The 144,179-nt window shown below is 38.6% G+C and overlaps 1 protein-coding gene, 1 long non-coding RNA gene and 1 pseudogene across 3 annotated transcripts; 1 reads left to right on the forward strand and 2 right to left on the reverse strand.

Annotated features, from left to right (window-relative positions):
- Positions 1–18,036: 18,036 nt before the first annotated feature.
- On the forward strand, positions 18,037–18,868 carry LOC128634527 (uncharacterized). The gene is made up of 2 exons (XR_008397723.1): positions 18,037–18,647; positions 18,721–18,868. It is a non-coding gene; the product is annotated as an uncharacterized LOC128634527 (long non-coding RNA).
- A 28,461-nt stretch (positions 18,869–47,329) lies between these two features.
- On the reverse strand, positions 47,330–99,129 carry LOC108273491 (cadherin-10). 2 transcript variants are annotated; one of them, XM_017482755.3, is made up of 12 exons: positions 98,728–99,129; positions 92,648–92,977; positions 76,683–76,977; positions 73,931–74,050; positions 66,646–66,813; positions 63,319–63,506; positions 61,778–62,031; positions 59,771–59,907; positions 57,564–57,682; positions 57,290–57,398; positions 56,708–56,959; positions 47,330–48,448 (listed from the first exon to the last, which is right to left on the reverse strand). In XM_017482755.3, the coding sequence occupies exons 2-12, from the start codon at positions 92,843–92,845 to the stop codon at positions 47,958–47,960; spliced, it is 2,331 nt and encodes a 776-aa protein (XP_017338244.1). In that variant the 5' UTR covers positions 92,846–92,977; positions 98,728–99,129; the 3' UTR covers positions 47,330–47,957. The 2 variants fall into 2 exon arrangements, with proteins under 2 accessions (XP_017338244.1, XP_017338245.1); XM_017482756.3 differs by lacking the exon at positions 98,728–99,129 and adding an exon at positions 98,437–98,613.
- A 45,033-nt stretch (positions 99,130–144,162) lies between these two features.
- LOC128634548 (putative nuclease HARBI1) overlaps positions 144,163–144,179 on the reverse strand; it is a 14,371-nt pseudogene continuing 14,354 nt past the window's right edge.

The raw sequence follows: 144,179 nt of genomic DNA on the forward strand, positions 1-144,179 counted from the left end.
GCACAGATTGAGATAAAAAAAAATAAAAAAATAAAGTAAAATAAATAAATCCACATTATTATGAGTCTCAATTAGGTCATTCATTATAACAGTATATGGCTTTAACACTACTAAACATATATTTAATATAAAATGTTTATCTAAATAAGAACAGAATAAAACATTACTGTTGCAACTTTAGGGATATACTGCCATCAAGTGCTAATATAAGTCATTGCATTACATGCAACACATTTTCATTTCTTGTAATATTGTTTTATTCTGACCAAAAATAAATAAATTCTAAAAATATACACTGGGATATGTGCAGGGCCAGACTGGGACATAATTTCAGGCCGGGAGTCTCACGCTCATCCAGGCCACACCATACACCTACAACAAATTTTGAAACCACTGCAACCCTATTTTTTCTTTACTAAATTCAATTTATTACACACAGTGTGGCCATCCCATAAAAATATAAGCAAGCAACCTAGAGGTAGTAAGCAATCATTATTTATTTCAGCATACATGGGTCTGTCAAGCATTTAACAAACACCAGAAGTGCAAAGCTGCCAGTAAATCACTAATTTCCACTCACAGACATACATTTAATGCAGAAGAGAGGTAAACAAAAGACACTTTTTTTTGTCATTTTTCATGTACCTGTCACTTCTTTACCAGGTCTACTGCTATGAACAGAACTGTGTCCACATTGTTGGAAAACAACAACTTTTTAACCTCACTGTAAATTGTGAGGACAGAATCTAAATTTCTATTAGTTCAAATTAAAGCATCAAATTAGGTCAATGTGTTTTGTTTTTTGGTTGTTTGTTTGTTTGTTTGTTTGTTTGTTTGTTTGTTTGATTGATTGATTGATTGATTGTTTTTAACTTAAATTCTCAGGTATTTAAAAAATACTTAAAATACCTGAGATTTAACCATATTATATTCCATACCAATATTTTAAAGCATATGTAATTTCTCTTAATTTACCTCTTCCTGTCATCTCAGGTTGACCCTGAAGTGTGACCACTGCAACAAAGCTAGTGCCAAGTTGACTCTCTGCACCATATTGTGTTAAAATAGGAGAACTATTTTTTTTTTCAACCTCACATACAGACAGACATAATTTTCTATATTGCCTAAATATCTGTTAGCACAATACATAATGACAATATATTTTTAGAAAAATCCTAATATTGAACTAGAGCTGCAACAACTAATTGATATAATCGATGATAATCGATTTTGAAAATTGTTCTCAACGAATCTCTTTATCGATAAGTTGGTCTGCATGCGGCATGGGGGAGATTTACTCATGTTACTTCTGTTGCGAAAACACGCCCTGGAGAGTAAATACTAAAGTTGTGTCCCAAATGAAGTACTATACACTTACACTATGCACTTTACACTACCGTCTAGTGTGTGGATTTTAGAAAGGTAATATCATCCCAAATATAACACTAGCGGGTTTTTTACTAACCAGAAGTATAAGCCGCTTCCTAGGTGACGGCGCATGACGTCATACGCACGCTGTCATTAGCAGACACCCAGAGTCACCAACAATGACTTTCTTCAGTTTACTATTTGTCAATGTTACCTTTTATTCCCAACATGATCTCAGTCACCATCAGATGAAGGTGAAATCGTTAAGTGACTGAGGAAAAAAGTGTGTAACCTCCAAGTCATCTAAGGCAAGAGAACATTTTAAACACCATAGAAATCAAACTGATGCATGAGGACAAACTTATGTTTATATCCAAAATGCTCCACTGTGTGCAGGGGGCAGGGGAAACTAATGCAAGCTGCTTAAAAGGTTTAGTTTAATTCCAGTTTATTGTCATTATATGCTGTATTTGCGCGCTTGCAGTGTAAATTCTGTCGTTTATTATAACGGAAGTGATGTACTAGTAACAAGGCCGCGCTGCTCCTCACACGTGATGTAGACACGGTGATACACGGTGGGAGCATGAGTAAGATCTGTAATATCTAATTAAAACACTATGATCAAAAGTAAACACAAGTAAAATAATATGTTGAAAGGCAGCGAGTAACAGAAACCACAAGGTGCAGTGAAAGGGAGTTTTTATTATTAATTTAGGACTGTAGTTTATTTCTGTGCTTTTTGTGCATCCATAAAAAATAATACATAAATACTTATAAATTTATTTCAGTTTATATTATATATAAGTATTTATGCATTAAAAGTAGGACTGTAGTTTAATTCTGTGCATTATATAAGTATTTATGCATTATTTTTTATGGCTGCACAAAAAGCACATAATTACTTAATAATAACATAAGATAGTACACATGTACTATATGCTGCTTAAAATTCCACCACTACCATGTAAAATGCCTTCCCACATATCTGGGTCTGAGCGATACCTAAAAGAACAAGGTCATAGATGTTCATGTTACGTGTGTGTTTGTGTGACTATCTCATTAATGTTAATATTTATTTGTTTAATTGCTCACCCTGGCCATATAAGCCACATAAGAACTTATCAGCTCTCTACTCTTGTAGGCATTAGTGAATCCCACTTTGGGTTTGTGAATGCGCTGTGCCATTGTGTGATCACTGGCTGGCTCTGAGCTAGCTGAACATGGACTGATTCCATTTGGATTGAGAGAGAAGATTATAGGTTCCCTAAACACAATTAAGGAGATTAAGGTTGAATTTTGGAACAAACAAAACTCAATGCTATACATTCTGAACCATAGTTATGCAAGATTAGCTGTTAAATTCTCCATATTGTGATGATATTGTGATAAGTCTCTGAAAATTCAAGTAATTTGCCTTTCTGATCTGCAACGTCAGTGAGATGTAGAAGTCTAACTATTACTACTACATAATGTCTGGGTTACGCATGTAACCCTGTCCCCTGAGAAGGGAACAAGATGTTGCGTTTAGCATAACACTATGGGAGCACCCTCACGCGCGACTGGCATCTGAAGCTTGTGTAAAATCATGCCTATTTATAGGCCTGTCGTGATCAGGTGACATGGCAATTAAGCGCGTCATTCAGCCTCTATTACCTGAAGCTAAGACGCAATTGACAGGCCTACCCTGCTATGACAATGCTACGCAATGTCTCATTCCCTTCTCAGGGAACAGGGTTACATGCATAACCCAGACATCCCCTTTCAAAGGGAGCTCCACGTTGCGTTTAGCCTAGGATACAGGAAGGCATCGGCTAATCCAGGTGTAAAGTCGGCTAATCCAGGGGTAAAGTGAAGGTAGGAAGGAGCAACAGAGAGAGCTTGTAAATCTCCTACTCACTTGAGAGATGTCAGGGCCAGCAGAAGAGCTACTCTCAGAGTCAGAAGCTTCTTAGAGTCTGACTCTAACAGCTCAAATGGGGCACCTGACAGACCTTTCAGGACCGCAGAAAAGCCCCAGGAATGTATGCGCGGCCTGCAGCTGGGCTTCAGCCGCCTGACACCATGCATAAACCTTGAAGTTAGAGGATGTTGCCCCACAGAGGCTACATCAATAGGGGCATGGCTGGCCGAAATGGTGGCCACGTAAACCCTGATTGTAGAAGGAGCCCACCCTGCTGAGGAACGTCCTTGTAAGAACTCCAGGACTTTAGTTATTGCGCAGTTCACTGGGTCTAGCTGGTATTCCTCACACCACAAGACAAAAAGCCGCCACTTAAGTGCATACAATTTCCTCGTGAATGGTGCTCTAGGGTACAACATGGTCTCTACAACCTCAGTTGTGAGACCAGAATCTATGAGCTGGTGCCCCTCAGGGGCCAGACCCACAGTTTCCATAGTTCTGGTTGAGGGTGATAAATCAGCCTTTGAGACAGTAGATCCCTGCAGATGGGAATCTCCCAAGGAGTGCCATCTAGCGGGGATATTACCTCTGAGAACCATATTCAAGCTATTCAAGGTGCTACTAGCAGCAGACGTAAACTGTCGAACTCTCGCTAGAACTTGTGGGAGCAGAGTGATCGGGGGAAAAGCTTACAGATGTGACCTTAGCCACATGTGCACCATGGCGTCCAGCCCTATTTATGCGGGAGGAGTGAGGGCAAACCACAGCGGGCAGTGCGTTGTCTCTTCAGAGGCGGACACATGCAGTCCCACTTGGCCAAACCTCCGCCATATGGACTCTACCACTTGTGGATGGAGCCACCAATCTCTGGGCCTCAGCCCCTGCATCAACAGGATGTCTGCCCCCACATTCCAGTTGCCCAGAATGTACATTGCGCTCACTGCCAAAACTTTCCCTCTGCCCAGAGAAGAATTAGTTTCACCTGCCTGAACAGGGGGCGTGGACATAATCCTCCCTGGTGGTCAATATATGAGACTACCACTGTGTTGTCTGTAAACACATGGTGACCTCTCAATTGAGGAAGAAGGAATTTCCATGCTAGAAATATGGCCCACATTTCTAGGCAATTTATATGCCGCTCGAGATGAGGGTCGCTCCAGAGACTGTGAGATGGACAGCTATCTAAGACTGTGCTCCAGCCCATGAGCGAGGTGTTTGTCATTACCGTCTTGTGCTAAGGAGACACCCCTAGAGTGTGATCCAAGGCTAGAAACCGGGGACACTTCAATTTATCAGAGGACGTAGGCATCGTGACACTGATTACTCTCAGAAGTTTCGTCCTCGGGACGAAACCCCCAACTTCTCAGCCACCACTGAAACGGTCTCCTGTACAATAGGCCCTATGGTATGACGTTGGCAGCTGCTACCATTAGCTCCAATAGTCTCCTATAGAGACTAGAGGGGATGCCAAGACCCAGCTTTCTCTTGCTCAATGTTGATAGGATAGACCCCATGCATGTTGGGGATAGAAACACCCTCATCATAGTAGAATCCTTACAACCTCAGGAAAAGTTGTCCTCTGCACTGGAGAAAGCATACTTTTCTGAGGTTCAACCTGAGCCCCAAGCTCTTCATGTGGGCAAGAACAACATCTCGATGTTGAACCGCCAGTTCCCTGGAATGCCGTGCTAGAATTAACCAGTAGTTTAGTACACTGATGCCCTGGAGTCACGATGGAGCCTGAATGACATCCATGCACTTTGTGAAGGTGCGAGGGTATAAAGCTATCCTGAAGGGAAGAATCCGATCTTGGTATGCGTTACTTGCAACGCAAATCCCAGGAACTTCCTGTGACTGGGCGATATTTCTATGTGGAAATATGCACCATTTAGATCTATCATCACAAACCAGTCCTCAAACTGAATCTGTGGAACAAGAAGTTTGGGCATCAGCATCTTGAACCTGTATGTCCGAAGACACCACATACTCCTCTATTTTTTGCGGACCAGGAAATAACGGCTGTAAAAACCTTCCTCCCTCAGGGAACGGGGTACATGTTCTATGGCCCCTTTGTCCAAGAGGGATCTTACTTGCTGCGCTAACTTCAGGCTCTGGTCTGTGCTGACTACTGTGGTGAGCACCCCTCTGAACCCTGGGGGTCGAGCTCTAAACTGGACCTGGTAACCCTTTTCTACGGTAGACAGAACTCATGAAGACACATTTGGCAGTAGTTTCCATGCTGCCAGACGGTCTATTAGTGATGTTAACTATTCCACATTCTATTGGAGGGAAAGCATTAGATTTTCGTTGCCCTGTGACAGCTCACTGACCAGAGAACACTGAAAACTTGGGACAGCCTTGGCTAGGGGAGGCCCTTAAGTAACACTCTGGGCTAACTGCCCTAACAACCTCATGTCCGTTGATGCACACCCTTCTGGCTCCTCGGAGTTATTTTTATTTTTTATTTATTATTTTTTTTGGCTTTCCATGGTGGAAGGAGGAGTCGCAATGCGAGCTCCAAAATCCTGCAGAGAGCCGGACCCGGAAAACAGAGCAAGCTGCCTCAGCAGCGACCAGCCCAGATCCGCAAGGCTCTGAAACCCAACTCGCTTTGGAGAGCAATTCGCGAGCGGAGCTGCCTAATGTAGGCGTTAAAATGCGTAGTCAGACCTCTAGAGGGCTGCCGTCGCATGCTCCAACCCTAGACACTTCACACAGAAAGTGTGCACTACTCCCCATGATGAAATGGGAGCAAAGCATAACACACTTCCTGAATTCTCTCACTCATATTTTTCTCTCTTGCTGATTCCTTTTTTTCTGTCTTTTTTTTTTTAAAGGGATAGAAAAGTCCGGAGATTTTGAGAAAAGATAGAGAGGAAGCGTCTTTTTGTTTCTTTACACAAACAACCGACATGCAATATTGCTGAAGATACTAAGGCTGACGGCACGGTTCACGGCTGCCATATATATCACACGATGCGCTTAATTGCCATGTCACCTGATTATGGCAGGCCTATAAATAGGCATGATTTTACACAAGCTTCAGATGCCAGTCATACACGAGGGCGCTCCCATAGTGTTATACTAAACGCAACGTGGAGTTCCCTTTTAAAGGGAACAACCCTTTAGCACTGTTTGTTATTGTCTTTAGTTTTTCTTTTTTCTCTTCTTCCACATTGACAATAATATAAACAAAATGATCTTTTACTTTATTGTTTCCTTGTAAATCTTGGTTTTACTATATATCTTAGGCTTTTTAAAAAATGTATTTTGGTTCTATGCCCAGAATTCATTTATAGTATTTCTTGTTTACTTATTTGCTCATTTTTATTCTGGACTCACTGATGTGGACAAGGTTGCCTATTTTTACCTTGATTATAAATTTACTTTTGTTAACTGTCTTGCCTGTGTACTGAACTTTTGCCATCATCCATGACTATGATTCAGTCTGCATTAAAATACTCATGTTTATATTCAACTGCCTCTGACTCCACTTCAGTGCAGTGGATGTAATAGAGTTTATATGACAGTAAAACTCCAAGCGTAGTTACTGACCTTAAAGAATTCACTATTCTAGTATGAACAACTGTGAAACTTAAAGGAAAAACATTTGCTGTAGCTGCATGACTGAATGCAAGGTTAAACCAGAACTGAGCTTTTTTTAAGTGATTAAAGTGCAACAAGGTAATGATGGTAATGACTTGCATACATGACAAAATTATAGTCCAATAGTATAATACATACAGGATTAAATATATAAAATAAAATTGCATGAATATGAAAAAAACTATTTAAAAAATGGTGTCTTATAACAAAATTAGAATTTTGGTTAAAGTTTAGTGGTGTCTGATGTACCCTCTTTCAAAGCACAGAAAGCATAATTCTAGTGTACTTATAATAACTTCCAGGTAATCTCTAAGGAAGAAAAATGTGAAAAGTTGTCATGTATCTGTCCCTAGCACCTCAAACCCAGTAATCAGGTGAGGCAGAATGCTAACATCTGCTTTCAATCATCAGGAGTGTATAGTGTGTGTATATAACTCAGGCATCACTGAGTCTCCTAGGGAAGCCATGCTCTTTTCCTTGAACTTGTGTTCGTGCCACCTCTTGTTTTGTATCTTTCACAGTGTTGTATACTCTTGTTGTACTTAGTAACTTGCCTTGTCTTTGTGTCCATCCTTCCGTCCTCCATCTAGATATTTACAGTTCAGTTCATTCAAGTTCAAATTACATTCATGCTATGCTAAACTTTAAGCTTACTACAACTGTGTGCTCAAAAACATTTTTTTCTTTTTTGGTTCTTGTGTAGTTTCCATTTGTGATCTTGCTCTAGTTCCTTAGTTACGTCATCTAATTTTTGGTTCTTTGTTTTATATCCTCACATTTGTTATGCCTCCGTAACTAGGTAGCTTCAGGTTTTTTCTTTGTTCTCCATTTGTCCATCTGTGTGTACATCTGTCTATCTGAGAATTAACATTGTAACCTGCAGATGAACTGATTAGGTTTTGGAATTGATCCAAACAAAGTTAAGACCAGAGCAATATAAAATGTCTTAAATATTTTTTCAAAAAGCTTCTTTCCTGTTTGAAGTACATTGTAAGGGTATTTGAAGCATACCAATTAGCAACAAGGAGGACTAGACTTGCTGTTGTGTTAATCTGTTTGTGTTTTCAATATGTGTGTTAAATTGTCTAACACTAATGGCCATCTGCACACTCTGTGGTCTGTATTAATACTGTCACAAAATTTATGTCACCCCATTTTAGTCTGTAGTCATTTTAGTCCCACAAAGATAGCTAATTGTAAAAATTGCTCAGTTATGCTTTTGGACAAACCTGCTCCATGTCAGACTAACATTGAACCTTGCTCATGCCACGTGATGTGATAGTTCCACTAGGCTAAGCAAGGTCCTGCCACCAATCATCTCTTATTACACTGTGTATTGTGTAACCTGACAAGCTTTTACATTAGGGACATGATTATTAAATTATTATTCAAAATCATATTATAAATTGACAAGCTAGGTTTTTTGTTTTGTTTTTGTCTGTTTGTTTATTGGTATTCCTAAGACTAGGATGTGCATAAAATATAAAATCTACTAAACCATACAGTAGCCTGCAGTGAATGTTACTGTATGATCAAGGTGCCTGTCATACCTTATTTGATTTAAATAAATCCTCCAAATACACCACAGGTGCCTCTAAATATATATATATATATATATATATATATATATATATATATATATATATATATATATATATATATAATATCGTTGAGAAGTTATTTTATTTCTCTAACGAAATTCAAAAAGTGGAACTTTCATATATTCTAGATTCATTATACATAAAATGAAATATTTCAAGACTTTTTTGTTTTAATCTTGATGATTACGGCTTACAGGTCATGGAAATCAAAAATCCAGTATCTCAAAATATTAGAATAAAGAATTTATAATACGGAAATGTCGACTTTCTGAAAAGTATGTTAATGCCCTTCAGCTTGTCTGTATTGTTGGGTCTGGTGTGTCTCATAGATTCTCTATGGCGTTCAGGTCAGGTGAGTTGGCTGACCAATCAAGCACAGTAATACCATGGTCAGTAAACCAGTTACTAGTTGTTTTGGCACTGTGGGCGGGTGCCAAGCCCTGCTGGAATGAGCATCTCCAGAAAGTCTGTCAGCAGATGGAAGGATCAAATGCTCTAAAATCTCCTGGTAGATGGCTGCATTGACTCTCTACTTGAAAAAACACAGTGGAGCAACACCAGCAGATAACATGGAACCCCAAATCATTACTGACTGTGGAAACGTCACACTTGACTTTAAGCAACTTGGATTCTGTGCCTCTCCACTGTTCCTCCAGACTCTGGCACCTTGATTTCCAAATGAAATGCAAAATTTACTTTCATCTTCTCTATGATTGTGGCTGTGTGTACTGAAACAGACTGATAGATTAAAAGCTCAGTAAACCTTTGCAGGTGTTTTGTGTTAATTAGCTGATTAAAGCTCTTCTCAGATTGACATTTCTGAATTATAAATTATTTATTCTATTATTTTGAGATACTGGATTTTTGATTTCCATGAGCTGTAAGCTGTAATCATCAAGATTAAAACAAAAAAAGTCTTGAAATATTTCACTTTTTGTGTACTAAATCTAGAATATATGAAGGTTCCACTTTTTGAATTAAATTATGAAAAGAAAAAAAATACTTTTCCATGAAATTCTATTTTTTTTTTTTTTTTTTAATGCACCTGTATATGATTAATTGTGAGTCTTCCCCAAACAGTTGCCACAAATTTGGAAGCACACAATTGTATAAGGATGTCTTGGTATGCTTTATTATTACAACATTCCTTCACTGGAACTAAGGGGCCCAAACCTGTTCCAGCATGACAATGCCCCTGTGTATAAAGCAAGGTCCACAAAGACATAGTTTCCAAAGGCTGGTGTGGAAGAACTCGAGTAGCCTGCACAGAGCCCTGACCTCAACCCCACTGAACAGCTTTGAGATGACCTGGAACACTGGCCTTCTTGCCTGACATCACTAATGCTCTTCTGGCAGAATGGGCAAATCCCCACAGCCATGCTCCAAAATCTAGTGGTAAGCTTTCAAAGAAGAGTGGAGGTTATTATAACATCAAAATGGGGACTAAATCGGGAATGGCATGTTCAAAAAGCATACATTAGTATGATGGTCAGATGTCCACAAACTTTTTGCCATATAATGCATTTCTTTTTTGACACAAGTTCCATAAACTTGAGAAGAGCAATACATGGAAAAGGCTTGCCAGCTAAACTAACATGTCACTCACTGGAAGTGTAATGGTGGAATGAATTAGACAGCTTTGTGCTAGCTGGATTTGATTTTGTCACCAGGATTAGTGTCATATGAACAATGATCCAGTACCTAGCTCCAGTCCAAGCATACAGTATTTAGGGATATAATATAATGTCAACATTGTATTAAGCCAATAAATGATGGTAATGCCAGATCATCAAGACAGCCATAGTGATATTCTGTATATAACTTCCACAAGGTGGTGCTACATACTAGTTTTGTGTAATAGGTTGTGGCTCTATTTGTGTACATATTTCACAAGATAGCTTTTTAACCTAAACTATCATATTGCATATTTTAAAGTCTATTTGCATTTTTTTGTGATGATGACAACGGCATTATTTCGAGCTGAAAGAAAATATATCGGATGAATTCTCGAATATTATTGGTCAGAAGATGTGTATTATTTTTGTATAAACACATGGCCCAGATTAACTTGAATGGTTTATACATAGGTACTTGTACACAATCTAAGATTAATAATAAACAAACAAACAAACAAACAAAAAAGATTTATAACCACTGATATAGCAAAGTTTTTTTTGTTTGTTTGTTTTGGTTAAAATACATATATTTAACATTTATGGAAGGAGTCTTGGGTATCAGTGCATTGTAACAGTCACAGTGCTTTGCAAAGTTTCCCAGTACAGGAAAATCTTCAGAACGGGGGAGTTTATACTTTCTGGTTTGTCTGTAAAATGACATGTTGTGTTTATTTTTGAGAGGGAGAAAAAGGAGATGCTGGTGAGAGAAGGACTGTTTATCGTTGCTATAACAAAAGTGATAATGGAAACTAACTTGTCTCTTGGACCTTCAACAACATTAAATCTAACTATAAAATTTAAATGTGTGATGTGTCATTCATTAATAAAGTAATCATTGTAAATGTTGTATAAGCAGAAAAAACACTTCATACCATGCTGTTCTGCTAGAAGAATCCATTGCTGGGTCATAATGGCCTGACACATGGTGTGTTGTTTGTTATTCCTTACATAACCTACATAATAAAAGGCTGACATGGGTGTAACATTTTCTCTTTAAAGTATCTCAAAGAAATGAAAATTGAAAGCTTGCTTTTGCTTAGGGTATTGTTTTACCCCAGTTGAGCAGTTCTCAAGTTTAAAAAGGACAGGGAAAAAACTTCTGACATGACACAAAAGTTGACTATTTTTCAATAATGGGACATCTTGGTGTTTCTTTTATTCCACAGCAATTTGTCAATGATTTTATCATTAAAGAATCATTAATTTATTAAGAACACATCTTACTTTTAACCATTTATAGTTACATTTAATGTTGTGTATCTGCTTATGTTCACTAATAGTATGGCAGCTATAATCAGTCGTTCCCTCACCAGCTTTTTTTTTTTACCTTGAAGTGCAAAGTTCTTTGTCCTCAATATCCTCCCTTTAAAAAAATATCAACATCTTCTGACCTATTAGATTTGGGAAGTCAACAGTGCTGAGTTATAAATGGGTATAATGGAATGGCAACAACTGCATTTCTGTATAAAAACATGGAATAGCTTATTATGAGAAATCTTACAAAGGTGAATAGAGAAACATGTATTTCTGTAGTACTGAGTACATGTACATATCATATGAAAATGTTTGCTTCAAAAGAAAAATTGCTTAGAGCCAGTGAAAAGAACAGATCAGATGTAAAATTGGGTCTGAGCTGTGAGCCAGCTGGCTTTAATGAATCACTAGAGAGCCCTGTTTCAGATAAAATCCACCGTAGAGTTTATCAGTGAGAGACTGTTGTGGGCTTTTGCTCAGTATTGTGGGTGTGTTGTGTAAATGAACATGTGGTAAGTGGTATCTCACCTTCCTGTCCTGGATCATCAAGAATGCAGTCAGGTAAACAGAGTCATGTTTCAGCTAGGTGCTGCACTGCCACCTACTACTTCAGTGGCCATGGTGTTGGTAAGGAATCTGAAGACAGAGCAAGCTGCTGTCACCATGGACCTTGTACTTTCTATATGGTATAGAGTTTAGTCTCATAGACTGACAGAGGATCCTTTCTGTCTTCAGGTTTCTCAAATCAAAGGTTTGTCAAAGATACTTTACCATACCATCTATACATCAAAATATTGTGTCAGTAATTATGATTGGATGCATTATGTGAAACTTGTATCTAAATTGTTATTTAGCAGGTATTTAACAGAAATAATAGTGACTATTTCCATGGTTTTCTCTTTATGTGAGGAATGTTCTGGCTCTGCAGTAGCTCATGGCCAGTAAGGAGTTATAATTTAATGCCTGAACTTCTGGTTAGCTATCTAGCTTTTGAAATACTGGTCCCGAGAGATGCCTATTACCTGATAACTGATTCACTCTACAAACTGTCAACAAAAACAAACAAATAGTCATCAGCCAGCCTATCAACTAATTCTAAAATAGGTTTATGGTTTCTGTAGATACCTTGACACTACATCGGATTATCCAAATAAAGTTTTTCCAATTATTTGAACAGTCTCACCTTTGTACATCTTTGGTAGCTGATGAGTGAGCCCTAGTTTCCATGAGAGACAGTGGTTCTTGGAACTCAATGTAACAATGATTTAGTAACTATTTGCTTCTTGTTTCTGAGATTCTCTATGCACGTCAGCCCCTTTTTGTTTCCCCTGAATTACTAATGCACTCTGTGTGCTTTGATGTTTCTAAAAGTGATTAACAAAATTGTTAACACTGGTCTCAGAATCTACAGTATGCTCAGTGGTTAAGATGTTGAACTACTGATTTGAAAGGTTGTGAGTTAAAATCTCAGCACCACTAAGCTGTCACTGCTGGGCCCTTGAACAAGGCCCTTAATCCTCAACTGCTCAGATGTGTAAATGAGATAAATGTAAGTCAGTCTGCATAAGGGCATCTGCCAAATGCCCTAAAAACAGGCAGTTATACAGGCTTCTGTAGCATGCAAACAATAAGCACATAAGCTGTCACTCTTCCTTCCAGAGTCATTGGGTGTTGGATTATTGTGTACCTTGCCTCTTGGATGATGAAATTTGTGTCATTTTAAAGTCGGACACGGTATGCTTTTGTTATGGGCAAAACTGAAAAATGATCTAATTTTCCACATGCTTTGTCTTGTTTTCCTCTTGCAGGACAGCACCGGTAGCCACCATTATGAAAGAGCTCACCTCCACAGTCTTCTTATTGTATTTCTTATTTGTGTCTTTTTGCTTGTGAATCAGTTTATTAAAATTACCGTTTAGGTGTATTGCATGCATTAGTTTGTCATTACTGTTTAGTTACTGAATATTTTTTAGATTTTTAGATTTTTACATTACTTACTTTCTAACATTTTAAAGTGTCATTCTGGGAAGGTTTGAGGAACTGCATTTGAATTATCTGTTAATTTATGTGTTTGTCGAAATCACTGAATATTTTGCATATTGCAAGTGCTGGAGGCTTGAATTATATATATATATATATATATATATATATATATATATATATATATATATATATATATATATATATATATATATATATATATATATATATATATATATATATATATATATATATATATATATTATATATATATATATATATATAAATATATATATATATATATATATAGCTTCACTGATACTCTGTTTTGTCTTATGGACCATTACATCTTCTTACAAAAATAATTAGTGATAATCAGTGCCAGAAGGAAATTTTTAAGTATTTGCTTAAATTTATGCCACCAGGAGCCACACAAGTTTACACATTGGTGTACATAAAATGTCAGGGTTATGCATGTAACCCTGTTCCCTGAGAAGGGAACGAGACATTGCGTGAGCTCCAAGCTGTGGGAAACGCCCTCACACGTGACTGGCATCTGAAGCTTAACATCATGCCTAGTATGGCAAAGCTATTCAATGTCTCGTTCCCTTCTCAGGGAACAGGGTTACATGCGTAACCGAGACATTCCCTTTCAAAGGGAACTCAACGTTCTGTGAGCTCCATGCTGTGGGAAAGACAATACCCACTCCATCATACTGAGGGTATGGCCTGTACAAAAAGATCCAAGCCCGAGGGTCACTGCAAGACACTCGAGCCCAGGGTGGAATGTATATCCAGGCTGTAATATTGAATGAATATGTGTGGTGTAGACCACCTCACTGCAACACACATATCCTGTAATGGTACCCCTTTGGTTGCGATGGACTGGCACCCTGTCCAGGGTGTACCCCGCCTTGTGTCCGATGCTCCCTGGGATAGGCTCCAGGTTTCCCCGCGTCCCTGAAAAGGAGTAAGCGGTTGAAGATGGATGGATGGATGGATGGATGGATGGATGGATGGATGCTACCCCTTTGGACAAAGCCTTTGAAGAGGTGACACCCCTAGTGGAATGAGCCTTTATGCCCAGAAGCGTAACGTGACCACGTGCCTCATAAGCAATAGCGATTGCTTCCACTATCCAATTAGAGATGCGCTGCTTTTGACACAGCATCACCACTACTGTTGCCACCAAAGCAGACCAGCAGCTGCTCCGACTTATGCCACTGACCGGAGCGGTGGATGTAAGTACAGAGAGACCTTCCTGGACACAGTAGGTGCAATTTCTCTTGTTCCGGTGTGAGGAACGGAGGAGGGTAGAAAGCCTGCAACACTACTGGCTGGGCTGCAGACGTGGGCACTTTAGGAATATAATCCAGCCTAGCATACAGGAAGGCCTTGGTTAATCCAGGGTCAAAGTCAAGGTAGGAAGAGCTACCTTTAAAGTCAGAAGCTTCTCTGAGGCTGAATCTAAGGGCTCAAATGGGGCACCTAATAGACCTTCCAGGATAACAGAAAGGTCCCAGGAAGGTATGCATGGTCTGCAGATCAGCCTCAGCCATCTGACACCATGCATAAACCTCAAAGTAAGAGGATTTTGCCCCACAGAGGTTCTATCAATAGGGGCAGGGCTGACTGAAATGGCGGCCATGTAGACACTGATTGTAGAAGGAGCCAACCCTGCTGAGAAACATCCTTGTAAGAACTCCAGAACAGACTGTAGCTATTGCGCAATTCATGGCATTGAGTTGATGTTCCTCACACCATGAGACAAAAAGTCACCACTTGAGCACATACAATATCATCGTGGATGGTGCTCTATTGTTCAACAGGTTTATACAACCTTGTTATAGTTTTGGCCCAAGGGTAATAAATCAGCCCTCTAGCTTGAGACATTAGGATGTCTCAAGGAACAGGATGTCTGTCTCCACACAAGCTTCAGATGTTGGTAACGCGCAAGGCCTCGTCCCACAGTGTGGAGTTCACGCAATGTTGAGTTCCCTTTGAAAGGGAACACAAACATCAAGGACAAGTGATGCCCATGTATTTCCCCACACTTTCCTTTTCACAAATCACCATCCCTTTCCGTTAAAATGGATATACTAATAATTACCTAGAGTTCAAACAGGGAAATGTGATTGTGTGAGTAAATATATTATCTATCTATCAATCTATCTATCTATCTATCTATTGTCCACTCCAAAAGTATTGGAACAGCAAGGCCAGTGCTTTTGGTAATGATATTCTTGCACATGTGCATAATTACATACATAGATGGCAACTTGGTTTATCCCTGCACAGAGCGCAGTGCTAAGGAAACTCTTGGAAAGTGACCAATATGAAACCAAAAAATTTGAATTTCACCAACAATCTGTCAAGTTCATGTATATATTGTTACGAACCCAGTAGGCGGGGCCTAGAGAAGGGGGAGAAGACAAAAGAAAACCCATCCTGCAGTAGGTGGGGCCTAGAGAAGGGGGAGGAGACAAAAGAAAACCCATCCCACCACCGACAGACACACAAATGGAACATAGAGCAAACAGAAATACATTGGATAACGTAACAATATAATCAATGAGCATGGAGTAGAGATGGATAAAAGTAGGATCAAGGCAGCGATGTCATGGTTCAAACCCCAGACAGTCAAAGAAATGCAAAGATTCTTGGGGTTTGCAAACTGTTATCAGGGGATTCAGTACAGTGGCAGCTCTCTTGACCTCCCTCCTCAGGAGGAAACTCAGGAATCGCAGGTGGAATCCCTGATGCCCTGAAAGCTTTTAAAACCCTGAAACAGTTTTACTACCACTCCCATTCTTGCATCACCCAGATCCTGACCTTCAATTCACAGTGGAGGTAGATGCTTCAGAAAGTGGTACCAATTCAGTCCTCTTCCAACACCACAGTAAACCCTCTAAACTCCACCCTTGTGCCTTCTTCTTTAGAAAGCTCTCCCCTGCAGAGAGACACTATGAAATGATGAATCACAAGTTGCTGGTGATCAAGGAAGAGAGGAAGAGAGGAGGCACTGGCTACAGGTGCAGGTATGCAAGGCATTTTGTAAAAGATTGCATATTAATGTCAGGCTCTCCTCAGGGCACCGCCCAAAATGGCAGAGAGAGAGAGAGGTTGAACCAGGTGATTGGCTGGTTCCTGTGAGCGTGCGTTCACAATCTTCAGCACAAGTGGAATGTAGGAAATTAGCTATTTAGAATAAGCACCAAAAATCTGGAGACTAGCAGATCATCTCAGAAGGGGAAATTTTTGTAAACTTAACATGTAATAGCTGATCAAATATTCATCCAGTGTTAAGTTGAAATTAGTGTATTTATTAATTCTGCATAAGATATTACCTCCATGGCCACTGGCAATAATATCCTAAATATAGTGAAAACACTATATTAAGAGCACATTAGCAAGATCAGCATTTTAATACATTAATACATTTTAATACATTAATTTAATACATTTAATGTAATTTAATACATTAATACATTTTAATACATTAATACATTTAATACATTAAAATGTATGAAATGTATGTATACATTCCCAGCCTGTCCCTCAATCAACCACAACCTCACTGTACAGCTTGGCTCACTCACACTCATGCCAACCAGGACGGCCAGGAACCTTGGGGTGATTCTTGATGACGGCTTGACCTTTGCAGACCATATCTCAGCAACTGCAAGGTCCTGTAGGTTCATCCTTTACAACATCAAGAAAATCCGACCCTACATCACCAAACAGGCTACACAGATTCTAGTCCAAGCTCTTGTTATCTCTAAACTTGACTACTGCAACTCACTGCTTTCAGGCCTCCCAGCCAGCTCCATCAAACCCCTTGAGATGATTCAGAATGCTGCAGCGTGCCTCGTCTTCAACCAGTCCAAGAGAACCCATGTCACACCCCTCTATATCTCTCTCCACTGGCTTCCTGTAGCTGCCCACATCAAGTTCAAGGCCTTGATGCTCACCTACAAGACCTTGTCAGGAACAGCACCCTCCTACCTCAACTCTCTCCTGAAGGCCTACGTTCCCTCTCGCAATCTGCGATCGATTAGCGACCGACGTTTAGCAGTTCCAACTCAGCATGGCGCAAGGTCCCTTTCCAGAACCTTCACACTAACTGTTCCTCACTGGTGGAATGCACTTCCAATCTCAATCCAGACCGCAGAATCTCTCACCATCTTCAAAAAACAGCTAAAGACCCACCTCTTCTATGAACACCTAACCAACTCATAATAAAAATAAATAAATAAATAAATAAATAAAAATTAATAACAAAAATGCACTTACACCTCTACTCTGCACTTTACTTCTTAGGGAATTCAATTAATAGATCTTGTATGGTAGCACTTCTTGTATTGTTCTCTGCTTGATATATCGCTTTGCTTGTATCTTTCTCATTTGTAAGTCGCTTCTGCGACTTTGTAAAGCGTCTGCTAAGTGAATAAATGTAATGTAAATGTAATGTAATACATTAATTTGTAAACATGAACACAAGACACTTACCTTTAAATTCAGACGAGACATAATAAACTATTCTAATGCACAGAAACTAATCTAACACACACACACACACACACACATACACACACACACACACACACACACACACACACACACACGCTGTCACAGCTCAATCAGATCAGAACTCAAATTCCCAAGATGCAACACTCACTTCTCATGCACGTATGCGCTCACCATCCCCAGAGTTCTGATCAGACACACCTGGCACCAATCACACACACACACACTCTCACCGCTAGTACTTAGGGAAGTCATTCACCCATAATCTATGCGAAGTATACGCTCAGTCAACTTGGTTCTCTGCGTTACCAAGCCGTTCTAGTTAGTTTGTCTTCTTGTGATCCTCGACCCTTGTTTACGGTTTCGACTACGCTCTCTGCCTGACCCCGTTTGTGTTGTTCGTCCGATCGATTGACCTTTGCCTGTCTTACGACTACATTTCTTGTACTTCCCGATACCACGCTCTACACCTGCCGCCCGCTCCTGCTTCCATGCCGATTCGAGGTTCGTGACACACACAAATAGCAGAGATTCTGCTAAGAAATTTTGGTGCCGGCCAACATGTCCTGGAATAATAAAGTTTACTGGACAAACTGGAAAAAAATCTGGTCATACCATTTCAGTGTTTATTTTGCATGGTAACATTTTGGATTATGCATAGTATATGCAATTGTGGCAGTGGGGGCATGGTCAAGCGTCAGCTGTGGATGGAGAGGAGGCGAGTCAAATCGGCAGGTAACACGTGATTTTCATGTGTGTTGTATTAGCTCGAGTTTACTAATGTGTCTGTGCATGTTTGTGCTTTCAGTGCCTCCTGTAACAAGAGAGAGACAGAAAGAGAGAGAGAGAGTCGACCAGCACAAAGACACATGTGTGTGTGCATGTGTGTGGTTGAATGAGTATGCTGAAAATCAAAAGTAAAAATAGAGAGAATAAAAAGCCCTTCTGAGTTGTAATCAGCCTGCCTCCAGCCTCCTCGTTTCCAACCCAACCCAGATGTGTTACAGTGATATAATAATAAAAACAAAGCAATCAAGTCAAATAAAAGATAAAACTTTATTACATTTTCTTTTCCACACTATTCCAAATAACAAACAGCAGTCATGGATTTAGCATCTAATAAAACAGACATTCAAAACAAAAACAGGGCACAGCAAAACATAAAACTGCAGTTTGCCACATATATTTTCATTTACAAAGAAATATTAAAATAATGAAAATCATAATTTCCCACACTGATCTGTTTGTCCTTATTTTTATGACTGTTTTCTAAAGATGCGTTCTGCTGCTGAAGTGAAATCGAACATGCCCAGTGTTTCTCTGGAGCTTGAGATGCTCATCAGCCTGGTGACCTTCTCCTGAAGGCTGCTATGCAAGGCTATTTTAATGTGAGCCAATCAGAGTACACATTACAGGAGAAGCATCTTAAAAAAATATCTGTGCAGACAGAGACCTTATTTAGGTATGCAATTGCAAACATACTTTGTATGTGTGCTTCATGTTAATATTTTTACTGGACATTGTGTCTGAAAATCTTTTGTATTTTTCAGACATTTTGAAATTTTAATGGTCAAACACCGGTATTTACCAGCAAACCGAAACTCTCTCTCTCTCTCTCTCTCTCACACACACACACACACACACACACACACACACACACACTTCATCAAAGAAGGGTTTTGAACAGAATTTATAAAATCCCAACTTTCTAGCACTGTATGCTATTTCTCAGACCATGACGTGAATGAATCATCAACTTATCCACTTAACCTTTGTTTAATTTAGAAGGGCTTTATAATTTGTATTAACTGCACCAGCTCAGCGAAAATCTGGGGATACTGTACTTGCGTTTGTGTTCTCTCTTTAGACGGAATTCCCTTTTTTACCTTGTTGCTCAGGAAGAGTCTCAGTGATATGGATTCACCAGTGGTCTAGTAGGCATTGGACTGCCATCTTGGGAGACCAAACAAGATAATGAATGGATTGAAAAGCACACTGTCAGAGTTTCTTAGATGGATTGCAGGGGGAGCGTGGTGGTGGTTCTTTGGTTCTGTCGTGACTGGCGTCTGGAGGCTTTGCAGGATCCAATCGTTACAGAATTGGCGGAGGCTCAGAGCAAGTGTGATCTCCTCATGAGGGGATGAGAACTCCTTGTAGTTGTTGATTGATGAGAACTCAGTTTCCATTGTGTCTGGGGTTTTAACCCTTTGGTCTCTGAGTTATGTGCTTTGCAAACTTTCCACATGGTAAAAATAGAACTTTGGTCATGAATTCTGTAAAAACATTGCATTTACATTTACATTTACATTTATTCATTTAGCAGACGCTTTTATCCAAAGCAACTTACAAATGAGAAAATACAAGTAAAACATTGTACTCAAATTTGCTTTATCCAAATTCTTTGGAAATTAAACAACAGTCACACATATACATCACATACTTGCTGTTATCAATACACTCATTAACCATTACAATACATTTAAAATTATCGAAAGCATAATAATGAACTGGTGACTATAAGTATGATACAGGTATGTATCATGGCTGACACTGTGCTCTGATCCCAACTTCCTATCATGCTGGGGTATGTGAAGAAAAGAATTTCACTGTGCTGTAATGTATATGTGACCAATAAAGACTCATTAAAAATGGCTTCTGTGGAATGTGTGAATGGTGGTGAGAACATGGGGACCTTTGTGTTCAAACAAAGGTCTTATTCAATGAGGAGGCTATGTTGGCTCTTTCTTGAGCCCTCCCAATGTGAATCTATTAGATTTACTGGTGAAGGTCCTTGGGTGTTATCTGGTTGGTGAGCAATCTAGTCTTGGCCAACGGCCTGAATCAATAATTAATTCTAGGATGTCCTAATGTTTTCCTTATTGTTCACAGTATAGCTGGGATTAGGCAGTTGCAAGCAGCCAGTAATTCACTGGCTCCTAAGAGTCTGTGAGTGAGTATTCATAGTTTTTAATCAATGCAACCTGATATAATTTTATTATTAATTAATTAATATTAATTTTTTTTTCTTTAATAGCTGTGCATACAGCATATACACATCGGTGGACAGTTGTTTTACTAACCCCGAAAGTTTCTCCCACTACACTGTACTCGGCGCAGCATGCCAGCTTGAGCAGGGCGAGAGCAATCAGGTCAGAACCGGTAGTCAGTGGCAATCTGTGATGGGCGCAGCTTTCCAACACTACTTCCCCAGTGGGCAGGGCTGGAGTGGGTCCCATTTTCAGTTCAGGAGTTTAATGCCAAAGACCAGACTTTTTTTTCATGGTGGAAGAACTTAAATGAAGTGACAGTTCAGTTCTTACTAATCCATTATATTTATTACTGCCATGTTTCAGCAAGAATATAAAGATAAATAACAAATGACATACTGAGTATTGTTTTCTGCTACAAAAAGTCCAACTGTAACATTATGGAAAAATGTGTGTTTGCATTTCAGTAAGAAATATAGTTTTTTGGCAGCTACCTCACACCACGGCATGTGAGGACGGTTTGGTTATATCTCCATGGTAATGACCCAAGTATGCGCACTTGTTTTTGTGTGTGTGTGTGTGTGTGTGTGTGTGAGAGAGAGAGAGAGAGAGAGAGAGAGAGAGCACGTGCACTGAGCCAAGCGATGTGTAAAAAACGTGTGTGAAACGGCACTTTTTAACACAAACGTAACTGATGTGCTGCTTTAAATACAAATTTAGTGTAATTCGTTACTTTAGTAATTAGTTACACAATAATGTAACATGCTTATTTTATGAGCCCAATTTATGACCGGTTCACCGGGAATTCTAACAATTCTCCTGATGAGCCACTCCAGCTATGCCCATAGTCCTCGTAGCATACTTAGAGCCTTATCAGACGAGAAGCTGCTCCATTCTGACCTTGTCCTCTGATATATTGTATAATTGCAATTATTTGTAGAATTAAAATGAAAGTAAGCAGGCCAATTCCATTTAATTGTCTCAATACTTTCACCATTTTAGGACAAAGTAAATCTAATAGATTCACAATGGGAGGGCTCAAACAGGCGGGAGATAACGGAAAATATTGCAAACCTTTTTTTACGCACTTTCACTTTGTCGATAATAGAAGTGTGCAAAAAGCAGATGGAAACTTGGTTATTAATTTCAATGCCAAAAACAGACCAGTACTGATCTACTTAAAGCACTTATCACACCCCACAGAACACCCCACAGTGCACCCCTGGTAGAACCATCTCTCAGGGTACAAGGAAGGCATGCATCGAGACTCTTATGTTTTAACGTCTACGTGGTGGAATGAACTTCCCTTAGATGTCCAAACAACTGAGACTGAACGTTGGCAGTCTTCAAATGACAAATAAAGACCTACCTATTCATGACGTACTTAATTTAGCCCTTAAAAAACAATTGTATTGTCTGTTTGCTTTTAATAATATGTTACCTCCCCAACAGAGTTTTTAGACTGATATTAATATTGGTCCATTATCCAGTGAACCACTATCAGGATGTATTTATTGATGGAGACTTATAAGCACTTCTGTAAGTTGCTCTGGATAAGGGCCTGCCAAGTGTTATAAAAGTAAATTAAAGACTTTCTTGACATGTCTTTAAACAAAGACTTGCACTATGACCACCCAGATCACCTTGCTCAAACACTGAGAAGACCATATTGTAAGGGGAGTGTGGAATTTAAAATAATCTCTGCCAGAGCTCTAAAGGGCACCCTCTCCAGAATACTGAGCATCCTTCTTTGGTTGAGTTTTTCACTTCCAATCACAGCCCTAAAAAAGCACACAAACTTGAACCTAGCCACACAGTTTGGGGTGAAAAGACAGGAAAAAAGGGACAAAGGGGACAGTAAAATGGTGTAGTCAAACAAAGGAATCTTTCTTACTAAATAGGGACAAATAAAATATCAAAATGGGAATAGGTTCACACACTCTAGTAATCTTTTTTATATATACAATTTTCTAGAGATACACTTTATCTGTAAGTTCTCTCTTCTTTTCAATTTTAAGGTCTTATATATTTGTCTTAATTTATTTCTCTTTTCCTGGCCATACATTAAATCTCATTCCTTCTTTCTGCAACTTTCTTTCTGATTTTAATTTCAGTTTCTTTTCTAATTCTTTTGAATTATTTGATTAATTCTTCCCTTTTACTTCTACCTCATGAAAAGCCCCGAAATACCATACCAGTCATCCCTCTATAAAGGTGCAACAAAGGGCTGCATCCAAGGCTGGCCTTAAGTATGGTGCAGATTAATCCAGGTTAATCAGCCTGGAGAATTCTGGGCAACTGAGTTCTCCTGCACAGCGGCGCTCACTGTGTGCCACTGCCTCCCTCTGCTGGCTGCCGCTGGTGTAGCACAGCCTCTTACAGATACCCTTCACAGCCTTTCAGTGTTTTGACCTTCCCTTGCCTGGTTTTGAGTTGTCTGGTTTCTGCCCAGTATTTTCTATAATCTGTGTGTGTGTGTGTATATATATATATATATATATATATATATATATATATATATATATATATATATATATATATATATATATATATATATATATATATATATATGTGTGTGTGTGTGTGTGTGTGTGTGTGTGTGGAAACGCACACACTGCGCAATTATAGAAAATACTGCTTGGACTACGTGTGTGAGTGTGTGAATGGTGTGGTTAAAATGTCTCCCTGGCTCCAAACTTCAGATAGCTACAGTGAGCTCAATTTTGGTCTCATCTGACCACAACACTTTCACCCATTTGTCCTCTGAATCATTTAGATGTTCATTGGCAAACTTCAGACGGGCATGTATATGTGATTTCTTGAGCAGGGGGACCTTGCCGGCAATCTTTCTGATTGAGAGGGGGTCAAATACATATTTCCCTCATTAAAATGCAAATCAATTTATAACATTTTTGACATGCGTTTTTGTGGATTTTCTTGTTGTTATTCTGTCTCTCACTGTTCAAATAAATCTACCATTAAAATTATAGACTGATCATTTCTTTGTCAGTGGGCAAACGTACAAAATCAGCAGGGGATCAAATACTTTTTTTCCCTCACTGTAGATGAGAATGTGTGAATTCTGAGTGCTGGTTCCATGTTTTTAATTTACCTTAGCTTAACTCACATAGCCTAAGAGAAGAATCTGTCAGTCAGATGAGTCTAAGAAGATGTTTTATTACACCAGCCAAAATAATTTCAATACTAGTTTACCTTCTGCTGTTTAAATACCCTGGTGTTTAGGCAAAACACTGTGTGTGCAGTATGGCAGCTGAAAATATAATTATCTCACTCACCCCCTTGCATTTCTCTCATGACTGTCTTCTCCTTGCTTTCTCCCTAAAATCCTTAAATTGCATGTCCTCGCTGTCAAGGAACCATGGCATCAACCTTAAGCTGGAAATTACATGATTGGCATCCACTGCTTCCATAATCATCTGAGATTTGATGAATGCATATAACCTCAGTGCTAGGAAGACAGGCTACCCAAATTCAAAAATGCCAATTACAGCTTTCCCCTAAGAAAATCACCCAGATGGAGGCAAAATATTCACCAATTTGTGTGTTCATTACAGTTTTGTACAAGACCATGATTGCGGTATAGGCAGCTATACCTCCATTGTATGGTCTTATAAATTATGGAATGATTGCACTTGACAGGTGTTAGTGTAAGAGGTCATCACTGTCACATGTTCTAGCATGGATTGATCTTGCCAGCATTCATGTTATGAAACTTGCAGTAATCTTGCACACAGAGAAACCAGTTTGTGTTTTCTATCTACCTCAATGAGCCATGTGTAAAACATTTGAGAAATACAAATAAGAAATGTACACAGAGATGCATATAGGTCCATTATACAGATCTAGAGCCACAATAGCAGAAAGTGTATCATCTGGCAAATTTTCTGTCTCCTTGTCTCTGAGAAGGTTTACTGGAGATGCTAAACAGGTGTTGTTTTTTTGTTTTGTTTTCCACTTGTAAGTCTTTACTTGTACAACAAGTCTTCACAGCAAATTAGAGGCTTTTATGGAAGAGTATTCATGTATTGTAAACAATAGTGATCATGATATTATAAAGCAATAGCAAGTTTCTCTCTCTTCAATCTTAGAATGTAAAAATATGTATATCTGCAAGTATCTTAATTACTTAAATTTCTTTAGAAATTTTGTCTTAAACATTTACATGTTTACTTCATTTCTTCTGCATTAGTGTCTCTGTCACATAAATAAATAGAGCATTTCTTTAATTATCTACAGAAGCAAGTGAGACAGTCAAAGTCTACAAAGGAACTATGCCAAATTGTTCAAATTGTTGATTTCACTCATCAACTAATTTACTTATAGAACTACATTCACGAATTCATACAATTTTAAAAAGCAAAGGTGGATCAAGCCAAATATGGATTTGATTTCATTTCTACTTTTTGGCTGTTATTTATAGTACTGTATATGATATTTTGAAAGCCGCTCTGATTCAGATAAAGAAACCCTAGACCTTTCAAATTCAGAGTGCTTGCCAATATATAAAACTGTTTTCCTAAAATTGGTTTAGAATCCCCAAATCCCTAAGCACCAAAACATCAACACAACACAAACCGTCTACAGCATGCTGGGCTGCTATCCTCACAGCCAAACACCTCCTGAGCATCTGCCCAACTATTACCCTCTGCTTCCCCTGAGAGCTGGACTGCTTTTTAAGATAGATTTTAAAAGCAGTGAACACATCCACTGAGACTGTGGGGGCAACAGGACTCAAATGATTAATTGTCTGACTTGTTGGTGTTCTTCTACCATACACCCTTGAGTCAGAACTGAAGTACCTGTTTACTGCCTGTGCCACAACCCTGCAAGGCTTATGAGTCCTCCTTCTCTACTTGATTTTCTTCCCTCTCATTTCTCCTTTTGCTGTCAGTTCTTGCGGATGTTCTGATGACCATATATTTCATTATTGATTGTTAACATGAACACCTGAAGTCAGTTCCCTTACAATATTTTAGGGAGCTTGTTATTTCCAAAATCACTGGCCACAAATGTGTGCCAAACAAATTATTCAAGCTCAGAAGCAGTGGCAGCTTGTCCACTGGGGCATATATAAGGGACATACAGTATATAGCTGTTTCATAAAATAAGTCCTCATTTTAAACCAAACATTTAAAATTCTCTTGAATTCTGTGCTCACTGCCCCATTTACTATTAAGACTTATTATTGTACCTAGTAATCAAAAATGAGAATCACACGGCCCTATGCTTGGGAGATCAATAGCAGTCAGAACACTTAATAGCAGGGTTGCCAAGGTCTTTTATTCCTTTATATATATATATATATATATATATATATATATATATATATATATATATATATATATATATAGCAAATGATCAGAATTAAATCTAATAAATATTTGCATGTGCAAATGAAAGTGTATGTGCAGAAAGTGGGCCCCATTTAACAAGTTGGATATGGACAGATTTATTTGGAACTCTTTTATAGTAACATTTAAACAAATAAAATGGTATTTATGAAAATCTCATAATTTCGTGGAAAAAACAAAACAAAACATATCCTAGTGGATTCTTATTCTGTGTCCCTGAGCCCTCTGTTAACTATACACACATACATTACATTCATATACATACATACATACAGTGCTGGGAAAAAAGCACTTATGTTTTTGTGTAAATCTCATACTAAATAGTTTTATGTAATTAAACAAAATACAACATGAAAGAAGGGTAGCCTGAGTAAACACATAATACAGTTTTTATTTATTATTATTTTTTACTAAAATAATACAAAAAAAAGTGTTATCCAACAACCATCACCAATGTGAAAAACGAATTGCCCCCCTTAAACGTAACATCTGTTTGTGCCACCTTTAGCAGCAATAACTGCAACAAAATGCTTCTGAGAACTGGAGATCAGACTTTCACTTATTTCTTGGACTAGGACTTACTCCTAGGCTTTGGATCATTGTCTTGATGCATAATCCAGTTATGCTTGCGTTTCAACTTAAGGCCGGGTATTCTTCTTTAGGATTTTCTGGTAGAGAGCAGAATTCCTGTTTCCCTCAATTATTGCAAGTTGCCCAGGCCCTGAAGCAGCAAAGCATCCCGACACCATCACATTTCCACCACCATGCTTCACTATAGGTATAATGTTCTTTTTGTGGAATTCTATGTTTGGTTTATGCCAGATGTCTTCCAAAATGCTCCACTTTCGACTCATCAATCCACAGAACATTCTCCCAAAAGGTTGAGGATCATCAAGGTGTGTTTTGATAAAATTCAGACGAGCATTAATGTTCTTCTGACTTAGCAGTGGTTTTCACCTCACCACTCTTCCATGCCATTTTTGCCCAGTGTCTTTCTGATAGTGGAGTCATGATTAGTGACCTTTATTGATGCAAGAGAGGCCCGTAGGTCCTTTGATGTTGTCCTTGGCTCTTTTGTGACTTGCTGGGTGAATAGTTACTCTGCTCTTGAAGGAGTTTTGGAAGGTCGACCACTTATGGGAAGGTTCAATACTATGCTGAGATTTTCCATTTAGAGATAATGATTCTCACTGTGGTCCTTTGGCATCCCAGAGCCTTTGAAATAACTTTGCAACCCTTCTCAGACTAATGTATTTCAATCACCTTCTTCCTCATCATTTCTGGAATTTCTTTAAATTTTGGCATGTGATACTGTGAAAGACCTTTTCTTAAGCTGCAATGAGCCATATGCTGCCTAGTGTACCATCATGAGGATTCCTATGACACTTGCATTCCCTCCTCCTTTTCCAAAAAATGATTTGGGAGAGCGTACTGTTGCTTTCGGGCTGGCAGAAATGCTGCTTTGAATTAAATAAACAGTTCCTTTGTTATTTGTGTGTTATACACACACACACACACACACACTCAATTCTTATGTTTTTGCTATACTCTGAATACATGTGGGTTTAGATCAGAATTTCAACTTTCATTTCCTGATGTTGACATCTAATCTAATTACAACTTAGAACATGGCACCTTCTGTGGCAGACCACCTAATATTTAGGTGAGCAAAAGTAATGGAACAGATAGTCAATTGATGAAAATTAAAGTAAATAACACTTAGTATTTGGTTGCATATCCCTTGCCTGCAATAACTGCATCAAGCTGGTGAACCAATGCCATCACAAAACTGTTGGTTTCTTCATTTATGATTCTTTTACAGGCTTGTTCTGCAGCTCCTTTCAGTTGTTGTTTGTTTTGGGGGGTTTCTCCCTTCAGTCTCCTCTTCAGGAGGTGAAATGCATGCTCAACTGGGTTAAGGTCTGGTGATTGAATTGGCTAGTCTAAAACCTTCCACCTTTTCCCCCGATTAAGTAATTTCTGGTGTTGGCAGTATGTTTTGGTATTGTCTTTCTGCATGATGAAGTTCTTCACAGGTAGATGGGATGCATTTCTCTGTAAATTGGCTGTAAAATTTCTCTGTAAAAAGTCCAATTTTTCTGTAAAGTGCTGAATTCATTCTAATGCTACCGTCATGAGTTATGTCATTAATAAAGATTAGTAAAGATTGGTGAGCCTGTTCAGAAGTAGCGTTGCAAGCCCATGCCATGACACTACCTGCACCATGCTTGACTGATGAGCTTGTATATTTTGGATCATGAGCAGATCCATTCTTTCTTCACATTTTCGTTAGTTCTTGTTTCCAGAACTTTTGTGGCTCATCTCTGTATTTTTGTTGTTGTTGTTGTTGTTGTTGTTGTTGTTGTTTTGCAAATTGCAATCTGGCTTTCTGATTCCTTTTGCTCATGAGTGGTTTGCATCTTGTGGTATGGCCTGTATATTTCTTCACTTGAGAAAGGGGATGTTGTTGGTGATGTCACTAACTGTTGATTTAGTTTTTCTTCACAGCTCACACAATGTTTCAGTAATCAACTGCTGTTATTTTCTTTGGCCAACCAGCTCCATGTCTGGTTGTTAGGACACCAATAAGTTAGTTTGTTAGTTTCTTTCTTTAGCAGGAAATTCCAAATTGTTTTATTGGCTATGCCCGATGTTTGTGCAATGGCTCTGATTTCCCCCCTTTTCTCAGCTTCAAAATTGATTGCTTTTCTCTCATAGACAGTTATCTGGTCTTCATGTTGATTTATCCTTTTTAATAATAAATGTAGTATTCACCGGTAAAACCTAGGGCCCAAACCAAGAGTAGATATTCAGAGGTATTAATTAAACAATCAGTTTAACAGGGCATACCTGGAAGCAATGAACACCCATAAATCATGTTCCAATATTTTTGATCACTTGAAAAAAAATGTGGGTTAAAACAAAAGGTGCCATGTTCTAAATTATTTAAGACATCTACTGTAGAGGTAAATGTGAGGAAATTCTGACCTGATCTCATATTCTCATATACAGGGTCATATTCATATTTTGATCTCAAATCCAAATGTCTTCAATGTATAGTGAAAAACAATATAATTGGCCTTGCTTTTCCAACACTTTCAGAGGGGATTGTGTATTAAATTAATGCCTACTGAGTGTGGCAGGTTCCTAGAATATCACAAGAACTTATTATGTATGTTTAATAAGAGAGCTGACATTGCTTAAATGAGAAACTGAATACCATAGGGGTGTGTACCTCACACTCACCATGGTTTGCTGACTCAACAGACCCTTGCTGCACTGTAAAATGCTAAAATGTTATATAAAACTAATCTGCCATCAGCTCACAGGCCTGTGATGCATGAGTAAGTGACAGCTTATTGAAGATTATTCAACCTTCTGCCAGCAGTCAACCCATGAAGTGCCACATAGCAATAACAAGAGGGCTTTCAGGTATTATTCCATGTGGCACACAGAGTTTAAGTATGCCTCTTGAGATTGAACGTTATCGAGAGTGAGAGAGCTTCTTTCCTCCATGATCACTATGATCATCTCCTGCGATCAGTCTGATTGATGCATATGAGGATCTTTTCCCAGAATGTTGCCGTGGCAACTCTGTGATGTTCCACGGGATGTGAGACATTCCCCACCGTTCATTGCAGTGCATGGGCCATTGCTCTCTCCAAATAGCTCACTGTGTGATGCCTGGTCCCCTACCCTGTCTAAAAGCTGTGATTAAACTGTTTCCACCACTACAGGAAGCTGTGCTTTGTGTCACTCTTGCCCTGTTGGTGGCAAATATCTGGAGAAATCAAAAAAGTCTTGACATTGACAGCCATGGCAGCCTAATGATGGCATTACTTGTCACGTTTTCCTTTCTGATTGCAGAATAAATGAGAACTCTGCATACATTTTAAGAGCTTTTAATGTGACACTGTCTGTTGCTCAGTGTCATTAAGGCTTTGAGGAACATTATTAAAGACAAATGATCCCAATTAAATGTTAGATTTATGAAAGGAGATTGATTGTTAGATTATTATATCATGTTCTGGATTCTTATGCATTGCAGTGGTGGGTACAAGAAATAAATTGCATAACAGAAATTTGACAAATTCATAACTGCTCTGTGACGGCGGGCCTGCAGCCCACACACACAACACACATCGCACTCCTCATGAAACTGCTGGAACAGATAGCACCATTTCAGCACCCCGTTTGTTTTGGACAGCAAGAGCACACATGGCTGAGAGGCCGGGCGGCAGAAACACACACGGCTGGCAGCAGATGATTGGAGCGGCTTCTCCTCACTGTCTGGCAGAAGAGCAGTGGATATAAAAGAGCGCAGCAGACACGGTGTGGTGAGTTTAATTCTCCACAAACATGGCCAGTAATTTCGTCTCTCTCACTCTCTCTGTTCAGATGCAGACAATGACAATGCTGATCTCAGAGAAAAAAATTCTTAAAACCGTGTCTGTGCTCTGCCTGTCCCAGCCCTGAGAGGCCACACTGGTGGAGGATGCGGGCATAATAACACAGACAAAAAAAGGAAAGAAAGAAAGAAAAAAAAACACTTGGCACACGATGAATCCCAAGCTGCAGCACCTCTTGGAGATGAACATCTAGCAGGGGGGGGTGACCTAGGAGCTGGCCCAAAGCCTCCATGCTGCAACCCAGGTGCTGCTGGATTTAAAGAAGAAGCCCTGCTCTGCTGCTTCCATCCCTCTCTCAGTCCTCACAAAACTCACCAGCGAGGATAACATTCTTCCTCTTCACCTTTGAGCAAGTCCCCCAACTCAAGCAGTGGGACCACTGGTCTTACCGATTCGAGTCACCCCGCATACTCAAATGGACTCTCTGCTCCGAATAACCAGAAGGTGGCACCAAGCTGAACAATACAACACCAGAGAAGTAGTGGAGAAAGTTGTAATGGATCACTTCCTGTGAACTCTGCCGCCTGAAGAGTGTAAAGCGATAGGGATGAGGAATGCCAGGGGCCCAAGGGAGATAGTGGAAGCCCTCGAATGTGCCCTGGTCATGCTGATCATCGTTCAAGGAGCACAGTAACCCTGGCCCGCCTGACAACCTCCTCAGATGAGACACTCACACCCTCTAACCCAGTCTTCTCTGTGTTTCACCAGGTTGTTCAGGAAAGGAACCTTGGATGTGAACAAAAGGATGATGACCAACTGAGGCACTGCTGGGGCCAAGTGTGACTGATCGACTTTATCATCCAGCAACCAGGGCAGCATCTCCCCGCCACCTACATCGTGGTGTCAAATGGTCTCCTCTACTTCCAGACGGAGTGCCAAGGCCAGCCATTTGACCTCCTGGTCATCCCTCACTCCAAGACTCAGCCCCTGATGAACCTAGCTCACAACCATCCACTTGGTGGTCATCTCAGGGCCCACAATACCCTGGCCAAGCTGTGGGATCGGTTCCTTTAGCCGGTATGGATACCAGCATCCGGGCCTTCTTTCAGCATTGCCCCCAGTGCCAGCAGACTGCACCCCAGAAACCGCTGCCCATGCTCCTCATCCCTCTCCCCATCATCGGTGCCCTCTTCAAGAGGGTGGGCATGGATCTGCTAGGGCCGATCCCAAAGTCTGCCTGGGATCATGAATACTTCTTAGTGATCCTCAACTATGCCACCAGGCACCCCGAGGCAGTCCCACTATGAAAAGCCACCTCCCAGAACATCACCCCTGAACTGGTGCTCCTGTTCAGCCGTGTGGGGCTGCCTTTCATCTCTAAATTAATGAGTGATCTGTGTCAGTTGTTGAAGGTGAAACACCTCCGTCTACCACCCTCAAACTGATGGCCTGGTGGAGCACTTTAACATAACACTTAAATGGATGCTCTGCCAAGTGGTAGATGAGGATGGCCAAAACTGGGACCTCCACTTCCCTATGTGCTTTTCACCATCTAAGAGACTCCAGGAGCAACCACCGGGTTCACCCCCTTTGAACTTCTCCTTGGGCGGTGACCTCAATGACTGTTGGATGTGGCCCGAGAAGCCTGGGAAGCACAGTCCTCTCCATTCTGGTCTCTGGTCAACTATATGCAAGGAATGCAGGAGTAAATTGACCTTTGCAATGATTCTGGAGGCTCAACCAAGTCTTGGAGTTCGACAGTTACTCCCTTCCCTGAGCTCCCCAGTCATCCTGAACCCTGACCTCTCCCTGCCATTCACCATGCACACGGATGCCTCTGAGACAGGACTGGGGGGCATCCTGTTCCAAACGTTCAATGGCGAGGAGCACCTGGTCCTTTACATCGGCAGGAAGCTCACCCCTGCCTAATAGAAATGCGCTGCAGTGGATGGAGAACCCCTTGCAATAAGGTGGGCCATAGAGGAGCTACGATACTACCTGGTGGGTCGCTGCTGAAAGGTGATAAAAGTTGGGGGGAAGGGGAGATCCAAGTATCAATAAGTAACTGGCAAAAAAGTTGCAGGATTCATCTTCTTCAAAAACACAAAGAAGTTTTTTGTTGCTGAACCCAATCCTATGGAAGCCCTAAGCGTCCATGCATTATTATTTTTTTTTCTTTGCCTTTATCGTTCCCATAGGGAGTGTCCCGCAACTTGTATACATGGTAGAATTTTTGGATATAATTGGGTATATATATTTTGAGTATCTTAGAGAGGCAGAGTCTCTCAGAAGTAAAGATGGGCAGAGGTTCACTCATCTTTTTTTGTTGCTCCCATCAATTTGAAAAATGACCTTATGTTTCCCTTAAAATTGTACATTTCTTCAGTTTAAACATGTGATCTGTTTTCTACGTTCTATTCTGAATAAAATATGTGTTTATGAGATTTGCAGATCATTGCATTCTGTTTTTATTTACATTTTAGACGTCTTTTATGTGTTGATGCTGACAGTTGTGTCCTTCTCATTTTTTTTATTATTAGCTGGAAACCCATACAGATGCCTTTTCTTTCAACAGAGGGAAACGTTGAAATTATGGCCCTATGCCATGCATGGGGTTTATTCATGTAAAAAAGGTTCATCAGGTTGCTGGTGCTACCATCCTTATGGAGGTCTGCAAATAGAGTCTCTGGGTTTTCTGTCGGTCTCATGCAGTTTTATTTTAAATATCTTTTGGGTAGTTCAGTGGACTGGCCTCCACTTTGGGTTTGTGTGAGCCTAGGGTTATGGGCCATTTACATCTGTACTTGGGGTTGGGTGTGGATAATCCCTGCTATTGTTTTGGCCAAGACGTTTTCACAGCTTCCTTTTCACACTTCCAACATGTAGGTCGGCTGGTCAGGTAGAGCTGAATACTCATAAAGCAGCTGTTCAGTGGGGATAAAGACATAGAAGTAGAAAGTAAAAGTTATAATAAGTAAGAGTAAGAGTTGAGTAAGAGTAAGAGTTGAGTAAGAGTAATAAATTTACTCAAATTAAACTCAAAGGAAAATCCTGAATTTCACACTCTCCCTGTCTCTGTGTGTGTGTGTGTGTGTGTGTGTGTGTGTGTGTGTGTGTGTGTGTGTGTGTGTGTGTGTGTGTGTGTGTGTGTGTGTGTGTGTGTGTGTGTGTGTGTGTGTGTGTGTGTGTGTGTGTGTGTGTGTGTGTGTGTGTGTGTGTGTGTGTGTTGAGGGTGCACGGTGGTTTAGTGGTTAGCACATTCACCTCACACCTACAGGGTTGGGGGTCCGATTCCCACCGTGGCCCTGTGTGTGCGGAGTTTGCATGTTCTCCCCATGCTGCAGGGGTTTCCTCTGGTTTCCGCCCCCAGTCCAAAGACATGCATTGTAGGTGGATTGGCATTTCCAAAGTGTCTGTAGTATATGAATGGGTGTATGAATCACTGCGCCCGGGGGCCATCTTCAGTCGTCTTGACTCAGTCTTGCCACTGGATCATGGTGGTCACAGGGAACTAAGAGTGAGGCCGATGCTGCGCAAGTCTTCCTCACTTTAATCCAATTCACGCACAAGTCAAATTCCAGTTGTGTTCTCCATAATGGAGGCAGAAATGGAAACTTCGGTCTTCGTCGAAATCGACGGACGAACTCCTGTGTGTGTGTTGACACGCTTGTTTCTTCCCCCTCTCCAGGATGCTAAAAATATGAACGGTTGTTGTTCAGACCACTGCAACGCATCGCGAGGCTCGCAACCTTATTGTACAACATTTAAACTTATTATTACAACTACATATATTCAACAATAACAGGAGAACAGCACCAAATGTAAAAATACATTTCTGTGATTAAAAATGAACATGAGTAAGAGTAAAAGTATGCCAAGGTAACTATTAAAAGAATTTATTTTCAAAAAGTTACTGAAGTAAATGTAATGTAGTAAATGTAGCGCGTTACTACCCACCTCTGAGTAGCCGTGATAGTCAGGATGTGTAAATCACCTTGCGAATATGCTCTTTCTGTAACAACACATTTGATAAATGTTGCCACATTTATCACATTTGATAAATGTTTAAATTAATACATAAAATGTTTGAATAATTTGTTTAACTTTGATTGATTTACACAGTACGGTGCAATATAATTCAACTCAGTGACATGGAACCGATGTAGGAATTAAGTAAATTCAATGTTTTTTTTTTCATAGTGTGGACATCTGTGTTCACTTAAATAATTTAAAAAACCTCGCTCATTTAAAAAACATTGAACTGAGCTGGGACTCAAACCCCTGCCGCTGGCACACTAAACCCACATGTTACTGCTGCACTACCTAAACACACATAACTGATGCACATTTTTTACCTCTACCACATGACTTTACCACGCTCACTCTTGTAATTAGAAACGTGTTTAATTTAGGTTTATCCTACATGTTGATGAGAAACTTATATTTTTATCCAAACCATACGAAATATATATATTTTTTAATCTAATCGACCTCACATTCCATGGTTTTCAGGCTCGACAGCGTTTAATGTGCTCTGCTGCTTGTTGTAAAATGGTTCTGAAAGAGGTTCACAGATACGTGGGCCAAGCACAAGCATATCATGGGCTTTGGTACAAGAAACCTCACCGTTTGGTTGGTAAAAGAATGCATGTGTACACAGTATATGTCTGGGCAGAACTATTGTATGTACTAGCAAGCCGTGTTTATTCAAATGAAACTGCATGACTGCCCCCTATTAGTACTGTATTTCCTGTATTTCGCAAGCGCGTTATTCTGCATGATACCACATGAAATCGTAGGGTCCCTTTTCGTTCGACACGCATTTTTAATGGCCACATCTGTATTACTCCCAATAGATTGCTTCTCTCTTCAGATTACCTTTAGCTCTGCAAGATAAAGGTAGGAATGCTTCTTCTTTGGTTACCTCAGACAATAATGGCTCATTTGACAGCTTACGATTGCACACATGCTTCATGCTCTCATAAATACTCAAGCCCCATTAATATTCAGTGACAGTGAGTGGTCACCTTGAGTGCATTCGGCCCCCAGGTCTCATTTACTGATTCAGCTGGAGAAAGTCATGACATGGAGCTGTGGTCAGCTCCCTCTAGCTATGATGACCATTCACTGACTCAGTACTCATATTCAGATGTTATTTGAGGTTAATGAGTAAAGTTATAATTTAACTCTATAGATAAATCAGTTCTGAACAATTGTAGGTTCTCGGTACTCCATGAAATGTTTTGGAGACATTTGAAACACTGTCCTTTTGAGTTATATTGTTTTGTTAAAGCACATTTTGAATCTGGTGATGCTGTTATCTTCTTTGGACAGTTATTAGGTTATTGTCATTTTCCTCTAAATCCTGAAAATAAAAATTAGCAATACCCTGATGAGACCAGTTTACTTATTCCTGGACTGTGAACCACAATAATGTACCATTAGCTCTGTCAGTATTGTCATTGATGTTAGACACTGTCACTAAAAAAATCATATACCTTGATATTAATTTCCAATGAATGTGAAATGTGCTTTTGTAATGAATAAGTCTCTCTACTGCTTTCTCTGAAGTGGTTGAATCGTGCATATACATTAATAGCACTGTCCAGTCTGCACAGTGTCGGTAAGATTATATTTAGTGTAAACTTAAAGCAGGGAATAGCAGAATGATGATTTAAAAGAAAAAATCCTGCATTGTAAGACCCTCACTTTTGCAAAATTAGTACATGTTTATACAGTGGGGGAAGTAAATATTGGACACATGAACTTTTTTCAGTAAATATATTTCCAACGAGGCTATTCACATAACATTTTCACCATACATCAGTATTAACTCAAGAAATCCGGGAATATAAAGAATTCACAACATTAAAGTCCATAAATTAAGTTATGTGTAATAACGTGTATTTCTCCGATAGGCTCCAGGCTCCCCATGACCCACTGTAGGATAAGCGGCATGGAAAATGGAAATAGAGATTGTCTAAAATGATTCCATATAGATGGATCAAGGCCAGTTTTATTAAGAAGAGGCTGAACACGTGGCAACTTTGTCACGTCTCGTGACGTAACGAAAATAGGGATGGATGCAAGTGCAGTTCAACAGTTTTACTAAAGAGAGACACAGGCCGGTAAATCCAAATCGTAATCCATAAACGTAATCCAAAACATGCAAAAGGTCAGGCGATCGGCAAACAGGCATAAACGGGGCAAAGCAGGAATCAAGGTCGTGGTCATGGAAAACAGGGTCGAGAAACAAAACAATTAACATAAACAATGACTAGGAACTGGGAGCGGAAAAACCAGCAATGAACTAATCTAACATGGAACATAACATGGACAAAGGCTATGACTATGACTGAGGTAAACTATCGTAAGGAATCTAAACTAAGTATTTTAACTATTCTAATCTACTATACTATATTATTCTGCACCGTGTGCTGGGAGACATGCAGTATATATATACAACACAAAAAACACGTGTCCAATGTACACAATGTCACGATTGTCAACAAACAAAAAGCAGATGCTCGCGCACCCACATGCTCTCCAGCACGCTGCTTAAAGGGGAAACCATGACAAACTTAGTACTCTGGAACATAAACTGAAATTAAACTCATTCACAGTTTTCCATGAGGTGCCATGTTGAACTTCCAGTGACCAGTATGAGGGCGTGTGAGAGCGATGACACCAAATTTAACACACCTGCTCCCCAGTCACACCTGAGACCTTGTAACACTAACAAGTCACATGACACCTGGGAGGGAAAATGGCTAATTGGGCCCAATTTGGACATTTTGACTTAGGGGTGTACTCACTTTTGTTGCCAGCGGTTTAGACATTAATGGCTATGTGTTGAGTTATTTTGAGGGGACAGTAAATTTACATTGTTATACAAGCTGTACACTCGCTACTTTACATTGCAGCAAAGTGTCATTTCTTCAGTGTTGTCACATGAAAAGATATAATCAAATATTTACAAAAATGTGAGGGGGGTACTCATTTTTGTGAGATACTGTATGTATATTAATATATGTGGAGATTGATCAATAACGACAGTCGAGTCAGATGTCATTAATGTTGTCAACGGAGGGGGGAAAATAAATAAAAAACTGTTTGCAATCAATAGTGCAAACAGGAGTGGCAGATGGAGCACCATTTACAAGTTGATCAAGTGTAGACAATAAAAACTGTGAGTTCTGTTTATTGGCACTGATTACCTGACTAAATTAACAGCTCTTGCCTCCCTAACCCTTGGGTTATATGAAACCAATAAAGCTTCTAAGTGTAGGTAATGAACCTGCAGCTTTTTCTGTTCCCACTTACACACAATGCATCTTCCATACTCTCTTTAAACAGAATATTTTATCATTTAACCAAGGTAATGGCTAACTTAAAAGTAGCAACCTTATGTAATGCCGGAGAGCATAATCTAATTATTGACATGATAAAGCAAACTGTTTTGTACACTCATATCAATGACAAGCTGAATAATAACTAAAATATTGCTTATCATGTGTTTAGAACTTATCATTTTAGAGTTAAAAGATGACGCAAAAATAATATATTTGTAGGCAAAGAATTTGATGTTTTCCAAATATAGGGAATTAATTGCCAAGCCTAGTATGAAAATCAAATCCAGCATAGGGTCCATTATGTGTGTAACCTTAACCATGTAGTACAAAATTAAATGGTTCAACAATATTTACTAATTATGAAGGAAATGTGCTAAAAATGTCATCAAGGAGAATATTACATTTACCAAATGAAGCACAATTGACAGTAAATCAGTCACAGAGATCTGCTGACAAAATTCAACAATCTGACCCTTCTCACCAAGTTTGCACCAAGTATCAGTTAAAAACAAGAAGTCCAAATTCATTCAAAAGAAAAGTCTTATTAGACTGAGAGCATACATTCATTAGGGACAGCTTGACTGCTTCTGTGAAATGTAGGAAATCTTCTGATAGTTGCACTTGTGGTATAATTCATTGTTTATTGCTCTGGGTGTAACTGTTGTTCCTGCTGGTTTCGGAAATCCTGAAACTCTTTTCATGTGACTGTTGGCTTTTCTCTTACCTTTCTTAAGATTAGTTTGAGAGCACATTGTGAAATTATTGCATTGTGGTTCAATGAACCTTTCATGTTTGCATGTATGTGTATATGTATATGTAAAGAAATGTTATGAAACCTTCACAAATAATGAAATTAAAGTTCCCTTTCGAGGGGTTAAGTTAATCTGATTGGTCTACCTCAGTCAGGTGACGAAGGAAACGCATCATGAAGTCTATATAAGGCACTCAAAAACTACACCATTCAGCTTCTTTGTTTTCAGGAAGCGCATGTCTGTGTTCTATGTGTCTTTGTCTCTGTGTCTGTCCTATTGTTTCTCATATTGTTTGTCTGAAAAAAAAGTAGGAACTGTGAGCAAGTGTGTCTCGCCATGCTCCCATTTTCTCATGGAGGATAACAGTCACATTTTCTGTGTTAAATGTTTGGGGGCAGAGCATGCTAGGCAAGTCCTTGAGGGGTCTGTCTGCGTGCACTGTGAGAATTCTCCCTGAAAAAACTCAGAGCTTGGCTGGCTCTCTTCACGAGTGAAGGGAGCTGGGCATCTGTGCCTCATAGTTTGGCACAGATGCAATCTCAGCTGGATCTGGAGGAAGAGCAAGAGACCCTTTCACTCGCTTTTTCCTCCAGTTCCGAGTCTCCAGTCCCAGCAGGAGCTCGCAGTGTGATTTCTCTTCTGGGACAGGTAAATCAGCCATCCACCTCCACCTCTGAGGAGATGGACACCTCCACCTCTGAGGAGATGGAGGAGAAAGCACAACCTAAGCAACTCTCTAAAACCTATAAAGAGCTGGGAAAAACTGTACTCCAGTTGAGTTTTTAACCCTGCCATGACAACTTATACTACCATTGTTGGGGGAAAAAACGTATGGTTACAGTGCACTGCTGTGGATTGAAGAGAAGTTGGCTATCTCTTTCCTCGCATGGTAGCACACTTAGAGGGGCCAGTTTTGCCTAAAAAGCCATGCAGGGTGTACTCACAGTTAGTGGGTTAGGCTTATGCAGCAGCAGGTCAAGCTTGTGCTGCTTTGCATATTCTGAGAAGGGAGAGGACAGAGAGGGGGGAGGACAGTGGGTTAGGGCGGAGGACGGGGGGGGGGGGGGGGGGGCAGAGAGAGAGGAAAAAATGCACATTAAATGCACTTATTAAGCATTTGGGCACTGAAGACACCAGTTAATAAATTTAGCAAGTGGAATTTGCCCCTATTCATCCATCATGCTTTTCTTCAGCTGTGCAACTTTTCGGGGCCTTTGTTGCTTTATTTTGCACTTCATAATGTGCCACACATTCTCAACTGGAGACAGGTCAGGACTGCAGGCCGGCCATGCTAGCACCCACACTCTCTGCTTACACAACCATGAACTTATAATCTGGGCAGAATGTGGTTTAGCATTGGCCTGCTCTGAATGGCAGCATATGTTGCTCCAAAATGTGTACATATCTTTCTGCATTAATGGTGCCCTCAAAGATGTGTCAGAGCCCAGGGCATGGGTAACTTGCACACCACTATAACATGACAGATGCTGGCTTTTGGACCTGATGCTGATAACAACTTGGATGGTCCTTTATCTCTTTGGCCTGGAGAACACGACAGCTGTTTTTTCCAAAAACTATTTGAAATGTTGACTTGTCAGACCACAAAACATGATTCCAATGTGCCACTGTCCATCTCAGATAAGACCGAGCACAGAGAAATCGGCAATGGTTCTGGACAGTGTTGATGTATGGCTCCTGCTTTGAATAGTAAATCTTTAACTTGCATCTGTGGATGCAGCGGTGATTGGTGTTGACTGACAAAGATTTACCAAAGTATTCCTGTAGTAACAATTTCTTTTAGAAGCACATGTGCTCCTAATAACAAAAATTTAGGAGCACAGTCAAAAATTTTGTTTTTTTAGGCACATTAATAAGCCACAATATAACACACAAGTAGGCATGAGAAAACGTGAGCTTGTCAATTATGACAGAATTTAGGAACATAGTGTGAGCCATGACACATTAATTTACCTTCTGATAAACTAAATGTAATATGTTCAGATAATTTTACAGGCTGTATGCAAAAAACAACCAATAACCTGTTCCACCTTGTAAACAAATACAATAAACCTCAATGTTCAGTCTTTGAAGTCTGCTCCTCTTAAATATATTTAAAGTTGCACTATTAGACATTTTCCATTGTCATGGTTCTGGGTTGGAGTCAGTTCTCAAGCCACTCTGTGTATATTGTGTATGTCTGAATAATCTCATATAGGATGTGACTGGGTGAGTTCATTTACCTGTCAGATGCAAAGCACTTCAGTTTAATGTTGTTCATTAGGGATGCACCGTTCAGGATTTTTACGACTGAAACCAATCCAGATACCAATCTTTTTTTGTTTAAGCTTTAATCAGGAGGTCTGTCATAAACTGTTAAATGTAAGCTCTCTGCTCATGGTCACTGTTAATTGAGTTAAAATAATAGCAGTGAGAAATACTGTTGGTTATTTGATAAATAAACAGCATAAATATATATATTTTTAAATATCTTAAACAATAAGGAGTCCTAATTAAAAGTAGACTAACACAAAAATTATCCATATTAGGAAAAAGGCCAACAGTCTTCTAAGGAGATAGCCAACTAAGCTTAATGTCAAATTGATATTAAATGCAACCCATAGAAATGAAACATTATTTAATTTCTCATTTTATTTATATTTTATGAAGTTATTATCTATTTTTTATATTAAATGATTTATTTATAACTAAGCACATTTTCTGTCTTTACATTTTAGTAGTTTTATTTTAGTTTGTTTATCAGTTTTAGATGGGTTACCCCAGTACAGTGTTTCCATGTTTGCTGATAATATTGTGTTTTTTGGGGGATTGAATCAAAACTTGGAAAATGGAGTCAACTTTCCTAGTGATATCTGGCAACCCTGAGTTTAATTGAAGTGAATGCGCTATTAGAGTTAGTGAAGGAGAGCAGCAGCTTGCTGTATGTTTACAGACTGAACAATTGCTAATCTTGATTATGATTGGTCATGAATTACTTAAGAAAGAAGTTTGAATTAAAACCCACCTTGCAGCATTAGCATTATTATTAATTTACTCTGCTTCTCTGCAGTGTTTACACACTTGTTCAGTTGACTGAGGTGATGCAAAGCAGTGTGAAATTAACTGTTGCATGGTGTAGATGTATTTCAGACTACCTATAGTTTTTATTCTGATTGTATCATGCATCTCCGAACAGGTCACTTGCACTGGTGCGCCTAAATATTTATTCACAGTCCACAAAGTACTTTTCAATCAAATGCGAGTGAAATGGTCGCACTGTAGAGCCCTGGGCCCATGTCAGGATATCCATTACAGATTCATGATGGCTTTTAAGACAGTGATGTCTGAGGGATCGGAGATCACGCGCATTCAGAAATGGTTTTCGGCCTTGCCCTTAACGCACAGAGATTCGACTGGATTCCTTGAATCTTTTAATTATATTGTGCACTGTAGAAGGTGAATTGCCCAAAATCCTACCAATTTGTCTTTGGGGAATGTTGTTCTCAAAGTGTTAAATTATTCGCTGACACATCTGTTGGCAGATTGGCAAGCCTCAACCCATCCTTGCTGTTGATGGACTATGCCTTTTTTGGAGGCTCCTTATATGTTATGATTAGACAATTGCCTCACTTGTTTCACATCACCTTCTTATTTCAACTTGTCACATCGCTATTAGTCCTAAATTGCCCTGACTCAACTTTTTTGGAATGAGTTACATGCATCAATTTCAAAATAAACATTTATCTTTAAAAAAAAACTATGCAGTTGATTAGGTAAAACATCAAATACCTTGTCTTTATACGTTTTTGTTTAAAAGCAAGTCAAAATACATTTACAAATCACTCCTCTTTGTTTTTATTAGCATTTTCCATACTGTCCCAACTTTCGGAATTGGGGTTGTACTTTATTACCTGACTGAGGCAGGCCAATCACATGGGTGTGATTTCACACATAGTCAGACACCGTTTCCGCCAAGGGCCGTTATAAAAGCATCAAGCGTGGCGCAACGTCTCGTTCCCTTCTCAGGGAACAGGGTTACATATGTAAACCAGATGGTTTCCTGTATAAAAAAACTACTATAAAGAGCAGTAAAAGGCATTAAACTTAACAAAGTCAATATTTTATTTAGTCCCAGGTACACTTTGTGCAGTTTTATAAGGAATTTGGCTGGTAAGAGTTACTGAGCATCATAGAGAATCTGCATCAGTTTTTTTGGAGACCTATTTCTGCAGGTAAAACCTGACAGCCAGTATTATGTTTTATTTTATAATGCCATGTTTCCACCCATGTTCCAGGTGGGTGGTTGAGATAATGTACATCAATACCAAGCTGTCATCAAAGACATTTTGAATATTCTAAAATATAAGTTGGTGGTCAAATTCATAATTCAATACATTCAAAGCCAGAATTATTGGCATCCTTCATGTAAGTGGGAAAAGTTGTTGTATAAACTCTCGTTTGCTCTCAGAACAGGTGATGGAACCATTATCATGCTGGAACTAGCCATTATAACATGCATAAATTGTGGCCATAAAGGGATGCACATGGCCAGTAACAATACTTAGATAGGCTGTGGCATTTACAGTGAGGGAAAAAAGTATTTGATCCCCTGCTGATTTTGTACGTTTGCCCACTGACAAAGAAATGATCATTTTATAATTTTAATGGTAGATTTATTTGAACAGTGAGAGACAGAATAACAACAAAAAAATCCAGAAAAACGCATGTCAAAAATGTTATAAATTGATTTGCATTTTAATGAGGGAAATATGTATTTGACCCTCTGCAAAACATGACTTAGTACTTGGTGGCAAAACCCTTGTTGGCAATCACAGAGGTCAGACGTTTCTTGTAGTTGGCCACCAGGTTTGCACACATCTCAGGAGGGATTTTGTCCCACTAATCTTTGCAGATCTTCTCCAAGTCATTAAGTTTTCGAGGCTGACATTTGGCAACTCGAACCTTCAGCTCCCTCCACAGATTTTCTATGGGATTAAGGTCTGGAGACTGGCTAGGCCTCTCCAGGACCTTAATGTGCTTCTTCTTGAGCCACTCCTTTGTTGCCTTGGCCGTGTGTTTTGGGTCATTGTCAATGGAATACCCATCCATGACCCATTTTCAATGCCCTGGCTGAGGGAAGGAGGTTCTCACCCAAGATTTGACGGTACATGGCCCCTTCCATTGTCCCTTTGATGCGGTGAAGTTGTCCTGTCCCCTTAGCAGGAAAACACCCCCAAAGCATAATGTTTCCACCTCCGTGTTTGACGACGGGGATGGTGTTCTTGGGGTCATAGGCAGCATTCCTCCTCCTCCAAACACGGCGAGTTGAGTTGATGGCAAAGAGCTCCATTTTGGTCTCATCTGACCACAACACTTTCACCCAGTTGTCCTCTGAATCATTGAGATTTTCATTGGCAAACTTCAGACGGGCATGTATATGTGCTTTCTTGACCAGGGGGACCTTGCAGGCACTGCAGGATTTCAGTCCTTCACGGCGTAGTGTGTTACCAATTGTTTTCTTGGTGACTATGGTCCCAGCTGCCTTGAGATCATTGACAAGATCCTCCCGTGTAGTTCTGGGCTGATTCCTCACTGTTCTCATGATCATTGCAACTCCACGAGGTGAGATCTTGCATGGAGCCCCAGGCCGAGGGAGATTGACAGTTCTTTTGTGTTTCTTCCATTTGCGAATAATCGCACCAACTGTTGTCACCTTCTCACCAAGCTGCTTGGCAATGGTCTTGTAGCCCATTCCAGACTTGTGTAGGTCTACAATCTTGTCCCTGACATCCTTGGATAGTTCTTTGGTCTTGGCCATGGTGGAGAGTTTGGAATCTGATTGATTGATTGCTTCTGTGGACAGGTGTCTTTTATACAGGTAACAAACTGAGATTAGGAGCACTCCCTTTAAGAGTGTGCTCCTAATCTCAGCTCGTTACCTGTATAAAAGACACCTGGGAGCCAGAAATCTTTCTGATTGAGAGGGGGTCAAATACTTATTTCCCTCATTAAAATGCAAATCAATTTATAACATGTTTGACATGCGTTTTACTGGATTTTCTTGTTGTTATTCTGTCTCTCACTGTTCTATAAATCTACCATTAAAATTATAGACTGATCATTTCTTTGTCAGTGGGCAAACGTACAAAATCAGCAGGGGATCAAATACTTCTTTCCCTCACTGTAAATGATGTTTGATTGGTATTAAGGAGCCAAGTGTGTGCAAAGAAAGTGTTCCCCACACCATTACACTACCACTACCATCCTGACCTGTCAACACCTGTTGATCTGGTCCATGGATTGATGACTTTGTCACCAAATTCTGACCCTGCCATCCACATGTTAAAGAAAGTGAGATTCATTAAACCAGGGTACATTTTTCTGATCTGTCTAGTTTCAGTGAGCCTGTGCTCAGACTGCTGTTCTTGTCTGACAAGAGGGGAATGTGATGTGTTCATCTGCTGTTGTAGCCCATCCACCTCAAGGTTTGATGTGTTGTGCATACTGAGATGTTTTTCTGCTCACTACGGTTGTAAAGAGTGCTTATTTGAGACGTTATTGTCAGCTTGAATCCATCTGGTCATTCTCATTTGACCTCTCAAACTGATTTATATATATATATATATATATATATATATATATATATATATATATATATATATAGAGAGAGAGAGAGAGAGAGAGAGAGAGAGAGAGAGAGAGAGAGAGAGAGACGCTTGTGTCTGAAAATTCCAGAATTTCCAAAATACTCAATCTGACCCATCTGTCACCGAAAACCATGCCTGGGTCAAAGTCAGTGAGGTCACATTTTCCCCCATTCTGATGTTTGATGTGAAAATTAAATTAAGCTCTTGACTTGACATGATTTTATGCATTGCACTTATACCACATGACTGGCTGAATGGATAATTGCATGAATGAGCTTGTGCAGGTGTTCCTATTAAAGTGGTTGGTGAGATAATTGGAGCTAAATATGAAATTCTGTATTGTTAGGAAGAAGATACTTAATTGCAACTTTTGGATGCACATCACCAAGTTTGGTGGAAAGGGAAGCACCTGATACCCCCATCTGGCAAGATGTTAAACAGTAGAAAAGGGGTTCTTCAAACATATGTTAAAATAAATACATAACTGTTTGCAGGAATACAAAATTTTAGTTTGTCAATGAAACTCAGTCTCTGGATCTGAACCATATTAAAAACCTGTAGTTTTGAATTGAATTAGGCAGCCTACAAGAAAATCTTTAAAATGATAAAGAATCTTGAAATGTTCAGCATGGAAGATGGTCCATCTATAAGGGTATACAAAGGCTCAATCCTATAATCAAATACCAATTGTAGAGCTGCTGATAATTCTGAATGCAATGTCCACATATTGTGCTCCCTCAACCCAAATCGTAAACCTTCAGAACATCAAACATTGCTCAATTATCCTTAAATTGTTTATTAGATCAAGATCTATAAAGTACAATTTGTGAAATGCTACATTTCTCTTTAATGTTTTCTCTTTCAAAACAATTTCGCTGCTACTCTGGCAGATGTCCATGTAGCTAAAGTTCAAATTAAAAGCTGCTCCAGTTGGTAATCAACTTGGGACATACACCAGTGTATAAGGGGGTGATGAAATAAAATCTTACCAAGGAATGTATAACTTATGTACAGGCATATACATTTCAACTTTTGTGTTAATAGGGAGATTAAGGTTCTTGAGAATGCATGTGCTAAAGAATTTTTAACTTAGGCTTTACATGAAAGGCAATGTGTAAATATATTAATGCTAAATTATGGAGACAATTATAAATGCAATCAAATAAACAACAAATATATTATAACAAATAAAGATCTAGAAGATTTCCTGAATGCGCCTGTCATGTCAGAACAGAACTCGGCCATAGACTCAAATTCCATGAATCCATCACAGAGTCACAACATGGCTCATTTGGACTCTATTTCCCATCACACACCGTTTCTCTCACATTCAAGGTCACCTGATTACTAATTTCACACATCTGTAGCACATCTATAAAGCACACACACATAAGTAATCCAGGCTCAAATGCTATTAGTGCAAAGTTTTCTCATGATGCTGAAAAAATCTTATTCTTTTTCCATTTTTATATTCTTCTTTCCTCCCTGATTCTGGTTTTTGCCTTTGATACTCTAATTGGTCAGACTGTTACGCTGATCGTCTGACCCTCGCTTGTTTTGTGATTCTGATTATGCATATAGTTTTGGATTTGTCTACCTCTTGCAATAAAGTCAAACCTGCACCTGCAACAGTCTCTGCTGCCTGACAACTTTCTTCATTTTTCTGATCATTTTTATCTAGTTATATTTTTCCCGTTGTTATATTATTTATTTTTTCTTTTTGTTTTTCTTATTAATATAAGCAAATTACTTGTTTAAATCTAAAAGAAGCTATCAGTTTTACCTTAAAAAAATGTAATAAAAAACAATAATAAAACCATGGTGTCAGGAAAGTATCAGATGAAATATTCATGTCTGTTCATGGTCAAATGCTTAAAAAGGAAAGACTGCTGTTATTGCTGTTATTAAAACTAGTCAATCCATTGATTTCCAATGATGATGTTTAACACACAGTAGAGATTTTCAAAACTTTATTATCAAAATAAGTATAAAAATATAAATACAGTATAAAACAATATGACAGCAGTCGTACAGAATGAAGATTGTATGACCAGGTTTCTACAAGATTACACTTTTCATTGTACATGATCTAATTCTATGTGCTGAGATGAATGCACACATTGACACTTTGAACCATTAAAAAACTTTCACTGTAACACTGCCTCTTAACCCAAGATACCAAATAGTTTACATGTATTTATTTTATGTATGGTTTGCCATAAAAGCTAAGCTAATAATCAGATTGTTTTCCATTTATTTGCAGTAAACATCAATAGTATAGAAAGCGGCTATCACTGTTCGAACATACAAAACACATTATTCACACCATCGATCACAACAAATTCCTAAACCTCAATGGCAACTTTATGAAATATAAAACATAGAGAAGAGGAAGAAAGAGAAGAACTAGATCAAGAATGAGAGGAGGAAAATAAATGTTTTAATCAAATCTCCCAATTAATTTAAGCATGATTTTCAAGTCTTTTTTGACTATAACTGGATTATACAGTTGGGTAAAAGAGTGTTGATGTGAGTTATCTCATGGAATGATATGAGTCAGAATACTCAGAACAGTGTTACAACATGGTGCTAAGTCTCTCTGTGCATCTCTTTTCCTATATACATATCTGCCAGTTTTTTGAATGGTGGCCCCCACTGACTAAGATAATCAAAATCCTGATCTGATTCAGTTGCTGTTGACTCAAGTGAACTAAGAGATTCTGCGAGTGAACCATTGCCCTCATAGGCATAAGTGGCCAGTGAATCATACGGCGGTGCTGCAGGGTCCAAATCATTCTCCTGAAGACGTCCGTTAATAAAGTCCCTCACGTCTGTATTGTTTTTAATGGGTGAGACGCGTCGGAAGGGAAAGAGCATTTCTGGGATGATGTCACGTCTCACCTTGTTGGTATCAATGACTTCGGGGTTCCTCAGAGTGCCAATGTCGAAGGCCTGTGTGTCTTCTTCCCCTCCGCCCTCATCATTGTAACTCACCACGTTGTCCCTCACGTCCTCTTTGGAAATGATCAGAGGCTCTTTCTTCCTCTGCCGTCTCAGTGCCGCAAACATGACCACAATCACTATAGAAACGGGTACAGGAAAACAAAAACATTACCATTTCTATAGCAACCGTTGAGATAAACAATACTTTGTGTCCTTTAAACATTCTGTGAGTGGATGGGACAACATCACCTAGAGTGGTAAATATGAAGAAAATGACTGAAAGCCAGCATGATCACCATGGCAACAAGCAAGAGAAAAAGCTGTGATCGAACCCTGGGAGTGACCTTCATTTAGCGAGTGACCAGAGGGGGGAAAAATGCTTAGTAAAAATGGATTATATGCAGTCATTAAGCCACAAATAAATAAATAAATAAATAAATAAATACATAAATACATAAATAAATAAATAAAAATTGAAGGGGGAACAATCAATTATCCTCTGATGAGAACTACTAGATCATCAGTTTATTAAAAGCATTCAGAGGCTGCTGGCTGGCTGAGGGCAGGAGAAAAGATAACAATGAAGCTGGCATTGCATAAAACTGTGCAGAGTTCAGCAGAAGCTGCAGAGGAGTGTGTTTCAAAATATGTCATGCGTCATGAACATTGCGAAAGGAGCCATAAGCTATTTGTGATAAATACTTAGTACTGCCTCGGATATAAACTTAAGTTAATATTTAAGTTTCAGAAAAATACAAACAAACAAACATTGTTTTGCTTTATTTTCCTCCCTCAGTACGTTTACATGGACAACAATAATCCAATATTAACCCGATTAAGACAATACTCTGATTAAGAAACTACCATGTAAACAGCAATTTTTTATTAATTTAATCTGATTAAAGTCATACTTGCAGTAAACACAAATCGAATTAAGACGTGGAGTATACCTGTTTTAGTCACATTATCGACGTGCGTTACAGACATGTACACACCTTAATCATTGTGTGGGAGTTTTCACTGCATTTTGCGATAGGACACGTACACACACGGCAGTGCTCAACCGTTTGACGGCAAACAGGAGAGCACGGCTGCGTCCGAAACCACGTACTTAACTACTATATAGTAAGCGAAATACATGCATATAGTAGGTGAAATACATGTATATAGTAGGCGAAATACATGTATATAATTGGTGAAATACATGTGTTTCGGCTGCTATATAGTAGGTAAGTGTGTGGGTCAAGGCTTCAAGCAGTCGGCTATTTGCACATATAGCATGACAAATAATGAACTGCACTTGAAGCTTTTGTAAAATTAAAAATAAAAACACCCAAAACTGTATACTGTACCATAACAAAGATGAACTGTATGTTGATATGTGAAATTCTGGAGGAAACGTTAGACGGCATGGTGTGGCGACATAATGATGTGTGCCGTTAATTGATCTAAGTTCTATAACATGTAAAACGGGAACATGAAAGGAGTATTCTAAACACGACTCATGTAAACACCTTTATCATACTATTATCTTCTATTATCTATATATCTTATTCAGAATAAGGTCAATAATTTGATTATTGCTGTCCATGTAAATGTAGTCTCTGTCATCATGTTATATTATAGAATGTCCAGTGCTTTGAAAAGCACATATGTGACGTATTGACCAGGCTCAACCAATTAATATATATATATATATATATATATATATATATATATATATATATATATATAATTGGGCGTTTTGTGTAAGGACTGACAGGGCTGATTTGTAAACTGGCATTAAGACGTGTTTTCTGGTTTTCTTTTGAATAGGGAGCAAATTCTGCCTGAGAAGAGAACAGGTGCTCCTGTTGGCAGCTTGTTGTTTTTTTTTTTCCTGATCAGCAGCTGCTCTCTCCTCTCAGCAGGTAAATGGAGTGATTGCCCCTGCCTAACACTCAGGTGTTAATTATGAAGGAGGCCTCACAGGAGCTGCGTGATGCCCAGACTGGTGGACCACAGGTGGTGAGGGCTTGTTGAGGGTATGTATGGGTGAGTATGTGGAAGGGTTATTTTTGATGGAGGTACTGTAGCAGCCTCCTGTCATGCCCCAGTGGCCCCCTTTCACTGTGTGGAGTGCGATGGTGAATTGGACAGCTTGTCAGAAAGAACAACTAAAACAGTGCAGCGAGGGGAAGGGAAGGTAAGGTGCAAATGTCATGGTATTGCACTCAAGAGTCATAAATGCTAAGGTTTAACCATCACTGCTATCACCTGTCTACTCAAAAATTAAGTTCTGGTGGAAAGGGTGTCATAGAGACAGAGAAATCTATGCAAAACAATAAACTATATATCGCTTGCTGCAGTTCAGCAGATATAGTAGAAGATGAGAACCTGTTAAATATAATGAGCTAAAGCAGAATTTATAAAATATATGAAGAAAATGCCCCTCATTTGGGCTGATGCTTCCATGCATTCACATTCATATCATTATTTTTGCATTACCCTCATTCTCCATTGAATCAGGATTAAAACGATTGTGTCCTAGGACTCACTATTATGCACTTTTTCATACACTGTCTACTGAGGACACCTGATTTAGCAGCAAAATTAGCTGAGATGAATCACAGGGTAGTGCATTATAGGTTAACAATAATCTCTGATACAAACATAGTGACTCAAATAGTTGTATTAATGCAGATGATATTACCTCAGGTGGAACATGAGTCATGCTTGGCTAAGTGGCATACTATGAAAATGTCCTATCAAGTGCCTCTGGCTATAAGTGTGGCATATTGTAGCTCAGTGCTGCAGAAAAAAAGTGGAGTTTAGTGGGGTTTTTATGCTGCATTAAGTATATCTAGGTAAATGTGGTGTTTTATGATGGCAGAAGCATGTGACCTACTTAGGGGCTTACAACAGCAGAAAGGACTTTGTCAATTTCATGCATTTTATAATGAAAACCATTTTTCCCAGTGTTGCATTTTGAGAGAAAGTGTGTCTGAGAGAGAGAGAGGGGCGGGGGTGGGGGGTGGGGTTGTCAGGAAAAGAGACTTTCTGTATCACCTGAAGTAGCATCCTAATGGAGTGCCCTACTTTTAACCTAGTTTGTGATTGTTTGTAGAAAATTAAGGAGAAAAAAAGATGAAAGTAGAACACAGAGATCCGAAAGGGTCTCAAAGAAAACTTGATAAAACGTCAATGTGATTATGTTTTAAAGCATATTCAGGTTCATTGTTTTAGTTAATTGATGGTGAAAACCAATATGGTGAATTTTCTTAATTTAACCACCCTATTGTGTTCCAGTCAGGTTTGGCCAATTTTCTAGAACTACGGTTCCTCTCATCTAACTGACATAAAGCTCAATGTCTTTGTCCAGACTATAATGATAAATGGTCTGTTTTTTCGCCCCACTTTTTTACAGTATGTTAAAATTTTCTACAATGATGGTGTTCTAGTCAGATTTGACTGGCCATACATAATGAATAGGCCAATAAAACAATAAGTTTTGTTGTTTCGATCACTGTTTGGCACTTTTCATTTAGTGTTTAACCTGATTAAATTTGTAGTACTTAAACAGCAAATACATTGGATAAACCTTGATATAGCAGTCTAGCCTTGACAAAGTAGTTGTTGCTGTCACGAATCGTGACGGAGCAGAGATAGGACGGATGCAAGTGCAGGATGAACAGTTGTTTATTTGAAAGACAGACAGGCAGACAAATCCAAAACGTGATCCAAAACGTAATCCACAAACATGCAAGAGGTCAGGCGATTGGCAAACAGGCATACACGGGGCAAGGCAGGAATCTAGGTCAATAAACAAAACAAGAAACGAACTATGACGAGGGGCTGGAAGCGGATAATCCAGCGTGAACTAACTCTAAACATGGACCGTGACTGTGACTATGACTATGATACGCGTTAAACTAGCTCTAAACTCTAAAATCTTCCGCATTGTGTGCTGGGAGGCGCACGGTATATATGTGGACATAATCAGCGTCTAAACTGCTAGCAGCTGAGAGCGATTCAGACCCACGTGAAATCCCAGCCAATGACAGAACAGGGAGGAGACAGAAACATAAACAAAACACACATGTCCAGAAGTCATTACAGTCAACAACGGAAAAGCAGGTGCTCGCGCATTCGCGCTTAGAGCACGCTGCTTCAAGGGGGAATCGTGACAGAACCCCCCCCTCCCCCCCCCCAAAGGCACTCCTCCCGGAGTGCCATGAGTCATCCCACTCCATTGGCGGCCCCGGCCCCCTGGGCTGAATGTCCCAAGCAGAGCCTTGAAACGGCCCGGTGTTCTTGGCGGCGTAGGGAAGCGGAGCGACAACCTCGGCTGAGCAGGGAAACAGAGCACTGTACTCAGTAGAGCAGGGAAGAAGGGCGACGTCCTAGTCGGAGCATGAAGGCAGAGCGATGTACTCGGTGGAGCAGGGAAACAGAGCACTGTACTCGGCAGAGCAGAAACAGGGCGACGTCCTCGTCGGAACAGGGAAACAGAGCACTATACTCGGCGGAGCAGGGAAGCAGGGCGACGTCCTTGTCGGAGCATGAAAGCGGAGTGACGTCCGCAGCCAGGCAGGCAGGCTGAGCGACGTCCTCGGCGGAGCATGAAGGCAGAACGACGTCCCCAGTAAGGCCAGGGAGAGGAGCGTGGGTCTCCGTGCAGCCAGGGAGAGGAGCGTGGGTCTCCTCGAAGCAGAAGGGGGGAACGATGTTTGCCATGGAGCAGGAAGGCTGAGCGACGACCTCAGCTGAACAGGAAGACTGAGCGACGTCCACAGCTGAACAGGGAGGCTGAGCCACGTCCACAGCTAAGCAGGGTGGCACAGAGATGACCTCAGCTGAACCGGGAGGCTGAGCGACGTCCACAGCTGAACAGGGAGGCTGAGCGACGTCCACAGCTGAACAGGGAGGCTGAGCGATGTCCACAGCTGAACAGGGTGGCTGAGCGACATCCACAGCTGAACAGGGAGGCTGAGCGACGTCCACAGCTGAACAGGGTGGCTGAGCGACATCCACAGCTGAACAGGGAGGCTGAGCGACGTCCACAGCTGAACAGGGTGGCTGAGCGACGTCCACAGCTGAACAGGGAGGCTGAGCGACGACCTCAGCTGAACAGGCGGGCTGAGCAACGACCTCAGCTGAACAGGCGGGCTGAGCGACAACCTCAGCTGAACAGGCGGGCTGAGCGACATCCTCAGCTGAACAGGTGGACTGAGCGACATCCTCAGCTGAACAGGGAGGCTGAGCGACGTCCACAGCTGAACAGGGTGGCTGAGCGATGTCCACAGCTGAACAGGGAGGCTGAGCGACGACCTCAGCTGAACAGGCGGGCTGAGCAACGACCTCAGCTGAACAGGCGGGCTGAGCGACATCCTCAGCTGAACAGGTGGACTGAGCGACATCCTCAGCTGAACAGGGAGGCTGAGGCTCTGAGGTCTATGACTATGACTATGATACGTGTTAAACTAGCTCTAAACATTTAATCTTCCGCGTTGTGTGCTGGGAGGCACGCGGTATATATGCGGACATAATCAGCGTCTAAACTGCTAGCAGCTGAGAGGAATTCAGACCCATGTGAAATACCAGCCAATGACAGAACAGGGAGGAGACAGAAACATAAACAAAACACACGTGTCCAGAAGTCATTACAGTCAACAACGGAAAAGCAGGTGCTCGCGCATTCGCGCTTAGAGCACGCTGCTTCAAGGGGGAATCATGACAGTTGCTCAGTGGTTAAAACATTGGACTACTGATTGGTGGGTCATGTGTTCAAATCCCAGCACTGCCAAGCTGCAAATGCAGTTGTATAAATGAGATAGATGTACAGTATGTTGCTCTGGAAAATGGCATCTGCCAAAGGCCATAAGTAGCCTACCAGTGTTTGATAACCACTCAAGTGTTTTTCTTCAGGTCTATAGTACTTCAAATAAAATAAATTGTGCCTATTTTGCTCAAAAATTAGCAGTATAATATAATTTAAATGAGGTTTATTCCCCATAAATCCATCATAAAATCTTGTGAATGACAGGTCTGAATTTAGTGCAACCTTGATAACGTGGTTAAGAAGAATTAATTAATGAATTAAGGAATATACAGCAGTATGCACTCAAATTAAATTAAATGTTTGTCAAATTCTATCCAATTTTACCCATGGTGAAATTAGCCAAGTTTGGCAATAATTGCAATACAATTACTATTGAAAGACAAAATAATACCGTATATGGTATTATATTAATTTTCAACCATTCCCCATGACCTAAACCAATGTAACAGTTAATATGCATATATTAATTTAAAAGTTATTAATAAGACCTGTTCATAACAACACTAGAAAATAGACAAGAACAAAAAGTTTCATCTGATTACACTGCCAAACTCTGAATCAACCATTTTAGCAACACTATTCAGAGATTTGGATAAGAGAGTCAGCCCACCAAGGGATGTGTATTGGGTATGTTATAAATAGAATTTGTTCATGGCTCCCACAGTGAAGTGGCTGTGAGTTTACACAGCCCATTTACACTGATTCACGGTGTTCTACAACATTTATCAATGAGGGAGTAGATGTAGGTCACAGTACAGTTTGGCAGCACATGACATGTAAAGGATGGCCAATTGAACAGAGGCAGGTGAATTTGTGTTGAATGTATGTCTTATGTATTACACCAGAGGACTGCAGAGGTTCAATGGAGTATACATCATAATAATGAGGGGAAAAATCAAATCAAGTCAAAACTGAAGGCAGCTTCCTTGCTGCCTATGCTGTCTCATAAGTTGTTGTCTCAGATTGTCTCAGTCTCAGCAGTGCTTTGATAGCTACAAAGATTAAAAGTCCATGGTTTGAGGCAGACTTTGAAGACAACAGATATCATGATATTGCTGATACATACTTACTTACTTACATACTTTTTGGTTATTTATATTCTCATTTGTTTTTATTAATACGGTAACAGAAGAAATCATATTTTGTTCCTTTTAACCCATCTACATTAGAGAATAGTGTGCTTCTGCATGTGTTAAATTGGCCTTTGCACACTCAAAGAATGTTTGAATAGCATCTTTCTGGCAAGGATGAAATAATTTACACTTTCAGTTTCTCAAAAATGTAATCAAATCAGTTCATTCCCAATACTCTCTTCACTGGGACTCCTTAGAAGGAATGATAAAGTCTGCAATTGCGTGTGTTCTTTCTGTCATTCTGAATGAAAACCCTTTATCAATTATGAGTTGAGTAATCACCACGCTCAGGCATGCATGGCATACCATATATTTTGTGAGAAAGGTTAGTTCTGGATTTGTTAAATAAGAATTGGAATGTTTCCGCTATGCTATATAAGCCTGCATTGTGCTAAATGAAAAATACTTATTGACCTAATACCTAATTCAGAACTGATTCTTAATTTGACGTGCCTTAACTGTTATTAATTGAATACGATTTCAGAGGCAGTGAGCAAACTTTTAAACAAACAGTGAGCAAACCCTGGATATGAACCGTCTTTACATTTTGGAAATTTCGTGATGAGAAATCTATAGAATGATGAAGGCTGATTAGTGAGCATTAACAGTATTAACAGATTACAAATCACTACATATATTTTAGCACATTTAGTAAACATTTTACATACAGTAACTCGTTATAAAAACATGCTTTTATTTTGTATGTTTGTTAATGCACTTCACGCTGTTGTGACACACCTTAATCCTATAACTATAGTGTGTACTTCAAATCTATCAAACACATCAGCTGTGGTGATTTGGCTGATGGTAGAATAACATGCATTGTTAAATATACAGAGAGAATGCTAGCCTGACTCATGATTTTACTTGTATGAAGAGAACACTGATGCTCATAACCAGAACGACTCACCAATGACTTGCTGAATTTTTGTCAAGGTCAGTACTGTGATGTGCAATGTCAAACACCTTATCTGGGGAGGAAAAGGACTATGGCTATACCGTTGTCCCCTTCACCAGGAAACCATATATTTGTTAGTTTCTCTTAGTTGGTATTAGTTCACATTGTTAAGTAATTAGCCTCTCATATGTTATTACATTGTTAGCTACCATTTTTACCCTAGTCAATTCGTTTTCCAGGGAACCAAAACATAAGACTGGGAAAGCACACTGACGCTTCCCTGAATGATTAGCTAATGAGTTTATCATTTGTCCTCTCCTGGTTTTGGTCTGGGTAGGTCATAGTCTCAGCTATAGCATTAAATTAATTCACAAATGTATGAGATATTATTGTGGTCAGAGCAATTTTATAGCTTTGAGATTTGTGTACATAGATTTTGATTGATATGGAAGTCAAATACCTAAAGGGAAGTCAACTATTTGAGACACATGCAACATTCAATAATGGACTTTGTTTAAGTTCTGCTAGTACAAGCTTTACTCACTGAGCAGTATGATGATACAGAGTAAGATAGCGACGAGTGCTCCGGTGCTCAGGCCAGCAGCGAGCAGTAGGGCTTCAGTATTGCATGACTGCACATTCCCACGGCTGTCGCAGGCACACACTCGCACGGTCAAAGTGCTTGTACTGCTCTGTATAGGGTAGTCATTGTCTGAGATCACCACGGGCAGCAGGTATGAGCTCATCTCGTGTCGGTTGAAGCTGCCCCTTCGTGTCAATATCCGTGCTGTGTTATCTGGATGTTAAACAAACAAAATAACCAGGATTAATGGCCATGTCTCTGTTATCAGTGCTGGGAAACAACCATGTGATAGTTGTATCACTTTATCCTGTAATAATTCAGTGGTGCTAATAGTCTCTTCAAACCCTATTTTCAATATTTTTTACTATCAATATTTATTTTCTTCTGACACCGACCAAAGTGTTAATTAGAGTGTATTACTACTATGGCCAAAATGTCATAAAAGAATAATAAATGTTATATCTAAGTATGGTGAATTATTTATTGCCAAAATGTATTGTAGTATTTCTCATAATCAGTTGTATTTCACCCTGTGATATTTACCTTCATTGTCAAAAATGGTAAAGTTAGGGTTGACTGTGCTCTGACTGAAGACAAACTTATGCGCGACAAGTGGCTCGTCCGTATCCACAGCACTTATGGTCTGAATGAGCTAAAATACAATACAGCAATATTATTGTTATTCATGGTTAATTCATGGTTAGTTCTTTATGTCATTTCAGGTTATATGAGGTAGCTATTGGCAAATAACAAACTTGACAAGGATATATAATGGAAATTTGAAAATGAGGAGGAAACTGTTGAACCAATCACATACCTGCCCAGCTTTGACATTTTCACAGACAAAGGTCTCATAGTACATGGCAAACTCAGGTGCATTATCATTTACATCCCGGACTTTGATAAACACAGAGACTCTAGTTTGTAGAGATGTACCTGAAGGTGAGAAACAAGTTTCTGTAAGCAATGATTCTGTATTCTATATTTATTATAATTATTTGCTATACAGTGCTGGTGCTGTTGTTTTGGCTATGTAACATCAGATTAGACTGGCCCTGTAAGTGCAAAACACATTAACAAACCAAAAGAACAGTAACAATTCAGATATACAACAGGAAATCAGAGAATGCAACAGCAATTTCAACAAAAACAGCACATCATTCTGAGAGACAGTGGAAAACAGAGAGCAGGAGGATGTTTACAGTAAGAGGAATTATGAGCCTAAATTAACCTACTGATGCCTTTATTAATACATATTAGTATTAAGATAACATATGATGTTATTTTACATATGCTGTCAACATTGCAGAGCATTAATAGGAGTTTCCAAATGCTGAAAATTAACATAAAGGAAGCGAGGTTATTCAGAATAACATAATATTTATTATAATAAGTAACTTTGCATTACATCATTTTCACTAATCTAACTGGATTATTTTTTGCTTGTGATAGTTATACACCATGTCCAATCAGTAACAAGCATGTGATGTTTAATAAGGACCTAGTCTTTCCATTTGTAATTTATGTTAATGTGTTTTCAAATTTACTGTTATGTTTTTGGTTTTGTTGTTGTATTTCTGAATTTGATATTGTGTTTCTGAATGTGCTGTTGTGTTTTTGGTTTTGCTGTTGAAATAAAGTTTAAAATGTGAATGCTATTCTTTTGGGTAACACTCTGCCATACCTTTAATTAAGTCATTTTCAGTTCCTTCTCTTTTGGGAAGCTATTTTGTTCAGTCAGTGAGAATCATTTGAACTAGGTTTGGGTGGATTGACTGATTTGAACTACTGAAGAATATGAGATATTTTTTGCCCTGAAAAACTCTATGCCTCATTCATTTCTGCAAGATGGAGTACCATCCACTGAGTTTGGAGGCATATGCTTGGATGAATGCAACTAAAATGCTAATTACATTCAGAATTAAACCTGCTGCTTCAGCACATAATTAATAAGGCAAGTGAGCCAGTTATATATGTGGATGGTGCGCTTGGTGTAATTTTTCCTTTTCGATCACCCTTTTAATTTTCATCTCATCTGTCTAAAAATTATTTTTATAAACTCTAACCTTGTCCTTAAAGTCAGGTCTCACATATTACTATGTTCTATTCCTTGATCATGTCCCTGATTTCTTCAACAGATTTTATATTACACATTTTGTTAGGTCTCTTGTGTATGAACTAATAAAACAGTGACATCCCACTTCCTAATTAACTACCATTTCATGAAATGTAGAACTGTATAGAACATTTTTAAAAAATATATATACTGAAATTCAAAATGGCTCACACAGTATATCTAAATGTAAACAGAGAACTGATAGCGCAGTGCTTTAGGATATTTTCTTGTCATGAAAACATTATGTTAGGTATTTGAGCAATGGATAAGCAACTAAGACAATAAAAATGAAAGCACTGAACAGTTCCATATGGAAATACAGTAATTAATAACAGCTCACAGCATTATGTATTGGCATTTGTTATTATACATATTATATTAGTGATGTGACTGAATATGAAAACATTTTTCAGATTGCACAGACAAATAAAATAAAGAAAACAAAAATAAAACAAAACAAAAATAAAACAAAAATAAAGAAAGATATAATAGGTACAATAGGTATTCTTTTTTGCCAAAAGACAAGACTCAAGTGTTTTTGTGTGCTTATGTTTTATATATATATATATATATATATATATATATATATATATATATATATATATATATATATGATAGATTTTGTATTTACACTGTATATACAACAATAACCAGATTAGAATGGGTAACTATATAGATACATTTAGATATAGATACAATTAAATACAATTTATTTTTCACTAATTCCAAAACTTTCAGCATTGACAAATTATTGGCAAACTAGTGGCATTGTTGTTTATTCATATTTAATATGTTCAACCCGAATGAAAAATGTGCCAAAACTCAAAACAAAGCTTGTGCTCTCAAATAAGCATGTTACTGTTAATCTCATAGCAACTCTTCCATTAAAAAATGAAAACTGTGCTCACTGATTTCAGTTGCCAGGACGGAGATATTGTGCCATTTGGACGTCTCTCTGTCCAGAGCTTGCAGTGTGCTGATGGTGCCATTGTTGGAGTCAATATTAAACAGCCTCTCTAGGTCTGTGTGTCGATCGATGGTGTATCTGCATAGAAGAATGTTCATATCGAAAACAGGCCAGAAGAAGTGTAATTATGGACCAGAAGAGGGAGAAAGCACACACAGTTTTAGGCTTTAGTGTAGGCAAGCAGTGTTCATAATATAGTTATTACTAATGACCCTGAACAAGGCCTGCATTTGGGAAGCAGCCAAATAAACACTTAGGCAGTAGTTTATTATTCATAAATGTTGGAGTATATACGGGATGACTTGCCAATTAGAACAAAATATGTTATTGGGCAAATCAATGTTAAAAGCAAAGCTAAGAGTGTTTGCACTGAGCCAGTTACTGCTTCCCAAAGATATATGTCCTTCAGTAATTTTACATAGTATTTAATGACATTTAAGGATTTGTAGAATAATTTATTTATTTACCCAATACATTTGTTGATTATATTCTCAGCTGGATGTATTGGGTAGCTACGATTAAATGGAAATCTTTTCACCTGGGAGCAACTGTGCTTTAATAAGGTGACATTTTGTTAGGTCTCATTTGAAAGAAACCACTGATCACTCTGACTATCCTATTTACTTTGCTGTCAAGAAGGAAAGCAAGGAAATCCCTCATTTTAGACCCATTTATCAATGTCAACTTAAATATTCTGGTGACATTTAAATATGCAGTGTATTACGATGTGTTTTACAGAATGACAGCTTTCTGCTTTTCAGACTGTGTGTTTGTGTTTGTGTGTGTGTGTGTGTGTGTGTGTGTGTGTGTGTGTGTGTGTGTGTGTGTGTGTGTTTGAGTGTGTGTTTATGTGTCTGTGAGTGTATATCAGAACAAAAACAATTCAGGCTCTTTCAAATCTTGTGTCTTACAGAAGTTGGAAGGAATTCAAATGGGTGGTGCATGAGAATATTGGAATAAACAATGCCTGTACTCATGCCACTCAACTTCCCTGGGAAAATTACCAGCAGAGAATTCATAAATAATTAGCTTTTTTTTTCACCTTTCCAATGATATACACACAAAGACAACACAGCCACATACAGATAAGTACACATAGATGAAAAGCTGAAAGCTGAAGTTTGATTTAACCAAGTAGAAAGTATCACAATATGACAACAGGAGCCATTATAATGGAGCATACATTGTCAATTTTTAATGTCACTTTACTCATATTCTGCATATTAAATCTACATCTTTGGTGTTTTGCTACAATTTTGGTGCGGCATCTTTTGGTTTCTGACAGAGCTACTTTATTGTCTGTTAATTTTTGTTCTGGTAACCTGCCTTTTCACTACACCAGGTTCATCTGTAACTGAACATAGCAAACCTTCACACATACAACACAATGTTTTAGTGAATGCTGTATTGAAGATCTAAGGTTGCTGCTGGAAGTGGTATTAGTGAGGCCAGAAGGTGGTGCTCACCCTGTTGTCTGTGTGGGTCCTAATACCCCAGTACAGTGACACTATACTGTGGATGAGAAATTAAAACCAGGTCCTGACTCTCTGTGGTCATTAAAAATCATCTCGTATAGAGCTGTCCTGGCATTGCCTGGCGAAATTCCTGCATTGGCCCTTATCTGTCATGGCCCCTTAATAATCTCCATCAATTAATTGGCTACATCACTCTCCTCTCCTCTCCACCATCAGCTGGTGTGTGGTTGGTGTTCTGGCACACTATTGCTGCTGTTGAATCATCCAGGTGGATGCTACACACTGGTGGTTTGTGGAGATTTCCCTCCATACAATGTAAAGCGTTATGTAAATTTAAGGAATTATTATTAAAATGGAATAGGCTAAACAGGTCAATTGTGAGATATATGATATATAATAACGCTATTAATAAACAAACAAACAAACAAACAAAAACAAACAAACATGCCATTTAGAAAGGCTTTATCACTTACTTGACCATTTGATTGGCAGCATCAGGGTCACGGGCACTTACAGTTCCTACAGGACTTCCAGGTATTGTGTCCTCATCCACCTCAAAGATATAATGGGTCCGACCAAAAACAGGTGGTTCATCCACATCTGTGACTGCGATCCTGACTGTAGCCGTGTCGCTAAACGGACCCAGATGTTCAAATCGCTGATCAAGATGTGTGTTTGTCACCTGAACACGCAGTGAGTACATCCTCTTGCTTTCATAATCTAGTGGCTGAGGAACGAAGAAGCAGTTAAAAATATAAATGTGAGATCTGAATAAAGTTTTGCTCAAAAATTCTTATTTTGGTCTTTTCAGCTTTGGCCAGAAAGGTGCATTATTTTTGTCTTTTAGGTGCTGGACTGGAACATTTCTCATTTAAAATGGATCTATTACATTGCTCTTGCTTATCATTCCCACTTTTCTTCTATGTGTATCTTTATTGGTTAATCGTCAATGATTGGCCTTAATAAATAATTTAAATTGCATGTAGATTAGAGACTTAAGGTTTTTTTTCTGTATCAATCTCTAATTCGTATTTTAACAAGAGGATTTGGATAATGGCCACGGTTTCTTGAAAGCCTGACCCTTCAGGGGGAGAGAGAGAGAGAGAGCGCAAGCTAAGGCAGGCTTTACAAACCCAATAGATCCCTATACTATACAAAAGGGAATAAAGGAGTCTTTGGCAGGGAATAGAATTAAGCATCTTTGTAAAGTTAATAGAACCTAATGCCTTTGATTGAAGGGATTACTTTCTCAGCACCCTGAACTCCAAATGCATGTTTATGCAGATGAGGGTGTGAATTTGCACTGGGGCAGGTTTGGGAATGAGAGAAACTACAAAGAGCATGGGTAAAAATGTGTGGAAAAAAATAGGATAACTGTACAGCACAATAGTTTATTTTTCAGTAAATCACAGAATCTTGCTTTGAAGTGAAAAACTAATGCAATTTCTGTAATTTTACTAATTTTAATTTCATATCACAATATATAATGCAATGAATACATTTCATATTTGGAAATACTGCATCAAAATTTAAGGGATGTTCTGTTTATAGACACAATATCTCAATTTATTTGAGGTTGTTCAAATCCGGCCTCCACCCTGTGTGCTGGGAGTTTGCATGTTCTCCCCATGCTTTGGGGGTTTCTTCCGGGTACTCCGGTTTCTTCCCCTAGTCCAAAGACATGTGTTGTAGGCTCTTTGTCATTTCCAAATTGTCTGTACTTTGTGAATGGGTGTACAATTGTGCCTGGCAATGGGTTGGCACCCCATCCAGGATGTCCCTTGCCTTGCACCCCGAGTTCCCTTGGATAGGCTCTAGGCTCTCCTGTGACCCTGTGTAGGATAAGCGGTACAGAAAATGGATGGATGGATAATTCCATTATTACTGTATAGCTTTATAGTAATATAATTTCATCCCTATAGAATGGTGGAAAGTGGGCCCTTGGTACTGAGTATTGGATTATAGCAATTCACAGGATTCAGATGTTTGAAACATGAGATATCTGTCCATTCACCTTCTTGATTATGATCACCCCTTCCTGAGTAGTTCCATCTGTGATGACACTGAATACATCCTGCCCATCACCATCCAAAATGCTGTACCACATTTCGGCATTCTCTCTTGCATCTGCATCATTTGCTTTTATCCGGCCAACAGAAGATCCCACTTCAGCTGACTCAGCTGTGGAGAGATGGTACGCACCTCGGGAAGGAACGAGGAAAGTGAGTAAATTGAGTAAACATCCAGGTGCTTGAGTGAACCTTTTGTTCTCTCTGCCACTGCAGAGTGCATTTGGCTATTTGTTTACCCACATCTCAGGGGAGACACAAAGCTGAACCTCTATGGTTATTGTTTAATAGAATTTTAGCTCCAATGAACCACTGGAGTTTTCATGGGTATGCCTATTTTTTCCTTAAGTCTTTCTGCTGTTACCTCATGCACTGTATTTAAGAGTTTACCAAAAAGAGGGATTATCAAACTAAAAGAAGCTCTATTGCCCTCTCTATTCTTCCTTCTCTATCGCTCTCTTATATACACACACAAACACACACACACACACAAACATATTTAATGTCTACTTCCATTTTAAGTTTCATGTCAAGTTTTATGACAAGCATGTAAATGTGTCCTACATAGATCTAATGTGCCTTGCATAAGTATTCATCCCCTTGAACTTTTTACATTTTGAAGTGTTATAACCTGAAATTGAAAAAGATGGAACCTTTTCTTGGATTGGATTTTTACAATTTGATTTAGCAGCTTTGCACCTCTGGATCCTAATCTTTCTGCCTATGCTTCAAGCTTTGTCATATTGAATGGCAATATTTGGTGAACAGCAATTTTCTTAAAAAGTCTTAACAAAGATTAGATGAGTCAGATTCAGGTCTGGCCTTTGACTGGGCCGTTCTAACACATTCAGTTTCTTGGTTTTCAACTTTGCCACTATGCTTAGAATCGTTGTTCTGTTGGATGAACCTCCATCCCAGTGTCAAGTCTCAAGCAGACTGGAACATGTTTTCTTCAAGACTCCCCTGAATTTGCCTGCATACACTGCATTATGCCACCAGGATGCTACCATCACCCAGCTTCTCTGTGGGAAGGGGGTTCTCAGAGTGATGAGCATTGATGGTTTTCTGCCTAACCTAGCACTCTGTGCAAACAATAAAAAGTTCAAAGTGGTCTCATCAGACCAGAGAACCTTTTTCTACATGTCTTCTGAGTTTTCTGAGTCTTCCATCATGGCTTTTGGTAAACTTCAAATGGCTAATGACTTTCTTGTTGAAACGCTTCCATAAAGTTTTGTGGAGTCTCTAGCTTAAGGTTGTCCTGTGATCAGCTTCTCTCTTCCAAGTTTGGATCTCTCCAGCTAGCCTCTTGGTTGATTCTCTGGCTAATGCCCTTCTTACCTGGTCACTGACTTTTGGTGGACCGCCTTCTCTAGGCAATCATGGTTGTGCCATATTCTTTGTATTGTTTCATAATGGATTTTAAAATGTTCAAAGATGTAAATAAATACTTATTTTTACTTAAAATAAATACTTATTCAAGGCAGTGTATGTAGGACATGAAAAGATGCATCTTGACTCTAACAATTGTTTATAGGAAGGTCAACTGTAGAATGCACACAAGCTTTACAAAGGTCTACATTGAGGGAAATAAGTATTTGATCCCCTGCTGATTTTGTACGTTTGCCCACTGACAAAGAAATGATCAGTCTATAATTTTAATGGTAGATTTATTTGAACAGTGAGAGACAGAATAACAACAAGAAAATCCACAAAAACGCATGTCAAAAATGTTATGAATTGATTTGCATTTTAATGAGGGAAATATGTATTTGACCCTCTGCAAAACATGACTTAGTACTTGGTGGCAAAACCCTTGTTGGCAATCACAGAGGTCAGACATTTCTTGTAGTTGGCCACCAGGTTTGCACACATCTCAGGAGGGATTTTGTCCCACTCCTCTTTGCAGATCTTCTCCAAGTCATTAAGGTTTCAAGGCTGACGTTTGGCAACTCGAACCTTCAGCTCCCTCCACAGATTTCCTATGGGATTAAGGTCTGGAGATTGGCTAGGCCACTCCAGGACCTTAATGTGCTTCTTCTTGAGCCACTCCTTTGTTGCCTTGGCCATGTGTTTTGGGTCATTGTCATGCTGGAATACCCATCCACGACCCATTTTCAATGCCCTGGCTGAGGGAAGGAGGTTCTCACACAAGATTTGACGGTACATGGCCCCGTTCATCGTCCCTTTGATGCGGTGAAGTTGTCCTATCCCCTTAGCAGAAAAACACCCCCAAAGCATAATGTTTCCACCTCCATGTTTGACGGTGGGGATGGTGTTCTTGGGGTTATAGGCAGCATTCCTCCTCCTCCAAACACGGCGAGTTGAGTTGATGCCAAAGAGCTCCATTTTGGTCTCATCTGACCACAACACTTTCACCCAGTTGTCCTCTGAATCATTCAGATGTTCATTGGCAAACTTCAGACGGGCATGAATATGTGCTTTCTTGAACAGGGGAACCTTGCGGGCGCTGCAGGATTTCAGTCCTTCACCGCGTAGTGTGTTACCAATTGTTTTCTTGGTGACTATGGTCCCAGCTGCCTTGAGATCATTGACAAGATCCTCACGTGTAGTTCTGGGCTGATTCCTCACTATTCTCATGATCATTGCAACTCCACGAGGTGAGATCTTGCATGGAGCCCCAGGCCAAGGGAGATTGATTCTTTTGTGTTTCTTCCATTTGCGAATAATCGTACCAACTGTTGTCACCTTCTCACCAAGCTGCTTGGCAATGGTCTTGTAGCCCATTCCAGACTTGTGTAGGTCTACAATCTTGTCCCTGAAATCCTTGGAGAGCTCTTTGGTCTTGGCCATGGTGGAGAGTTTGGAATCTGATTGATTGCTTCTGTGGACAGGTGTCTTTTATACAGGTAACAAACTGAGATTAGGAGCACTCCCTTTAAGAGTGTGCTCCTAATCTCAGCTCGTTACCTGTATAAAAGACACCTGGGAGCCAGAAATCTTTCTGACTGAGAGGGGGTCAAATACTTATTTCCCTCATTAAAATGCAAATCAATTTATAACATTTTTGACATGCGTTTTTGTGGATTTTCTTGTTGTCATTCTGTCTCTCAATGTTCAAATAAACATACCATTAAAATTATAGACTGATCATTTCTTTGTCAGTGGGCAAACGTACAAAATCAGCAGGGGATCAAATACTTTTTTCCCTCACTGTATTTAAGGATTATGTTTAACTCAACTCAATGCAGTGACATTGATTTTTTCTTTCATAAAGATGTTCACATGTACAACATGTAAAAGCAGGGATTTACTATGAGGGAAGCGAGGAGGGCAGTTGTTGACATCCAGCAGTGTGATATTGACTGTGGCAGTCCCTGAGAGACCACCCATCTGTCCTGCCATGTCCTTAGCCTGGATTACCACCTGGTAGTGTTCCCTGTTCTCCCGTATCATATTGGGCAGAGCTGTCCTTATCACACCTGATGGAAAACAAAAATGCATGCCTATTATGACCTTGATAGGTGTTATCTGACATGTAACTTTATTATCAGACCTATACTTATTTTCCATTTTGTATTTAACCAAATCCATCTATAAAAACTATATAGTTTTGATACTTAATTTGGAAATATAACTAATTACAACATATGTGTAATTACACACCTGAATTCCACAATGGGTTCACCTGTTGTGAACTAAATAAATACTCAGAATAACATCATGATTTACTATCTCATGGACACAGCTGTGCACAGAATTAGCTGTTGGCACATAATACAAACAATGAAATAACAGTAGATACAGCCTTTTAACCCTTCTCTAAGTTTCTGATTTTCTGCTGATGTACTTCTAGTTTATCCTTTTATAATGAGGATTGTAAAGATGAATTTGCAGTGATTAATGAAATAAATACAACTTGGAATATTTATGCATAATATTTAAGCAATATCGCACAAGCAAGAGTTTGTGCTGAATAAGTGCAGTTATGCGGAATATCAGCACAGCATGATTGTAAGTGTGATATTGCTTTTATACAACAGCTCTAAAAACAATAAATGAATATCAATAACTGAATATTCAGACACAATATGACCAAATATTTTGTTTATTTTTCCACCACTAATGGAAATAGATCCCAAAGTATCCACAGTTGGAGACAGCATTGCATGTTTTCATGCCACTGTAGAAAATCACTGACTAGCTTGCTGCTCGCTGGCTAGTTTACTGCTCATTGGGCCCAGATTGATTTGTACATTCCCATTAAAAATGCATCCAATGAACGTGTAGCTTTGCTGGTGTTATGTTTAGGTCCTCGTCTGCTAATATTGCCAACGTTTTCTACTCCAACATTTTTTACTCTCAAGGGATAGTCTCCAGTAGGGTTTTAGCAAGCTGACCCACCTAAAACAAAGAATTACATTATCTGTGCTATAGGTTGTTAGGGGGAAACACAGCTAACATACCTGTGCCCACTCATGGCCATAATCTCACTTGCTTCCAACCCTGAATCAGACAATTTTTGAATTGCAGTGGCACTCACCCTGTGGTTTGTGCATAATTTGTGTATTGGTTTGTGTCCTGCCCTCCTTGCACATTCTGGGCAGCATTTGAGCCAGCTTATTCACTCCCAAAGGAATAAGAGCATACTAGATGATATCATTGACAGCGGTCGTTCTTTGGGCTGCAGGTAGGGGGCTTTTGCTTTGGGTGGAATTTTGCTAAGGTATTTCTCAAGGAAGGCATCCAGAATGTAAATGGATACCATACCAGACCTTATTTAATAAACCCCTTTGGTTGCCAGGGTCTACAGTAGTGCAGCAGAGTGTCTCAGTTTGTCTTGGTCTTTGGATGAAATTGGACTGTAGTCTGTTATCTTTACTGGCCCATCAGATTTGTTCCCTTTCAAAGGGAACTCCAGGTTGCGTTTAGCATAACACTATGGGAGCGCTCTCACGCGACCAGCAATTGAAGCTTATGTAAAATCATGCCTATTTATAGGTGTTACGATTGGCGGAGACAAGTGCGGACGAACAGACTAGAGTGCGTGGGGCAGACAACAAACGGAGTACGGCAGGAAATCAAGGTCAGATGATTGGGCAAACAGGTAATACTGGGCTTAAGCAGAATTGTAGTCAACAAACAAAGCTAATGTCTAGACCAAGATAGCGGATATGAAACTACGGCTTGGTATACGACAGAGACGAGGCTGCTGAGCGTTTTCTTCATGAGACGCTGAAGTTAACGAGACCTTTTATAAGTTTTGGTGCAGCATAGGTGTTCGTACTCAATACTCCGGCGAACTCGAGCGCGGGCATGGCTGGGAAGTGTAGTCCTCGTCTGCCATGTTAGTGGGTGGCACTGTATACTGAGAACTGCAGTCACGCGTTCACTGTGGCGTAACAGAGCCCCCCCCCAAAGGGCTCACTCCAGGAGCCGAATCCCTCCGAGGCTTCCCCCTCCGCCAGGGTCCCAGTTTGGCTGGATGAGCTCTGGAAGTCTCTGCGCAGATTTGTGTCCAGAATGTCCTGGGATGGGATCCAGCACTGCTCCTCTGGGCCATACCCATCCCAGTCTACCAGATATTCGAGCCTTCCTCTCCTACATCTGGAGTTCAGGATGTCACGGACGCAGTAGGCTGGGTGGCCTTCAATCTCTAGCAGTTCTGTTGGGGAGTCCTCTGGCACTACCGTGGCCAAGGGGCCCAGTATCACTGGTTTGAGGAAAGAGGTATGGAAAAACGGGGTGATGTGGCTCTGTTTTGGTAGGGCCAGGTGGTAAGTGACTTTGTTAATTTGCTTCAAGACTCGGAAGGGGCTGATACACTTAGGTTGGAGCTTCTTGCCCGGGAGGGGTATGGAGAGCCACATCCTGTCCCTGGGTTGATATTTGGGGTGATCCCTCCGGCACCGGTCTGACTTTCGTTTGGTGGTGCGGGAAGCCTGCACTAAATGTCGGTGGGCGCATTCCCAGACCTGTTCACTCTGGCGTAAATACTCATCTACCGCTGGTGACTCAGTGGGGGAGGTATTCCAGGGGAACAATGGCGACTGGTTTTTCGAAAACCGATCAACGGTCACCAGTATCACGGTATTTCCCTGCAACTCGGGCAACTCGGGTTGGTGAGCCCATATGGCATGACTAGGTACTCGTAGTGTCCGGAGGTGGTACTAAAGGCCGTTTTCCACTCATCCCCCTCCCTAATGTGGGTCAGGTTGTACACGCTAGATTGGTCCAGCTTCGTAAAGATGGTCGCGGACTGCAGCTGTTCCAGGGTCACGAGTGGCAGGGGATACCGGTACTTCAGTCACCTGGTTGAGGCCCCGATAATCAATGCATGGTCGAAGGGCCCCTCCTTTCTTCTCTAGAAAAGAAGAACCTGGCCGACACGGGGGACATGGATGGTTGAGTGTATCCCTGCTGGAGAGCCTCCTGAATGTACTCCTCCATGGCCCGATGTTCAGTTTGGGAGAGCGGGTACACACGGCCCCGAGGTGGGCTGGCCCGGGTAGGAGATCGATGGTACAATTGTAGGGTCTGTGTGGTGGTAAACCACTTGCTCTTTCCTTACTGAACACCTCACAGAGATCCCGGTATTCTGGAGGGACTTTGACAGGAACATGGGACTCTCCACTGTCGTAGTGGCCAAATGGACCGTGGGACCCCTTAGACAATTGCGCAAACAGTACGGAGACCATTGGGTAATTTGTTTGTCTGTCCACGAGACCTGGGTGTTGTGAAGTGCTAGCCAGGGTAAGCCGAGAATGATGGGATGTCTGGTAGAAACTGTGATGTAAAGGACAAAGGTTTCGTGGTGGAGGGCACTGATTTGAACGTTGATTGGCAGCGAACTGTGGCATATGATTCCCCTCCTATGGGGGATCTGTCTATGAACTGGACCTTGCGAGGGTGGAGCAAGGGACGTATGGGGAGGTCAATATTCTGTGCCGTCCTCTCATCTATGAAATTCTCGGTGGTATTGGTGGGCAAGGCCTATGCAGCAGTGGGTCTTGCTTGTGGGTCACTGCAGACAATGACAGTGTTGCAGGCCTACCAAACAGACCTGTTGAGTGAGCTTGACATACCGCAGCATTCAGCCAGTTCCTTTCCTGTTGTGTCAAGTTCACCTGAGCATGCACGGGTGGAGCCCGGGCCAGTGCTAGTGCGAGGGAGACACAGAGGCGAGTACAATAGCCTGCCAACCCCCGCAAACAGCCAGGGGAACTGGGCGGCCACAGTCGTGGCCTGCTACTAGAAGAAGAGCAGTCCTGAGGGGCTGTGGAGGGACATATCAGAGGACATGAGGTTGTTAGGGCAGTTAGCCCCCAGTGCTACTGTAGTGTCTCTCCTAGCCAAGGCTGTTCCAAGTTCTTAGTGTTCTCTGGTCAGCGAGCTGTCACAGGGCAACGAAAATCTGATGCTTTCCCTCCAATAGAATGTGGAATAGTTAACATCACTAAAAGATGGTCTGGCAGTGTGGAAACTACTGCCAAATGTGGATCCATGGGTTCTGTCGACCGTAGAAAAGGGTTACCAGGTCCAGCTCAGAGCTGACCCCCCCGGGTCAGAGATGTGCTCACCACAGCAGTCAGCAAAGACCAGAGCCTGACGTTAGCGCAGGACATAAGATCCTTCTTGGACAAAGGGGCCATAGAACATGTACCCTGTTCCCTGAGGGAGGGAGGTTTTTACAATCATTATATCCTGGTCCACAAAAAATAGGAGTATGAGGCCAATTTTAGATCTGCTTCGTCTGAATTATACTCTTCGGACATACAGGTTCAAGATGCTGATGCCCAAACTTATCATTCCACAGATTCAGTTTGAGGACTGGTTTGTGACAATAGATCCAAAAGGTGCATATTTCCACACAGAAATAGCACCCAGTCACAGGAAGTTCCTAGGGTTTGCATTGAAGGTGATCAGGTTCTTCCCTCGGGATAGTTTTATCCCCTCGCACCTTCACAAAGTGCATGGATGTCACTCTGGCTCCATCGTGACTCCAGGGCATCCTTGTGCTAAACTACCTGGACGACTGGTAAATTCTAGCACGATCCAGGGAACTGGTGGTTCAACATCGAGATGTTGTTCTCACCCACATGAAGAGTTGGGGTCTCAGGTTGAACCTCAAGAAAAGTATGCTTTCGGCAGTGCAGTGGACAACTTTTCTAGGGGTTCTAAGGATTCTATCACGATGAGGGCGTTTCTATCCCCAACATGCGTAGGGTCAATCCTATCAAAATTTGAAGATAAAGCTGGATCTTGGCATCCCCTCCAGTCTCTATAGGAGACAATTGGAGATTATGGTAGCAGTAGCCAACGTCATACCATTGGGCCTATTGCACAGGAGACCGTTAAGTGGTGGCTCAGAAGTTGGGGGCTTTGTCCAAGGATGAAACCTCTGAGAGCAATCGGTGTCAGGCGGCGATGCCTACGTGCTCTGAGAATTTGAAGTGTCCCCTGTTTCTATCCTTGGGTCACACTCTAAGGGTGTCTCCTTAGCACAAGATGGTAATGACAGACACCTCCCTCTCGGGCTGGAGCATGGTCTTAAAAAGCTGTCTAGGTGTGAATGTGTGACATGGTACCCTGTGATGAACCGACATCCCCATCTGACTCTGGATCCACTGTGATCCTGACCAGGATCAAACAGTTACTGAAGATAAATGAAGGAATAAAGGAATTACAGTATATTCACAGTGCATCAAAGTGCATATTTCAACAGCTGTTGGCCAATTGTTGTGGGTGTGTCACTAAAAGTAATTAAAATGAGTAAAGTTATGCAGAGATGTAGGCAAGATCTGTGCTTCCGTGGAACAGGGGCAAAAATTGGCATTTTCCTTGTGTTTATTCATTGAGTGACTTTTTGATTCATTCAGTAGTTCTCAGAGTATGGTTATGGCTCATCACCACTTTTTTGCCAACTTACCACCACTGTCCAACATCTCATGTGTCGTGTAAAGCAACAGATAAGTTGCATACCTGTCCCAAACAGAATACAATAAATAACACAACAAAGGATTAATACCTACAGTATGTGACTATGAAAGCTAAGATGCTATATACATTGGATATTTAAAAAAAAAAAAAAAATGTCTGCACACTCCTGATAAAATTGCAGATTTTTGTGATGTAAAACATAAAACCAAAATAAATAATCTGTGCAGACTTATGTATGAAATTAGGTTACTGTAAGTTTTTTTCTTTTTCTTTTCTGTTTTACTTTTTTTCTAAAATTTTTCAATTAGTTTTTACATTTGTTTCTACATTATATCACATTAAAGGTGAAGAATGAACTGACATGGTTTATCTTGGCTTCAAATTTGACATCACAAAGTCCTGCAAATTTTAATATTGACTGTATATTAAATTCACTTGTGTTTGACACTGAGCTATTCATCTAATAGTTTTTTGCTCTGTTAGCACAACATTATTATTTTTGTTTTTGTATTTGTTTCTGACATATGTAATAAATAAAATGGTAGTAAAATACATTTAGGTATCAATGAATTCAATTAAATTTTGTTCAATAAAAATTTGGTGATCTGTCAAACATTACAGAACAAGCAGATCTATAAAATGGGCTCTCTACAAAGGCTACACATTCTTTAATGAATAATTCTGTATTGAGAGATGCTTAATCATGAGCTTATGAAAAGAATATTATCTTACACGACCTTACAGAATATGCTTTGGTTTGTATTTGACATATACACTTAAATGTCTATGGATTTTGTTTATGCTCAATTTAAGCACTTTCAGAGGCTCTACTGAACTGTAAATGTAGTTAATACTCTTCACCCAGATGGGATATTCTCATATTAAAATATATAGCCAAATTGCCACAGGAGCACAAGGACTTTTATATAATAACTATCACACTTTGATCAACTGCAAAACCCTAGCAACACTGTGGAATTTTAGGCTGCATCATGATTTCACCTTGATTTAGATAGAAAGCATACTGGCCTAGAGTGAAACCTGATTGAATAATACAAATCATCCATCAAACATATTAGCTGCATCACAAGTAGATTGAAATAGCTCGAGTAATAGGAATGTCATGAATTTTGCTCATATGTTTTAATATGCGATTTAGTTTCTCAACAGCAGACAGATTGTCTGTAGCTCTATTTCCAGGTACAGTTATGCCCTGTTAAGACACTGGTCTGTGGTTTAGGATGACTGAGGAATGAATCTAAGGCGAATGGGTAAACATTCTGCATTTTATGCAAATAAATGGGATATAAAAGGCAGAATGCAACCACACAATGCACTGATCAAATTGGATTTCACATATAGTTATGTTAGCCCATAGCTGTACTTCACTGCTTTCAATACAGTGACCCAGAATAACTTGTTCACTTAGTGAGAAAATGCTCAGAGTAGCATGACTACCTAACATCACAGCACAAGCTCAAGGGATAAAAGGACAGCGCTATGCGAGTATTACTACTGATTCCATGTAGAGAACAGAAATATGTGATGCTGGTATAGTGTGTAAATGGAAGTAGTAAAATGGATTTTTATTAAATAGATAAAAAACAAATGAATGTTATTAAAAATACTTTTCAAAATCCAATATTGTGGTGTATTTACCTGTTTCAGGTTCCACAGAGAAGTATGGCTGTCCCTGTAGTATACTGTACACAAGCTTGGCACTGTTTCCATAGGATTCATCATCGGCATCTGTAGCAGTTACTCTCATTACAAATGCACCTGAAGGGATAAAAAAGGGGGGAAAGAATCAATGAAAGAAGAAATATTGTCAAAGTAGCTCACACAGTTAATCATCATATCCAATTTTCATATTAGAAAATAATGTATATTACTACTACTACTAGAACTAAGCCCTTCTTCTTCTTCATAAAAACACATCCCGGTGGCACTATGCTGGTATGTGCACACCCTTTGAGTTGTAATTAAAATATGTAAATTTGTGTGCACACCCCCAGTGTGACCAGTGATGAAGGCCAGGCGTTGCTCGATCATTTGCTCTTTTATCCCTGATCAGCTTATATCATGGTGCTTAATATCTAAATCATAATCTCATTATTACCTCAGTACTACTATGTGATGAACTTTTCTTTGATAGTCAAATTTCCATAAGTCTAGTAATACTGGGTCATCCCATCCTTTTCATGCTCTCTCTCTAGTTAGGGATCATGAAACCAGAGTAACACAGTATGATCTACTCAAAGAATTATAATTAGCCTAATTAAACCAAAAGTAGGCTATCTCAATTTATGGTAGGATGACATTTTTAGATTTCCTTTCCAATTCAACATAGTACAGTTGCTTTAAATAAATATTTTATCTACATATTACACTAAGAATGACAAAATGCTAATATTAACAGGTCTGCATTATTACTATTAAACAAGAATATAATTTCTTCCATGAATACAGGTCTGGCTGATTTTCTGTGCCATAATGATAATTTTGTTTGTCCAATAAAACTGAATCAAGCTGTAAGGTCTGAAAGATTAAAACAAATCTTAATTCAAATGATCTTTTGAATGAAAAAAAATATATAATTCCTAAATTTGCTTTAACATGACAATTAAAACTCATCATAATCATCCAAATGCTCTCTGCATCAGTCATGCTGCCACTTTGTCCATGTATTGCAAACATTTCTTTCCACTTTTGAATAAATTTTAAAGGTGACCCAACTCTTCCATCTTTTTTCGAAAGGTGTGCACATGGTGTCCATGTCGTCCTTGGCATCTTTGAGACCTCTATTGAGTGGTGTTCACTTTCGGCCCAGCTTGGAGAATACTAATGAACTCAGAAACATCTGTCGCTCTCCAATGGTGCTGGGAAAACATGGAGTGTGCAGAGGCTCACTTTTTACGGATGGCCAAGCCTGATTAACAGAGAGCACGTTCACAACACATGGCCGGTTTGTTCGGCTTAAACGCAAGTGCCACCCATGACCTCTTGACTCGACACATGCTGTGCGTTTGAATCAGCTCTGCATTTAGAGAGATGAGAGGAGGGAGGAAAACGAGTTGGCTTATGAGTGCGGTGTCCTATTTAGAGTTGCTGTGTATGATGTAACTCCAAAGCCCATAGAGAAATAGACATATGAAAGGGAGAGCGTGGGCTTGTTGGTGGAGTCTTAGGATTTCAAGTGCAAGAGCCCCAGGAAGCCGGAGAAAGCTCCATTAAGAGTGATCCTTTTACCTCCAACTTCTACTATATGTGACCCATTACAAAAAAGTCCTGTTTTGCAGCTAAAAAATAGCCTGATGTTAAAACAAATCATGAAACATTACATATTCCATTCTCATTATAAAAACTTGTGTATAAAACAGTTTTATCATTTGTTAATTTGAAAAAAACAAAAGTTAGTCATTGCAATATAAAATGTTTATATCTCTGCAGTGCACTAATTTGCACATATTGCTACAGATTAAACTTTCAATTTACGAAGTTCACTATGTTTAAGGAGCTGTAAATAGAAAATCCATGTATGGTCACAAACCTGCCATGACTCATTTCACTTATTAATTTTCTTAAGTACAGATTTGTTTGTCAGCCATGATATCATTAATATCAACAATGGCTATGTTATCCTAACCCTAAACTTCTAATCAAAACAATCTGCCATGCTTTGTCTCATCTGAAATGAGCTTTGATTTATTTGAGATAAAGCCAAAGGCTAATTTGGTGCTTCAGAATGAGTAATGGATTTCCACTTGCTTTGGTGCATTCATCTACATTTTTTCAGTCTGTTTGTCTTAATAGGTGTAAAAAAAAATCATTGATGATAATAGGATTAATTAAAACTGGATGAAATCATTTTCTTTTAATTATCTAAGGTTGAATGCTCATCATACCTTTTAATGGCAACAACTAATTGGCCAGAGAACTAAATATAATTGGGCTTACAAATTCCAGCACTCATCAGTGAGCATTGTATCATTTAATTCTATGAAAATGCATGTGTTCTAGATGTTTCATAAGTCTCCAGTAATAGACCTACCATTTTTTCTGTTGGAAAATACAAAATTAAGGCATCAAAAATCTATGAGCATTCTGATTATGTTTTACGTTTTATTGTAGACATTCAGTTTTATTTCATATGGTGTAAGGACTGTTTATAAAGGCACCTTAATTCAAAAGTGATATTCAAAAAGCAGAGGGGATAGTAGATGTTTGAATTCAATGGGGCTGTTGAGTCATTACTTCTTGTGGAATAAGACGTACTTCACTTTAAGTAGATCTCAGAATTCTCTGAGGCAGGCAGCGCCAGAATCAGCAAAAATGTCTAATTACAAAACAGTCAGAACTCACCAGCTGCTGTTGCACTAGCATGTCACAACAAATTAATGTTTGAACTTACCAACATTGGACATCTCGGGTACGCTGGCCACGTAAGTGTCCTTACTGAACTTTGGCTCGTTATCGTTGATGTCATGGATTTTTATAATGAAATCGGAGGCCCTCTCCAGGACATGTCCAGATGTTTTGTTGACTGCTTTAGCACTAAGTGTGTATGAGGACTTCTCCTCTCTGTCTAATCTTCTGGTGGCATGGATATCACCAGAGTTTTCATCAATCTCAAAAATTGTTCCCGCTCCATCTCCAGTAAGGACATACTTCACAGAACCATCCTCTGTGTCCATATCAGAATGAAGCTAAAAAGATAATAAATAAATAAATAAATAAATAAATAAAAAGTGTTAACTGCATATGTACTGTAGGTTGTTCCCTATAGCTACAGTACTACTTTTGTTAGTGTAAATTTTTCAGCATTTTCTAAAGCACATACAGTATCAAATAACCTAAAAGCCTATTGTGATAATAGTATCAGAGTTTAGGTTTTCCAATAAATGTATATTATCTATGGAATAATACATGGCAGGGCATGCTGTTGTAGGATAATATTCACTGACATGGTAGTATGATGCAGCCTGATGTAAAGTGGATTCGCAAAGCCCTTTGTCCCGAAAAAATTTCTTGTGTCTGAAAATGTAAACTTACAGCTTTACCTCTGAGCGTCACGAATTGCTGATACTGGAGACTCCTTTCAACAATGTTATATAAATGTGTTGTCACAGAAAATTTCAACATATCAGTAATTACACACTGAATTTGAATCTGTTTATGTGTATTGTCTGCTCTACAAGTCCCTGCGTAAGTTTATATGGAAGTGATAAGGGTTAGAATAAGCACATTTACACAAAATTTGTCATCAGAATTACTGCCAGAGCTATGGTTATAGTAAATTAATCAGGACCTTTGGACCAATCCGATTTGAGAAATCAACAGAAAATGCTAGTTTGCATTAATCATAAATGTGAATCAGGTGCAAACAGTCATGTGACATGAGTTTTGTGATAATGTGATGTGCACTGGTTGATGGGAGGCATAGTCCTGTTCCATTTTCAACACGACCATTAGACAATATATGTTAGTGTAAAAGCTATTATTAACTTTATATAGCTAATGGTAAATAATAACAACCATGTTCTATAGTATAATCATAGTTTTATTCATTCATTCAGTTGCTACATGCTCAATGTCCCCACCTTTCAGCAGAACTTCTACTGTGGCAAAATGAATTTTACCCATTTGAGTTGAGGAATGAGTAATATTTCAGTAATGACTTAAAAGGCCACCCTCTAAAAAAATAAGTCACAGTGTGACTATACAGTACACCGTAAATGCCAATTTTCTTTTGAGAAGAGAACCCAAATGGGAACGTCTGGGTTACACACGTAACCCTGTTCCCTGAGAAGGGAACGAGACGTTGCGTGAGCTCCATGCTGTGGGAAGCGGCCTCACGCATGACCAGCATCTAGTCTAAAATCATGCCTTATAGGCCTGTCTCGACACAGCATCACCTCTACTGTCTCTGCCAAAGCAGAACAGCAGCTGCTCTGACATACGCCACTGGCCAGAGCGGTGAACATAAGTACTTTAAGCCATTACTGGTCATAGTATGTGCATTCTCTCTTGTTCTGGTGTGAGGAATGGAGGAGGGCAGAAAGCCTGCAACACTACTGGCTGGCAGCAGACGTAGGCACTTTAGGAATATAATCCAACCTAGGATATAGGAAGGCCTTGGCTAATCCAGGAGCAAAGTCAAGGCAGGAAGGTGCAATACAGAGAGCTTGTAGGTCTCCTACTCGCTTGAGAGATGCCAGGGCCAGAAGAAGAGCTACCTTTAGAGTCAGAAGCTTCTCTGAGGCTGACTCTAAGGGCTCAAATGGGGGACCTGACAGACCTTCCAGGACTTCAGAAAAGTCCCACAAAGGTATAAATAAAAGGTATAAACCTTGCAGTTACCGATTGCTGCCCCACAGAGGCTCCATCAATAGACCCTGATTGAAAAAGGAGCCCACCCTCCTGAGAAATATCCTCGTAAGAACTCCAGGACTGTAGCTATTGTGCAGTTCACTGGGTCTAGCTGACGTTCCTCACACCACGAGACAAAAAGTCGCCACTTGAGTGCATACAATTTCCTCATGGATGGTGCGCTAGCATTCATGGTCTCTACAACCTCAGTTGTGAGACCAGAATCAATGAGCTGGTGCCCTTCAGGGGCCAGTCCCAGTTTCCATCATACTGGCCGAGGGTGATAAATCAGCTCTCTGGCTTGAGATAATAGATCCTTGCAGATGGGAATCTAGAAGGGATATTATCTCTGAGAACCATATTCGAGCTGGCCAATAAAATGCTACTAGCAGCAGACGTAGACAATCTTGGCAAACTCTCGCTAGAACTTGTAGGAGCAGAGCGATCATGAGAAGAACGTACAGATGTGACCTTTGTCACATGTGCACCATTGCTTCCAGCTCCAATGGCGTGGGAGGAGTGAGGCTGAACCACAGCAGGCAGTGTGTTGTCTCCTCAGAGGCGAACACATCCACTTCCACTTGGCCGAACCTCTGCCATATGGACTCCACCACTTCTGGATGGAGCCTCCAATCTCTGGGCCTCAGCCCCTTTCTCAACAGGATGTCTGCCCTCACATTCCAGTTGCCTCAAAAGTGCATTGTACTCACTGACAAAAAGTTGCACTCTGCCCAGAGAAGAATTAGTTGCGCCTGCCTGAACAGGGGGCATGAACATAATTCTCCCTAGTGATTGATATATGAAACTACCGCTGCATTGTGTCATAACCGTTGTGACCTTTCAATTGAGGAAGAAAGAATTTCAGTGCTAGAAATACGGCCCACATTTCTAGGTGATTCATGTGCCACTCAAGATGAGGGCCGCTCCAGAGACCGTGAGCTGGACAGCCATTTAAGACAGCACCCCAGCTCGTGAGGGAGGGGTCTGTCATTACCGTCTTGTGAAAAAGAGATGCCCCTAGAGTGTGACCCAAGGTTAGAAACCGGGGACACCTCCAAATTCTCAGTGCACATAGGCATGGCTGCATGAAACTGATTACTCTCAGAGTACTTTTCAGCCACCACTGAAATGGTCTCCTGTGCAATACGCCCAATGCTATGACATTGGCTGCTGCTGCCATAAGCTCAAATAGTCTCCCATAGAGACTGGAGGGGATGCCCACATCCAGCTTTGTCTTACTCAATGATGATAGGATTGACCCTATACATGTTGGGGATAGAAATGCCCTCATCGTAGTAGAATACTTATAACCTCTAGAAAAGTTGTCCTCTGCACTGGAGAAAGCATTCTTTTCTTGATGTTCAACCTGAGCCCCAAGCTGTTCATGTGGGTGAGGACAACAGCTCAATGTTGAATCGCCAGTTCCCTGGATCGTGGTAGAATTAACCCGTCATCTAGGTAGTTTAGTACACAGATGCCCTGGAGTCGCAATGGAGCCAGAATTACATCCATGCACTTTGTGAAGGTGCGAGGGGATAAAGCTAGCCCAAAGCGAAGAACGAGACATTGGTATGTGTTGCCTCCAAACGCAGACCTCAGGAACTTCCTGTGACTGGGCAATAGTTCTATGTGGAAATATCCATTTTTAAGATCTATTGTCACAAACCAGTCCTCAAACAGTATATGTGGAATGATACGTTTGAGTGTCAGCATCTTCAACCTGTATGTTTGAATAGTACGGTTCAGATGACTCAGATCTAAAATTGGCTGCATACTCCCATCTTTTTTGCGGAGCAGGAAATAAAGGTGGTCATAACGTGGAAATAACGGTGGCCTTACATGGCTTGGATGGCAAAGCCGGGCCTCCCTAAATTACCTACCATTGATAGGGAGAGGTAGCTCGCAATTGCCTCCTCCACCTTCAGCATAGCAAAATAACCGTGCTGTTCATTCCCCATGATGGCTGAATAATCCGACATAACGGGTTATAAATATGGCTTATGTATGATTTTCCCTAGAAGCGTGAAATTTTGTCATGCTCTTCTGAAAAAAAGGTGAGTTTTCTGCAGTTTGAGGGAGATTTATTTTCACGGGGAGAAAACAGCTCACCCAGCCTTAGTAATCACTTCAAGCAGCTCTTTATATGGTTAAGAGCTGCTCTCCATTTTTGGCACACCCTTCTGGCTCCTTTGAGTCAGAGAGGATTTTTTTTTTTGGCTTTCCATAGCGGAAGGAGGAGTCATGACGCGAGCTCCAAAATCCGCCGACATGCAGTATTGCTGAAGATAATAAGGCTGACAGTGCAGTTCACAGGTGACGTTTTTATATCACATGATGTGCTTAATTGCCACTTCACCTGATCAGGGCAGGCCTATGAATAGGCATGATGTAACACAAGCTTCAGATGCCGGTTCTCAGAGCATGGAGCTCACGCAATGGTGAGTTCCCTTCCCAGGGAACTCAAAATCTTGAACACAAAACTTTAAACACAAAAACGTTTCTCTCAACGAATTTTTTTTGCACCTGTCTCTTAGCAACAAGCGTAGTTGTGCAATGGCTACCTCTCAAACTGATTGCAATGCTTCTTATCTTGATTGAAGATGCTACCTGAAGAGGACTTCATTCGAACTATACATGACCGATCAGAAAGAAGTGATCAGTACTAAAATCATTAGACAACTCAGTTGTGTCCTGTTTATCCTCAATATTTTATACAAATCAGTCACTGTACTATAAGGAACAAGGAACATTGCCTCTATTATGTTAGTGGTGTAAGAAACATTGGAGGCCACAGTTTCATGATTAGAGTAATTACAGCTGACTGCAGGCTATAATTGGGTGCTCCTTTTTCTCTTTGTCTGCAACCACATCAGGATGCCGGTAGGCTAATTTGAGTGGCTCATGCTTCCATTTAGGGATTGTGTCACCACATGCTATCACTGTTTCAAATCATGCAATTACATTAGCTGTCCATTAAACCATGCACAATTGTTAGCTGTGACAAGGATATTGCAAATTTAAGATACTGTATTTTTCTTATCGTATTCTTCTGTAAATTGCTTGTTTGTGTGTGTATATGTTTATTATTTATTTATTTATTTATTTTTAAATAACAAATGTCTCTGTTTTCAACCTGCCAGCTTGTGCCTGTGTTGCTATACAGACTTTTTGTCTCGTACCATCTTACATGTACTGGGCATACACTCATTTTTTTAGAGTTGAAACTCCCTGACAATCATTTAAATGTTATTTTTCAAAAATACATTCAATCTTGCATTGGTTAGTTTTTACACCAAACACAATTAATATATATGCAGTTGGGTCCAAAAATCTGAGACCACATTGAAAATCCCTGATTTTTTTAATTGGAAATAAACAGAAGGCTTTAGAATTTTTAAATATTTAAAACAAAGAAAGTAAATGTTTAATATTTTTAATATTTAATGTCAGGAAGGGCATCTGGTGTAAAACCTGTGTCAACTAAAATCTAAGGTGACCTTGGAAAAGTGTGGGAATAATGCTAGGAAAAAGAAGATTCAAGATTCTGCACTATTTTAGGTGCATATTTAAATGTAAGCAAATTTGTGCTATTGACCATGTTAACTGCTTTGTACAAAAGGTCAGATTTTCCTCATGTCTAATCTCTATTATTAATCTCAGCACGTACTCAGATGACACTCTGATGGATTTGTTCTAAAATGGATCATAATATTTTGCAAACTTGTGGAGTCCATGTCAACTTGTGGAGTTAATGCCGGCTCGAGTGCACACTGTCATTAATGTAAAAAGGAGACATAATAAATATAAAGAAACTCTGAAATTCATGTAAATATTTCAAATATTCTAAAATGCTATAATATATAAACATTATGATACAAAATGACAAAAATATTCATCTGTCCTTTTTTACTATATGCATGTTTTATTTATATACTGCACCTTTAGGTTAAAGAATGTATGGCAATCCAAAATAAGTATGTTTTAGTGCAGATATAAACATCCTGGTTGTGCAAATACTAACATATGACCACAAATAATCTGGAAAAAAAAAATAAAATAAAAAAAAAAAAAAATATATATATATATATATATATATATATATATATATATATATATATATATATATATATATATTCTAGCAAGGTGGAGGAGAAAAAAAACATGCCAGTGTTTTTTTTTTTACACCAGTACCAAGTGTATTGTTTTGAATAAAATCCCCTGACAGCCCTGAAATTAGTGTCCTGTGTCCTTTATAATGGAAACAATCCTACAATCCAGCCTAGCTCTCTCATATGTCACCATCTATGACAAAGACATGCAACAAAAGCAGATGGCAGCATAAAATCAACACAAACACACATGAGCGTAGGATAATTGGTATTTGACAGAAACCAGACTGCAATGGCTTATGGGATATATACATAAAATAATTGTTATTCTCTGCAGCAAGCACAAACAAGAACAACAAGCAGCAGCATTGATAAGTTGTTAATATGGGCTGGATTGTGGTCATTTGTACACACCCTGAGGGATTATACTGTATGTGTTATATCTTATATGTAATCAGTAATGCACTTGTTAGCAATTAACAATTTCTATGATGTGTTTATTTTCTTGCTTATGTTGTGCATATATTAATATAGTCATAGTATATGCTGAATGGATCAAAATTTTAAAAGTACTTATTAACTAAAGCTTTGACCCTAAAACCTACTGATGTTAAGTATATCAGTTAAAAGTGAATGTTTAGGCCCAAAGTAAAATGTCCATGTATGTACTCTACAAGTACATAAACAACTGTGGCTACTTAATTGAATTTTCCCTCTATTACTGTTGGTCATTTTTCTTTTTTATGGATTAATGTACTAAAATGACTGGCTATCCACAGTCGCATACATGCCAATCTGAACATGTACCATTACTGCAGTTAGTAACAGGACTAATTGATTGCAATCCCCTTTGTATTTTTCATTTCTAATGCCTCTGAATCACAATTCTCCAGATGTTTCTTTTCCACTGTGTTGCCAGTGTTTTTCATTCGGCTGCTCTCCATCGCCTCAGAGGAACACACGGGGTGTCCTAATTATTGGCCAGAAAAAGGACTCCTCTGGGGCTTTAGGGACAAATTAAAAATACATTTCAGAATAAAATATCCCCTTGCCACAGTGGTGGTTTACAGTTATTCATAAAAAAAAATATTATGGTTATGTTTTGGCCATGCAGATTTTCTGCCCAAGCTGAAATCCCTCTCCACATTTCAGAGACACCATAGTGAAAGCAAGGCATGGCAAGGAATACTGATTGCAAATTCATTTGCTCAGTGAAAACTTTTTGGCACAAAGTAGTGTCCTTTTTGCCTGACACTGCAGTCTTTGTGAGATTGGCAACATGAACAGATAGTCTCTGTTAAATCTATAGTGGGCAATGAAAAAATTGTGCTTTTATATATATGTATACACACACACACACACACACACACACACACACACACACACACACACACACACACAGTACCCTCCACTAATATTGGCACCCTTGGTAAATATGAGCAAAGAAAGCTGTGAAAATTTTTCTTTATTGTTTAAACTTGTCTTTTGTTAAGAAAAAAAAATCACAAAACTACTCTGCTCTTATGGATATCAAACAATTGCAAACACAACACAGGTTTATATAGAAAATATTTGTTAATATAGGTTTGCAACAATTATTGGCACCCCTATGAATTCATATGAGAAAAATATATTTGAAGTATATTCACATTGATATTTATTTTTTTTAGTACACCTGGGTGACTGGGAACAGGAATTTGTTCAACCATGACTTCCTGTATCACAGGGTATAAATATGAGGTAACGTATAGGCCAAATTCCATTAGTCATTCATAACAAAGGGTAATACCAAGGAATATAGCTGTGTTTGGCAAAATGTTGTTGAGCTTTACAAAATGGGAAGTGGCTATAAGAAAATAGCACAAGCATTGAACGTGCCCATTTCCACCATCAGGGTAATAATTAAGAAGTTACAGTCAACTGGAAGGGTTATGAATCAATCTGGAAGAGGACGTGTGTCTATATTGTCTCAACGCACCGTAAAGAGGATGGTTCGAGTGGCTAAAAACATCTCCGTGGATAAAAGCTGGAAAATTGCAGAAGTTAGTTGCGTATTGGGGTCAGAAAGTCTCCAAAACAAGAATCCAAAGTCACCTACATCAGTACATGTAGTTTGGAAGGGTTTCAAGAAAAAAGCCTCTACTCTCATCCAAAAACAAACTCAAGAATCTTCAGTATGTCAGACACTACTGGAACTTCAAATGGGATCGGGTTCTATGATCAGATGAAAGCAAATAGTGCTTTTTGGCAATAAACACAGAGCGACAGCCATATGAAAAAGTACCTCATGCCCACAGTTAAATATGGTGGTGACTCTCATGTTTTATGGCTGTTTTTCTGCCAGATGACTTGGACATTTTGTTAGGATATATGGCATCATGGACTCTATCGAATATAAACAGATATTAAATGAAAATCTGACTGCCTCTTCCAGAAAGCTTAAAACGGGCCATGACTGGATGTTCCAGCAAGACAATGACCAAAACATACATCAAAATCAACACAAAAATGGTTTACTGACCACAAAATCAAGGTCCTGCCATGGCCATCCCAGTCCACTGACTTGAAACCCATAGAAAACCTGTGGAGTGAACTGAAGAGGCGAGTCCACCAGCATTTGAAGGAGCTGGAGAAATTCTGTATGGAGGAATGGTCTCAGATCCCTTGCCATGTATTCTCCAACCACATCAGACTAAAAGGGAATTTTTGTGAATTTTTTTGTAACAAAATAGCAAAAGGTTAAACAATAAATAAAATTTCCACAGCCTTTATTGTTCATATTTACCAGAGTGCCAATATTAGTGGCACTGTATACACACACACACACATACATACATACATGTACATATATACATACACACACACACACACACACACACACACACACACACACATATATATATATATATATATATATATATATATATATATATATATATATATATATATATATATATCTTTAATTTTATTTTGGTTATATATTGGATAGGCATAAATGCCTATCCAACATATAACCAAAATAAAATTAAAGCCATTCTTGAAACATTTAGAGTACGCACTTGGTCTCTTTTGAAAGATGACTGTAAGTGCTGCTGGTATTGAGTAATAGAGGTTTGAACAAACTGAAATAGAAGGTTTTTTTTTCTGCCTGATTGTTTCATATAGATGCCTGCAGATGGCTATTAGCTGGAAAGACAATTTCACAACAGCGTGAAGCCTTTCCTAGTCCAAGTTCAAATTTGATATATTTTACACGTTTTTCTATGGGTATGTCCATGCGTTATACCAAAATCACCTTTTGGAGACTCCAAAGGGCCCTTGGTAACCAAGTACACCTACCTAGGATAAAAATAGGCTATTACTCTTGATTTTTCTCATAATTTTGGGCATTGTGAAAGGCGACACTAAGAGCTATCATATCAAATATCCAGCAATCTACAAAATATATATTTATTTGTATACTCATAATTGAAACCTTTACACGATTTTACGTGCTTTCATGCCACTGGTTATGCAGCTTTACACAGGGAATTTTAAATTGAATTGTTGAAATTCACCCCTAAACCAGCATATAATATTTTTCAGAATTTCATTGGCTATACAATGCGGCAGTCATTCTCACAATCGGTTGCAATAGGCTCAAGGATTTCACAAAGGAAAGGGGAAGGCACTTCCCATCAGCATGGACTCTCATTGGCTGTAGAAGGCTAGGGACAGGACATGGAAGCTCCTATTGGTTCAAATGAGGTGTCAATCGAAAGATCAAAGTCCATTTTGAGTCCATTCAGAGACCATTTTGAAACCAAGCGATAAGGAATATTTACAATCGAAGTTATAACGCAGAATACATGAATGATTTGGCATATCTGCCTGTAATTTGAAATGATGTAGCAACAGTCCATGGGTATTTACTGATGTAATAATGTGTTTTGGACTAAATATTTTTACATAATTTGATTGTTTGGACCTTTCCCAGTCTAACAAATTTTTTGTCAGGATCTTATGGATCAGTGGACTACTATGAGGCTTCATATGTCAGTTGCCTCAGTTTTTTAATAGTTTGTATGTTGGTGGTCTGACAGAGATGTTGATTGTAGCTGCTGTTGTGATTGTATCTTGAAACAGTTTATAGTTTTGCACTTAACAGGATATATTATATATATATATATATATATATATATATATATATATATATATATATATATATATATATATATATAAATATATATATATATATATATATATATATATATATATATATTCTACCTCAGTCCATATATACTGTCATATTATCACCTATGAAAACTCGCTCATACAGCATTTTTCACAGTGTGTCATCGTATGCAGAAAATCTAGCTCTGCATAAGATGAACACAAGAACATTGACAATTACCTTCTCTGTCTTGTCCAGAATACTGATGTTGTATTTAGGTGGATAGGGACAAACAGCACACATGCTCAGATATCTTTCACACCTTGAAAAATTGTCTGTAAAAGTGTGCACAAAATCATCTGCCAGAATGTCTGTGGGATTGCTTTCAGTGAATACAGAATGATTTGCAGTCCTTAGTGTCAAAGTATGTTACTTTTTTTAGATGGCAAAGTATAAAAGAGCATGCATATGCATCTATACTTTAAAGTAGACACAGACATTTTTCTGTGGCTATAATCAATAAATCATTCCAGGTGGTTTTGCATAATTGTATTTCTATGGCACTTTTATAATCACAGTACTGAAGCTCAAATGACTCCATTAACTTGTGTACAATTGTTTACCTAAATCATGTATCATCATCCACACAATTAGCTAATGAGTAGGTACAGGTGTCTAGAACGCATGAGTAGAGAATGTGTATATATATATATATATATATATATATATATATATGCAAATGGAAGTGTGCTTGTGGATTTGTCAGTAAAGAAATGAATCTGCCTCTGTTGTAGAGTTTTGTAGTTTGAGCTATCAAAAAATATATTTTATTATTACTTATTATTTTTATGGTATGATTTTTATCACCAATCAATGCAGGGAGAATTTATTTTGTTGTTACTATTGCTGAAGACTGACATAGACATTAGATATACATACTTAGATATACATATACATAGATATACATACTTTTCTTCTTTAGTAAATATATCTACTATGCTCCATTTGGTAGTAGGTTAATTGTCCATTGAATGTATATTGTTGTTTCATTGACAGCAAGACCATGTTTTGTTGTAGGGCAGCTAGTGAGGTTGCCTTATGCCAACAAGATCATAATCCACACTTAACAAACTTTAATAAACTTCGCACTCTCTCTGTTTCCAGATCTCTCTCTATACAATTCTTTGCACCCTTTCTCTCACCACAATTAGTGCAATCAATCATTGTTAATTCTGTTTCGCAGAATCTTAGGGGATTGTTCTTTTCCTAACTGACTGAGAAGTCAAGTGTGCAGGAACAGGAAGGGGCTTGTAAGGAGAAGCTGAATGAGGGCAAAGGGAAGACTGAAGAGTATGAGCTTGTTTACTTACCCAGTGAATCACAGGCCTGGGGAAGGTTAATAGGATTTTGTTCACATCAATAGTACTGATGGAACAGCATGTGAGCTACAGCCCTTGCATCAAACCACAGCCACAAAAGGAGGCCAATTGCACACCAGGTTCTAGCACTTCTGAGTGGCTTGCTACTCACTAGGGTCTGACTGCTTATGTACTTCTACTGACTAATGACAATCCAGTGCCAACTACAAAAAGTATGGCAGATTTGCTGTTCTGCTGTGTAGTGAAAGGCATGGCGAAGTTTCTGTGTATTTTGTGTTGACCTCAATATCTGTGCTTACCTCCAGTAGATTCAGGGATATTCTCTACATTCTGTGGTTTGGCAGGCATTAAATCATTAATTGGATGACCAAATTCCTGAAATAGCAGCAGGATACTTATAAATATGGAATTTTATTCATCTGTGGTTTAAATGGCTGTTTGACATTGATTTATATGAGTTCCATGCTTAATAAACATGTGAAAAGAAATTACAAAAAATGATGTGCTGTATGGAGTGCTGTGTAATTTTTTTTAAATATGTGTTCATTGATTATTCTTGTCTTTAAACTGCGATAGGAATAAAAGAATTTTGTTTCATTATTTTTATTCATATTTAAATGCTAATAGGAAAATAAAAATTCAAACATGTATGTTCCTTATTGGCATGCATAATGTGTGTTACGAAACACAACTCAAGCAGGAAGTAAGCGCAGGAGTGACGTGTTTATTTAGACTTAAGATAAGGACCAGAAACTTAAACATGTATCCCTTAACTCAGAATGAGGCATGAAGTACAAAACTTAGAACAGGACTATGACTTGAAACACTCATTTCACTCAGGCATGAAATGTTCATTTAACTCAGGCATGAACACTCTTATCTATGGCATGGCATGAACACTCTTAACTATGGCATGGCATGAACACTCTTAACTATGGCAGGAAACACTCATATAACTTTAGCATGAACTAAGGAACAGGAAAATAGACAAGAGTATGGTAACATTACCACCTGGCACCATTATTCATTCTGTCTTTTTCTCTGTTACTCTTTTCTGTACTTTAATACAGTGCAACGTGCGCAGCAATGCGAGGGGTTTAAATAACCAGTCACCATTCTCTAATTGCTGACAGCTGGCAACACTTAACACAGTCTTAGCGTCCATGCGCACTTCAAGCACATGCACGCACGCGCTTTGCAGCCACTCGTGCACCTTGTCGCCACAGCCCCATCTGCCAGCGAGATCGTGACAATGTGAGACAAAATTTTAATTCAGGTGCAAATATGTATTTATGTACACAGCAATATACAGTGGCTGCCCAGATTAAAATGCAATTAAAATGTCTATTTAAAATGACATTTCATTTTCAGTGTCTAAACTGGTATGATCCTGCCATATTGAAAATGTTATAGCAATCTTTCTATTGGAGATTACTTTCTTGTACTCAACTGCAACTCAAAAGTAAAAAATAAATCGCTCTGTATTCTTATTTGTATTTGTATTTTCAGCTCTGTCAAACTCATTTCAGAGAAAGTGATGACATCATTATATAGTCTCTGTTGATGGAAATCAATACTGACCACTGACACATCTTGGCAACATTTTGGGGCACCACCTTAAAGAAGTTGGAGATGATGAAAGAACTGGTCTATAACTATGAAGTTGAATGTATTGGAACAGTAGAGGAAGGGAAAGTACTCCGCCCATTCCAACTATGTCCAGGGGCTAGCAAGAAATAGAACGGTCAAAGCATAAAGACAGCTGAAAATGCAGTGCAGAAAGGCCACACTGGAGAAGAAGGAGGGCATTAACCTTTTGCAAGATGACATCAAGGTCAGGCTCACAACATTAAGGAGAGCTGAAGAACCTGAGAAAAAAGCCCAGGATGAAAGAGCAGGCAAGAGTTAGCATATACTAAGCTCCTTTCAAATTTGTAAAAGAGACCTTGACAAAAAGGAGATGGCCTCTCTGTTGGCCTTAGCCAGTTCCACCAGATCAGGCTGGTCAGTGTTCAAGGCAAAATATTCTTTAGTGTTGTGGCACACAGGCTGTTAGTCTACCTGGATAGAAATCTCTTCATTTATCTCTATAAAGATGTCCATATGCCTGGAACACTCAACCATGATCTGGTATCAGATCCAGATTGCCAAAAGGGATGGAAGAGACCTCCATGTGGTGTTTCCTGATCTTCCAATACCTTTGGCTACATTCCCCACAACTTCCTCTGGGCTGCATTACATTACTTTGGTGTCTGAGCCCATCATAAACCTTGTCCTCGACAATGTACAGTATCTCACAAAAGTGAGTATACCCCTCACATTTTTGTAAAGATTTGATTATATCTTTTCATGTGACAACGCTGAAGAAATGACACTTTGCTACAATGTAAAGTAGTGAGTGTACAGCTTTTGTAAGAGTGTAAATTTGCTTTCCCCTCAAAATAACTCAACATACAGCCATTAATGTCTAAACCACTGGCAACAAAAGTGAGTATACCCCTAAGTGAAAATGTTCAAATTGGGCCAAAAGTGTCAATATTTTGTGTGGCTTTTTAATATGAAAAAATCGTACTTGAAATTGAAAATGAAACGACAAATGACAATTTTGCATTTTAATTTTGGCTGCCACTGGACATTGTTGTGCAAACATTTTGAAACTGAATTCAAATTATGTCTCAAAATTATTTGCTCATTTGCAATATATGATGCAAATACATGTTTGAATGAGCATAAAGTCTATAATATAAATAAATAGAAATTTATTTCTAGAAATAAAGTCTAGAAAATGTAATGCCGTGTGATTGGATTTTGAACTAAATGATAAGAAAAGGTAAGAAGAGTAACTCTGTCTTGGACCTTAACCTCTCCAATCTTTCATACAAATTGAGTTGTGCACATTCCTTTGATTTTGCAAGTATGAGACCATGTCTGAATAAAGCCACTGTTATGATTTAAATATGAAAAGAGGCTACACTGGCCATAAATAAACATGGCCTCCCATAGAACTCAGTAGTGGCTGGTGAATTATCTTTATAAGAAAGACCATCACTGGCTCTGATGGGTTCTTGCTGGGCTTTTTAGTGCCTATTCATCGGTCAGCACAGAGGCTCTGACACAGATGGACAAACTCATTCACTAGCATACACTGATGGAAATTGATGGGATTAATGATAACACATATGCTTAGAATAATCTTTGAAACATTTTCTCTTCTCCATCCTTAGTATTTAATGCAGTCTTTTGTTTTTCTAGTACTTTTCTTAGAAATCTGATTGGACAGTCAGCAGGAACAGGGCCAGCCCCATGTGATTGTTATATTTCCAGATAGAGAGAGGGAGAGAGACAGAGAGAGAGCAAGAGAGAGAGAGAGGACACAAACAAGCATCCAAACACTGGGAAGCAGGCCAGGTCACTGATTAGTATAACACTACCTCTACTGATGAACTTGTCCCAGTCAGAATTGCTTTACTGCTTCAGCACCTCCACACAATGATGCCTTGGATGAGAGCATCTCTTTCTTCTTTTTCTTTTATTTATTGTTTTCTTTATCACCATCATTCTTTTTTTTAGTTTCCTTGATCACAAGCTTGGGTCTGTTACCCAATGATCTCTGCATTCACACTTCATAGATATGAAAGGACAAGATACTATCAGTTGACGCTCACAGACTCAAGTCCCCTCTCTGCCTCAAACCCCTGCTCATGACACTTGTTTACTTGGGCAAGATGAAGGTAGTGATGAAAGCCAGCTTCCTCAACAGAAAATTGGCTGCCGACAATCGCCCTCATTTCCCTCCCACCCCACCCCTCAGGACTGTAACTGCTGCTTTCTAAATTATGGTTGTCTCAGAGCTTTGTGCTTACACCGGTGGCTTGACAAGCACTTCAGTCCGATCTGATGCCATGCAGACTGAGAAGAACACTTGCACTATTGTGATTTTTATCAGAGTGCTGCTCACCACACCTTTCTGTAGCTGTGAAATTCTGGGAGGTTACATTATAGAATAGCTTTGACTTACATACTGTGTTGTTAGTCTATTCAAGGGCTTCAGTCATAACAGAGACTTGCATCTAAAATGGACTTGGATATTTTGTACATATGAGTTTTATTAGTATGGTGCTTTAGTTTGATGTAATGATATTATAGATGTCTTCTGCTCACCTCTCTGCAGAGGCGGTTATGTTAGTTCTCCAAAATATTATTGTGTTTGCTCTGTTTTGCTGCTATTGTGTATCAAGCATTCAGTTTATTTTTTCTTCTTCTTAGCTTGAACATGTTGATGTATTGTTAACAATTTGTTTTCTTATATAAGCACTTAATGACATTATATATGTTGCAGTTGGCTTCCATTAATCTCCAGACTTACCTTGCCTACATACTGTTTTCCACTTCCGGTCCACTCTTCCAAGAGAAAGAAACTATTCCACATCCATCCACGCTTAGAACGGTGAAGTGTCCGTCCATCCCTATCAGTTGTGCTAAATCCCGGCACCGGGCGGAGCAAGGCCGAGCTCCACTCCAGGATGGACAACAGCAGGAGCAAAGTGAGCTGATTAGTTATCATTGTATCCAATCGCTCCTGGAGAGTCCTTGATAAGGAATCAATTAGTGGCTTGAATGTTGTTTGGGAGATACAACTGAATGCAAATCACAACAGAATTGGACATCGTATCCTCTTCTCCTCTACAGTTCAGGCCTGGAAGAAGGCAAGAGAAGACTGATGAGGCACAAAATTATGCATCATGCTATTGTTTCTTTCTTGAATCCCTAAGATAATGGCAGCTGAATAGCTTTAAGTTGGCAGCAAATCAGTCAGTAGAAATTAAAAGTCAGCAATAAAGTTACAAACAGTTTCTGATTGAATTGTCTTCTACATTAAAAACAAGAAATGACAAGTACTTCAAAAACATATTTATAACCATTTATTTACTCTGAAGGTTGATTTCACACAGCTGTAGATCAAAAATCTAGAGTGAACTGCAGTGCTCTGCTCAAAGTTCTGAATACATACAAGTCTATGGTACACAATAAACAGAACAGGCTGCTTAGCTAAACCCACAATGACTCACTGAAGCACAGTGTGCCCCAAGAGCACTGCGGAATGGTAATTTAGGGAGCGCATGCATAATTTATGGGCGTTTGGAACTTAATCCTAATAAATCGCTCTTCCTTCATTCCATGCAAGCCAGTTTTCAAGGAAAATGTAGAAGGCCAAAGTGTCATGCCAGCCTGATGGGCATTTATTACCCCACTGTATCTCTATGGGGATCACAAGCAAATCGGAAGCAAATTCATAATATCATGTCGTTCCTTTTCACCAATCTGAATCTACATGAGAAAGACAAGGAGAATAAAACGACACAATATCATTGGAGGCATATGGAAGAACAAAGCATCTATGCCTATTTTTTGTCTGTGAACAAATTAGAACTTTGGTCCTTTTTGATGTTATTAAAATAGTATTTGTAAAAGCACATTTTCTTATGAGAATGAATGAAATAATTAAATTAAATTATTTGTGGAATCACTGACTTTGCTAATGTTGATAATGAATTCATGCAAGCCCAGCATGGGAAGGCCTCTGTGGGCTTCAGACATGTGGTTCGTGTATCTCAGGGTCAGAGAGCTGAGGAATACGTTTACATTCAACATCTCTGTAGCAGTTTTTTATGAATAAAACATGACTTTAAGGGCAGAGTTGTTATATGCTATTGCCAATATAGTATTATAAAATGAAAACGCGTGGAGTCGGTCTACATACTTCTAACATGTGCTGTTTATGTAAGTAAGATTACATTGGTAACATTAAAATAGTGGGGAAAGATACAAGGTATACACTGCTACCATCAATGTAAAGCTAGCATTCTGGGGTTTGTATAAGCCTATAATGTGGATAAATGCTAGGTCTTAGTGGAAATCCTTAATTATCATACCTTAAGGACTTTTCTTAGGGTAAACAAAACCTATTATCAATTTTTTACACCTTTACACAATTATTTTTCCTTACAAAAATACATATTTTAACCCAATCAATGCATATAATATAAACCTTCAGAACCTCATATTATTTTTGAGCATATTATTTTTATCTGTTAGGTTTGATAGTGCACTCTCAGTACCAGAATAAATATCCGTTTATCTGTTTCTCTCATCTTGAGCACTATATATGTCTCTCCTCCAGGTGACCAACTGTAGTCTCTTGCATCTTTACACACTATAAAAGCTAGAGAGTTGGGAAAGCTAGTGTGGGTGCATCCGTGTCTCTGTTTTGAGTGTCATGGAAGATTCACACTTCACAAACATTTGAGAAATAAACGATCAAATATATTTAGAAACAGTGAAAGTAAATTAAGACAGTAAAAATATTGATATATAATTTTTAGATGCATCAGTTAATTTTTTTCTGGACATTTTGTTGATTCTGTGACACTTGCTCACACATAGGCGAAAAACAAACATGGAAACTACAACTGTTAGAAACAAAAAACTATCCATAAAACTGAGGCATAGTATCATGTGAAGGGAGTACATTTTAAACACCATGCTGAACATATTGTATATGTATTTCTATCTAAGTATGAAGCTGCCGCTATGTTTGGAAAGGGTATTTCTTTCTGTTTCTATATTTCTTATTGTTGAAACCTGAGTTATGAAACTGAGAAAACTGAGTGTAAAAATGCCCAGAAATTGCATTCATTGGGTTCTAAGTGTTAAGACTATGTAAGTATTGTATGGTAAATTATGTAATAATAGAAAGTCAGGTCCAGCCATTTTCACTGAGATGATGAATTTGTGCTTACTGTAGCATGGTAGCATTATGCTATTATGCTATCATGCTATAAAACCTTGAGAACCTGGTTCTGGTGAGAAAGTGTTATCATTGCTGTCATGTAACATGGCTGTTTAGAGGATGGGGTTTTTGGAAGGGTCCAGATAGGAGATTATGTGGTGGTGGCTGATTTAGAGGGTGCCAATAAGCTATAAGCTGATAAAGGGTTTCTTTTTTTTTTTTTTCCTTTTAGTGGCCTCCATACTCTGAGTTGAGCTGTTCCACAGTGATGACAAGTGCATCCTTGGAATCTCACAGAAACTGTTTGTGGCAATTAAACTGTGGTGATTCTTGTGATTGCATTTTCTAATTAATATTCAAGGCTGTCCTTGGGTTTTAATAGCATTCTGGATATTTGATGCAGCATGCCTATTAAACATTAAAACAGCATATCTTTTTAAAATTCTACTTGCTGTCCATGCCAAGGGGGCAGATGGGCCCACAAAAGAGGGGGAAAAAATCCTTGCCAGATGTTCAGCACTTTCATTTAATTATCTCAATTTGATTATTGTATTAAGAGTCAGCAGCATATTAAAAAGTTGTTTATGAAGAAAGGCATTGTGTAGTGGGATTAACAGTAGCTTAATATAAAAAAAAGAAAATAAAGGAATGTGGAAGGGTAAATATTCTGATATAAAGCCTCACAGCCTTACTTGTCATATTAACTAGCTTAAGTGGTAGGTGTACAGGTGTGTTTGTGTGTTTACATATGCTTACAAAGATCACGGCTTTCTAATTTTGTCTTAATAAGTATTTAAGTGGGAATGCATGTGTTGGTGGTTTGAAACAGACATTCTGGCTGTACGCGCAACAGGGTTTTATGTATTATTGTGTCACACTGAATACCAGAGAGAGAGAGAGAGAGAGAGAGTGTGTAGTAAGTCAGGTCAGTAGAGCGGCTGTGCCCTGGCTAGTGAGACTCTGTCTTTGTAATTGCTGTAAACCTGTCTGCAAGGCAGTGATCTATTTCTCCAGAGACGTATAAAAATCAGTCTGGAGTAGCCGTGCCTACTGGGAATACATTTCCCATAGTCCAGCACAGCCTCATTTGCTCAACCTTGTGTTGTGCCAGTTATTTCTTTCCCACTCTCCTTCTCGTTCTCTCTTTGCTTTGCCCCGGAAGGGCTGCCTCAGATGTGGATCATTTAGGGAATCTGGGCTAGCCCTCTCCACTCCTGGTGCTGTGCTGATGGATGGTTGTACGCATATATGGGGTAACACTCTCTGTGTCTGTACATTCATTTAAAACAATGTCTTTGGAGAAAAGGTTACTTTCCTTTTCTCCTTCCCTATGACCTTGACATCTAACAATCGCAGAGGATGGAGAATGGATTTGAAGCTCTGATCAAGTAGTGAAGCAGATTGGGAAATGGAAAGGACAGGAAAAAAGAGAGGCGATGCATGCTACTATGACATATTGGATGAACAATGTACTCCATATAAAGCTTGAAACACCATCATCAGGTCATCATCAAGTTAGATAAATTTCACGCATATCTACTAAGAGAATGATGCTAAGCAAAAATCAGCAGTCCCATCAGATTATAATGACTACATCTGCCCAATAAAACATTTTATTATTTTTTTCCAACAATAAAAACAATAATGTTTATGGTGTAATATCTTCACGATTTCAAAATGACAAGAGGTTCACTTGCTCAGACTAAATTGTCATGAAGTAACTTAAAAACTCAGCCACTTGGTGGAGCTCACCATCTCTCAAACAGTGCAACACAATACTGGCAGTGTTCCTCTCTCTCTCTCTCTCTATGCTGTTTTTATTCTATTCAAATACTAACTGTATTGCATTGAGGGGGCATTAATTAGGATACTTTAAATGCTGTAAATAGCTTACCAATAATAGTGAAATCTTCATCTTCAATTTAATACCTGCTGTGTATTCACTTGAAACCAAAATGACACTTAAACACAAGAAAATGTTTGTAATCCTGCATGAACAGATATAAACAGAAATACAAACAGAAATACATTCAAGATTTTTTATAGTTAAATATAATATATAATATATAATATAGCATACTTATCAAGTGTAACTGACTCCTAAACATTTAATAAAAATCCAACGTCCATCCAAGTTAAGATTCAAAGATCATGTGTAATTAAAAGCTCATAGCTCATTTGATTTTCAGAGATAATTAGACTCAACTGTCATGACTGTTGCATATCTGTAGCTAATTTGTTGTATAATGCGAACACATAAATGAGGCACTACAAAAAATAAATAAATAAAACAAACAAACAAAAAAAAAAACATGAAACTGTCCCCAGAAATCATGGTGAACAGAGTTTACAAGAATTCCAGTGGGGAAAAAATAGAAAATATCTACTTCATGTAAAACTTCACTTTGGATGAAAGAATATAGAAATATTTTTCTTTATACTGCTTCTCCACTTCAGTCACTGTTTTCTCATTCTGTTCTGTATTTTGTGTGTTATTTATTTGTTCTGCGATGTATATTGTGTTGCATCTGTTTGTCTATCTCTCTCTCTCTCTCTCTCTCTCTCTCTCTCTATATATATATATATATATATATATATATATATATATATATATATATATAGATAGATAGATAGATAGATAGATAGATAGATAGATTTTTTCAGTCATTCATTCTCATTTTTATAGATAAACCATTTATGATGTGACCTGAGGCCAGACAGTAAAAGAGTGGACAGATGACAGTTCGCAGTAATAAGCGGCTTAGTAGAATCATGCAAAAGCATTTGTGTAATTGGAGAATTCCTATAAGAATGATTCCTAGAGATCATTATCAAAGCATGCACAATTCCTCTTATCAGTCCATGACAGACTATTTAAAGATCTGACTGAATTTAAAGGAATGCAAAGCCTTTCAAAGTAAGAATTTGCATTTCCCTCTATTCTTAGCTATCTTTGATGATCCAATATTTTACAGTGTTGAACTGCTAAGAAATCTCAGAAAATAATCAGCAGCACCGTCCTAAGCAAACTCTATATGCGCTAAGTTGAACAGTATAAATGTACACTAATGTAAGACATTCTGTCTGAATTCTTTATGTTCTGGAGAAAAAAAAACACAAAATAAACAAATCTAAGCAATATATATACAATAGGACTTGCATTGCGGATTCTACCAGCCTTATCCAAGCTTTCAAAACTACACATGAGATTGTAATGCTACCAAAAACTGACACTACAGCTATAAACAAGAAGTGATACACAAAGTAGGATTCATTCATATTCGATAATCATTGCATTATATTGTTTAACATGCTAAATATTTCTTTACCATCCTGCAAATGAAAAGAACAAACCATCCACTTACATTCTTGCAGCTTCAAATCCTTCTCTGGCTAACTTTATTCACAGATTTATACAGACTTACAGTGAGATACATCCACAGCAGCAGTGTAAGTCATGGGGTAAAGCGCACATGTCTTAATAATAACCTTTAGATTCAGCAAGAGAAATTATGTACATGACTGCACTCTTTCAGGGTGCTCCTTTCATCTGTCTGACAAAAAGGGATGGAGAGAGAGAGAGAGAGAGAGAGAGAGAGAGAGAGAGAGAGAGAGAGAGAGAGAGAGACTGGGAGGGAGAGTGCGAGAGGTTTTACCTTCAGTGTTCATGCTCCGTTGCTGATCTACGCGTTAGCAGTCACGCTGCTCTGTCCCTTTTTAGCAAAGCGAAGCACTGCCTGCTCTGTCACTTTTCCTGCACTTACATGCCAAGCTCGAGTGCAGTCTCCGTGTAGAGATGCGTGGATGGGAGCCAGTGTGTATGAGTGTGAAAGAGAGGGAGTGAGAGAGAAAGCGAGAGCGCGTGTGCGGCTAACTCATTGACATGCTGTCTTCTCTTTCAAATGTTTCCCTCTGTGTTTCTTGCTTCTTTTTTGTGTCTATCAAAATGCATGGGCATGATTGATTTTTTCTACTTTTATGTTTATTCTGTTGTCTTTTTTCTTCATTATTTCCTTCTACGTTTACACGTTTTTCTGATCTCTCTCTCTCTCTCTCTCTCTCTCTCTCCGTTGCTGTCAGTGAGAGAAAGACTGAAGGAGAAAGGACTCAGCTCATGATTGGCTGCCACTCAGAAGTCCCCAGTAAAAACGACAGGAAGAAAGAAAAAAAATGAAGAGAGGAGGGGTTAGTAGAGCCTTTAGTCCCCTGGAGCTGTGGCTTTGACTTAGCTTGCCACAGAGCACAGTGGGAGTGAAAGGATACATAAAGGCCGTCACTGGGAGGTTAGGATGGACACAGGAAGAGAAAAAGGACTGATATAGAGAGAGGAAGAGAGAGAGGGAGAGAGACAGAGGGACAGTTTATAAGAGAGAGATTGGGAAAGAGACAAAGGAAAACTCAAGCAATAGATGGCAGTAATGATCCATTGCAAAAAGACACTTCATGATGGATGGAGTCGCTGATGCTTGATGTCTAAAGCAATCCAGGCCTGAACTAATCCAGTGCTAAATGACACCGGGATGAAGGAGAAAAAGACCATAAAAGGTAAAGCAGCAGCAGAAGAGAATGGCAAGAGACTGGTGCTGACTTCTTGTTCTGTATGAGTTGAGTATTTCTTGAAGGACAGCTTTCAGAAATTCTGTTCCAAGTCTAACATTTAGCGTCTACACTTACCTCAGTGGATGGATATATCAGACCCAACATGCACACAAGAACATGGTACAGCATTCATATTTAGATGGGAAATAAGCTAAGCACCAGTGATTTAGGGCTTTTGGTGTAAGCTAAATTTTCAATTGAGATTAAGAGAGATTAAAAGAACATGAGTAAGCTTGTAATAGATAGCTAACTAGCGAAAGGAAGAGATATGAGCCTTTCATATGATGATTTGTGTAAAAGTACCATTGCCCTGATAACCTATCTAGTAAAGATACTTTGAAGCGCATGGGTTTCTATGAATATTTTATTATCAGAGAAAAAGGATAAAAATGACTCAGTGGTGGCTGCTTGCCCTGAACTTTTTATCCATACATTTACTAGGTTTTCCTGATCTTAAATATATCCAACTAAATTAACATATTAACAAATAACAATAAACAAATGAGTGAGAGATGATCCCTCAGTGCAACTCAAAGTGTAATTAACTTTGACTGGGGCTTTCTGTTGTGGCAAATCTTTATCCATTATAGATCATACTGTTTTAGGTGTGTGTGTGTGTGTACGTGTGTGTGTGTGTGTGTGTGTGTGCGCGTGTGTGCGTGTGTGTGTTACATTAGTTTTTTCTACATTCATACTATTACAACTGCACACAACACACAAGCATATATAGAGTACATAGATTATTAATTAATACACCAGATAAGACAGATTTGCACAGCCAATGCATGTACAGTTGGTATTTTGCTTCTAAGTTAACAGTTGATCTATATCAGATCAGAGAAGTTTTGTCTCTACTGGGTGAATATTCAGAGTTACAGCTTTGTATTTCTGTTCTGATTAAACAGAGCACGGTGGTGGGTTTAAGTAAAAACAGATCTCTGAGATTGTCATGTAATGGAGGTGAAAATGGATGCAGACAATGTTTAATAAAAAAATTACAACAAAACACAAAACAAGAAACTGTGAAACACCATAAATGACACAAAAGCATGAATCCCAAGATAAACATGGAAACGAGGTGCACACAGATAGACAAGAACACAAGACCATGAGTGCTGTACACACCTTGACTAGATACCCATGCTCATAAAACCCAAACGTGAACCAGGTGTAATCAGTCGTGTGACATAGCAGTGGCTGCTGGGAATTATAGTCCCGGGTTTGTTCCTATATATCCATAACAGATCCCCCACTTTAACACACAGATCCCGAAGCACGTACAATGTTCGGGAGGGGGTCCTGGATATCCCTACCAAAGGTCCTTAAGCCTTACCAAGTTCACTTGAGTGTCATCCCTCATAGGGCTGTAAAGAGGACGCTTGACTCGATCTCTGAGGTACAGATGCAGGGCAGTCTCTTCCTTCACTACAGGAAGATGACACAATATCCCCAGCCTGGCTTGGGCATGGAGCGATGGCTACCGCATACTCAGCAAGAGGAGTGAAGCTCAAGGTGGAGCCTGAGGAGGGAGTGATTTTCAACATGGAGCTAGAGGGGGGAGCGACGCTCTCCGCAAAGTCAGAGGGGGCAGAGAAGTTCTCCACAAGGCCAGAGGGGGGAGCAATGCTCTCCGCGAAGCATGAAGGGGGAGCGATGACTTCTGTGTCACAAGAAGGGTGAGCGACATGTGGCGCGAAGCAAAGAAACAGAGTGATGTCTTCAGCAGAATGTGAAGGCAGAATGACGTCCTCAGCGGAGCATGATGGTGGAGCGACGTCCTCAGCCGAGCAGGAAGGCGGCGTGATGTCATCAGCCAAGCAGTAAGTGGAAGCAACATCCAAAGAGAAGCTTGGCATAATGACATATTGACACAAAAGCATGACTCCAAACATAAACATGGAAACAAGGTGCACACAGATAGACGAAAACGCCAGACCATGGGTGCTATACACACCGTGTCTAAATACTAGACATGCAACGATATATCGGCCAATAATCAGTATCGGCCGATAAAGGCAATTTTTCTCGCTATTGGCCGATGGCCGATGTTTAAAAACATCCGATGATCAGGGCCGATTATATCCTGTCAATCAAAAGAGGTCGGTAAAACACATCAAATTCATGCTGTGTGTAAAGATGATGTTTCTTGTGTAGAATCACTTTGAATTGTTTGACAATGACGACAAAACTGCAGTTTGTAAGCTCTGCACTGCTAAAATTTTACACCGCATGCTGCTGCAGAGCAGTAGAAGTCTGTATTTTTTTCGGCATGCGTGTTAATGAATGAGTGCTTTTACACAATTTTTTTTGCCGCGCTGCTCGAGCTGCTCGCGCTGAATTAAAGCACCAGTACACGGTTGAAAGATTGAAATGAAGATGAGTTGACAAAAAAGTTATATATTGCACAGAAAATATATTTGTAGAGTAGTATGTTTCATATCCAGTTAATGTTAATATGAGTTAATATCATCAAAAAAGGTTTATATTATATATTACCAGTTTGATGTTCAGTGATAAAGTAGAAATGCTTTTGTTTGTGGTGAGTGGATGTGAGCCTAACAGGAGGTTTTTTAGAATTCAGTCAATGTTAATATGAAATAATAACATTCAATAAGTTAAGAAATCTTACTTAAATCTTCAGAATTTGGTTAATGTTTTAATGTTAATTTGAGTAATGTGTTTTCTGTTTATGAGAGCAGTTTTTATTTGCATGTCCTTCAGAATTGTGGAATTAATTATTATTAATTCAAAGGAAGGTATAAAAGGCAGAACCACCAAACTATCGGCATCGGCCAACATCACTCTGAATAATCGGCTATCGGTATCAGCTGAGAAATTTAGTTTTGGTGCATCTCTACTAAATACTGTGTTCATAAACCCCAAACATGAATCAAGGTGTAATCTTTAATGTGACATAGCAGTGGCTGCTGGGAATCACAGTCCCGAGCTAGTTCCTGTATATCCGTGACAGAGATGTTTAGTTAGTTTCAGAGTGGTTATAGGATACTAATTTTAATCAGCATAATAGATAGTGCTCCTCTGAGATCTGTAATGGCAATCCTCTACTATCATGCACTTGATTTATTATTATTATTATTATTATTATTATTATTATTATTGTTATTATTATTATTATTATTATTATTGTTATTATCATCCATCCATCCATCTTCTGTACTGCTTATCCTTCCTTCAGGGTCACGGGGAAACCTGGAGCCTATCCCAGGGAGCATCGGGCACAAGGCGGGGTACACCCTGGACAGGGTGCCAATCCACCGCAGGGCACACTCACATACACATTCACACACCCATTCATAAACTACGGACACTTTGGACATGCCAATCAGCCTACCATGCATGTCTTTGGACTGGGGGAGGAAACCGGAGTACCCGGAGGAAGCCCCCACAGCATGGGGAGAACATGCAAACTCCGCACACACAGGGCCACACCCTGGAGGTGTGAGGCGAACGTGCTAACCACTAAGCCATCGTGCGCCCTATTATTATTATTTCTATATTATTATTATTATTATTATTATTATTATTATTATTATTGATTACTATTTTATAGATTTTTTACCTACTCAACACATATAACATCAAATCCAAATTAGAAATACCTGTGGAATTCTTAGATCATGGAGTCAGAGATGATCATACCTGTGTCAGGTGAGTATGATTGTTTTCCAAGAAGCCTTGAAGGCATACCATGATCCAAAGCGGCCATTAATTTTTCCCCCTCATTGTCTTGTTGAGTATGTTACATAGGAATATTTAAGAATAAATGACTGACTCTTCACATGCATACAATAGAGTTGAATATCACTAGGTTTCAACTAGCTTGAGCCAAGTATAGAAATCAAATATCATTATTGACTGTAGGCTATATAACAATAAACTCAGATACTCATCCTTTAGGAAACATATAAAATACACCAAAATATAAGATTGTTTCATCTTCAGTAACCAATTTATCCTGATCAGGTTCACAGTGGATCCAGAGGCAGTCCTGGTAACAGTGAGCTCAAGATAGGAGACACCATAGGCGCACACACACACACACACACTCACACACATTCAGATTTGGGTAAATGGGTAAATTGGCATAAACAGTCTGCCTATATGCATGTTTTTGGACACTGGGAGGAAACCAGAGAACTCAGAGGAAACCTACATGAACAAGCAGAGAACATAGACTATAACACAAGGTCAGGATCAAACCTAGGACTATGGAGCTTTGAGGTGGTGATCCTACCCACTATGCCACTATGTTGCCCTCAAAACATGTCAGATATTTTTAGAACCAACAGGTAGTATGCGTGCAGGGATAAAAAAGAGCACATGAAGCTCCCGCACCTTTGGTTTATGTGAACAGCAAGCACAATTGCATCTGTTAATTAAGGGTTCTTAGCATAAATTCTACTTAAAATTCTACTTGAAGCCATTTCTGATAGGGAGACATTGCTGTAGAGTTCTACATAGACCCTTTAAGAGTTCACCTATAACCACAACCAAAGACCACTTAAAGGTTAAGAGTGCAGCGCTGACTTCAGGTATTATGTTTTGATGGGAATGTAAATCATACATTTTTATACAGGACAGAAACAGATATATTGGAAGCCTGTTTTGATAAAGTGTCGTCAAGTCCATATAAAATCGACATTTTCTTGGCACCCATGTAAGACGTCAGGCTTCCCCACCACCTAAAGTCCCCTAAAACCTCTGTCATCTCACTTGTTGTGGTTTTTTTTATAGTCTTTTATAGATTATTATTTTAAAGTCTTTTATAGATTATCCAAAATTGCATATGCATAACTTTGTAATGATAATGAATGTGTTATAAAAGCATTTAGTAGGTACCCTTATTTCTTAGGGTTACTTTTTTTTTTTTTCTTTTGTCAAGATTGTCATAGCAACTGTGGCTCATAATGGTTGTTATGTGACAGTTGCCAAATAAGGTTAATTGGAAAATTTAATAAAAGTGATCACAAAAATATGCCCAGCAGTATCTTCTATTCTTTGAACTTGGTGGTAACATCAATCTTAAAAGCTGCTGTATAACTGGTTTGGACAATGGCAATGATTACACTATCATTACAATGTTGTGCATATTTCCTTTGTTGTGCAATGAATATATACTGTCATGACAGAGCTGAGTCTGTGCCCTTACAAAAAAGTGATATATATATATATATATATATATATATATATATAAAACCTGTGTAACCATGTCCTCTAATACTGTGTTGTTAAATTTTCTTATCACCTTATCACAAGTCAATGTTTGAGTGACAACATACACGCTCAAGTGCTGAACTAATACCAAAAAGCCATGACTTGTGTGCTGATAAAACCCCAGACACTGTATCTATCACTCTAGTGATTTAGACTACACATGTTCTCACAGTAAATGTGCAACAATTCACTTGAATCAATAAGTAGCATGAGGCAGGAACCAAGTGCATAAACTCAGTGTTTGTTTTTTAAGGGCAATACTTGATTCTTAATCTGTGTCCACAGTGGAGGATAGAACACATGCGGCCAAGGTAATTGTAGGCATAGACAAGTCAAAATAATAAGGCATATGGGTCAACATGAAGTAAAACTAGACCATGAAACAAGGCTCGGATTTATAGTAACAAATACATGAAAATAAATCAACAAAGTGAAACAACACCTGGAATACATATACAAAGTAATCAATAAGCTAACACATAACAGAAAGCAATGACTGGAAACAGAAACCAAACATGAGCTCATGGCTTGTGTTTTTGTACGAACTACAATGAGAATGGGGGAATCCATGACACAACTTACATGAAAAGTTACAAAATTTGAATATAGTGATGGGTTAGCATTTTCGTTCTTACAATTCCATTATAATGACACCAAATGAAATCCAACCACATCAACCTCTCTTATTCAAATTCATACACATTCTTATGATATCAGGTTCATTTACTTCTAATTCCTCTCTTATTTTCATAAACAAATATCAAATAGCTTATATGTCCTCTACAGGGAATCTAATGAGTCGCTAAAGAACACTATAACATAAATGTTGTCAGTCCAGTGGCAGTTATGCTCTGTTTAGCAATGTTCTCATCATCTACATCTCACTATATGTCCAATTAAAATATATAATTAGTCAAGTAGGTTCTTTGTTACTGTGTAAATTCTCTCTACCTGTGTGTGCATCATAATTTACATTCCAGACTCGAGTGCATATGTCAAAGTGCATGTCGTATCTTTCACTAGATCGATTCTTTTGTGTATGTGTGTGTGTGTGCATGTAAGACAGTTTGGATATAAGTAACAGTATCATGTTAAATAATACCAAATGGGGGCAATGTTGAGCTGGGGTTTCTGTTCCACTAGACTAAACACCTTTCTAAAAATACAAAATAGATTTCATCACCAAACAAATATATTTAAAACATGAGCAACTGCATTGCAAACAAAGCTAACATGTGTCCAAGCAGAAGATTAATGCATATCATACAAGATCATAGGGAAGGCATTTATCACACATACCCCTTAATCCATTACACAAACACACGCGCACACACACACACACACACACACACACACACACACACACACACACACACACAGAGGGAAAGTTTATTACTGCCATCTGCATTTCATCTTCATGAAAGCAGACTGTAAAAATGATGAGTAATGATGAGTAATGCTGAGAGGTTAAAGAGTCTCCACACAGGCACTCATACTCACACACATACACACAGCCAAAGAAGCTGTACATCATTTCAAACCCTCAGACTAGGCTTCAAAAGCTGAACAGATTTTCCCAGGACAATCAGAATCATGATCTTGACTCTGATGATGAAAAAGATGATGATGAATGATTTTTTTTGATTGTTTGACTTCATTGTCACCTGTACAGGTCTGTGAGCTACACAGTGTGCAGTTAAAAGGCCCTGGTGTGGTACAATATAAAGATTTTATAAGTGAAATGCAAATCATAATAATGTGCATTTCAGAACTTGAGAACTTTAGCACTGACCAGGCACACACACACACACACACACACGCACACACACACACACACACATTCTCACTCTTCTGCCTTTCCATATTACATGTTGTCTGTTGTTTTGCTTTATGAATTGTGTTATTTCTGTGTCTCTCTCTCTCTCTCTCTCTCTCTCTCTCTCTCTGTCTGTTTTTATGAAGTAACAAGCTTGTGCAGCCTTACTCATCCACTAAATCTCTGCACTCACTACTGTCATTTCTTTTTTTTTCCTGTACCTTGTCATGCACAGACAAACCAAATCATTAAGTCTTGAACAGCACTATAGCCCTCAAACAGATGTAGACTGTGCCTTAATTAATATAATGCATGTTGCTTAGATTTTGTTTGATTTACAGAATATATCCCATCTCAATATACAGCAATATTTTAATTTTCTTTTGCAAAGCAGCTTTTTGCAAAGCTAATTCTAGATTTCCAAAAACACCATCTATAGCACACTTGTTTCAGTAACACTTTATTTCATGGGTACCTACACTGGGCCTTCATAGTACATTAATAAGCATTGCATAAATATTTTAGAATGCAATACTGGAAGATTTATATAAGGCTTACCTCAAAACATGAATGTTTTATGAGCTATAGTATTTTGTCTTTACATGACAGAGACAAGAGAGAAGATCGTACCTTGGGGAGTAACTGAATACATCAGTATACAAAAAACTGTTACAGGTACATTTTGTAAAAAAAAAAAAAAAAAAAAAAAAAAAAAAGGGAATACATTTTTTTTTAACCAAAGAAATTTATCTTTTGACATAACACAATTTAGACAGCGGCTTGATTATATTTCTGGTTCTCTCTTGCCAGTCGTGGCTCACAACCAAGGAGCAACCTCCTTGGTGCATGCGCAAATAAATTTATGGTTTAATACTGTAACTGTGTGTGCATGTTTGCATTCCTTTAACCCCTCTGTGTAATTCCCGCCTTCTCACACTTTCATAATTGGTTGATTATAAAAGGCTTGCAGCAACTACTGGCCACATTCCTGAAATCAAACATAAGCCTACTCTCAGCGAAGGTGAAGCAATGTTGTGTATGGTGTTGAACAATTGCTTGACAATAGCAACAAATAACAGCTGTCCTGAGTCAAAACAATATAAGGTAATTTTTAATTTCATGTTATCACATGCTTCATATTACACAGCCATTCAAATGTGCAAATGATGGTAGAAGGTAGACTCATGCAATCTGATATTTTATTTTATTCCAAGGTCATTCAAAATAATGTAGTGAAACCAATTTTATTTATATATCTATACAGTGTGCCAATAATGTGTCTTTTTCAGTGTATTAAAGTCTGCATTCCTAGTAATGGTTTTGAGGAGTGTATTTACTTTACCTACACCTGTAGGAGAATGGAATTGACTACTCTTTAACTGAAACATGCAATTGATCCATTTGCATTCAAAACTATTATCAAGCACTGCTCCAATACAACTGCATTTATTTATGAAGTTCATATTCCAGCCAAGGTAATTAATGTAATGAGGAAGAAGAAGAGAAAGAAGAAGCCAGCTTTTCTTCTTCTTCTCTTCTTCTTCTTCTTCTTCTTCTCTTCTTCTTCTTCTTCTTCTTCTTCTTCTCTTCTTCTTCTTCTTCTCCTACTCCTTCTTCTTCTTTCTCTTCTTCTTTCTCCTCTTCTTCATTACATGTATTAACTTGGCTGGAACATGACCTTCATGAATAAGTGTAGTTGTATGTTGTAAATTTCCAGACTTATACCACATTCATAACACTGTTATAAATTGTGTATATACTCAGCAAAAAAAGAAACGTCCTCTCACATTCAACTGCTTTTATTCCCAGCTAATTTCTTGACATGGTTGCATGTAATTTTCCACTGCAAGGATGATCAGCTGTCCTTCCTGTCTCCCTGGAGTACTGTCTTAGGCATCTTACATTACAGACATTGTAGTTTATTGCTCTGGCCAAATCTGCAGTCCTCATGCGTCCCTGCAGCAGGCCTATAGCATGTTCACGCAGGTGAGCAGGCACCCTAGGCATCTTTCAGAGTTTTTTTTTTTTTTCAGGTATTTTTCAGAGTCAGTAGAAAGGTCTTCATTGTCCTAGGTTATTGTAATTGTGACCTTATTGCCTACCACCTGTAAACTGTTAGTGTCTTAAAGACTGTTCCAAAGGTACATGTGGAATATTTATTTATGGTTCATTGAACAAGCATGAAAACATTGTTTAAACCCTTTCCAATATTGATCTGTAAAGATTATTTGGATTTTACAAAATTATCTTTAAAATACAGTATTATATATATATATATATATATATATATATATATATATATATATATATATATATATATATATATATATATATAATCTTTTGGAATGCCAGCTGCACCCCAGGCCTCCTTGCCTGACCTCAATAATGCCACATTTTAAAATCTAGTAGAAAGCCTCATCATAAGATCAGAAGAAAGGAGGTTATCATAACAGCAAAGTGGGGAATAAATATGGAATGGGATGTTCAACAAGGACATTCGGGTGTGATGGTCAGGTGTTCACATTACCATTTTTTGTTTATCCCTTTTCTAATGGTATTTTCCATAGGGCTATATGACCCCTACATAATATTGTCAAAGCAGCTGATGTTGTGGCTCTTAATGGTACAAAGTAAGGTTAATTGGGAAATTGAAGAAAAGTAAGCACTGCCAAATTATTCCCTGCAGTGTCTGTCTCATGTTCTTGGCACTTGGTAACATCATCATTACTTGGTAACATCAGTATTAAAAGCTGTTGTATAATAGGTTTATATAATGACAATCATTACACTATAATACACCATAAAATATAAAAATGTTGTGCATATTTGTTTTGACCTTTAAATAAAACATTTACATTTTTATGAATATTTACTGTAATGACAGATATTTTTCTCTTGGCCTTAGACAAAGTGAGCTTAACTTTACTATTTAAAATAACAATAAATGCTATAATATCAACAATGTGCATATTTTCTTTGACCTTTAAACAAACTTTTTCTGAATATAATTTTTTTATGAATGTCTACTGTTGTAACAGAGCTCTGTCTATGCCCTTACATAAAGTGAGCATTATTTTATAATCCTTTAAAACCTATAACTGTATCCTGACACTCTAATAACTGTGTTATTATTTTTTTGGTCTGTTAATTTAAGGAAAATTTGGATTTGATTTGATTTGAAAGAACAAGACAAATAAGAAGAGAGAGAGAGAGAGAGAGAGAGAGAGAGAGAGAGAGAGAGAATCAGAAACATTGGGGACATTCCAAATCAAGTGTCTATTTAGAGTAATTAAATCTGATGACCCCCTTGCTATAAACAGAGTCTATTATGATTAGCCATACTTTCACAGTCGTAATGCTACTACCGTAAACTGTTAATCAATGACTAGCTTGTAGTTTGACAGAGCATTAGGGACATTTCGCATCTGGTGTGATATTTATTCCTTAAAATATTCTATACACAAAAGAGAACATTTCATTCTCAAGAGATAAGATTCATACATTCATTAAAGTACTGGAACATCTATGACAGAAAAGCAGACTAACAGAGCTGGGTAAAGAAGAACAAGGCCAAAAAATTCAGCTAAATCATTCTTTGTGCTTGTTAGTAATGGAAAGGTTGGTGCTCTTGGGGAAATTATGCTGAATGATGGAGGCTTGGGCTGCATTGTTTGGAGACCGGGACTCTTAAAATGGCACTGTTTCAGTAATGAATGCTCCAGTGTCACTGCACTGCACTGTTTTCCTCTCTCATCTTATACCCTGTCACCCTGAGGCCCAGTGCACCCTTTCAACTTCCCAAATACGTCCCCATAAAGCCAGAAACTGAAAAACTCATGAATACAATGTTCATGTCTTTTAAAGTTTAATCATGTTTGTTCACATCAGAATTATCCACCTGATGTTTTTGCTAAAGGTGTAAACGTTTAAACAGTATTTTTTGGGAATGAGAATGTAGAAAATGCCATTGTTTATAATGTTATTCAGCAGACTGCTGCTTCAGGTGCTTGAACAACAATACTAGTAATGTCACTAGTTTTTTTTTCTCCACCAATAATGTAGATGGTGACTATGTTACAATTGTTTGTACTAGATCTGCTTGTCTTGGTGGTGTTTTATGTGGTGAATAGAGGCTCACAAACATGAAGCAACTGAAAAAGTAAAATGCTTTCTAGAGGCATTTTGCTGATAATCAGGTGAAGAGAAACCAAATGACTGCTTGGTATATAACTGAGAACGCTCTGTGCATTTCTATTTTCTCTTATTGTGCTATTTGTTTACATAATGTCTAGTTGCAGGTAATTTGGGAGCAGGAAGATTTAGGTTCCCGAAAAGGCTGACCAAAAGGCATACTATATGCACTGAAGCTGATTTATCAAGCTGAATACACTGTAAACAAAGAAATGTTGACTTAAAAGGCAACTTGCTGCACAGGTTTTTTTGAGTTTACTCAACTCAAGGGTAAAAATTGAGTTAAGTGAAGTTAAGTTGAGTAAACTCAAAAAAGGTGTGCAGCAAGTTGCATTGAAATTTTAAGTTCTCAAATTTTCTTTTTTTTTTACACTGTACAAACAGATTTATTCATAAATCATTTATATGTGCATTTCATGGGATGATTTTCATGAAAATCCCATAATGTCAGAAAAATGTTTGTATCCTACTCATGCTCCTGATTGTGTGTAACATTTATCCATAAGAACACTAATAAATGTAAGCCTTGATTGTATGACTTAAACTTACATAAGTTTCATGGATTACTGCACTTTTAAACAGTCATTGCATTTATCAAACACCCTCAAACAGACAGACTTACAGAAGTGCATTGTAGTCTCAAGTAAAAACTCATCCTCACAGTAGTTCACTGAAGGTCATCAAGAAAATTTTATGAAACCCAGTCATTATTGGCAATTAATTAAAGAATATGAAACATAAATAAAGCAAGTGAACACAAACCCGTGAATTAAGACAAATATAATAATTCATATATACAAATAATTCATTAAATTATGTCATTTAATTAAGTCATTCAAAAACTATTCATTCAACTATGAGGGAAATGATGATTAAAGTTTGATGTTTTTTTTTTGCATTTTTTTTTCATAAGGATGAAAGCAGGCTAATAAATCAGTTCTATTTGCCATGGCAACTTCTTTTAATGTTATGCAACACTTTAGATCCAGCATGTCAGATTGAGTTCAACACAATGTATTTACTACCAACCAATTACATTACTGCCTACGTCACTTCCGTACGAAAGTTTAACGAGCCGTTAAATTTCCTTAATTGAGCTTTGAGCTTCCGGTCAATGGTTGTACACATTTACATTGGCGCCTATCGAGGTTGCACTTTCATATTTGTAATGGAATTTTGCTTGCGTTTGCTTGAACTTGCGTTACTTGAAAGGCAGTGCAACCCCAGTTGTAAACTAATAAAGTTTTTAATATTTTTCCATTGTTTTACATAGATCTAACATTTGGCTTCAGAAGACATTAATTTACACGGTGGAATTGCATGGAATACTTTGATGCGGCCTTTCTCTGCTGTTTGGTCTGAAAGATCTGGCACCCATTTATTTAAATTTTATGGACCTATGTGTTCCAATGAAGACACAGGCATACAAATCATGGATGACCTGGGGTAAATTATCAGTAAATTTTCATTTTTGGGTGAACTAACACTTTTAATGGCTTCTGATCATTTACATTTATATTTACATTTATTCATTTAGCAGATGCTTTTATCCAAAGTAACTTACAAATGAGAAAATACAAGCAAAGCGATATATCAAGAAGAGAACAATATAAGTAGTGCTGCCATACAAGATCCGTTAATTGAGCTCCAGAAGAAGCAAAGTGCGCAGAGTAGAGGTGTAAGTGCCAGAGTAAATTTATTTATTTTTATTTATTTATTTTTTAATGGGTTGGTTAGGTGTTCACAGAAGAGGTGGGTCTTTAGCTGTTTTTTGAAGATGGTGAGAGATTCTGCGGTCCGGATTGAGGTTGGAAGTTCATTTCACCACTGAGGAATTCATAATTACACATTGTTTTGTGTGCTTCAGCAATATTTTGTTGGTCAACTTGTGTACAAGGCTTATACTGTGTGTTTGTAGACAATAAATGTACTGAGCTTTTGAAGTGTGATAATGCTGTGTTTTTTTCTGTTTTTTTTTTTTTTTTTTTAATTTTATACTTTTATTCTCATTTTGGATACAATTTTATTTATTTAATGTACTAATATTGAGTACATCTAACTTGAATGCACTATTAATATTGAGTACATCTAACTTAAATGCTAGTTGAGCCAACTTAGATTGCAGTTGAATAAAGGAGTTGAGATGACTTAAGTTTTCATAACTACATTTTATAAGTTACAGTGACTTTTTTATTTGTTAAGTGAACTTTTCTATTGAAGTTCACAAAACTCAAAACTCAAAAAATAAAAAAATAAAAAAATTAAGAAAAACAATGGAAAAAGGCCACTTAATATATTAAGTTGAGTCAACAATTTTTTTATTATTATTATTATTTATTTATTTATTTATTTTTACAGTGTATGATGTGCTTGGTGTCCATGATCACCTGGGTACAAGGTAATTTTTTTCTCTCTCTCCTGTTTTCATGTCACACAATTTTCACCTTACATATTTTACATTTTGTGTAATTCATTTCTAAAATAATTTTCAGGTACTGTGCCAAATATTGTTTATTGGCATAGAAGTGAGTCAAAATAATTTAAACTTCTGCCTTTTCTTTCACTGTTTAGTTGTCAGTTCATATTTCCAACCCACTCTGAACTTTACCTTTTATGGAGTTTTGTGGGTGTAACTAAATGCAAATGAGCTGTGTCAGGAATGCATGTTGCACTTTATAGATAATTAAAATATGCATATGAGTACAAAGAAAATGAGAGTTTCTGAAACTATTGTAAATCTGGTGAAAATGTTTAGTTCAGTTTGGCTTATACAAACATCTACACATCTTTACTAAAAGATTGATAAATGAGGCCCATTGTTGTCAATATTTGTCATACAAATATTTTTGGATTATTTGTTAGACAGATAATTCAATTTTGAATATTTTCAGTAAATCTTATTGTATCACTATATCATATGTATATAAAAATATTAGAATCATCTAATGCATCTAGTACTAATACTTTGTAGTTGGCTGTTATAGAAAAACATCCATAATCTACGAAATCATATAATCTATTAAATAGATAATGTGCTGTAATGCTTATATAAGAAGAGAAATTCAGAAAATCAGCACTAAGCGACTGTGTATAAACTATACATAATTTCAGTTTTCAACATAAAGTTATTCATGTTCTTCTGGTAACAGAACATGTTAAGACTCATGGTATTGAATATATCTGTAAATAGCTGAGATGGACCACATACATCACAGCCATATTAATGCACAGGATTCAGCTTGAGACTTTATATTGGCTGCTTATGTGTATGTGTATTTAAATGCACAATTGTTTAATCTTTTTTTTTCTTCTTTTTTCCCCCCTATGACTATTATACATTCTCTGTATATAGAAAGTCAAATTAACCCGTTTAATGTTATCTATTTTTGCTAATTGAATTGATGTAAATGTTACACAATCCATTACTAATTGTCTGCAACCTATTGAAACAATTATATGGCATTTAAATGACATTTTCACAATAATATTTTTAATTGTCCAAACTGAACTCTAAGCACTGCATTAGCTGGCCATTCTCTTGTGTAACCCACAACCCCAGTGAACTCAACGTCTGGAAAGCCTGATGACAGTCAGGGGGTCAGACTGACAGACATTCATCATCGTTCAGCAGGGACAGACAAACAAATCTATCCTCATTGAGTCTGTCAGTCTCCATTGCTTTCATGTGACAGAGTGGAAATGTGATGGTCCACCCACGTAGAAAAATGACATGACCATGTGGTGACACTTCTCATGGAGGCTGTCACACTGAGCATCACAATGTGAAAAAGCACAACTCTGAAATGCTCTATTGAAGGAGACCAAGTGAAAATGATTCATGAGGGAAAAAAGGACCACAGTGATCACTGCATTGATTAGATAAACTCTTGAATGTCTACAAATATTTGTCTCAGAGGGTATCCTGTTGTTGTTTACTTCAAAACCCTGCTACTAAATTAATAGCTAAAGTCCAATTTGCATAAAGGTCTCCCAGATAGTTATGATAATGAGATGTAAATTAGATAATATTCAGCCTTTCCCTATACTTCAATTAACATACTTCAATCTTTCACTTTGGACCATGGTACAAACAGTCCAATGGATAATATCTGCAATCCATGCTAGTGTTAATGCTATGCTTAATTGTTTCTAAATTATTATTTTTTTTTAATGATAGTTGAAACCTTATCATTTCATATCAACATAGAACCCAGGTGGAAAAAGATATGACAGAATAATTCAATAATGAAATGGTCCATAAATTAATTCGGCACAATAATAAATATTGTAATATGTTATCGCAACAGATGCTTTCAGCGATGGTGGAACTTAATGACTGTCATTACAGCTAATTCAGGAATATTATGAATGTATTAACGCAGAGAGTTTATTTCCATATGGCCTTTCAATCGTCATTCTGTTTATATACAGATCTGTGACTCTGTTATTGCACTAGTTTACACATATGTTTTGGATCTATTGTCATTCTTACCAACTCTAGTACATGGTCATATTAAGTATAAGTTTTTTATTGCTTCTGACAGCTATTAGTCTCAGGACTATCAGTATTCCCCTGGTGGTTGAGAGTAAGGTCATTACTGAATGCAAATAAATGTGACAGGAGATAAACCACTGACCTAAGATTGGATTAGAATATTAAAGAAAGGTCAAATTTACATTTTATCCTCTCTCATTCCCTTCCTTCATCTTCACCTCTGTATAGTGACATATTTATTTTTTTTAATAGTGGTCATGCATCACAATCATGTTCACAAATGACACAATAACATGATCAAAGCATCATCAGATGACTGACATTTGACACAGATGTATTCATTGCTGTAGTATTTGTACTGGTTTTACTCAAGAGCTGACTGTGATAACATACAATTCCTAAAATACTGACACAGAATAACTGATCTTTTCAGCTTGTAGGGATGCTGTATACTGTATGAATATTTAAACACAATATTCCTTCAAAGATATGTTAAGCATTCAATTGAGAGATGATCAGCATTGAGCATCTTCCTCTAATTTCTAACAGGGTTGTATACATTAGTAGAGGGAACTTGGACCACTTCTTCATGTAGCTTGTATTTCAGGCTACTTTATATTCTTATGTTTATGCATGTGAACTCTCCTTTTCAGTGCACACCACAAGTCAATAGGATTCAAAACCAAGACAACTTCTGTGTTGATTTCAGTGGATATTTGGACTCAGTATCCATCTATGGCTAGGTTTTACTCCCAGCAGAAGCAACTCCAGGGAGAGGCCTCCATGTTTTTAGTTGTAATTAGTCCCTTTTTACAAGCATATCTGTGGTGAGCATTTCCTAAAAGTTGACCACAACACAATTGCAACTGTAGTTCCTAAAAATGCTATTTCCTTCTTCAGTCCTATTTTCCATTCCTGATTTACTGATTAATTGATATACTGCTTTATTGATTTATTTTTGTATTTTCATTTCTTCAGGTCTAGAATTGACATCTGACAACATGGCATGAACTATGCACAGGTAATTTTTTGCATAATCGTTATTTTGCACCTAGAACACCAACTCTGATTGGTTGGTGCAATTTTCCCCATATAAATATTGACATAACTTTTGGACATAATGTCCCTAAAGGTGACTATAAAATCGTTAACTATCTCTTGTGCAGAGGTGTTTCCCATCACTGAAAACAAGACATACATTTCAGCTGCATGGATGACCTCAGTGGTTGACTGTCTCAAACATTCAACATGATTGACCTTTTGCTAAGTACCAGACATCAAGATAAAGCGATTTACTATTTTCCTGCAAGTGTACTGACACGCATGCTTTAGTGCAAGCAAAAGGGGAGATATATGGTTATCTATCGTTTCTGCTTTAATGAGAACAAATAAACATATTTGAACACAGGCTAAAACATGCAACCAATGGTCTTTAATTGAGTTATATCATGTATGGTATTTTAAAACCAAACATTAAAACCATTAGATATGAATTTGAGTGGTTTAGTATGCAGCCGCTGTATTTGAACCTTGGGAAAAAGTGCCACAGGATTCAGTGATGTTATTAATAATTTAGCAACCATAATTTATGCTAACATGATTAAATAAGATTTTGATGGTAGTGAATAAACAATTGGTATTACATATCATCCACCACTAAATCCCCCCTCCACCCGAGAGCACGTGTGCATGCACGCACACACACACACACACACACACACACACACACACACACTTTTCTGCTTTCTATATATGCTTGAAGATGCAGTATATTTAATACAGGAAAAAATTGCGTCACCCTTCAACAAGATTTAATGAAAATCCACCTCCATCTCCTAGAGCTGTTGCTTTATCATGTAATAATGGAGAGATTTAATGTTTGGGTTACAGTAGTTATTATTAAAATTGTAAGAAAAAAAGCTAATCAAAGCATTGGAAAACAAGACAAATTAAAGAGAGTATCCCACAAGCATGCTCCTTACACTATAATATTTGTGCCATTGAACAAATAAGCACAGTTATTGTAGTGGATTAATTAAGGTGAAGATTTTCAGTTTCTCAGTAGTATGTCTCTTTGCTGCAAATGAACTCAAGTTAATGTCTGAACTGAAGGAATGACTTTCCATTATGATGGATGGATTTATTTAATTTTCTATAGAACCATTGGCAGAACTGGTGATTTTACCCATTGAGTCTATATGCAAAAGACATCAGGCAAGGCCAGACCGCAGGACAGCATGAGTACAGGAAGGAAACGTGGGAGGGCACCCAAGGGATGTTGACATCCAATCTGCACCTGTCCTCAGTGACCTAATACATTTACAGAATGCTCCTGGATGCAGTTTTGAAGTGGGTATCAAAATTTCATCCACAGTATATTTTCCCTTTTTTTTGTTCTACAGTGTACACAATAAGTCATTAACTGAATTTCAAAATTATTGTTGTTCTAATTGTGTGTTCGTGTGTGTGTGTGTGTGTGTGTGTGTGTGTGTGTGTGTGTGTGTGTGTGTGTGTGTGTTGTGCAAAAAAATGCAAATTCCACAGAAGTATTCGTGGCTGATTTGAGTGCACACTAGCATAGATGAAGATAATTCTAAGCAGCTCCTTCGATTTGATTAGAGCAAATGACTGATCTGTGAGAGCCACGTTTTTTGCCTCTCTCCCAGCAAGGCTCATTTGATTTCATTCCAGAAAGATGAAACACTTCCTCGCCCCCTCTAGCCATTTCGTGTGAATGTCCATGCAGCCAGGGTGTATATTTGTCATGTTTAAAGTGTGGAAGATTTTTAATCATGTTTGCATGAATGTGTTGAGAATTGTCGCAGTTTTACAAGTAAATTAATTATTTAAAAAAAAAAAAAAAAACATTTTTACTTGGACATGAATTTATACTTAAAAGCTGAGACATGCACTCACTGTCCACATTAATAGGAACATCTGCACACCTGCTAATTTATGCAGTTATGCAATCAGCCAATCATGAGGTAGCTGCACCATGCATAGAATCATGCAGATACAGGTCAAGAGTTTCAGTTAATGTTCACATCAAACATCAAATGGAATGGGGACAAAAGTCTGATCTCGGTGAATTAAACTGTAATCATGTTTTATCTGTTATTTAATGTGAACATTAGCTGAAGCTCTTAACCTTGACCTGTATCTGCATGATTTTATGCATTGTGCTGCTGCCAAATGATTGGATTATTGGATAACTGCATAAATGAACGTGTGCAGGTGTTTCTATTAAAGTGGACAGTGAGTGTATATAGTACTGTCCCTCCCTAATGTCCTCTGTTTGCCATTACTGACTGATAAGTTAAGGCTGAGTATAGAACTAAAGCTTCTGCTGTGCAAAAATTATTGTCAGATACTAAGTACTTATGGATCCTGAGGCCTTAATCAATCATTTTAGTACGTTGAGTCCCTGTATTTGATTACAGTGATATTGTTTTATGCTCTGTGCAATACTTTGAATGATAGATGACCTCTGTTATTGTTATATTACTTACATTCTACCTACATACAGTGGGGGAAATAAGTAATGAACGTGTCAATATGTTTTTCAGTAAATATATTTCCAATGAGGTTATTGACATGAAATGTTCACCAGAAATCGGTATTAACTGAGGAAACCCACAAATATAAAGAATTCACAAAGTCCATAAATAAAGTTATGTGTAATAAAGTGGAATGACACAGGAAAAAAAAGTATAAAACACGCTAAGAAAAAGCAGTTCTCCAAGGCAAGGTAAGGAAAGGAACCAGCTGAAATCCATAAGTAATTATCTGTGCAAATTAATATCAGCTGGGTTAGTAAATTGATGGTCTATAAAAAGTCTTTTCATTACCAAGGTATAAACAAGACACAGCTTACGATGGGTAAAAGCAAAGAGCTCTCCCAAGACCTTTGCAACTTTATTGTTACTAAACATATTGATGAAATTGGATACAGATGTATTTCAAAACTTCTGAATCCTCCAGTATGCAACACTGGGGCCATTATCCGTAAGTGGAAGCAACATCACTCCGTCTATAACCGGCCATGCACAGAAGCTCCTCGCAAGATCTCTGACCAGGGAGTCAGAAGAATAGCCAGAAGAGTAGCCCAAGAGCCATGGACCACTTGGAGGCAGCCGGTACCATCGTCACAGAGAAAACAATAGGCAATGCTCTCCACTGCTCATGTCCAAGTGCTCCGCTCTGTTTGCCTGCACCGCGCTGAATGCTGCAGTGCTTTCCTGCTCCACTGAAGATCTCACCCTGCTTTTCTGCTCCGTTGAGGGCATCGTTCGGCTTCACCACTCCACTGAGGAAGCCACTCCGCTTTTATGCCCGGCTGAGGACCTCGCTCTGCCTTCCTGCTTGGCTGAGGACTTCGTTCCACTTTCCTGCTCGGCCGAGGATGTTCTTGTGCTATCCTGCTTTTCTGAGGACGTCGCTTTGCCTCCATGTTCCACTGAACACGTCGCTCCTCTTCTTTGCTTTGCACCATACGTCATTCTCCCTTCCTGCTCCACGGAGGGCATCGTTTCCCCCTCATGCTTCGCGGAGAGCATCATTCCTCCCTTTGGCCTCGTGGAGAACCTCACTCCCCTCTCTGGCCTCGCAGAAATCTTGGAGCTTCCCTTTGGCCTCACGGAGAACCTCGCTCCCCTCTCTGGCCTCACGGAGAACTTCGCTCCCCCTGCGAGAGCGAAGGGTCCGTGGGGAGAGCAGCACTCTCCCTTCTAGCATCATGTGGAATGTTGCTTCCCCCTCGGGCTCTCCCTTGAGCCTTATTTCTCCCGCTGGCTGTGCAATGGCCATTGCTCTGCATTCAAGCCAGGCCGGAGATATCATGCCCGAGTCTGCTGACACAGACAACCAAGTTCTGCCTTCCTGCCCAGCTGAGGACGTTGCTTTGCTTTCCTGTTGCACTGAGGATGTCGCTTTCCTTTCTTGCTCCGCTGAGAACGCTGCTCAGTCTTCAGTCATGTATCAAGGAAGGAACTCTGGACTTCATTTCCCAGCAGCCACTGCACCATACTACATCAGTGTCACATGACCATCTGCACCTGTATCACGTTTCTGTTAATGAGCACTCCTATATATAGCCACTGTTTGAACTGCTTCCTTGTCTCACATTAGTCTTTATATGCCTTGTCTCTGTAGCCATGGTTTTGTGCCTTAGTTTATGGTTAATCCTTGCCACAGTGTCTTGCCTCATGTCATTTTTTCTTTTGAACTTTGTTTATCATTAAATGTTTAAACTTCCGTGCTTACAACCGTACTCAACTTCATTTCGTGACCCCTATGAAATACTGGGAGAGTGTTGTCTGGTCAGATGAGAACAAAATTGAACTTTTTGGCTGTCATACTACACACCATGTTTGGAGAAGAAATGGCACTGCACATCACCCTAAAAACACCATACCAACAGTGAAATTTGGAGGTGGAAGCATCATGGTGTGGCTGTTTTTAATCGCATGGTACTGACAGACTTCATATAATTGAAGGAATGATGAATGGAGCCCTTTACCGGAAGATTCTTGAGAAGAATCTGCTACCATCCCCAAGGATGATGATGAGATATGGGTGGACCTTCCAGCAGGACAACGATCCAAAGCATACAGCAAAGGAAACTCTCAATTGGTTTCAGAGAAAAAATCAAGGTATTTGAATGGCCCAGTCTCTCACCCGACTTGAATCCAATTGAACAAGATTTAAAGACAATACATTTAGAAGAATGGGCCAAAATCACACCTGAATACTGCAGCTGATTAATTTCTTCATACAGGAAGTGGCTTGAAGCTGTTATTACAAACAAAGGCTTCTCCACTAAGTATTAAATCAATTTAATTTAGCGTGCTCAATACTTTTTTCCTGTGTCATTCATCTTTATTACACATAACTTCATTTATGAACTTTAATGTTTGGATTTCTTTATATGTGCAGATTTCTTGAATTGATACCAAATTCAGGTAAAAAATTTCATGTGCATAAACTCATTGGAAATATATTTACTGAAAAAATGTTGACGCATTCAATACTTATTTCTTCCATTGTACATGTAGATCAAACTTTATCTCCTACAAACAGATGTGTGTGTGTGTGTGTGAGAGAGAGAGAGAGAGAGAGAGAGAGAGAGAGAGAGAGAGAGACAGAGCGATTCAGCTCCATCACTCTCATTTTGATATTCAATGATAACTTTCCAGCGATGGAGAGAGAACAAGAGATATGTTACTGAAATCCTTATTCATGATTCAGATATGAAATTCCAGTGTGTTAACCAAATCACCACCAAATCAATTTGTAGAAATAAAAGCTGACATTATTAAATGAAAGAAGAATCTAATTTGCAATTCCTGTTTATGAATGCAATACAATGAGTTTGGCTGACAATTTCCAGACATTATAATGCTATGGAATTATGCTGAAACATCTCTTTAAACTCTTTTTTTTTCACTCTTTGTCTCTGGCCCTCAGCTGTGAAAACGCATTGAATAAATCTGTTAAATTTGTTTTTGGATCAGGATTTAGACAAGGCTTCAAATTTCTGTGTCTTTTGGCTTGAAAATAAACTCTAGAAATGGATAATGTGAATGAAATGGATTTCACCAAGTGAAGTCTATCGTGATACACTTTACATTCATAATGTGCAAAAATCTGCCATTGGGCTTGTATTCAATCTCCCATATACTTTTAAAAAGCTGTTACTTGATTACTTCAAGTTTTTCCCTAAAATCAAATTGTATAAGGGTAACACATTAATTTATTCCAAGTTTCAGTATTTGAATTGATTGTGCCCAAGTTTAATTCTACTTCTGCTCCATTCCAGATATTAGCTTGTTCTCAGTCACTAAACTACTAATCATGATCAGCTGTTCCTCATTCTTTAAAAGGACACTCCATATATACCAATACTCTCACTCTCATTTTGCATGCACTAGAACAGAGGATGTTGCCAAGGTTTATATTATTTGGTGTTCAGTGTTAAAAAAGAAATTATATATATATATATATATAATGTATGTGTATATATATATATATGTATGTGTATATATATATATGTATGTGTATATATATATATGTATGTATGTGTATATATATATATGTGTATTAGTTTTATTTATTTATTAGCTTTATTTATTTATTTATCTATTTACAGGGGTGCTTGAAAGTTTGTAGAATTTTCTGTATATCTGCATAAATATGACCTAAAATGACTGGGTTACGCATGTAACCCTGTTCCCTGAGAAGGGAACGAGATGTTACGTTTAGCATAACACTATGGGGAGAGCCTCTCGTGCATGACCAGTATCTAAAGCTTGTGTAAAATCATGCCTATTTATAGCCCTGCCATGATCAGGTGACGTGGCAATTAAGCGCGTCGTGTGATATAAATATGGCACCTGTGAACCATGCCATCAGCCTCTATTATCTGAAGCGAAGACGCAATTCACAGACCTGCCCTGGTATGACAAAGCTAGGCAAAGTCTAGTTCCCTTCTCAGGGAACAGGGTTACATGCGTAACCCAGACGTTCCCTTTCAAAGGGAACTTCGACGTTGCATTTAGCATAACACCATGGGAACGAGAATACCCACTCCGTCATACCGAGGGTACGGCCTGTTCAAAAAGACCCAAGCCTGAGGGTCACTGCAAGACACTTGAGCCCGGGGTGGAATGAACATCCAGGCTGTAATAATGAATGGTGTGCGGCATAGACCACCCTGCAGCAGCACACACATCCTGTAAGGATACCCTTTTGGACAAAGCCTTTGCGGAGGCAACTGCCCTAGTGGAATGAGCCCTTATGCCCAGAGGCATAGCGAGACAGTGCGTCTCATAAGCAATCGAGATTGCTTCTACTATCCAATTAGAGATGCGCTGCTTTGACACCTCTACTGTCACCGCCAAAGCAGACCAGCAGCTGCTCCAACTTACGCCACTGGCCGGAGCGGTGGACGTAAGTACAGAGAGTCCTTACTAGACACAGCAGGTGCATTCTCTCTTGTACCGGTGTGGGGAATGGAGGAGGGCAGAAAACCTGGAACACCACAGGGTGCGCAGTTGATGTAGGCACCTTATGAATATAATCCGGCATAGGATACAGGAAGGCCTTGGCTAATCCAGGGGCAAAGTCAAGGCAGGAAGGGGCAACCACTCACACCAGTGAGTGTGAATCCAATATAAACTAGGTTGTTGCTGAGTAAAAATTCCTGCATGATTTTCCAGATTTTTCTTTACACTTTTCACACATAAAATAAGAACAAGATTACAACTGAGTGCTATCTGGGACTAAAAATTCACTTGACATTTAACTTGATGGTTGTTAGGTACTTGTACAGTCAGAGCAATTTGTCATGTGATTTCTGCCATCAGGTTTAGAGACCAAGTCATGCAGTGCGAGGAACAGTTACAGTGTAAGCCTGACTTACAGCAATACAGCATTTAAATGGTAATAAAATAATTAATGCAAGCTTTCTGAAGCAATAAACGTTTATACAAATCCCAGTAATGTGGTGGAAAGAAAAAAATAGCATTTAAATCAGCAATACCATTTCTTTTTATCATGAAATGCCTGGCATCCATGTTAATACAAGTCTGTCAGTGTACTATCTTCAGATAATTACAAATTTAAATTGTTGTATTTGGCACCCCAGATAATCAGTAGAAAAGCATTCATTTCCATACAATTAAAAAATATTATAAATAAGTGTTTGTATATACATAGTAGCAGCCATAACCTATTCAGTACCTAAAGAGACATTTTCCATTAATGAAAGTGTGTATTTGAGAAAGGACTATCTTTTGAAATTCCTTCTTTATAGTTAAATTATTGGTTTCATGTAGGCACATATAGACAAAGTGTACAAACAATTACAAATATGTGTGGAAATGCAGTGAATGCATGGAAATGTGGACCGCTTTAATGCCATTGGTTTTAGTGGATCAATGGTATTAAAATGAATGCTAACACCATGGTAACAGTAGTGAAATGTAACATGGCAGTCAGAGTAATAAGGCCCATTTTAAACCAGATGTGGTACAGAGGTGCAGTGTCCAATAGGCTTCCATGTTATTAAATGTGGCCTTTTACATCACACAGAGCATGTCTTTCATGTTATACCAATCATGCAAATGAATTCTAACTAAAAACAACTGTATGTGCAGTTTATGACCGTAATCTAAACAACACATGGATTTATATATTAGCAGCACATGTTCTTTTATCGATTAAAATTTCATGTAGGTGCTAGAGGAGAGGAGAATGACTAAACTTGTTCAAGCTAACAGGAAGGCTTTGATAACACGAATAACCAGAAAAGAATCTTAAATGCACAATCTGATGGACCTTTAGGTGGATGGTCTAGAACATACATGATCTTGTGCTAGACTCATTCACTTAACCTCTGACCATCTATCTTTTAGTATTAACATTTAACCACGCTGCTACTTAACCTCTGAGGTCTTATTTCTTCCCTGATCTGCTTCTCATTCTTTGTATGATAGAATAATTCCTGCATGACTCTTGGGGACTCAGCATTTCTCTTACCTGTGAGTAGCAGTAGGAACTGTCCTTGGGGACTGGACCTTTCACTCATGGTTCTCCTCTTCTGACCTTCAAAATCACTGTAGGAGGAGTGAAGTATCATAATTAGGATCTAGTTTTAGCAGCTACTTCAAAGTTTTCAGTTCCATGTGCCTTGATAAAATGTTAAAATTAGAATAAAGAGTAAGCAAGTAATACCAGTGGGCAGCTGACTCTGAAGTCCTTATTATTGCAATGAGCTCTGACTGCGTCTGGGCCTTGAACAAGGTACTTGACACTAAGTTTTGCAAGGGGTGCAAATGTAATAAAGTCTGATGTAGTGCACAGTCAGGGTCATCTTAAAAAGAGGGAAATGATCTTGATTGCTAGTCCTTGATTAATCAAGGTTTAGGTGGTAAAATCTAAAACGTAGTGCTATCGTGATTCAGGGATACAATTTTAACTTGATCAAACTGGACTGAGAAACAGAAGGCTAAGGCTGTATACAATTAAGGCTCAATTGTTGACATCTTAGTTTCTGTAAACAAATGTCTTAAACTGGATTCATTTTTGCTTTTCTAGAAACAAAAACCAGCAACGGACATAAGCAAAAATATATAGAATGGTATGCAGTGGCTGGGGCTGATTTTTTTTTTTCTATCCCACACTGTAGAATTCACATAGCCCATCTCTGTAAAGTGATTACACTGGGTGCAACACCCGTAGATTCCATGTGTATTAGAGCTAATTTATTTCCACTCTCTTTGCTGATGCATCCATAAAGCATAACAGCATTTGAGAAGGCACAAAAAAAAAACAAAAAAAAAAAACACATGAATAAGGTGGATTACTTTATCACTGATTTATTTTTATTTATTTATTTATTCAAAAATAATTTATTTTTGGAGAAGAAACTGGAAGTAAACAGACTAAGCAAACATTGGGCAATCAAAGTACAAATTACTTTAAGGGAAGATAGATCTTTGTGTGGTTTAAGGGGTTTGAAGGAGCTGGCTAATGGCAAGCACAGATTTCTGGTTACCATGCTTACTATTCATAAAAGCCATAGCATGATTACTTGAATTGAAAAATTTGAATAGCAATCAAAAATCGTGCTGCCTGTCCGTCTTTGAATGCGTGTTTTCCTATTTGTATGATTATTCATTTTTTGCCTATGATGAGGCTCTGTTTTGTAAGGCTCAATCCTAATGGTTTCATAATAGTAATACAGACTTAATGATAGATAGTATACTTTTTCCCCACTCGTTCTTCTTCTTATTTTTTTTTACTACTCCCAGTCAATATTGTGACCAGCCATCACTGTTAATGACATATCTGTTAAAATATCTGTATAAAGGTAGATGTGGCTGGTTTGTTTTTGGAATGTGTTACTGGATTATGTAAAATATCACAGCATTTATTGCAGATAACAGCTGGGGAGTAGCAAATTTGTGATTTATTATCGTGATACAAAAAACAGATAATTATCTCTAAAATATGAGAATGAGTTCCAGGCAATAAACCACAATTACAATTAATGGAGTCCAGGATATTTTTTCACCCAGAACAGAAGAGGCCAAATGCAATGCATTTTGTATTTCTTATTCCCCTAGATAATTGTTCAACATCTGTTTAATAGTAAATTCAGACACCATTAATAATCATATCTTTAGAAAAATATAAATATTCATGACTCAACTCGCTCTTCAGAATATACAAAAGACCTAACTTATAATGAATAAATGAGGGCATGAATGAAAAAAACAAACAAACAAAAAAAAAAAAACACACATATCTAATTCTGTGTACTATAGTGAAGAAGATATCCTCTCCTGAAATGACTAGAGTGTAATCAATGAGTCTGGACAGTTTTCTGATTGTTTCTGATCTAAATTTAATACTTGTCTACTAAATATAAGTAATCTATGTGTTCATGCCATAAGTCAATACCATTCCACCATAGCATTTTGTCTTAAAGTAGCAATTTCTGTGCTTACAGAGCAACCTGTATGACACCTACTATCCCACAGAGATTCACTGCTACCCCAGCAGTACATTTAAAATATTAAATGTAAGATATCCCCTCATTCCTCAGTTGCAATCTGGTATTCCCTTGGCTGCTGGTTCAGTAATTATGCAGGTGCCACGATGCATGACAAACTATACGCCTCTCCTGTCCACCCCTGCTGCAATCCCTGCCCTGAAAACTTTAATTGGTCTTCATTATAGAAAAATTTTTCATGAAATCCAGGAAGACTTAGCCACCTGCTGTTCCTTGCTTTTTGTGTGTGGATGCTTTGAAAAGAGACAAATGATAAAGGAAGAAATTCCTAATGATTTTAAAATATATTCTTTTTTTCATTCTGTGCAGATGTGTTTTCCTTCCCCTACACTGTGTGTGCTCAGGATTTGGTGCAGTTATTTATACTTGATTAGGGAATTTAATTACTATACATGCTGCTATGTTTGAGTCCTGCACAGCTCCTTGTTCATCATTATGTATATAATGATGAAGGAAAGCCTTTCAGTTTGAGGGCAAAGTCTCGGTCAGCTCATCCTCCTGTTTCTAAGTGGAATTTGATTAGGAATATAATAAAGTCTGGTGGAGTACAAGGCTAGTGTTTTTACTACAAATCATTGAATCAAATCAAATTGTATGAAAGCAACATTTGTACGATCACTAGAACTTAGCCGATTACTGTAGAACACATTGTTCTGGACTATTACAGCAGTTCTTATCCATATGTCTTTTTTGACCTTATTCTGCCTGCATGTAGATTGTTATTTACCTCAAATAACCACTGCTTATAATGATTCCATGCAAATGCTCATATAAAGCATCATTGATGAATCTTAATCAATCTTTTATTAATTTGCTTCAGACTCACCAGAAAATCTTCAATCTTCAAGAGTCCTTGTAGTGTATTATTTTTTTTTATTTGCCACATTGAGAAGAAATAATAAACATCTTATTTCAAATGACTGCAGCTGTGTCACTAACCAGTTCCTATTCAGTCTTGTCCAGGGTCAGCCACACTACAATGATAAAGTAGAGAAAATCTAGTTAGAGCAGAAGACTTTCATTAATAGAACAGTGTGCTGTGAGCAGGTGTTGGTGGAAAATCTTTTCCTGTCCAATTTAAGAAGCCTAAAGCCACTCTTTCACTCATTCTCACATCCATCACTGCTACATATCTGGGGAGATCAACTGTGAACACATACCTCACAGCACTGATTTGAAACATTCTATAGGATATGAAATGTGTGGATCCTACATAATAACGTTGTCAGGTTTTTATTCATTATCCATCCACCCATCCATTTTCTATACTGCTTATCCTACTGGGTCAAGAGAAACCTGGAGCCTATCCCAGGGAGCATCGGGCACAAGGCAGGGTACACCCTGGACAGGGTGCCAATCCAATGCAGGGCACACTCACATACACATTCACACACCCATTAATACACTACGGACACTTTGGACATGCCAATCCGCCTACCATGCATGTCTTTGGACTGGGGGAGGAGATCGCTGCAGCACAGGGAGAACATGCAAACTCCGCACACACAGGGCCGCAGCAGGAATCCAACCCCCAACCCTGGAGGTGTGAGGTGAACGTGCTAACCACTAAGCCACCATTCATCCCCATTTTTACTCATTATGACCATTCTATTTACTTACTTTAAATAGTAATTTATGTGAGTTCGGCTCCACAGAGACAGATTAGGCCTTGTGACTGACCTCTAAAATTATTCTGTACAACATGCAGTGAATGAGGTGACCTTTTTCTAGAATGACTATAATATGCGAGCTTACTTCAGAATTATTTATAGAAATAGCATCAACCCTGTTATTTTAATAACAGAACATGTTTTATTATATTTATCAATTTAAAAAAAAAATCACGGAACATAGTTCACTGTCTTGAAAGAAAGAAAATGCTAAACGAGGAGGCCTTGCCTCTTAGATACACTAGCACCTTCAACCCATGATGTAATAAGTAATCTATGTAGCAATATTCACAGACATCTCATCTCTCCTTTTCACCTATCAAATCCCTAGGGTTTCTGTCTTGCTTATTTTTTTCTTCTCCAGACTGATTCATGTTTTTTCCAGCTGTGTGTCTTGAAGGTCAGATTAAAGTCCACTAATCTCTTAATGGCGAAATCTTTGCTGTCTGATTGCCTTCATGTGTGGTTTAGTCATTGGATGATTATTTTATCCTGAATTCACCTCAAACTATGTCAGACAACAAACTTTTTAAAGCTGGTAATTGGCATGTGTGCTCTATTGTCCAAAGTACTTTAAAATAGCTTTTAAAAAGTTTTCACAGTACATTATCAGAGGAGGAAAAAAAGGAACTAAACTGTACCATTCGTTTTTGTTGTAGTAGTACCTTCAAACACCCACCTTTTGTACCTTTAGTGTGTATCTTTTGTCTATCTTTTTATATGTAGAGAAGTGCATATAGTGTACCATTTAAAGCTTTTCTAAAAAGCATTCTATGTATTTTTGCTTATGTCCATTGCTGGTTCTTGGTTCTAAACATTAAAAATTAATCAATTTCAAGATATTTATTAACAGCAACTAAGATTTCAACAACTGAGCCTTATTTGTAGACATCTTTTCCTTCAAAGACTCTAAAAAGTACCTTAATTTTTTTATTAAGGATATACTATATCAGCCTTTGCAGGGTAAAATGCACATTAAAGACACAAAGTGTAAGGGCACCACCCCAGCAACAATGAAAGGTTGTTTAGTTGTTTATTTAGTATGTTATGTAATAAAATATTGAGAATGTTTAACTGGTATTTAGCCATCCATTTCTTACAAAAGGATGTAGTCGCTTGTCTGCTAGACCCAAAATAGTGGAACCAGACCTCCTTAATTATTGATAAATTACACTAAAATAAGTACATTGACACAGGAATATGATCACACCAGAGTAATTTAAACCTAATAACTATTTCCATAATATGTGTAGCACCTGTTGGCTTATGTGCCTTCATCTTGATAAATGAGATCACTTGTTTGACTCCACAAGCTCAGTTTCCCATATGGTTGAACATCACCAATGTAAACAGGTGGGAGTGTTTTATGAAGGATCTTGGAGTTATAAATTATAAAAGGCTGATTTAATTTTGCACTTGCAATTCAATTATCTAAACTCATCTGTGCTGATGGAGGAGAGTGGGTATCAGGTGGGCAGGGGAGAAGTAGTCAGTCTGCCAGAGCAGGTGTGATCTTGGTGATTGGCAGGCATGTTTTTTGACATATGTTTTATTTTTGCAGTTCTATCACTCTATAGTTTAGCCCTTTTGTGTTTTCTATGTGTGTTCAGTTGTACAGAAATACAAGGGCATATTAAGCAAGTCTTATTGGATTAACTGCAATCTGCACATCTGATAATAAGTTCTTGTGGATTGTTTAAGGACATCTATGTGGGTGTAATGTGAGTCAGAAACACAGAGCACCTTTCCAGAGGGAATCATCATCTAGTGTTTTTCAACATGGCCTTTATTAAGAGTACTGCACACCAATTGAAGCATAGCAGATGACACTGTACTTTTCCTGGCTATTTCTTAGCTGGACTTGTGTACATTAACAGGCAGCCAAGTGTCATACTTCAGCCCTCAATCCAAGTGATGGATTTACTATAAAAATAACTTGACATTATGTTATGACATTGAGTAATCAGTAGTTTCAACACAGAAGGATAAAATCTGTCACATAATGTCATCTGTCACTTTAAGGGCCCAGCTATTTACTTAATGTTCTACTTTGGCAAGACAATTGCATAGCTTATAGAGGATGTTCCTTGAGATTAACGGCTGATTTGTTTCAGTAAATATCCAGCTTACTCTGATGTTCACTGGCACTTCTTTCTGGACATCTGATTTAAATGCATCTGATTAACTGTATCATCTGGCCAGTAGGCAGCAGCTAAACAGAATTGGCATTCAGCGTATGTTATAATTCTTCTAAACAGTCTGTCTAGTAGACATACAGATGTGGTGTTAAAAAATGTGTGTTTTTTCATGCAGGATCAAGAAGCCTATCATGCAGAAATCCACAGGGCTAGTCAGACCAGTATCGTAGAATTAAATACATTTGTTACACTTCCCAGAATATCCACCAGGTGGCGCACGGACTCCCACCAATGCCAAATTGAATCTCAAGTAAGGTGTACCCCCTCTCTTACACAGCTGTAATTAATTATCATAAATATCATCATCTGTTTTTACTGGAAGCCTAAAATGTCGTTGTGTATTTCTGCTAATTCCATGGTTTATTTTACAAACATTTTCTGCATTAGTCAAAAGAAAAAAAAAGTTTATTTAATGAAGAAAAAAAAAACTATTTTTTTAAGTAAACTACCAGTCAAAGTTTTTAAATACTTGTTCATTATTTATCATCAAATAATAGCTAAACAAAGTGATGAAATTACCTATTCAGAAAAGATTGCACCCAAACAAAATTTGGCACAATGTTTCGCTGTCCATTATGAGTAAACTGTCCCTCTACATGATGTTGGTATCGTTATAAAGATGAAAAATAAGTGTTATGTTTACGCTATTTCAGCCAAAAAAAAAGCCTACATAAAATTTCCCATTTTCACGAGATTCAACTTGTCGCCCAATAATTTTTCACAATGATGATGAGCCACATTATCAAGTTGAACTATGTGACAGTAACACTTACTGGCTGGATCTTGATGACCTATTTTCACTGACCCACCAGTTACAACTGTTACCAAGAAAAAAAAAGGTTTTTAACAAGTTAAAGTATCACTAACTTTTTAAAAACTAAATTAATGGGCTCACTTGCCAGAATTTCATCATTCCGCATGTATTGCAAGCCACCAGTTCAAAGAGCTACATCAGCAGTTTCTCCTTTGTCCAACACTTCACCCCATTACTCTTCAGTAATATCCCCATTCTGCCTGAGACTGCCAGAAACCCCAAACTCTTGTTCAAATTCACAACACCACGTTCTCTCCTCCAGGGTGTGATTGTACCCGATGCATGTTTAAATCGAGTGTCCTTGGAGAAAGAGAAAAAACTATACCTAGATTCAGCGGAAGTACATGGGAGATACTTTTGTTTAACCCTCTTACCCCTTAGTTCCCACAGTATTATGTCCCACAACCCTATATTCCCCATAGAAACAGCACGCCAACCTTGAGTTCCCAGGCCAAAATTGGCCCCAAAATCAACATTTTAATTTTAACATTTTTAGCATTCAATATAATTGGCAGAAGTAAAAAGCTAATGTTAGGCTATAAACGAACTACACCACAGTCGCATGACCTCAATATAAACAGCACTACACTTCTGACAACTCTTTAGATCTTCATTGATCTTTATAGGCAGCTGTGGCTCAGATGGTAGAGCAGGTTGTCCACTAATCGTAGGGTTGGCAGATCGATTCCTGTCCCACGTGACTCCACATGCCGAAGTGTCCTTGGGCAAGACAGTGAACCCCAAGTTGCTCCCAATGGCAAGTTAGCATCTTGCATGGCAGCTCAACTACCATTTGAATGGGTGAATGAGACACAGTGTCAAGTGCTTTGGATAAAAGTACTATATAAGTGCGCTATTTACTATTTAAAGAAGAAACACTACAATTGAAAAATACTGATAAATCTACAAGTTGGAAAGTTTGAGTTGGACTAGTTTACAAACACAGAGTATAAACAGAAAGAGGCTATATTAGATGTTCAGCGTTATGATGTTTAATGTCCCCGACAACTGTAGTATCATGTAGCCACTTGTTATCATCCGTCTTTTTCAAGACACTTGAAAGCTTAACAAAATCACGAGTGGAGTATTACTGATGTATTTTATGTGGTAGTATAAAACATGAACATATCTTGAGATTGTGTTAATCACAGAACTTATTTCAGGCATTTAACCAAAAAGCCATTCAAAAAAACCAATTGACTTCGGGACGATGGATGTCGAGTACAGAGAAAAATTAAGCTGAGATCACTAGAAAACAAGACAGAAAAAATTAATAATGCATGGCTGCTTAAGGCTTCCATACAATCCTGAAGTCAGATTCAAATAAATCCTCAACATCCATTTCTTGCATTGATTAAGCTGCTGGCTCAGCTTTCTATTGTTGTGATAATCATGCCATTTTTCTACCATTAATATGTGTTCCCTTTCAAAGGGAATTCAATGTTGCATGAGCTTCATGCTGAGGGAAGCACCCTCGCATGTGAACGGCATCTGAAGCTTGTATAACATCATGTCTATTTATAGGCCTGCCGTGATCAGGTGATGTAGCAATTAAGAGCATTGCATGATATAAAAATGGCACCTGTGAACTGCGCCATCAGTTTTATTATCTTCAGTGAGACTGCATGTGAGTCGTTTGTGTAATGCTCACAAAAAAACTCTAATTAAAACTCTATTTAAAAAATAAATAAAGGATAATCTCTGTACTTTTCTGTCCTTTAAAAAAAAAGTATGAGTGAGAGAATACAGGAAGTGTGTCAGGCCTGGCTCCTGTTTCATCATGGGGACGTATGGGCACACTCGTGGGGTCTGACTGTGCGTATTGTGAAAGCCTTACAATCAGGCAGCTCCGCTCATGGCTTGCTCTCTTCTCAGTCGAAGGGAGTTGGGTTTCAGAGCCTCACGGATCTGGGCTGGCCGCTGCCAAGGCAGCCAGCCGGCTCATATCCTGGGGATCTTGTATGGATCTGGAAGAGGACCCAGAGATGAGCAATGCTCTATATTTTCCACTGTCTTCTAAGTTCGGCTCTCCGTCGGACTTTGGAGCTTGCGTCTCAACTCCTCCTTCCTCTGTGGAAAGCCAACACACCGTCGCTGACACTGAGGAGCCAGAAGGGGGTGCCATTTCACCAAAAACAGAGAGCAGCTATCAAGCATATAAAGAGCTGCTTGAAATGATTACTAGGGCAGTTGAAAAACTAAATCTAGCATGATCCTGGGAACTGGTGCTTCAACATCGAGATGCTGTTCTTACCCACATGAGGAGTTTGGGGCTCAGGTTGCACCTCAAGTAGAGTATGCTCTCTCCAGTGTGGAGGACAACTTTTCCAGGGGTTATATGGGATTCTACTATGATGAGGGTGTTTCTATCCCCAACATGAGGATAAGAGACTGGGCTTATGGCAGCAGCAGCCAATGTCATGGTCTCTGGAGTGGCCCTCATCTGGAGTGGTAAATAAATCACCTAGAAATACCGGCCGTATTTCTAGCACTGAAATACTTTCTTCCTCAATTAAGAGGCCACCATGTGTTAATTAGACAGACAACACAGCAGTGATCAGCAGTGATCTCATAGATCAAGCACCAGGGAGGGTTACATTCACACCTCTTGTTCAGGCAGGTGCAACTAATTTTTCTCTAGGCAAAGGAACAGTTCTTGTCAGTGAGTGCAATGAACTTAGATTCTCATAGATTCTGGTCTCGCAACTGAGGTTGTAGAGACCATGTTGAACACTAGAGCACCATCCATGAGGAAATTGTATGCTCTCAAGTGACGAATTTTTGTCTAGTGGTGTGAGAAACGTCATCTAGACCCAGTGAACTGTGCAATAGCTACAGTCTTGGAGTTCTTGCAAGGATGTTGCTCAGCAGGGTTGTCTCCTTCTGTAATCAGGGTCTATGTGGCCAACATTTTGGTCAGCTGCACTCCTATTGATGGAGCATCTGTGGGGCAACATCCTCTAACATCGAGGTTTATGCATGATGTCGGGCAGCTGAGGCCCATCTGCAGAATATGTATACCTTCCTGGGACCTTTCTGTTGTCCTGGAATATCTGTCAGGTGCCCCATTTGAGCCTTTAGAGTCAACCTCAGAGAAGTTTCTGACTTTAAAGGTAGCTTTTCTGCTGGCCCTGACATCTCTCAAGTGAGTAGGACATCTATAAGCTCTCTCTGTTTCCCCTTCCTGCCTTGAGTTTGCCCCTAGATTAGCCAAGGCCTTCCTATATCCTAGGCCAGATTATATTCCTAAAGTGTACATGTCTGCTGCCCAGCCAGTAGTGTTGCAGGCTTTCTGCCATCCTCTGCTCCTCAAACCAGAAAAGAGAAGTTGCACCTATTGTGTCCAGTAAGGGCTCTCTGTACTTAAGTCCAGTGGCATAAATCGGAACAATTGCTGGTCTGCATCGGCAGCGACAGTAGAGGTGATGCTGTGTCGAAGCAGCACATCTCTAATTGGATAGTGGAAACAATCCCTATTGCTTATGAGGCGCGTGGTATCAGTACACCTCTGGGCATAAGGGCTCATTCCACTATGGGTGTCACCACCTCAAAGGCTTTGTCCAAAGGGATATCCTTACAGGATGTGTGTGCTCCAGCAGGGTGGTTTATGCTGCACACATTCATTTGATATTACAGCCTGGATATACATTCCAGCCCGGGCTCGAGTATCTTGCAATGACCCTCGGGCTTGGATCTTTTGAACAGGCCATGCTGTCAGAATGATGGAGTGGGAATTCTTGTTCCCACAGCTTGAAGCTCATGCAGTGTTGAGTTATCTTTGAAAGGGAATGTCTGGAGTAACTCTGTTCCCTGAGAAAGGAATGAGATGTTGCATAGCTTTGTCATGCTGGGGCATGCCTGTGAATTGTGTCTTCGCTTAAGATAATAGAGGCTGACGGCACAGTTCTCAGGTTCTGTTTTTATATCACATGACACGCTTAATCGCCACATCACTTGATCACTGTAGGGCTATAAATAGCCATGATGTTACACAAACTTCAGATGCCGGTCACATGCGAGGGTGCTTCCTACAGTGTAAAGCTCACGCAACGACTCATTTCCTTCTCAGGGAACAGGGTGTAACCCAGACGTTATTCGCAATATGATATTTTGTTTTCATAATGCTATGACTGTATTCTCAAAATATTATGACCTCAATCATAATGCTACAACTTTATTTTTTAAATGTGCTCATGTAGAGTCTCTGCCTGCCCTGAGCAGGGCTCAAAACAGTGTCGACCGGTATGGGAGCTAAAGAAAACTCTAAAGTGTACAATCTATAGTGTACTGTAGGTTGCTAGTGTGTCTTTTGAGGCCAGGGGAGTGATGTACTACCTAGCCTCCATTACCGCTCAATGAAATTATAAAACTACTGTCACTATAACATTAGCACTATCATAAAACAGTGGTCAAATAACAGGGCCCTCGCTTTTAAATACCATATTGTCAATCAAGATGAGGTAATTCGTTTAACTGTTCAATGTAATGTAATGTCATGTTCACTATACCTTTAGAAATCAGATTGCTCACTCAAACAATGTATCACGACTGCCAAATAATGGTCTTATCTCGCCAGCACTGACTGACTGAGTGACATACCGCAGTGTACCGTGGCATACTACAGGATCACATTCTTTTTCTCATGCATTTTTAATTGACACATCTTTAATGAATCTTGTTTGATTAACTGTTTAAGTTTTTTATCCTTGTCTCAGAAATGTGTACACTTCACACATCCACCTACTCCTAATTTGAAGTTATTGTACCTCTGGCATTGGTAAGGAAGGTAATAAATTGCTAATTAGTGTGATATTTAATTAACATTTTGGTTTTGCTATAGAATATGACTGAAAAATGAGAGTCCCAGAAATGTTTTTCAGGCGATATCTTTAACATTTCAGATACATTTAGCACTGGCTAATTTGATTGTTTTTGGGGTTTTTTGCTCAAGGGAGTGCTTTGCTCAAGGGAGTGATTGTACTGGTCAGCATAGAGACAAGAACATTAGGATCCTCTGCGTCTGTAATGTGTCTTGGTGCACTCCAGCGTGTTTGGTCCACTCCACTGAAGTGTTTCAAATAAAAGAATCAATTAGGTGGATCAATTATGAAATATTGTACAAATTGTATAGACTGAGAAGGGAATAACACATTGATGGTCCATGTTGTCATAGGAACATAATCAACACCTGGGTGATGTGATATTTCTTGATGTGAAATAAGTAGGATTCTTTTACATCATTGCACGTCCTGAAAATGTGTGAAACCTCTTATACTGTACCACAGCATTTTTTTTTTTAATAAACTAAAAATTACTTAAATTAACAAACTGCTAACTGCTAAGCAGCATATAATCAACATTAGCCAGAGAGTATTCAGGCAGATGGTTCTGCTTAAAGAAGTCTAAAACATTACTAGTTAAATGTGATTTCCTATCACAGTGAATGTCAAGCTAAATCTATTTGTTGGACAGTTATTTGTCATAGCAAAGTGGACATTTCTGTAATGAGTTCAGTTTCTAATCAAATAACAAAATAGATGTAAAAATAGGTGGTGGTGGTGATAGTGGACAAAATTTTTAAAAGATTAAATGATTGACAGATGGGTGGGACATCTGAATAGCCTGTCAGTCAGTAGGCTAAATAAAGTCTAAATCATCTACTGTATACATTACATATTAAAATAAATACAAAATATGCATATGCTTATACAGAGATTATTTTTAGACAATGTAGATCAGTGTTTTGGTGTCTGTCAGTGGAATCAGAATAGGTATGCTCATAATCTTTAAATGCAATTAGATTTGAATTTAAAATACTTTAACTTTACTTCTGGTTGAGATGTGCAAAAAAACATATTTCACTTTAGATAATCTTAAGTTTTCAAAAATTCATATACATTTGTATTAACATAAAAATATTCAACAACTGAGACATGAACTGAACAAGTTTCACAGACACTTGACAAACAGAAATGGAATAATGAGTCCCTGAATGGGGGGGGGGGGGGGGGGGGGGGATCAATATCAAAAGTAGCATTCAGTATCTGCTGTGGCCACCAGCTGCTTTAATTACTACAGTGCATCTCATCCTCATGGACTGCACCAGATTTGTCAGTTCTTTCTGTGAGATGTTACTCCACTCTTCCACCAAGGCATTTCCAAGTTCTCGATCTCGTCTGGGGGGGACACATGGTTACACATGGTTTGCCACTGCAAGGACAATCAGATGACCTTCCTGTCTCCCTGTAGCACTGTCTTGGGCATCTTATATTATGGATCTTGCAGTTTATTGCTCTGAACACATGTGCAGTCCTCAGGCCTCCCTGTAGCAGGAATATGACATGTTCACACAGGTGAGCAGGCACCCTGGTATTTTTTCTTCTGGCGTTTTTCAGAGTCAGTAGAAAGGTCTCTTTAGTGCCCTAGTTATTGTAACTGTGACCTTAATTGCCTACCACCTGTAAACTGTTAGTGTCTGAAGGACTGTTCCACAGGCTCAAGTGCAATAATTTTTTATGGTTCATTGAACAAGCAGGAAAAACATTGTTTAAACCCTTTTCAATAAAGATCTGTAAAGCTTATTTAGATTTTACAAAATGATCTTTAAAATACAGTCTCCTATAAAAGGGATCTTTCCTTTTTGCTGAGTATATATTAGAAAAAATGTCAAAATAGTTCACTGAGAACCCTAATAAGTTGACTGAACTCATTTGATTGAGTAAACTTGTTCCCTCAACTTAATTGAGTAATGGGGTCTCCAAAAACTTGTATATTTAAGTTCATTTAACTTGGCACTCATGTAGATTGTACTTAAATTGTTAAATTCACTGAACGTGGTGTTTTTATAGTGTACCTAAACAATTAAGTTAATTTAACTTGGTGTTAATTTCAAGTGTACTTATATATTTAAGTGAACTCAACTAGAAAATTCAACTGAAATTAAAAATTAATTATAAATTAAAATCAAATTGACTAAGTTTTTATTTCTTTTGACTGTTTAAGCTTTGTGCAAACATATCAAACTGAAATGAAACATACTGAACAGCATATTGAATGTCTTTATTGACCAATATTAATTGACCAATTTTCACAAAATAAATGAAATTACAGTACACACTATACTGTAATGGAAATGGGTCATGACCACACTGTACAGCACTGAAGAGTTGTTAACAATAGTAACAATGTCCCACATTAACTACTGCACTACATCAATGGAAGAACTCTGTGCACTTAAACAATTTAAAATACTATTATACTTTTTCTCTTTCATTTATGGATAATGGAGTAAATCGATGAAAAAAAATTGCTCTGAGCATGTAAATGTAACAATGCTGACTCAAAATCTTTAACAATGAGACCTAAACATTTTTCTTAACCAAAAAGCTGGTTTGCCAAAGACTGTACTTCAGGAGTGAGGGTGTTCTGCCCCACTGACATCAGTACACATTGTATGAAATCAAAACGTGTTTGTAAAATTCCTCACAAACACGTTTTGATTTCATACAATGTGTACTGATGTCAGTGGGGCAGAACACCCTCACTCCTGAAGTACAGTCTTCAGAGTAATATGGGTGTAACATACAAATAAGACCAAAGAGAAGACACATTGCTTATGAGACGCCCTTCATTTTGTCCATCAACACTTGGCCTTCAAGTATTATCCCTATAGAGGAAGTTGTGGGGCTGAAAATTGGTGTCTTTGAATAAGATCCCCACTGGCACATCAAGGATAGAGTTGCGATGATCAGACACCCAGTGAAGAAATGGGTATAAATAGAGTATTGTGATCATGCATCAAAGGTTGACCATCAATGCATGTTTATCAGAATGCTCACTAAATCTTTCAAACACACAAATCAATTGTATTGACAAAAATATGAGATACATACTACCAAATTTAGTACAAAGCAAAATTATATTGACAATTATACATGCAAATTTGCAAAAGCACTTGGTATACACTTTTAAAAGGATGCAGTATAAATGAAGTTTATTAATTTGAAAACTTGTATGAACTTTTAAACTATTGATGGAGTTGAACGTACAAAGACAGTTATGGTGTAGGCATGGAAAAGGTACAGTTTTTGTGTGACTACCATGTTTCAAACAATAATGTTTGAGAAGTTCCCCTCTTTTCTCAGAATTAAAAATGTAATGCTTACATTTCCACATGTTCTTGTCTTATATCATCTGTAATATAAAAACAATTGAAAATATTAAAGTTATCAAAGTCAAAGCAAAAACATTATAAAGAAAATTACATTATAATTAATTATAATTAAACAACGTTATTCAAAATATGCCTAAACCAGCAAATAAAGTTCTCTGGCTTTAAAAAGTGACAAACATGCTGTAAGGTAGATCAATTCAATTTAGCCATTAAATAGCTAGATCGCTCTATAGATAATTACTGGTGACGAGTGTGAAGATACAGTGCATCTACACTGTGGATACAGTGGAAAGTATTCACCACGCTTCACTTTTTCCACATTTTGTTATATTACAGCCTTATTCCAAAATGGATTAAATTCATTATTTTCCTCAAAACTCTACAAACAATACCCCATAATGACAACATGAAAGAAGTTTGTTTGAAATCTTTGCAAATTTATTAAAAATAAACAAAAAAAGCACATGTTCATAAGTATTCACAGCCTTTGCTCAATGCTTTGTCGAAGCACCTTTGGCACCAATTACAGCCTCAAGTCTTTTTGAGTATGATGCTACAAGCTTGACACACATATTTTTAGGCAGTTTCTCCCATTCTTCTTTGCAGGACCTCTCAACATCCATCAGGTTGGATGGGGAGCGTCGGTGTACAGCCATTTTCAGATCTCTCCAGAAATGTTCAATCGGGTTCAAGTCTGGGCTCTAGCTGGGCCACTCAAGGACATTCACAGAGTTGTCCTGTAACCACTCCTTTGTTATCTTGGCTGTGTGCTTAGGGTCATTGTCCTGTTGGAAGATGAACCTTCACCCCAGTCTGAGGTCCAGAGTGCTCTGGAGCAGGTTTTCATCAAGGATGTCTCTGTACATTGCTGCATTCATCTTTCCCTTGATCCTGACTAGTCTCCCATTTCCTTCCGTTGAAAAACATCCCCACAGCATGATGCTGCCACCAGCATGCTTCACTGTAGGGATGGTATTGGCCAGGTGATGAGTGGTGCCTGGTTTCCTTCAGACATAACTCTTGCCATTCAGGCCATCAGACCAGAGAATTTTGTTTCTCGTGGTCTGAGAGTCCTTCAGGTGCCTTTTGGCAAACTCCAGACAGGCTGTCATGTGCCTTTTACTTAGTAGTGGCTTCCGTCTGGCCACTCTACCATGCAGGCCTGATTGGTGGAGTGCTTCAGAGATGGTTGTTCTTCTGGAAGGTTCTCTTCTGTCCACAGAGACATACTGGAGCTCTGTCAGAGTAACCATCTGGTTTTTGGTCACCTCCCTGACTAAGGCTCTTCTCCCCCGATCGCTCAGTTTGGCCAGGTGGCCAGCTCTAGGAAGAGTCCTGGTGGTTCCAAACTTCTTCCATTTATGGACGATGGAGGCCACTGTGTACATTGGGACCTTCAATGCTGCACAAATGTTTCTGTACCCTTCCCCAGATCTGTGCCTCGATACAATCCTGTCTCGGAGGTCTACAGACAATTCCTTGGACTTCATGGCTTGGTTTGTGCTCTGACATGCATTGTTAACTGTGGGACCTTATATAGAAAGGTGTGTGCCTTTCCAAATCATGTCCAATCAACTGAATTTACCACAGGTGGACTCCACTCAAGCTGTAGAAACATCTGAAGGATGATCAGTGGAAACAGGATGCACCCATTTTGAGAGTCATGGCAAAGGCTGTGAATTTGCAATGATTTCAAACAAACTTCTTTCATGTTGTCATTATGGGGTATTGTTTGCAGAATTTTGCGGAAAATAATGAATTTAATCCATTTTGGAATAAGGCTGTAACATAACAAAATGTGGAAAAAGTGAAGCACTGTGAACACTTTCAGGATGCACTGTATATCAACATAAGTTTACTTACTTAAAATGGCAGACGGTGAAAAACTCCCTTATTGAACTTCACACTGGCACTGGTCTCAGCAGCAACCAACAGATGAAACGAAGAGGCTCGCCTTTTGTAATTATCTACCAATCAGTTCTCTTGTTGCCAGGCAGAACTCCTTGCATGGCCAATCACATCAAAGGAAGGCCAGCATGAGCTATTTTATTGAATCATGATTTTGAGTTCATAATACTTGAAATCTTAAATTTATGTATTTTGTAGGTAAATAAGTTAAAGTAACTTATATTTTTGAGTTATGAGTCCAAAATGCAAAATGTTAAGTAATGTTTAGTCAAGATGACTTGATTGTTTAAGAAAAGACAACATTACGATTCACAGTGTTGTTTGAACATACAAACAACAACTTGATACTTTCAGGAACCAAATTTAACTAGGCCGTAATATCTCAAGCTAAAGCCATTTGTTTTGTCTCATTTTAGTATTTGTTTGTACCCAACATGTTTATTTATATCTGTATGTAAATACAGTGTAAATGTAGATATTTAATTGTATTTCCAGAGTACATTAATCAATTTTAAGCTCTTACAAGCATGATCTAACATGTTTACGCATACATACAGTATTTATTCTTCCACAGCTCACATATACAAAGTTGTCACTTATGTTCCACTATCAAATTGGAGTTTTTTGTCAAATGTTTAAAATGTCATTTATCTTATTAAAAAAAAAAAAAAAAAACAATAATAAAATGGCAAGGAAAATATAAAGTGGGGCCTTAAATAATATGCTTTATTATATAATTTCTGCATACAATTGCAATTTCAGTTCCTTCCCATGTAATAACAAACTGTACATTTAATTTTCTGACATGTGCATTTTCAAAGCCTAATGCAAATTGCAGCAATAGGCCAGTATTTTAAACTGAATTGTATAGCAAATGCTGCTCCTGCCATAATGCAAATGAATGGCAAAAGTTTCTTTTTACACAAAGCTCTCCAGTTGGCACTGTGTTCCCAGTCACTGCTGGAAGTATGGCTCACTGCCCAGATACTGCACTCAAATGGGACCTGTAACAGTGCCAGTCAATTACATATTGATGAACTGATGTGAGTTCAGCCTTGTACTTGTGCAATATTTGGCATTGGTCTGGGGCAGGAAGACTAGCACCAGGGCTCCCAGGACCACACAAGCTTCCCCTTTAGGCTGTCCAGCAGTTGAAATGTCAATCCTACTTTCAATCGGGTGAGAGACTTTTCTTTCTTTGAGATCTACAAAGGCATCCCACTAAGCCCTGAAGGTGGGGAAGAACATTGATGGCAAAAGGCTCTGCTGGAAGAGGACAATACTAGATGGATGTGACAAACTGATTTTGGAGCAGATGGGTAACAGAAGATTAATCTGTTTAATTATCATAGCTTATCTCTCAAGGAGAAATTTGTTTATCTCAAATGGGGGATATTTGGAAAGAGTCCACAGTACTCCTTTTCATTAGCCAAAACCTTTCATATCTCATTGAATGGCTAGTACTACCACAGCTGTTGTTGTTGCCCTCAGAGAGGCTATTCCCTCTTAAACACAGTGCATGTTATTTTGCATTATAATCAGAGTCACTTCTGTGTTTTTTTGTTTGTTTGCTTGTTTTTGTTCTCTCTCTCTCTCTCTCTCTCTCTCTCTCTCTCTCTCTCTCTCTCTCTCTCTCTCTCATCCAATCAAGCAGTCATCATTTTCTAACATAATAGAAATTTTGTTTCAGAATAAACAAATTAATTATGGAGGGAGTGTCTACAGCACAATATCTACATGAATAATATTCTAGATCTTTTTGGTCTCAGATTAAAGGAACAATATTTAATACATGTTTGAGATTAAATGAAATATAAAACATCAGATACTGGCATGGTATTGAGCTCTTTATTATTATTATTATTATTATTATTATTATTATTATTATTATTATTATTATTGTCACGTCCCTAGACGTAAGGGAGATAGGGCGGATGCAAATGCAGTTTAACAGTTTTATTTAAGAGAGACACAGGCAGGTATATCCAAATCGTGATCCAAAAACATAATCCAGAAACATGCAAAGGCGATCGGCAAACAGGCTTAAATGGGGCAAACCAGGAATCAAGGTCACGGTCACGGAAAACAGGGTCAATATACAAAACAAGAAACACAGAACTGGGAGCGGAAAAACCAGCGTGGACTAAATCTAAAGTTTAACCTAAATAACTCGAACAAGGAACCTAACATGGACTATGACTATGACTATGAGATCTATCGTATCGAATCTAAACTAATACTCCGCGCTGTGTGCTGGGAGGCGTGCCGTATATATACAAACATAATCAGCACGTTAAGTGCTGATGGCTGACACCAATCTAGACACACTCTCAAACAACAGCCAATGACAGAACAGGGAGGAGACATAACAGAAACATAACAAATGCACGTGTCCATAGTAAACAATGTCACGGTTGTCAATATTCGAAGAGCG

Source organism: Ictalurus punctatus, chromosome 13 (genome assembly GCF_001660625.3).
Source record: "Ictalurus punctatus breed USDA103 chromosome 13, Coco_2.0, whole genome shotgun sequence".
Lineage (NCBI taxonomy): Eukaryota > Metazoa > Chordata > Actinopteri > Siluriformes > Ictaluridae > Ictalurus > Ictalurus punctatus.

Excerpts from the sequence above, each read along its gene's own strand:
- LOC108273491 (XM_017482755.3), bottom strand. The coding sequence starts at position 92,845 with ATGATAACTAATCAGCTCACTTTGCTCCTGCTGTTGTCCATCCTGGAG. Across the intron at positions 57,683-59,770 it reads CGTCCTGGCAACTGAAATCA|GTACATCTCTACAAACTAGA; the intron begins GTGAGCACAGTT and ends TCTCACCTTCAG. Across the intron at positions 57,399-57,563 it reads AAAATGTCAAAGCTGGGCAG|CTCATTCAGACCATAAGTGC; the intron begins GTATGTGATTGG and ends ATTGTATTTTAG.